The sequence below is a fragment of the Gopherus flavomarginatus genome, chromosome 14 (genome assembly GCF_025201925.1).
Source record: "Gopherus flavomarginatus isolate rGopFla2 chromosome 14, rGopFla2.mat.asm, whole genome shotgun sequence".
Taxonomy (NCBI): domain Eukaryota; kingdom Metazoa; phylum Chordata; order Testudines; family Testudinidae; genus Gopherus; species Gopherus flavomarginatus.
Window position 1 is genome coordinate 4964009 of NC_066630.1, and position 142779 is coordinate 5106787.

The window sequence follows — 142779 nt, forward strand, 5'->3', positions numbered from 1 at the left end:
TTCAGGCCTAGCGTCAGCAGACTCGGGCTGCTCAAACACGAGGCCTCTGGGCCAAGGGCCACCCCAGGGAGCTGGCCACTCCTGAACAGGGGGGTGGAGCTGCTCCGCTTTGTCCCAACCCCCTTTCAGAAGGCGATACCCAAACAAGCGTCTCCCATCTCTCTGGGGGAGGGGATTTGCTGCCCCCTCTGCTCTGTGAGCCTTGCTCCCACCAGTTCAGCGCAAAGGGCCCATATCTGCACTGCGACTAAGGGACTCACTAATCCAGAGAGGCTAGCAAACCTTCACCCGGCTGGCATGCAGCTGCTCACTTCTCTGCACTCTAGCAAAGCAACAGAGGGAGGGACAGCTCAGTGGTCCAAGCATTGGCCTGCTAAACTCAGGGTTGTGAGTTCAGTCCTTGAGGTGGCCACTTAGGGATCCATGGTAAAATCAGTACTTGGTCCTGCTAGTGAAGGCAGGAGGCTGGACTCAATGACCTTCAAGTTCTAGCAGATAGGTATATCTCCAGTTTTTTTTTTTTTATATATATATATATATTTTTAACACCAACTACTGCACCATTAACCTCCATGTCTTACCCCCATTAAATGCAATCTCGGGGAGACAGACTCTGCAGACCTGGAGTTCCAGCTCTGGGTGGAGGGTAGGGGCATTGATCTCTGTGCATTAGAAGAATGTGTGCTCATGTTTCTGAAATGCTGTGGGATCAAGGGCTAGAAAGCGTTACCTAGTATTATTGATGTGCGCACAGAATCAAGCTGACTTTGGGAACCTAATACAAAGTGATCCTTGTAGCTGGTCCCCTCGGAGGCTTAGCCAGGGGATAGGCTGGATTGCGATGCCTTCAGGAGGGGACAGATCCCAGGAGACAGGCAACAGCAAGCAAATGAAAATGAGCATCTTTAAACATCCTTAGTACTGACAGTGCCTCTAAAGTGCAGTGGCCACAGCAGAGCTATTTAGCAGCAATTTCATGCTGCTAAATCCTTACCAGGCCTTCCACTTGGGAATCTCAAGCCCAGTCATCCACCTTGTGCCGCCAGCGTGCTCAGTTTTGCAAAGAGCATATGGATTTGTGCTTAGCCCTTTTTAAACCAGCAGGTTCATGACCTCTAAATAAGTGGCCCTTGGACAGCTCACTGCTGACCCAAGCCAGACTGCTTCTGTCCCCAGGAGACGGGCAAGGTTTCAGCAGCTAATGTCTGTCAGAAATATGTACTCCCTGCCCTAGGTTAGGAAAGTCAAGGTAGACCAATGCTACGGGAAGGTTATGAATGTGGCAGTTGCTATGGGGAAGAGGTCACTGCTCCAATGAGTCCAGCGATGGCTGAAGATACAGGGAAAGGTGCAGCCCCGTGCCTTTAACACCGGTCACCGCCAGCTTCGGGAACATGCTCCCCTCCCAGTGGCATTACCAGCCAAGATACCCAAGCAGCAAATCAGGCCATTTCTTTTTGGCAAGGTCCACTTTTTGTTTTGGCCTTCAAACACCAAGGCAAAAATCTTTTTATCTGGCAGTGAATGAAACAAATCTAAGAGCAGCCAGTCAAACCTGAACTGCCAGCAGATTTTGGGAAGAGCCACTTGGGCTGTGACCATCTCCTCAGTCCAACCTAGGCAGAATGGCATCCCCAGACTCTCTAACATAGGGCCAGGGAAGACAGGAAAACAGAAGTTAATTCCAGAAGGCTGGGGTCTCCCCCCATCCCTCCATTAGTACAAGTGCTGTGCGCCAGGTGAAAGTGGCAGACATGCAGGAGACTCTCGCTTCCCAGCTGAAGGGCTATCCAGCAACTGAAATATTGCTCCTGGCCTGTGTTCTTTTGGGTCTGTTTGCTGCTGAGCTCGGAGTTTCATCTCACAATTAAACGTAGGTATCACTGTACTAGGGCCTTGGATTTAAACGCCCCTCACCCTCTGACTTGCCATTAGATCACAGCTCATCACCAGGGAGCCTAGTTTTCTGAGAGAACAATAAAATGAAACACTGAACTTTTGTAGAGAGGTATCAGTTCAATACCTTTTTACTGACGGTTATTGAAGCCTCCATTAGTTGACTCTCTGTATTAACCGAACCACCAGCCACCTGGGGCTGACATTGGCAGGCCTCGGGTGGTCAGCCCCACCCCTGTCAGAGCCGGGCAGCTGGTGGTTTGGTTAATACGTAAAACAGATAATGGAAGCTCGGGGAAATGGGGTTCTAGGGTACGTTTTTTCATAAAATGTAACGATAAAAAATTCTCTGTAAAAACGCAAATTCTGCCTTTTTCATTGGCAAATGCATTTCTAGAATCCCTGCTCGTCACTAGAAGTAGTGGTGGCTTCTCCCTTGTCTGACGTCCTTCACCCCTTCCTTGATCGTGCAGCAAACACCAATGATGCTAAGTTTGTGACATCAAATTCGCTCTCAAAGTAGTATAGCAGGGTCAGGACAGGAAGCACAATCTGATGGTTAAAGGACTGGCCAAAGCACCATGAGTTCTGGGATCCACTCAAAGCTCTACCACTGATTTGCTGTGTGAACGTGGGTATGTCACTTAGTGCCCGTGCCTCAGTTTCCCCATCTGAAAAATGGGGATAGTGCTACCTTCCTGATGGGAGTTCTGCAAAGGTTCAACAATACAGCTGATCTTCAATGGAAGTTCTGGCTGGAGCCCAGCATTTATAAAGCACTACGAGCCTCCAGGAACAGCTCGGGAGCACAAGATGTGCCAGCACTAGGACGTTAACGCTAACATTAAGCAGCAGCCCAGCCGTGGCAGGAGCTCACATTCAAGCAGCAATGCCAGTGTTGGAAGATTAAACGGCTGTGTCACTTGACCGCACTATACTACGTGGGGAAGTCAACCTGGCTGAAGAGCTTACAGACAGAGGGAAGAAATACTCAAAGAGCTGAGGGCAGGTGCCCAGAGACCACGGTGAGGGGTCCACGCTGGGATCGTTAAGTGAACGAAATAGATAGGAAGAACTGTTTATCAAAATACTTTATTTCAGGGAGACCCCTCAAAAAAAAGACCCTCCTCAGACAGACATCCCAACAATACCTTTGCTTTTTTTTTTTTTTTTTTTAAATCAACTAAAACAATCTGATGCTTAAAATAAAAGACAGGTCCTAGTTCCCAATCAGACTTTAGTCAAGAATATATATATATTTGTTTTGTTCCTGGGGGAGGGCGGGGCAGGGGAGAGAAGATGATGTTGCCAGTAGTTCACAGCGGTTTTCGGTTGTCTCGTTACACAGTATATAGAACTGCATTGCTGAAGACACTCAACACACAGCAAGGCTAACTAGAAGAATACAACTTATGGCTAGCAAAGAGGGGAGGGATGGTCAGAGAGAGAGACAGAAAGTGAAAGTATCCGACAGGGCTGGAATTTGGAGTCCTCTGTGCATAATTTACAGGGAAAACGTGGCGGTGTGGGCCTCCATCGCGGTGCCGGCTTGGTCTGTCTTGCATGGCTGATGCAGAGAGGGGATTATTCCCTGACTCTCCACCGTACAGGTTAGGAGCCAGAGTGAGTCGTCTCGTCTGTGGGATTTTTCAGATGACAAACTTTTTTTTTTTTTTTTTTTTTTTTAATTTTTAAAAAGAATTGCAGCCAAAATCAGACAGAACTGCAAAATCCAGAGTGGCCGCTTGTATACTATTTATAAAAACATAGAAGAGTCTCGAATCCAGGTGGAGACAGAGCTCTGCACACATTGGACTATACTTTCCCAGGGATTTTGGCTCGTTTACGAGCAATGGCGTCTTCCACGGCTTTCAGCTGCTTCAGAAGCTCCTCCCGCCGCGACAGCGTGCTGGACTTGCCTGATTTCGCACTCGCAGCTGTTGGGCCTGGCTCGGTTGCTTTGCCTGGTACACTTGTGACTTTGCTGGAACTCTTGGACTGGGGCGACAGCTGGCGTTTCCTGCAGGGTAGGGGAGAGAAAAAGCCAGAATGCGGTAAGAGGGGATTGATGGGTAACAGAGGGGGCTCCCCCCTCCTGCATGGGCAGCTCCGAGATCAAGTGGTTTTTGAACAGCAGCAGCGGTTAAATAGCATGGCACATTTTCCCAATGCTGCAGAAACATTAATGAAGCAATCAGGTTTTTGCTGGAGGAAGCTGCTCCACTGCTTTAACGGCTGGCTGAAACAAATGAGTTTTAGGATTCAAGTGGCAAGTACGGTGGAGTTTAAACCACTACCCTCATGACTTTTCCTGCAGCAGCAACCCAGGGGCCTAGGTCAGCACTCCAGCATGCTAGGAGCAGAGCATACACACAGGAAGACATGGTCCCTCCCCCAAGGAGTTTACAAGCTGCTTTGAGATAAGGGACAACAAATGACTGTACCAAACAAAAGGGGGGGGAGGAGGTGGGGGAAATCACATGGTTAAATACTGCACAGCTTGATGGCTCCACAGAATCCCCACGCTGAATGAACTCAGCTGCCTCACCTAACCATCCACACTGCTTGGCTTTTTCCAGGTGACCGGCAGAGGTGGAGTTCAAAGAGGCGAGTCACACTCTTTATGGACTGCACTCCACCTCCTTCCCTGCTCCCACCTATTCGGGGCCACAAAAATCCAGAGGAAACCCCCGGCCATTAGGCAAGGCAGTGATGACAGACAGAAGCCAGGAAATGCTGTCACTCATCCCACGCCCCCCCTTGCAGGGACTGACAAACAGTATATAGTCCTTGGAATTGCACAACGTGCACATGACTGCAGTGCCCAAGCTCAGCGGGTCACATGCCAAGGGTGCAATTTGAGCCTCGCCTCCCTCCTTCTGGCAGCTGTCCCGTGGGGTCACACTAGTGCCACTCAGACTGAGCCGCGACCGTTTGTGTAGCTGCGTCTGGCAATCTGACAGCAGCATGTCACATGAGTGGTAGGACTCACTACCCAGGTTACAGAGACAGGTTCGTAATCCTCCTTAAACTGAGCAACTCCTCACTTAAAGCCCTTTGATATTAATCCCTGGCAGGTGTTTCAAATGTGAACTGAAAAGCATTTAAAACCTCAAAGCCAAGTTCCGGAAGAGCTCTGCCTGACTGTCCTTTACTCCCTGGCCAGTCCCCGGGCTCAGGGCTCTTGTCGTTCCTTTGCCCAGCTGACAGTCTTACTAACCCATCAGGAAGAGGGTTAGGAGCTAGGATGCCAGCTCCAGACAAAGCAGGTACCAATGCTCAGCTTCGCCGTTACAGCTTAGAAAGAGAACCCCCTGGTCACAGCAGTCGCCGGTTAAGGAGGAAGGCTGGGCTTGTGGTTAATGCGCAGGACTGAGTTCTATTTCAGGCTCTGTCCCACTTGGCAAGCTTCAATTGTCCGGATCAGTGAAGACCCCCCCCTACCCACGGCACAGGAAGGCAAGGTGTGGGACAAGGCTGGCTGCATGTCCACAGAGATCTCTGAGGGAAGTGCTAGAGCAACGCAAAGCAGTGTTAACTGATCCTACCAGCATCGAGTTGGACAGAGGACATCTCAGCTGTACCAGGGCCAGCACTCCCTATTTCGCTGAGCAAGGCGTGGTCCTCACTAACTGAGGCAATGAGCCCCCTGGCACCACATCTCGGGTTCTGCTCTGCAACGAAGGTGGCATTTGCTCTGCACTGTTTCAGTTGAGGGAGTACAGGAAGGAGAACAAGCTGGCACCAGAGCCCAAAGCCTGGACAGGCGTAAATGGAATCGGGGTCATTCACTCTAACTCCAACCAGCAGCCACATCTTGGCAGCCTATTCTGTTCTTTAAGTGGCTCAGCTTGTGCAAAACTAGCCAAGAGACATGGAGCGGTGCACACTGGCCAGGAGAGATGAGAGGTCACAACCAGCACCTGTAGCTAGGACTGACCCCACAATGGGACAGTTGGCGCAGGGAGCCCACTGGTTTCCATGCAATCTGATTCCGCCATGCAAACTCCACTGGCTGCAGTTCACCCTGAAGTAGTTGTATATAGTTAAGATCTTCACTGCTAGAACTTTGCATTTCCAGAGCACCTTTTATCCAAGGATCTCAATGTGCACTACAAATAGCTTCCTTGAGAGGTTCGAATTAAACCCATTTCAGAGGCAGGGAAACTGAGCCACAGGGGTGAAGCAACTGGGGTCAGGGCAGTAGCAGAGAACTTCTTGCTTGTCAGTACTACCTAAAGCCACTCTATCGTCCAATTACATCCCCATCCTCCCAGGTTTCTTTAACAGACCATGAGTGAGGCTCTTGCTTCTCTCTATGGTGAGACTGCTAGAGAAGGGAAAGAGTGTTTCTCCCTCCATAGGTCTGAGGCCAAACAGCTCTTTCCCTAGCCATCAAGCCAAGGCTTTTGCTCTTCTGCAAACCATGCCAAGAGATAGCAAGTCACAGGCGGGAATTGATGCCAGGACAGGCACTGACCTGTCTGTCTGAGCAGGAGATGGTTTAGGGTTCTGGCCTCTCTGCCGATCTTGTTTGGGTGAAGAGATTCTCCCAGCCGGTTTCCTATCGCGAGGACCTATTGCAGAATATAAAGACAAAAGGTTTTAGCGCTCGCATGACCCACGGAGTGTTACCAAAGGGCACAGGACCGCTTTGCCATTTTAAACAGAGCCTCTCCCTACATGGGCTAGGCTGCATCAGGGAAAGGAAAGGTCCAGCTGCAACTCCGGCAGCTCTGCAAAGAGACACAGCACTTGTGAGGAATAAGAGTAACCTAGGAGCGTGTGATGCTCAAAGCTTTGCACTCTCGCCCTCCGCTGGGAACGGTAGCGAGTGCTATACCCTCTGCCTTCCAGACTGAGATCCTTCCATTGGCTCACAAGCCCCTGGGACATCTTTATGTTTGCCTGTGAACGGCACGCATGCCCACAGCGCTATATACAAATGAATCATGAGGAGAGGCGAAGCAACCCAGTTTTGTTGTACTCAGGCTGTACGTTCGGTGCATTCTGGCACTGGGAGGGTTAGAACAGCAGTGCCTATTAGCCTGACATTCCCACATACATCCAGCAATCCAAAACCTAAGCTAAAACGGCTATCTTTGCTTCACAGCTAGCTGAAGGCATGAATATCTGCGCTAGCTGCACTGTCTCACTGAGTCCTAGTGATCTTAAATCTAGCCAAATCCTCCAAGCCACCTTTGCAGTGGTGGAATGGGACAGGGTTATTAGCACTCTAAGGATTTTTGCTGGCTCCAAGCCACAGCCAACATAATACGCCTATAGTGAGAGCTCAAGGAAAATACCATCACGTGGCACAGCCTGCTTCTGTACAACACTCAGGGCAAAGCTGCAGCACCTCCACCATTGCCTGCTTCTTTGTTTTGCATTAGCAAGAGCCAAGGCTGAAAGAAAGCAGCATAATAGCTGGTTATCTGACAGTTTGCATCTACAGGGGCCCTAACCGCTATCAAGGTGCTAATGGACAAGTATACAAAGAGCAAGGTTGCAGTGCTAGCAAGTTACAAGAGACAAGAAAGAGACTGCAGCCCTGGTGTATTTTTATTACTGTCCCAGCCTAGATTTTGTCGCACACAAGTGGATGGAAGTGAGGGAAGTATCTGTGTCACAGGAATTAAGCGGGGTTAATACTATGTTCCAGCCCCTCAACCTTCTGTGCCCCCCTTTAAAGTGTGAGGCAACACCACGAGCGGGGAGAGAGCTGGAGACGCGGCGGTTTCTAAAACCTGCCGACTCAAACAGCCGCATCAGTGACAGGCAGTGAGCGGATGGCAGGCCCGTGTGCGATGAACGTTTCCCCAGGACTCCCGGGAGACTAAAGCACGGTACTCCATCCTTGGTCTTAACTGACAGGTAGGGGGGGATTTTACAGCTAGTAACTGAGGCAAGATAACTATCTTGCTGTAAAATCCGAAGCGGAGACCAGGCACTGATTGCCACAAGGTAGCTGGGGAGGCCAGCGCTATGCCTGCCCCCGGTGTTCCCCTCGCAGTAAATGACAGTTCCTACTCCCCACTATGTTCTGCCAGCGGGAGAGCATGGTGAACAGCCCTGTGTTTACTGGAGAAGACATAGCCCTGGTTTGGAAGGGGGTGTGCCAGCAGTTCATCTCCCAGCTACTGGAGGCAGAGGCACCAATCCCTTGGAATCTAACCTGCTGACAGCCCCATGACCAAATGACCTCCCCTAGCAGTATGGGGCAGCAATTTAACTGCTGCCCGCAGAGCTGCATTCAGGCCATGCCAGAGAGCATTTACCCTATCACTGCATCTCTCAGATTCCTCACCTCTGTCAGGTGACAGGTTAACCCGTTTGGCTGGAGGAGAGCCCTGTCTGTCTTTGTCTGCTGGCTCGTATCTTTTCCTGCTTCCTTTGTCAGCCGCCTGAAATGGAAGGAAATAGATGATAGATCCAGATACATATCTATCCCGTAGAGAGGAAACTGAGGTAGCTGGGCGCTTTTCCTTTGTTGTGGGCATCGCAAGGCTCCCACGCCAGCAACACATATTGCCCAGCACTTTAGGAGGTTTTCTTGAAGCAGGCTGGCAAACTGCCTCCCCGAGTACTTGAATAGCAAAGTGAGCCCTTGGAGTCACGTGCCATTACACTGAAAGGGAACAGACTGCATTTCTGCTAATGGGGCATTTTACACCGAACCGCAGGAAGAAAAGAGCTGCATTTTGTCCAGTGCTTTTTGGCTTGGCTTAGGATGATGACACAAGTATTAACAAGATCTACAGGGCCATGTTTTTCTCTAGGACACACCTCAACACAAGAGACGGGGGGGAGTCTACCACCACATGATGTGATGCTGCAGGGTCTGTATAACATTTAGTAAGTTATTTATTGTGTCTCCTTCACCAGAGAGGACCCTAGCTTGCTTAACGAGCTAGCTGTCAGAATCCCATCACACACAGCACTCCTCACTGTAGTTGAGGAAGGAGAAGTGGGGGGAACGTTGCAAGCAGAATTCAGGATAGTAGAAAATGACTACTCCTATTGAAATTATGCCAGGTCACTTGGGCTACCTCCCTCCTCCAGCATGAAGCACCATGAGGATGAAGCACCACATGTGGTTGGGATCTTAACCATGCTTCTCAGCCAAAGGACAGCTACGTCTAAGAGCACATTTTTTCCAAACGGCATGCTGGGGTATCAGGCCCAGCACTAACTACAAGGGAGTCACCCCTAATGAGCCACCAACTCCACCTTCTGCAGCCCTCAGGACAGTGCTTTGGGGTCTCCACATTCATGCACTGACCCATTTTAATCCCTCTCAGTGATCACTTTTAGAGCCAGCCAGGCTAAAGAGAGCTCATTCACAAAGCAGGTTCAGCACCCTTACGCAACAAGAGTGAACCCCACAGAGATCAAAGAATCACAGATTATTAGGGTTGGAAGGGACCTCAGAAGATCATCTAGTCCAACCCCCTGCTCAAAGCAGGACCAATCCCCAAATCCCTAAATGGCCCCCTCAAAGATTGAACTCACAGCCCTGGGTTTAGCTTGGCTGCAGGTTGGCAAGGCTCAGAGAGAGGCAGGAGAAGCTGCAGTGAAAGGCACCATATGCAACCCTGCCTAGATCAGGAGATCTCACACTGAGATCTCAGGCCACGGTGCTATATGGCCACAGGCCTAAAGAATGTGGCTCAGGGAAAGCGGGCAACAGCCCTTCATGGGGTAGGAGGAATGTGCCCCAGGGAAGCTTCCAACACAGCCAGAAGTCAAGACATCGTGTACGCTGCCCAACAGGTTCTGTCATTTGCCCGCTTTCCATAATCAGGAGAACTTCAGAAGCAATTGCAGACATACTCAGCAGAGCTCTCCTCAGCAGGAGGGCAGAAAACGCTCCTCCACAGGCCAGAGAGCCAGCAATGGCCCCGTTCCTCCCCCAGCTCTGAAAAGCCCTCCGAGAGCAGTCACCCCACCTCTCACCTTATTCAACAGGGTCAGTTTGATCTCCTTGTGGGCACTGAATCCCCCCTGCTGAGGCTGGGGCAGTGGGGGCTGCTGGGGTGGGAGAAGCTGCTGCGATTTACTCGCTTGTGTGGGTTTTGTTGATTTCAGGGGCTGGGCAGGCACCTCCCGTTTCCGTTTCTCCTCTTTAACACTGTCTTCTTTTTTCGATTTTCCTGCTGAAACCAGAACCCCAGTGTCAGTGATGTGCAATAAATCCTGCCCTGCCTTTTAAAAAACGGCTCAAGGATGGAAGGTGCTGCAGGGACCCTTGCTGGCTAGCAAAGCCGACGGTACCCAGATTAAAACCGGTAGAAAGCCAGAATTCCCCTGGGGAGAAGAGTTAACATATTAGCAGACAAGGAATGAGAAGCTCTTGCATCAGACCGTGATGGAGTCTCGAATGAGCAGAGGAAATAACAGCCCCCCAGGAAGAGAGAGCTGTACTGGCTCGTCATCTCAGGAGGGTGGGAGTGAAAACAGGATGGGCAATGGCAGGATGAAGGGGGAGCATGCAGCAAAGCACACACAAGGTTCGTGAGGACCCTTCTCGGACAGGCAGCCGAGCAGACATGACAACGGTACAGAAATGATGCATAAGTCTTCCCGCTCAAGCTCGTCACCTCTGCCTTCTCAACACTCATCCAGGGTGAAGCCTTTGCACTCTCCCAGTCTATATCAAACCATAGTTGCTCCCCATACTCTTATCTACGTCTGTGTAATGCAAGGGCAGGCAAACTTTTTGGCTTGAGGGCCACATCAGGTTTCGTAAATTGTATGGAGTACTGGTTAGGGGAAGGGGCCGTGGCCTCGCCCCCACCTCCTATCTGCCACCCACCTAACCCTCTCTATTCCCTGATGGCCCCTCTGGGACCCCTGCCCCATCCACACACTCCCACTCCCTGTCCCCTGACTGCCCCCGGACCCTTGCTGCCCCATCCAACCCCTCCTCTCATTCGAGGGACCCCCAGGATCCCTGCCCCATCCAACCACCCCTTCTCCCTGTCCCCTGACTGCCCGCAGAACCCATGCCCCTGATTGCAGCCTGCGTCCCCATCCAACCCCCTCTCCTTCCTGACTGCCCCCCCGACCCCTGCCCCATTCAACCCCGTTTCCCCCTGACCACCATCTACACTCCTGCCCCCGACCACCACCCCGAACTCTCCTGCCCTTTATCCAACCTCCCCTGCTCCCTGCCCCCTTACCGCGCTGCCTGGAGCACTGGTGGCTGGCGGCGCTGGAGCCAGGCCATGCCGCCGCCGCCACGAAGCCCCGGGTCAGGCTGGGCTCTGCAGCTCACAGCCCCACTGCCCAGAGCACTGCGCCAGCGGCAGAGCGAGTGAGCTGAGGCTTCGGAGGAGGGGGGACAGCACGGGAGGGGCCAGGGGCGAGCCTCCTGGGCCAGGAGCTCGGGGGCCGTCATTTGCCCACCCCTTGGGTTTCACGCTGTTTGCCATATCACCAAGTGAGCTCTCTGCAGATCTCGCCCCACCCCGTTCCCTCATTCTTAGGATACCTCTACCTTTCTTCTGCTGGGCTGGGGTCAGGGATCGGGAACTGGCTGACGACACTGGACTGGCCAGGTCAGCGTACATGTCTTCTGAGTCCGCGCTGCGTATGGAACTGCTACTGGAGGAGGCACTAGAGACAGAGGAGACGCTGCTCACGCTCAGGGACCTGGAAAACAGACACACACACACACACTTACAACCTCTGGCAGCAGAGAACATCACGAGGCTGTCTAGAATTCACACAAGCACCTTCTCTCTGACTCCCATACTGCACCGGAGGAGCCGTCCGTCACAAGGGCTGCAAAGGGGAGTGGTACTCATGATAAGACAAGAAGGTTGTCTGTATCTCCTGAGACAGGGATGACATTACCTCCTCAAACATGTTGTCAGATGCAAGAGGACAAAAAACTTCAATGTAATATTATACTCAGAGACACTTCTACAGCTTATTCCTCCACAGATATCAAAGAAAGAACTAGGGTGAGCCCTCAGCTACACGTTTCAGTGATACAATTCACGTCAAGAGTTTCTCCATATCATTCACGCTGCCTGATGTAAAAGTTGCTTGATACTTATTTACCAAGGAAGCTTTAAAAGACAGGGATTCTCCAAGCCATGGGTTCAAAAGCCACATGCCAGAGGACATCAAGTTCCCTTTTTGAAGCACCACAAGACCACAGAGATGGAAAGAACAGCATAGGGAAGGTGGGGTATTGCAGAGGGGAAGATGGCCCACAAGATGGATGCTGTGTGATTGTGACGAACTGGGAAAGTTCTTAATGTTTTCTCTGAATACTGTGTTGGTGCCTCAGTGTCCCCATGGCAGTTCTTAAGTATCTGGCAGAGCAAAGGGCCAGTGCACCTAAATGCCTGACCCTCTGTCTCCTAGCAACTGATGGCCTGGGCCCCTCCTCTGCAAAGGTGCCAGCTGAAGGTGTTGGAGACAAAGGGATCAGGTGACCTCCTGGCCCGGGAAAGGGGCTGAGGAGAGAGGAGGGGCTGGGAGGGGTTGTGGGTCTGGAGCTGTCTAGGGTCAAGGGTGGAGGGCAGACCTGGGGGTCTGGCTCCCTGCCCCCCCAGAATGGACCCAGCCGAGGGGTCTGGTTCGCTGTATCTACAAGCTCTGTTTTAGACCCTGTTCCTGTCATCGAATAAACCTCTGTTTTACTGGCTGGCTGAGAGTCACATCTGACTGCAAAGTGGGGGTGCAGGACCCAATGGCTTCCCCAGGACCCCGCTGGGGTGGACTCGCTGTGGGAAGCGCACGGAGGGGCAGAGGATGCTGAATGCTCCAAGGAGAGACCCAGGAGGTGAAGCCGTGTGAGCTTCTTGCCCTGAACAAGTCTGCTCCAAGGGAGAGGAGGCTCCCCAAAGTCCTGACTGGCTTGGTGGGGAGCAGTTCCAGAGCATCGCCCGGGGACTCCGTGACAACTGGTGGCAGCGGCGGGACGTACTGCACCCCGTGAATGGCGCTGCTTGCAGTAAGTGACTGGGGAGCAGTAAAACAAAGGAGGGATAATGAGGACCAGGCATGCTGAAGGCTCAGAGAGGGACGGTTTCAGGGGGCAGTTAACCTCTGGCAGTGTGTGACCAGCAAGAAGGACTGTTGGAGTAACAGGGTCCCCCTGAGGACTGCAGCCAGCAGTCTCAGGGGCGGAGGAGCTTGCCGCTCGACCCTGGGAGAGAGAAGGATTTTTGCAGTAGCTGGGTTCCCCGGGGGATTGCAGGAGCAGTCCCGGGGCGGAGGCGTCTGCAGCTCGACCCTGGCAAAGAGGTGGTGATCACGGGAAGGGCTGGCACACCAGGGGTTCTTCCTGGAAACCATGGGGGAGCCAAGAGCACACAGGCCTGTGAGTCCAGAGCCACTTGGGAACGGTGAAGTGATGGCCTATCACCATCTCCTTGAGAAGGACATTGTGATCCTGTGCACAAAGAGAGGGTTACGCATGGGGAAATTCACCAAGGCACAGTTAATCGTGCAGTTGGAGGAAAAGCACCGCTCTGAGGAGCAGATTCCTGGCCCAGATGGGGCTACAAGAGGATCTGAGAGCAGCTGGAGCATCAGCCAGGCATCCCCGGGAGTCTGGTCCCCAATCAGATGAGGGTCTTCACGATTGGGTTCCCCATCAGGAGATTGGAGACGGATGGGATGGGAGCAGAGCCCGAGAGAGCGAGAGGACCGTGAGAGAGAGCAAGAGCCCGAGGAAAAGCTGCATGAGAAGCAGCAGCAGCGTGGACTGGTGATGGTGGATCAGAGAGACATAGGGGGCTGCCCAGGGGTTAGTGGGGAAACAAGCCTGCGGGGGCGAGACCCTGGGACAGAGAGAGCTGTGGTGGTGCAGCCCCAGATGCTGAGGGACTGTGGGACCTGGGTGAAGTTCCCTGGGGTGAAGCCCCTCGCCCTGCCTATGGCCCAGATCCCTGTGCAGACCCAGGAGGGACTGGGCTGGCTGGTGGTTGGGGTTCTCCAGGATATCGGCTGGGAGGCCCTGTTGGGGGGTGACTGTCTCCCCATGGGACAGGATCCAGGCCCCGCTCCTGTAACGGCTGAGGGTTTGAATTCAAATCCAGGGAACCAATTGGCTAGGATGGAAATGGTCAGTGAAAATGCAAATGACCTGGCTGGCAGGGGGGAGGGGCTGCTGGGCTCAGGATACCTGCCTACCTGTAACCAGCCCCCTGGGGCTGAGTGGGAGGGAGAGAGGCTCCCCGCCCCCCTGCACACTGGAGACGGGGCTCAGGCTGGCTCTGATGCTGTGACCAGAGCAGAGAGCTCGCAGCCTGACCCCACTGGGACAGCAAGGGCAGCGCTGAGCACGGGGGGAGCTGAGACCCCAGCTGAGTGCAGGGACACCCAGGCAGGGCAGGTCAGCTGCCAAACAGGTTTGCCTGGTCCAGACGTGCTGCTGGGAAGTGATTACACAGCAGGGAGGGAGCTACCAGGGACAGGGCTCAGGGGGGCTGCGACCCCAGGCCCAGCCAGCGAGAGGGAGCAGGTCCCACTCCCTGCCCCAGCCGCTGAATCCCAGACCGAGCTGCAGAGGGATCCCTCCTTGAAGAAGCTGCGGGAACTTGCTGGCCACAGCGCTGCAAACCCCCTTGGGGAAGGCTGCAGGGACAGAGTCATGCAGGAGAAGGGATTCCTGTTCCGGGAATGGGCTCCCCAAGGAGAAGTAGAACTGGGGGGAATCGGGAGGCAGCTGGTGGTGCCCCAGGAATCCACAGGGTTCTTCCCATTTGAGCTGCTGGATGGGAGGAGAGTGAGGGGACACCTGGACCCGGAAAGGAATGATGGAGAGGAGAAGGGGGAAGACCCCCTGGGGGATCTCTTCCCTGAGGTGGGAGCCAATCTCCCCATCAAGTGTTCCCCGTTCAGAGTCACTGGGAAAGCAGCCCAGAACCTGGAGAGAGAGGTCAGGGACATGCTGGCTTTAGATGAGATCCAGCCGTTTTACAGCCCATGGGCCTCACCCGTGGGGCTGATCCCCAAGGGAGACAGGATGATCTGGTTTTATGGGGGCTATCAGAAGCTTAAAGTCATCACAGTGTCCGATGCCGACCCCATGCCTAGGCCTGGGGAGATTCTAGACAAGCAGAGGGAGATGGAGAACTTGGCCCTGGCAGACACTGATAACATGTGCATCTTTAGCCAGACCTGGGAGGAACAAGTGTCCCAGGTGAAGAGGGGGCTGGGCTGCCTCAAGGAGGGTGTGAGACTGGACTGTCCTGGTGTAACTCACACCAAGGAATGGGAGAGATGCTGGGGCATCCATGGGAACGTTGGTGGGTTCGAACTTCCCCAGGTCACTGGCTGGAGTGACCTCGCTCAGTTCGGTCTCGAAGGAGGGAGAGATGTGACGAACTGGGAAAGTTCTTAATGTTTTCTCTGAGTACTGTGTTGGTGCCTCAGTGTCCCCATGGCAGTTCTTAAGTATCTGGCAGAGCAAAGGGCCAGTGCACCTAAATGCCTGACACTCTGTCTCCTAGCAACTGATGGCCTGGGCCCCTCCTCTGCAAAGGTGCCAGCTGAAGGTGTTGGAGACAAAGGGATCAGGTGACCTCCTGGCCCGGGAAAGGGGCTGAGGAGAGAGGAGGGGCTGGGAGGGGTTGTGAGTCTGGAGCTGTCTAGGGTCAAGGGTGGAGGGCAGACCTGGGGGTCTGGCTCCCTGCCCCCCCAGAATGGACCCAGCCGAGGGGTCTGGTTCGCTGTATCTACAAGCTCTGTTTTAGACCCTGTTCCTGTCATCGAATAAACCTCTGTTTTACTGGCTGGCTGAGAGTCACATCTGACTGCAAAGTGGGGGTGCAGGACCCAATGGCTTCCCCAGGACCCCGCTGGGGTGGACTCGCTGTGGGAAGCGCACGGAGGGGCAGAGGATGCTGAATGCTCCAAGGAGAGACCCAGGAGGTGAAGCCGTGTGAGCTTCTTGCCCTGAACAAGTCTGCTCCAAGGGAGAGGAGGCTCCCCAAAGTCCTGACTGGCTTGGTGGGGAGCAGTTCCAGAGCATCGCCTGGGGACTCCGTGACAGTGATGACATGTTCTGCACAATTAAAATGCTGGAGAACTACGACTGTATTTTTTTGATGCAGACTTTGTACTTTGCACTGGACCAGATAAAGATAAGATAGATCAAAGGTTTGGGGTCAGGGACTATCACAAGGAAATTCAGGGGAGGGCACACCACTTTAAAACAAATCACAAGCTCACAACTCAACAGTACCATGACAGAAGTGAGTTGTTAGAGGAGGCAGTGATGACCTGGTAACCCAGGGATAGAATTTCATCTCCAAAGGAGGGTGTGGCTACAGAATTGTGTCAGCAGTCTGTTTTCATTCAGTACATTATTTCCTATGCTCAAAAAGTGCTTTGGTCCCGGAATATCAGTGGGCAGAGTGCTCTGACTGTGTCATGCACACGAAGTTTTCACACTGCTGGGTAAAGCAGCATGGTAGTAAATATTAAGCCAGCTCTGTTTCTGTTTCAGCAGGAATACCAGCACTTACTGTCCATCTCTGCCCTCACCCCCTAGCTGTGCTGTCTACAGTAAGCATCACGAGGCAGGGATCTTACTTGCAAATACCTGTGAAGCAGCAGGCTCACCATTTGGTGCTGTGCAAGTAACAACTGAAAAAGTAGACATCTGAAATTCTAAACAAACTTTACAGTGGATTGAGTTAAAAAGAGAGCACCTGAGAGGCAGACTCAACCCTAGCCTCTCATATCAGCTTCTGAGGGCCTAATGAATCAGACAAGCATTTAATAAAAATGCTTAAATTCCTGGGGGGGGGGGGGAATGTAGCTATTCAACCTTGTGGCTCTGCAGTGTACAGAGGTGTGAAATGGCTCTGATTTGAATCACATTCTGTTCCATTCTATAAAGGTTTATATACCACACTCATCATACTACCCAAGGGCTTAAGAACTTTATATAGAAAAACATGGTGCAGCTGCTTACAGAGCTGCAGAAAGACACTTGTGTATGAACAGGCTTCACAAGTTAATCTAAATATGCTTTTGAAGGGGACTCATTTCACTGGGCTTTTTAGGGAGCTAACGGACACAGCACACCCATTCGCTTCAAAGAACGGAATGGGGTCTTGGGGTGAAATGTGTAATAGGAACCATTCTTGCAACCTTATTTGCCATTAAGAGTGCTAAGCACCACCACTAGACAGATCTATTAGATGCTTTCTGCTCAAGCAGTGCTGACATGCCAGGCATCAGCCCTAAAGAGATCCAACAGTGAGATGTAGAGAAAAGTTTAGAAGAGCAGCACTGTGTAATACGAATGTCTATTTCCTTAGAAAAATAAACACCCTGGAAATTTGATTTACAACAGCAAAGGTAAATGTTCAATTAAGATTTGAAAACAGGGAGAGAAGAGGCTTCAGCCCCAAGTTAGAGTGAAAATGGATAATCCAGGGCACACTGACGATAATTTCATTATTTCCTAGAATAAGCAACATGGCAGCTGTTAACATTGCTTTCATTTATCAAAATTTAAGACTCATTTATATACTCCGAGCAAATGAATCTTTCCTTGCACTGCATGCACCTGCTTGTAAGGTGCTTGCCTGCAATGTAAACTCTCAAATGTGTCAAGTACGACACTTGCACATAGTCTGAGTCTGTTAACCTTGATGATAAAGTGTGAAACATAGTGCTTTACCTGGATTTTCTGGACCCAGATGGGGAGGGGGAAACTGAGGCAGACGTCGATCGGGAATGAGATCTGGAGAGAGACCGAGACAAGGACCTAGATCGGGAACTGGAGCCGCTGTAACTGCTGGCACTGCCACTGATGCTGCCACTTATAGTCCGCCTGCAACACAGATCAAAAGAAACCATTCTCATCTGATTCTACTCAGCAATAGAGGAGGGTTGCTTCTTGTGCATTTGACCAATGGTGAGAAAGAGGCTTCCAATGCAGTGATTTACAAACACTGACTGACACTAGATCATACAGCAGAGAATTCTGTCTTGTCAATCAAACAGATTTCCCTGTCCTGGCCACACAGCCTCACTTCTCAAAAGCAGATATTTCGTGACAGATTGAATGATGCTGGTTAGAGCTGGACACAGAACAGCACCTCTGTCCTGTCCTATTGCATCAGTAGCAAATATTTCCTAAAAACAAAGGTGTAACGTGCACAAGATTGTGGGGCTGCCTTGTAGCATGAACTATAGAAATATCAAACTCATCTCTTGTTACTTAAAGTTTGGGGTGATGAGCTAACTGGAACCGATCTTCTAAATTATCACATCAGGGACAGTTTATTTCCTTTTCCTTCTGCGCACACTGACACCCATAACAGTCACGTAGGGGATCACACAGTGTCTAAGGACTCCTAAGAGTAACCTGTTCCAATAAAAGAACCGTAACCCACTTTTCTGAGGGGAGAGGAATCCTAGCAACCAATCTTCACGTTTAGAGACAGAAGTAACTCAAACTTTCCAGTACTGTTCTCTAGTCACTATTAAGGAACAAGGGGAACGGCTCCATTCAAAGCTAAGAATTGACCTAGGAAGCTTGTCACTGAAAGGAAAATAGAATTAGGGCACAGGACTTTACTTGTATTGATTTAAAACACCAGGATCTAGGAAAACTATTGTTTGCCCTCAAAGGGCACATCAGTTTAGTGAGGGCTGAGGGAAGTTCCAAATTTTTGAAATCACGTTTTCTTCTGGGTTGGCGCAGTAGAAATCATCTCTTAAATCTATTAAAGAATCTGGTGCAGGCCAGTACCCAACTCTGCAGCCCTGAGTCCTTCCCTCCCTTTACTTCATTATGGAGCATGACCCTCTGGATTCAATGTAGCTCTGAGGTTCCTTTGCTTCCTCAATGGCTGGACTAACCAATCAGCTGCTCTACGATGTGTTTTCCCTGTAATATGAGAGTTTCCTGTTCGTGCGATTCAAGGATTCCACCTGCTGTTCTCATTCAACAGGTCTCTAGACAGATCAGCCTGGGTTTTTTATTGCACGCAAGTAATACATTCGCCTCCTTTTCCGATTCCCCTGCTATCCCAGGGAACAGATTTCTCCTTTAAGTCAGAGTGAGTTCTTGGTTAATTCCTCAATTAGCAATTACCCCACTCTCCATTTGTACGCATGATCAAATCCCTCTGCTCAGGTTCTCCTACCTCCTGGGTGGAGTCCTCGTTTGACGTTCCTTCCTTCTCGCCTCTCTATTATCCCCTGGTTTGGCTGTCTCTGGTGCAGCTGTTGCAACTTTAGTCAATGGTGGTGGGACTGGAAGGGCAGCTACTTTCTTCACAGACTTCTCACTGCAAAGTGAAAATGGAGTTTTGATACTCTCGCGTATGATCAAACACCACGGGCATGTAACACGGGGATTTTCAGAAGCAACATATTTCCCACTACTGAACCATTATACAATTCCTGTTACCATGGCCTTTTGGAAAAGTCTACGTAAACCATATTTCACAGAAATATACTGACACTACAAAGCCCCTTAATGAGGGCACTTTATTGCATTCTAATATGAAAGATTTTTTTTAAAGAGATCAGCTATTATATAAACAGTCAGTGTTATGGTGACAACCCACTCCAGCAGTTTACAGTACCACAAGTTCCCCTTGGAATTAGTATGATACGCAGGTATCCGAAACAAACATCTCCTTACAAGTTTTGGGTCAGACTTTAAAGTTAGACACACACAACTAACTTGTGTGCAAATAACTGATTCATTTACCTGTAGTGGACATTTGCATGCTAAGGTTGGTGCAAATGTATGCATCCATTTGTGCACGCCTCATTTTGAAACTCTGACCCTAGACTTTTAGTCTTGCATTTTACAGCGTGCAGTGGTATATTATCACAAAAATAGTATACTTGTCCATTGCCTTTAAGCTTTTATACTGAACATACCAAACAGGAAAAGGGTCATTTCAGCACATTTCCAGCATTATTCTTCAGGCCCATGATGAGCCAATCATTTACATAATAGTTGGCTTTTGTACACCATTCACTCCGATAGTGATGTCACACCCATTATTAACCAGGGGTGGAGCTGGCTGGCTGCAAAGGCTGTTAGTTTCTCCCTTTTGTTACCTATTTCATATTCTTATTTTATGACACGCAGAACACAGATATTAAATATGTGCCATGTTCCACAGGGAAAGGAAAATGTGAAATTTTAGGCAGCTGGAGGGTTGCTATGCTGTTCAGCAGTAGATGCAATATTACCAGAAGAATACATATAAAGGCATCACTCCACATGGGACCCAATCCATAGAAGGCACGTCATGGGCTCAGGAAAGTGAGTAAATGCTGAATCAGAAATGGGCTGAAGTAGTCATGTGCCCTGCTGGAGCATTCAGCCTGACCTCCAAGTTGTAACTTTTGGAAAAATTTCTCTGTCATCTTTAAAAACAATGACCTCAGTATACAGCAGAGAAACATTCCCCAGGATAACCACGTGTACTATGTTAGTGTGACAGAAGTGTGTGAAATGTGAAATATGAAATATAGGCCTATTAAAAAGAGCACGAGGGGTGACATAAGCTACTAAACAAATGTTTGAGTTTACATAGCTATTGTGCTTGTGTTAATTCATGCTAAACATTGCAAAACAGACACACCTTAACTGTATACAGCTATACTTCCTCTCGCTAGTTTAATGATATGTGTAATACATACTAGCTTTAGTCACATGCTTTGTATCACAGACATCCTTCTACAAGAGTGTCATTCAGATTTCATATCTGTACACACCCAATTTACAAATCAGTGTGTGTGTGTACATATGTACCATTTACATACACCCATACACATAGCTTGTGTATGGGTACGTCTACACTACGAGATTATTCCGATTTTACATAAACCGGTTTTGTAAAACAGATTGTATAAAGTCGAGCGCACGTGGCCACCCTAAGCACATTAATTTGGCGGTGTGCGTCCATGGTCCGAGGCTAGCGTCGATTTCTGGTGCGTTGCACTGTGGGTAGCTATTCTGTAGCTATCCCATAGTTCCCGCAGTCTCCCCCGCCCCTTGGAATTCTGGGTTGAGATCCCAGTGCCTGATGGGGCAAAAATTATTGTCATGGGTGGTTCTGGGTAAATGTTGTCACTCAATCCTTCCTCCGGGAAAACAACGGCAGACAATCATTTCGCGCCCTTTTTCCCTGGATTGCCCTGGCAGATGCCATAGCATGGCAACCATGGAGCCTGTTTTGCCTTTTGTCACTGTCAACGTATGTGTACTGGATTGCGCTGACAGAGGCGATACTACAGCGCTACACAGCAGCATTCATTTGCCTTTGCATGATAGCAGAGATGGTTATCAGTCGTTCTGTACCATCTGCTGTGCCATTGTAAATTGGCAATGAGATGACGGTTATCTGTCGTTCTGTACCGTCTGCTGCTGTCATGGGTGCCCCTGGCTGAGGTCGCCCGGGGGCGCAAAGACAAAAATGGGAATGACTCCCAGAGTCAATCCCTCCTTTTTATCTAAAAATAGTCAGTCCTGCCTAGAATATGGGGCAAGTGTACTAGAGAACCAGTGTACCAGAGAACCAGAGAGCACAGCCGCTCCGTGTCAGATCCTGCAGAAAACATGAGCTGCATGCCATTCACAGGGGGCGCCCCTGCAACAACCCTACCCCTTTCTTCCCTCCTCCCTCAACCTTCCTGGGCTACCGTTGCAGTGTCCCCCCATTTGTGTGATGAAGTTATAAAGAATGCAGGAATAAGAAACACTGACTTGTTAGTGAGATAAAATGAGGGGGAGGCAGCCTCCAGCTGCTATGATAGTTCAGGCAGGACATTAAGTGGTGTGGGGGAGAGGAGCCCAGCATCCCGCTGCTATGATAGTCCAGGCAGTACAGAATCTTTTCTTTACACATTACAGGGAGGGGGCTGATTAAAGCTCAGCCCCCAGTTGCTATGATGAGGACGGTTACCAGCCGTTCTGTACCATCTACTGGGAATGACCGGGAATCATTCCTATTTTTACCCAGGTGCCCCCGGCCGGCCTCACCTGAGGCCAGCCAGGAGCACTCACGGGCTCATGACGAGGACAGCTATCAGTCCTATTGCACTGTACCGTCTGCCACCGGGGAGAGGAGGAGAGAGGATGCTACTGTTTACTGCTGCAGCACCGTGTCTACCAGTAGCATGCAGTATACATAAGGGGACATATAAAAAAGTCAAGAAACGATTTTTTCCCCTTTTCTATCAAGGAGGGGGAGGGGTAAATTGACGAGATAGACCCTGAACCACCCGCACAATGTGTTTGACCCTACAGGCATTGGGAGCTCAGCCAAGAATGCAAATGATTTTCAGGGACTGTGGGATAGCTGGAGTCCTCGGTACCCCCTCCCTCCCTCCATGAGCGTCCATTTGATTCTTTGGCTTTCCATTACGCATGTCACGCAGCACTGTGCTGTGGACTCCGTATCATAGCCTGGAGATTTTTTTCAAATGCTTTGGCATTTTGTCTTCTGTAACGGAGCTCTGATAGAACAGATTTGTCTCCCCATACAGCGGTCAGATCCAGTATCTCCCGTACAGTCCATGCTGGAGCTCTTTTTGGATTTGGGACTGTATCGCCACCCGTGCTGATCAGAGCTCCACGCTGGGCAAACAGGAAATGAAATTCAAAAGTTCGTGGGGCTTTTCCTGTCTATCTGGCCACTGCATCCGAGTTCAGATTGCTGTCCAGAGCGGTCACAGTGGAGCACTGTGGGATACCGCCCGGAGGCCAATACCGTCGATATAGGGCCACACTAACCCTAATCTGATATGATAATACCAATTTTAGCGCTACTCCTCTTGTTGGGGAGGAGTACAGAAACCGATTTAAAGAGCCCTTTATATCGATATAAAGGGCTTCGTTGTGTGAACGGGTACAGCGTTAAATCGGTTTAAACGCGTAGTGTAGACCAGGCCTACATGAACTATTCATACAATTGAGGGACGGCCATTTTTGCAACCCTACCCCTATGAGATAATTAAGAGAACACAATTAATCAAAAACTTAAACACAAGTGTCAATCAATATAAATAACATTCTGCATTTACAGTTTTCAGTAGGGTGGCTGATTTCAGAACCAAAGACCAGAATCATATCCCGGGATCCTTTAAGGGCCACGGTGAAAGTACAGTTCTAGGGCTTTCCCACACCATCTCTTCCAAGTAGACAAGAAGTCTTACCCTTTTCCAGCAGGTGGTGCAGGCTCCCCTTTAGCTTTCACAAGCGCTTTGTGTGGAGATGGTGTTGGGGAGGGAGAAGGGGAAGATGAGAAGGATCGCGACCTGGACAGTTTAAAAAAAAAAAAAAAAGATTAGCTCTGGGAGGAAGAGAAGGGGTACATCATTCAACTCAGACCGTGGGATTGCAGAAAGATTCTCTCACTTGTGGTCTCCAGGCCTTTCAGGTGTGTGGAGTACCCTCTTCTTATTTGTACCTTCTCCTTCCCTGGGTTAGGTGGCTATACTGCACTGGCTACTTCTAGTGGGACTAAACTTGTTCTCCTAGTGTCATACCTGCCCTCCGCTCTAGATGCCAGTATGGGGGATAGGAATTCTGAGGGAAAACTGGATGTTAGCCAGAAAGTGACTAGCTCTAAGCTATTCCATATTACTGTTTGGGTCTGAGCCCTCTGTACTCCATTACAGACTTCAGGTCCACAGGCAGGTACACCAAATGGGTTTTTATTAAGAGAGAAACTAGAGACTAGATCATGCTTGCAAGTGTGAATTCTATTTCAAATCCTACGTATTCCTGCTCTGGTCCAGACACTCCAAATGCGATCTAGTCACTTAGATAGGAGCAAACAAATGGGATGGACCAAGCACTTGCAATTTCCTGACATGTTGGGGGAACAATCAAGCAGAGTATATCAGAGTCAAGAGAGCCAAGTGCAGAAGTTATTTCCTGGACTGGCACTGACACAGTCAAGTGACTTGCCAGTACCATGGGATGCTATAACTGACAACGATATGAGTCGCCTTACTACCAGGATTGAAAGTCTCTTGCAGCCTAACACTTTCCAGGGCCAGAAGACTAGTTTGTTTACACAACTTTTCCTTCAGATACCAAATGATCTTGGGAATATAGCTGGGAGTTTCACCATTTCCTCGCACAGTAGCAGCAGCCACGTTAAACGTGTCAGACTGATTGGTACAGTACAGGATGGCAGTGTTCTGCAACAAACAGGGCGAAGCACAGGGGAGGAAAAAGTGAAAAGTTAATTCCCCTTTCCTCTCGCTCTCTCTAAGTGCTTGTGTCTATAAAGCAATTCCTTAACTGGGTGAAGAAGCTGGCTCAAATAACACACTTGTATTTTCAGTTCAATCCATTCGGAGGTTACATACGATTTCAACCCTAAAGAGGTGCTCAGGATGGGAGCAATTCCTCCTACTATTTTCATTCCTGAGTTGGGGAACTATCCTCACCCTCACCCAGTTTAGGCAGTTGGCAAACTAATAAATATGCCAGCATCCTAACAGCACTAAGGCACAGAAGTGTCATTTCCAAATATCGAAACATCTTTAAGACAAATACGCACAGGCTGGTTCCTGTCAAAGACATTAATTCCTCTTCTTTAAAGGGAAATTCCAGTGCAGGATGAAAGAGTAATAAATACATAAAATAATAATAATACCACCTAGCTCTGATATAGCACTTTTTATCAGTAGATCTCAATGCATTTCACAATCTTTAATGTATTCCTCCTCCTAACACCCCTGTAAAGAGCTAATCACTGAAAAACTCAGGGGCCTGATTTTCGAAGCCAGGCATATGCCACTGCACAATTACCACAACTGGACCGGAAAACTAGACATTTGCATGCACAAATGTACTGACATAACTGGCCAGCTAATTTCACAAATAGCTAATCACAGATGCAACCCCAGAAACTGTGTGTGCACATAATGGGTGTACAGTTGCAAACCCACAGTGCAGAAGAGGCAGACTTTTAAACAGCAAATAAAAAAACCAGTACCCTTATATGATGCAGAGTAGGGCTAAATCACCTTCTCTATTTAAAAACAGTGTGAGTGTGTGTGTGTGTGGGGGGAGGGGAAACAGATTTTTAAAATGTTTTTTTATCACTCTATCATTTAAAAAGTTGGTTAAATTTAAACAGTAACTAAACCAACTAACATTAAAAAGTTATAGAATCTAGTTAACAACTTTACAAGACTTTCATTTCCAGGTCTTTTAAACAGTGAAAATCATTCTTTCAGACCTATTGTGTATGAACGGGAGGTACAGAAAGTATCAGTGGGAAAGAAGCAATAAACAACAGCATCCACAGAGAGAACACCAGGCCCATCCACTGAATGGAGCTATTTGGTGAGAAAATTTTAAACACTCTTTTGAAACAGAGGCAGCACATGGTCCGTAATTATTCCAGTATTTTAGTTCCCAGTAATTATCTTTATATGCTAATCTTGCTATTTAAGATCATCATTGGTTTGACTATTTTTGTTTCAGATACTGGTTTTGTATCTGCTTTTAATACCTGAGTAACACCAAGAAAAGATTTTAAAACTAAGCACCCTATTTATTTATTTTGGTGAGTAGAAGAAAGTTGCAGCTGTTGCGTTAGAAGCCAGAGAAACAGTACCTGGATCTGCTGCCTGAGAAAGAACTATGTCTGGAAGAGTGACTAGAGTAGGAGCTGTAGGAAGAGGATCTGGAACGAGACCGTGAAGAACCAGAACCAGAATAGGAGGATGAACGAGAAGACGACCTGGAAGAAAAAGATAAACAACTCATTTTGGGGAAAACAAAATTTTCATTTTCAGTGCTCAGTTTCAGGGACTCTCCTGAACATCATTCAAACCTCCCATCCCATCTTCAAAACCAATCCAGGGGCATATTACCCTATAGATCTATAATCTCTCTCCCTGCACCCCACACCCTTCATTTCCTCCTTCGATGGAGAGAGCTCTCTTGCCACCACCACACCAGCCATCTGGAACAGGCTGACCACCTTCGTCTGCCTGAGTGACTCTCCATCCCTTTTTGGGAAAAAGGCAGCTCAGAATCCAGCTCTTCTATGTGGTCTTCAACCATGTCACCACCAGCTTGTTCCCCACTGGGCCAGGATGGCCTGACCATTGCTGATGTGAGTGGGGGAAGGAATCCAGAGAACGCAGCAGTTCTTAAGACACAGGTATGTTGAGATTTATTTTACCAGCGTTTTATACCTGTTTCTGACCCAAACCCTATCAGTTTGGCGTGCCTTGTGTATCTCAAGTCGCTTGAGGGGAACCCAAAGTTCAAGTCTTTAACAGGAGGCAGGCTCAGGTCTGTGCCCAAACTCTCCCTGATTCAGTACTTGCTTTCTATGGGGCTGTTCTGTCCTCTACGGCTCTGTCTGACCCTGCTCCTGGGCTCCACAGTCTCCATGCTCCCAGCTTTTACCAGACTCTCCGTCAGTCATGAGATCAGGCCCTTCCTATCGCCAACCCTCCCACTGCTACCCCTGGAGTGAGCTAGGTTTGATTTATATGGGCCACAGACCCCACCCCCCGGAGCCTTTGCAGGGATTAGTGATTAGAGCCAGCTGAACCTCATTCAGTTCTAATTTCCTGGGGTAGTCCACTACTTACAACTGCTTCTTGGAAGACTTTCCCTTGCTCCCAATGACAGTTCACTGTTGCAACCCACTAAGCTGTAACAAGGGTGACCAGATGTCCCGATTTTTGGGTCTTTTTCTTATATAGGCTCCTATTACCCCGCTGTCCTGATATTTCACATTTGCTGTCTGGTCACCCTAGCTGTAACCCATGTGCCCCACACCAGCATTTACAATGACCAGTGCTCCAAGCCTCTCCTCTCCTGTTACCACCTGCTTGCATCCCATTCCTACTGCTATACAGGTCTAGGAATGGTACATGAGAATATTCAATTATGCTCTAACAGACCAGCAAGACTCCCAAGTGCCTGTTGAAATGGCTGCTATATTGGACAGGTAACCATATCACAGGGATAATCCAAGGGAGGCTCACATGTTAGCTCTCCTTCCGTCTCCCCTGCTTCCATTTACCTGGAAGAACCAGAGGCAGATGCCGATGACGCAGAGGTTTTCCGGCGTCTGCGCGCACGGCTGGGAGAGGCAGACATTCCAAGTTTCTTCTTAGGTGACTTGGATCGGCGCCATGGATCCTTCCATTCATCTGCTCTCTTGGACTGAGAGCTGGTGGTTGTAGTTGTCTCCTTTTCCTTCTTTGGTGGCTCAGGCTGACGGCTGGAAAATACACATGTTTTTAACTACCTGGGATTCTCCCACATGTATAAATAGCTTCCAAGTGGTAATACAATGTAAAACTTGATGGCAGGGGAGACATTCATTTCTCAGGTTCATCTGTTTCACGGGCTGCAGCCCCAGGCTCAGTCCGACAGCAATTACACAGAACGCAGATCATTTAGGACAGGTATGCAGAGCAGCATTAGGCTTTTGTTCCATCCCTCCATATAGCATTACTGTCCGTTTCCAATGTCACTCTTCAATATACGCAAGGTGAGTGGTGGACATGGTGATAAACCATGACTTGACCTAGGTTTTCACACTGCATCCATCACCATATCTGAGCATCTGACCGTGACCCTCTGCATTTATTCCTGAGACTTTGATGCCCACTGCAGGGCCTGTTATTTGTATTTTGATAGCCCTGGCTGGTACTGTTAGGGACTGAACTGACATTTTGTTAGATTTAGTACAGATGCATAGTATGAGTCAGTTCTTGCTCCAAAGGGCTGACAATCTAAACCAACAAATCAGAGGACAGAAGAAAGGCGGCATTAGCCTCTTTTTACAGATGGTAAATAGAGGCACAAAGGGTATGGCTATGCTGCAACTAAAATCCCGCGGGTGGCCCGTGCCAGCTGACTTGGGCTGGCAGAGCTCAGGCTGTAGGGCTGTTTAATTGCAGTATAGACGCCCAGGCTCAGGCTGGAGCCCAGGCTCTAGGACCTACGAGGTGGGAGGGTCCCAGAGTTCTGGCTGCAGCGCGAGTGGAACTAAACAGTCCCACAGCCTGAGTCAGCGGGCATGGGCCGACCGTGGGTGTCTAATTGCAGTGTAGACATACCTAAAGTGACTTGCTCCAGGGTCCCATGTGAAGTCTGTTGGCCCAGTTCTCTCTCAGGGGGTTTGGGGAGATATCAAGGTGATGCTGGTTGTGTGTCACCTCCGGTGTAAGATCTACCACTTCATAACTGAATTTAGTCTACCAAGAATCTTATTTTAAACTGTCCAGAGACAGCTATATCTCAGAGACCAAGATTACCAAAGATCTCAACTCATGGATGTTTCACCTTCTACAGCATTTTAACCCCCCACTCAAGAGCTTTTTGAAAGAAACCACCCACCAAATTCTCAAAAGACACAAAGGCACTGACTCTAGGTTCTGTTTCATCAGAGACAGCACCCCCTCCACACTAGGCACTGAGCAGGAGCTTGGACTGAGTACACGCAAGAAAGCATACACCTATCGCCTAGACAGATACAGGGCTTTCTCCCTGCTTACACTTCCTGGAGAGGGTTTTTGCCTGGGAAAAAAAAAAATCACAACAGGAAGCCTGGTTTCCGTATATGCTTGAGTTATTGACTCAGCAGTGAGCGTACAACCAGGCAAATGCCAACGGGGAAATGATACTTCTGTGAGGGCATTTCCATGGTTAGTCTTTCCTCAAGAGCTACCTGCTTACTCAACATATAGCAACACCCGGCAAACTGGTTCAACTCTCTACTATCATCAACTAGTCCTGGCTCTGGTCCAGTTAATAACCTGCAGGGATATCTGACAGCCAGCATTCAAAACTACGCAAACAGGCTACAAAAACTCTGGACTATGGACGTTCCTGTTTCTCAGGTATCAGAGGGGTAGCCGTGTTAGTCTGGATCTGTAAAAGCAGCAAGGAGTCCTGTGGCACCTTATAGACTAACAGACATTTAGGAGCATGAGCTTTTGTGGGTGAATACATCTGACATGCATCCGACGAAGCGGGTATTCACCCACGAAAGCTCACGCTCCTAAACGTCTGTTAGTCTATAAGGTGCCACAGGATTCTTTCCTGTTTCTCAGGTGTACTTCAGCCCATGCTTGTTCAACAGCTACATCTCAGCTATACCCGGCCTTTCTTTAAATGAAAGTCATTCCTGTTATTGAGGCTGGTAGCCCACATGACCTATCCTGCTGTGTTTTCAAGGGGATTTACACACATGCAAGACGCCATGTAGTCCATGGTTTTGTTGGCATGTAGGCAGTGAAGAGAAATAAAAGAAGCCAGCTCTTAGCTGCTTAAGAGGGTTTCTGACTCATTTCAGTCTGCTGCTGGCACGTGATGTGAAGAAAGACGGTCACAGCAGGGAAAGACTCTAGGTGCACGGTGACTGGTGAATGGAGAGGAAGCAATCAGAGACAGGGTAGTTTGCATGGGGATTTAGGTATTTGATCTAAACTTCAGAGTGTTTTGCAGCTTTGTGTCTCATAGGGCACAGAGATACCACACGGAACGGGAACTACATGTCAGCATGAACCTTGACCATGCACTTTGATAGTAACGCCTCTCTCCAGGATACCACCGCATAAGGTGCTCTGTGCCTATGAACTAGTTCTGTATCCTATACAGGTGGACATTAATGTGTTCACTACTGAAACATCCAGCATGACAATGCTTCTGTTCCACTAGCAAAAGACTTTTATGATTAGCGGATTTGTTCTGCTCCAATGGAAATCTGTGTGCTAACTATTAATGCTCTGTCTTGCTGCTTTGCTGCTGGGGATAGGGTGAAAGACAATGGAGGATGGCTCATACTGCTCGTTAAGCCATAATTCAGTTAACCAATTTATCAACCTGTGGATTCCTTCAGATTAGCCCTATTCAAAATGAAAAGTGCCTGGCAAATGAAGTACATTCTGCTTTCATTTACAGTGCATGGATCTTAGCGTAGTACATGAGCTCCTCTACAGCATCTTTCAGTTTGTAGTACTGAATAAAATAGAATTTATTCATCAATACAAATGTTCAAGAAAATCTATTCTCCCCCTACCAAAGTGAAGCTCCTGCTGAGGCAGAACTCAGAGGCTGTTTAGAAGCACACAGCCAAGTGCCAGTATAACAACTCAGTTTAAGAAGTCTGTTCCAACTGATGCTGCATGAGGTTATTAAGGAACCAGAACAGAATTAACCAAATTGGAATTTGGCCAGGACATAAAAGGAAAAACCCTCCTTTTGCAAAAAAGCATCCTGAAATCTCAAGTAGCAAGCGCCTCCATTTTCTACCTGATCCGAAATATAAAAGCTCTAAGTAAAGAAGCACCCTGGCAAGCCTCAAAGTACAGATTAGAAGGTCCCTTCATTCTTTTTCAGTAAGGAATTGACTTCAGGTAAATCGTTATCAGGCACTCCAACCAATGTAAGAGTGCTTATACAAGGTGGCTGCTCATATTTAACTAAATCAATTTCTAAACTGAGTTAAATTAGGACAGCTGTCCAGGGAATTCAAGGCCTGAGAAACAGGTGAACCTAAGTCAGACAAGGTGGGGGAAATAACATCTTTTTTTGGTGGTGAGAGACAAGCTTTTGAGCTTACATAGAGCTCGTCTTGGAGTCTTGGCCCTGGTCTATACTGCAGACTTAGGTGGGTCTAACTACATCACTCAGGGCTAGCCTACACTCACAGTGCTGCACGGGCACAGCTGCACCGCTGTAGCACATAGTAAAGATGCTATCTACACCAACAGGAGAAGTTCTCTTGTTGACATAGGGACTCCACCTCCCTGAGAGGTGGCAGCTGTGTTGATGGGAGAAGCCCTCCCATGGACATAGCGCTTTCTACATCAGGGGTTAGGTTGCCATAACTACATTGCTCAGAGTGTGGATTTTCCATGCCCCTGAGCAATGTAGTTATACTGACATAAATTGGCAGCGTAAACCAAGCCTCGGGGGTGATATGGTGTTTGTGTCTTTTATCATTTTTCAGTCTGAGTTCAATCGAGTGCATAGCGATTGCCTGATTTCACCCACCTAGTTGCTATTGGGGCATTTAGTGCACTAGATGAGGTACACCACAAGTTGTGATAGGTATATGTAGGACTCACAGATCTTGAAAGGTGTTGTGGTGTGTGTGGGTGGGGTGTGGGGGGGTCACTGTAGCAGTGGAGATATGCCTGCAGGTTTTGCAGCTGTTGTTCTGGCAGTGTCTGGTGGCACTTTGAGCTGGTGTGTCCTGGTCTGTGGGGAACTTGCTTGTGATGATGAGCTTGGAGAGGTTGGGGGCTTGTTTGAAGGCCAGAAGAGGGGGCTAAGGGAAGATTTCTTTCAGGATAGGGTCTTCATCGAGTATGGGTTGAAGTAGTTTGATGATACCCAGTATGGGTTCCAGCGTGTGCGCGCACAGGGGGTAGGTGAAAACTATGGGTGTGCGGTTGGAGAAGGTTTTATTTCTGCATTGAAGCACATTCTCTTGGGATATTTGGGTGGCCTGTTGAATGATGCGATCAACTTCTTTGGCGGAGTGTCCCTGTTTGGTGAAGGTGGTTTTGAGTGTGTTAAGGTGTATCTCGGACTTTCTCCTTGGAGTGCCTGGCTGTAGATAACTGATTTCTTGGTGTGTTTAGGGTTGTTACTGGATCTATGAAAGCAGATGTGGTGATCGTGGGTTTCTTGTATGTAGTTGTCTGTAGAGTTCCATTGTTGAAGTGGATCGTGGTATCCAGGAAGTTGATGCTGGTGTGGCAGTGTTCCAGAGAGTTGAATGGAGGGGCGGTGGTCGTTGAATTTGTGGTGGAAACCTATGCAGGAATTTAGGTTGTTGGTCCAGAGGATGAAAATATCATTGATGTCTCTCAGGTATATCATTGGTTTTGTGGAGCATTTGTGAACCTAAGTAGCAGTCAGAGTCACCTGTTTGAATGCAGCTGGGCAGTGAACTCCAGAGAGCTAAATAATAATAGGGAACAACCCTGCACTGCCTGGGGGATGGACTAGAACCAGATGTCTTAATAGGTCTTTTCCAGCTCTAATTTCTACTAATCCCTAAAGTGAGTAGATGTCAGCTGTAGAAACCGGAAGAGACATTAATTTGGAATTTCAAATTGTGGTGATCAAGAAAAGGAATCAGGCTGAGCTTGGCTTTGCCAGGGAAAGAATAGGGAATAAAGCTAACTATGCTGGAAATGCAGTCATACTGTAGATCACCACTGCACACAGCTTAATCTGCAGCTATCGAGCAATCCACTGCTAGGACTTTTGTCATTTCATTCTATGAGGAAATTAAAAGAGGATGTCTGACCTCATGCCCCAAGTTCTCCTCCCAGTGTATTTATGCAAATTACTATAAGCATTTCTAATCTATGGCCAGGAAAATAACCGTAGAGAAAGTGTTTCCTTCCCCTCCCTCACACATGACATCAGTCTACAACAGGTAATGTAATCTTATCACACAACACCGAGTGATGTCAGTGCAGCTTCAGGGCTATTGTTCTGAAGTGTACCTATATTTTCAATTTTGAAAGAGGAAACTCCATCTTTATTATTTGAAAAGAATTATTTTCTAGCAGGAAGATAAACTTTTGAAGTGGCATTGACATCAGCACACATTCTCCAGCAATGTACAATGGAATTTTACAACAGGAAATAAAAACCAAGGACTGTTTGGAAGTATTTGTCTGAACAGCCATTAAGGTTTAGTAACTTAAAAAATATATAGATTTAAGCTCTGTATATATGTGTATTACCAGATTTTCAAGTCTCTTAGTATGCTATGGGAGATTAATGACTTCAAATTTGGTGATTTGCATGCGCAATTACCCAGTTCGGGCACGAGTGTAAAAGTCTGGTCCTTGCAGTGCTATCAATTATAAATGTTAATGCGCCACTGAAAGGGATGGGGACAGCTTGCATCTCTTGGAGCATTTCAGGCCAAGACAGAACTACATTCATCGTGTTTGGAAGCTTTTCTTCAAAACTACAAAGGACAAACTTTAAAATTCAATAAAGCAGATGCTTTCATTCTGGAGAATCTGAATCTCTCATCGAGACTGGCATAAATATATCTAGGAGACAGGACCTGTCTTGCAGGCTGGGTATTTGACATGTTAGAGCTACAGCTTCCTCTGTTGCGGGGGTACAAGTGAAAGTGTCTAGTCACTCTGCCTCATTCTTTACAGTAATTTTATCAGAGGGGCACACATTCCTTCTAGTAATTCCAGCTTTGAACAGCTACTAAGAGAACAATGTACTCCCTTAGGTCCACATTCAAGTCACACAAGCTACTTGCTGATCCCAGCTTATGTTCACAAAATCTTTCATTTTTATTGGAATATAAAATGCAGGTGGACAAGCCTGCATAAGTAGGAAGGCTTTACAGGGATGCTAAACTTTAACAAAAGCTACAGTCAATAGAAGCGTTTTCACTGAAACCTTTAAAAAGTTTCATTAATTCTAAAAAAATATTTCTCTGCAGCAACATTGCAGCAGTGTGCTAGTGCACGAACTTGACCATGAGGCAGACTTAATAAAACTGGCACGGAAAACCGGCTGGTCCGTGTCTAGAATAAAATATAAAGTGTCAGAGAAAACAAACAGGAACAAGGACACATTTTATAAACAATCATTCATATTTTACATTTGTCAAAAATGTGAGATTTTAAAAATGGAGTGGTTAGAAGTTTTTAATCTAGCAGTGCTTTAACACGGCAGCTACGATTACTCACAAAACAAAAAGGAATGTCAGATGCAAACAGCAGCCAGTCACACAATTTTGTATATTAGAAAAAATCCTATTACTGACTACAATAAAATATTGTACTGCATTTCTGAGATAATACCAGCTGTTATAATACACAGTATCTACTCAGAAAGGACACAAAAGCAACTGAAATCAAACAGCAATATAGTTGGTTAACCAAGACCTATTAGGAAAGATGACACTCATCGAGGAGCACTGAAAATTATGAATCCTTCTTGTTGAATGTCAGCTCTGACAGGTTGCAACGGTGTATGTCTCACAATCCTGAATCACGCTCACTTTGCATTGCCTTATTTTGAACCACTCCCTTCCGGGATCAGCCCTATTCTAACACTTTCCAGTTTGCAAACTGTGGCTGACCAGATGCAACTGCACTGGTTGGTTCTAAACTCAGAAAGTTACACTATTCTCTGTTGCACCCACCACAGCGAGTAACCTTCACAATACAAGTTATTTTCATCTTGAATCACAAACTAGCTCAAGGTTCCCATAAATGTACAAATACATTTGTATTTTTTGGGGGTGATAACTGATACTGAAAAAACACTCAGGGATTTTTTTTTGGAGGGGGTGGTGTGGGAAGCTGGGTGAAGGATTTAATTTTTGGCCCTGCAGTACTGAGAAAATTGATATGAAAAGCAAAAGGACACCAGGAGAAATCTGTGGCTAGCAGCATTAAGAAGAATAAGGAGTTTTTAAAGATACTAGGAACTAAAAGAATCCTGACAATGGTATTGGGTCATTACTAGATGGAAATGGCAGAATTATCATAATGCAGAGAAGGCAAAAGTGTTCAATAAATATTTCTGTTCTGTATTTGGAAAAAACAGATGATATAGTCATGCCATATATGATGACACTCTTTCCAGTCCACTAGTATCTCAGTAGGATATTAAAACAGCAGCTACAAAAAAGTTAGACATTTTAAAATCAGCAGGTCCAGATAACTTGCATCCAAGAGTTTTAAAAGAGCTGGCTGGGGAGCTTGCTGGACTGTTGATGTTGATTTTCAGTAAGTCTGGAACTGTGAGAAGTTCCAGAAGACTGGAAGAAAGCTAATAATTTAAAAGAGTGAACGAGATAAGCCTGTATAATTATAAGCCTGTCAGCCTGATGTTGATCCTGGGAAAGATAACGGAGCAGCTATACAGGACTTGATTAATAAAGGATTAAAGAAGGGTAATATAATTAATGCCAGTCAACATGGGTTGTGGAAAATGAATTTTGTCAGACTAACTTGATTTTTTTTATGAGACTACAAGTTTGGTTGATTAAAGGTAACAGTGCTGATACTTCTGTAAGACATTTGACTTGATAGTGGATGACATTTTAATTAAAAAAATAGGAAGACCAAATGAACATGACACACATTACATGGATTAAAAGCTGGGCTAACTGACTAGTCTCAAAATGTAATTGTAAATGGGGAATCATCATTGGACAGGTATTTCTACTGGGGTCCCGCAGGAATTGGTTCTTGGCCATACTCTGTTTAACATTTATATTAATGAGCTGAAAGACAACAAAATCATCACTGCTCAAGTTTGCAGATGACACAAAAACTGGAGGACCAGTAAACAATGAAGAGGAGAAGTCACTGGTCCAGCATGATCTGGATGGCTTGGTAAGATTGGCTCAATCAAACAGTATATGTTTTAATACAGTTAAATGTAAATGTCTACATCTGGGAACAAAGAATGTAGGCCATGCTTACAGGGTGAGGGACTCTATCGTGGGAAGCAGGGACTCTAACTAACAAAGATTTGAGAGTTGTGTTGGACAATCAGCTGAACATGAGTCCCAGAGTGACATGCTGTGGCCAAAAGAGCTATGGCAATCTTTGGATGCATAAAAAGGAGAATCTCGAGAAGGAGCAGAGAGTTTATTTTCCCTCTATATTTGTCACTGGTACACCCGCTGCTGGAATCCTGTGTCCAGTTCTGGTGCACACAATTCAAGCAGGATGTTGATAAATTGGAGAGGGGTCAGAGAAGAGCCACGAGAATGATTAAAGCATTAGAAAACCTGCCTTATAGTGATTAAGCTCCTTAAGTCTATCTATCAGAGGGGTAGCCGTGTTAGTCTGGATCTGTAAAAGCAGCAAAGAGTCCTGTGGCACCTTATACACTAACAGACGTTTTGCATGCATTCGACGAAGTGAGTATTCACCCACGAAAGCTCATGCTCCAAAACGTCTGTTAGTCTATAAGATGCCACAGGACTCTCTGCTGCTTTTAAGTCTATCTATTAAGCTTAACAAAGAGAAGGTTAAGGGGTGACTTGATTACAATTTACAAGTACCTACGTGGGGAACAAATATTTAACAACAGGTTCTTGAATCTAGCAGAGGAAGGTCTAACATGATCCAATGGCTGGAAGTTGAAGCGAGACAAATTCAGACTGAAAATAAGGTGTAAATATTTTAATGGTGAGAATTATTAACCACTGGAACAATTTACCAATGGTCATGGCAGATTCTCCATCAGTGGCAACTTTTAAATCAATTTTAGAAAAACATCTAATTGCTCTGCTCTAGGAATTATTCTGGGGGCAGTTCTCTGACCTGTGCTGTACAGGAGATCAGACTGGATGCCCCTTCTGGTGCCTTGGACTCTAAGAGGATATCATTCAATATTCGCTTTTACTATCCATTTTAGAAAAAAACCCCGGTGGTGAAGACTGATGTAACGATTCTCAGCAGCATCTCCATTCCCAGCTACTACCTTTACTGCCAGGGGGCCACTGCACCAGACTCCAATATACCTGAAGTGTCATATTTGTTTTCACATTTCTGGCTGTTTGACCTTCAAATCGTCTTCCATCCCTCTCAATTTCCATCTTACATTCTGCTGGTCATAGTTTCTGTTCTATCGACTTCCTTTGGGGAAACTCCTGTGTTAACGCACTGAATGTCGTTTACTAGTAATTATAGTTGTCCATGGTACACCTGTGGCAAAGATCCTTACTATTTCAATAGCTGCATCATGCTTTCTGGCATGGTCTCTGTGGAACTGGGCTTTCTAAGCTCTTTAGTCACTAATGAGCCAAGGAGAATTAATTCACGTTCCAGCTGGAAATGGGAATCTGCTTATTATGCAATGTCCGGCTTCAGAGCTGCAGTGCCTGCCAGACAGCTACCTGATGATTGCCTGCATGAGGAATTTCATACGAACCTAGAACGCCAATAGTCTTCCACATCAAAAAGCCATGTGACAGAGGGAGGCATTGAATATCAGCAGCCAAGAACTACGAAAGAGGCTGGAATTGCCAACAGGTTGTGATTTAACACATTAGGGAATGCACAAGAGTCTATAAATAAACTAAGAGGACAGAATTACTTCCCCTATGAGGGAGAGGCATTTAGGTTAAAGATGAAGCAACTGCTAAGACGTTACATATTAAACTTTGTAAATGGTTGATTCATAGAATGGTAAAATTAGAAATCAGTTCTATAAATAGCACTGAGTTATTTATATGTAATGGAGGTAGGGAGTTGGTGAATTCTTATTGGGGCAGTATCACTAGGCATGAGGTAGAGTTTAAAGGGCTGGCAAAAATGTGCCATTTGAGCAAATTTATATAAATATGCTCATGTTTCAGATTAGAACCACACTTTAAAATGTGTGTTGCAAACAGCAGTACATGGTAGCAATGTCCACATCGGCTGTTACTGCACGGCAAGCTAGTGTGCTGTAGTCACACACTGGCCTGTCAAGCAGTAATCTCCTGTGTAAACAATCCCTAGCATTTAAAGGGCAGCTTCCTTTATTTGATTTGGTTTCCTGCCTTTCTCTTTCTACCTCCAATAAACCCAAACCCTTGTAAATGGAACAGAACTAGCGGCTCAAGAGTAGAGTCTACACAGCAGAAACTGGAGATCTGACTGCTTACATAAGAGTACTTCTAACATGCAGGAGTCTTCAACTGGAGCATCATCTCCATTGGAAACAAGATAAAGAGATTCTCAGACACTAGCTTACTGTTAAATATTCCTATTGCTTCACTCCAAATATGTTACCTTATAAAACAGTTATCACCCTTCATTGGAGGGTTTATGTCAGATTTTAAAGCATTAAATTTTACATCTACACTATGTGCAACAATGTAAACAGCACAATAACCATGTCATTTCTAGCATTTGGGGAGGTGATTTGTTTTTGGTTTTAAACCAACCTACAAACGAAGCCAACACAAGTTCCTGTTTGGTTTTCTCCATAACTTCTAGTCGAACCTTTGCCTGACCTTTATCTATGTATTTCTTGTAATTACTGGCTGAGACAGGAGTGGGTCTGAACGAGTAGATTTGTCAATCAACAGTTCCTAGAAATAGCAGATATTGAGCCAAAAGTAATCAGATTATTGGAACCCTTTGGATCAGTGTGCTTTGTACCAGATGAAAACAAGGCAAGGAACACCCTCAGCTTCCCCTGCTGTATTTCTTTATTTATCAGATACAGACCTATATTCTGGTTTAGGGAGTCAATACGTAGTTCACAGATCACTGTGAACCAGGAGAGGTTGTTCGCTGGGAAAAATCAAATCCATAAAGTGTGTAAAGATCGAGTACCACAAGACCATGAGCCTAACCTTCCTGCTATGGTGATAGTGTCCACTATTCAGACCCACGAACAGTTTTGAGGAGACGGTTAACTGAATTGAAGGTTGGTGAAGGGTGCCAGAGTTATCCCTAGCAAGTCCTAGGTGAAAGTTTCTCCATGCTGTCCTACCCCTGATTTGGGGGCAAAACTACCTCTAGCGCCACAGAAGGTAGTTTAGTCTCCATGGCACCATTCAGCCTGTAGTCTCACATCTGTGCCCGTGGGCATGGTCATTAGATCAGTCGTGACAAACAAGACCAACACTGGCATTTCAGAAGAGAGGTAAACAACTGGCATCATGAGTCAAACAATTATAGATGACAAGATCTTTGCCATCACTGACCTAGCGCGAATGTGAACCAGCAGCCTAAGAGGAACGAGTGGCAACTGAGGTAATTAAACTGCATATTTATATTCACTACTTCTAACATCTGTGTTTTAGCTGCAGTTTTTTACATTAATATAACCATATTGATAAGACACTTGAACACTTAGTATTTATTCGGGATAGTAGAAAGATTCTTAATAAAATGTTTTCCTGTTGGAAAATGGGATTTCATTTAAAAATACATCCAAATTTTCTATCAGGAAAACCTAAAAGTGTTTCATTTTGGGTTGGGTCGACATTAATCTCTGCACCTAGCTGAATCACAGCAGTACTATGTGGGAGTTGTAGTTCTGGGTCACTCATGGTCTCTATTCACCCCTAGAGGCCCAGCTCTTCAGATGGACTAACTCTCCCATGATGCACTGCAGTCTCTATGACTGAGGCACCATTGTGGCTCAGCCACATGGAGAGACTGCAGTGCATCGCAGGAGGTGCAGTTCTGGGTCCCTCAGGCATTCATTTCCCCCATGAGTCTTGCTTCTGGACTACATCTCCCACCTATTTCCCAAATATTTCAACATTTTTGAATTGAAGTTTTATTGAACTTTTAATTTTGCAAACGGTTTTGATATTTTATTTTTTCCCTGACATAGGATGAAAACAGGTGTTGCAATATCAGAATTTCCAAGGGATGAAAATTCCACGCCCCCCCCCCCCGATCAGTTCTAATATTTACATAATGCTTTACAGTTAATCCAAACCCACTTGTGAGTTATTGTAAGCAGTAACTTGGTGGACAGATTGGGAAACAGGAACATAGGAATTCCCATGCAGGATCTAGTACTCTGTCTCTGACTGCGGCTAGCACTAGAGGTTTCAGAGGAAGGTGCAAGAAACCCTGCAACTGGCAGATCTGAGTAACCAGCCCCTCCTCACAGGGAAATTTCAAATTCCTAATTTGTAACGGAGATTGGCTTGATCCCTGAAAACTGAGGTTTTACGTCTTCCAATCCCCTTTTTGTTTTTAGTATTAACTAGAACACTGGATATTTTTGTTATTTTTAAAAATGCCCAATCCATCCTGGATTCTTGCCAAGAGTCATTTGCCAAGGCCACAGAAGGAGCTGATGTCAATGCTTCCATGTCCTGTGCTCAGCCAGCTAGACTTCTGAGAAGCACATTAAACTCAGTTACCGTGGCTCTGGACTCCACAGCTCTACGCAATCTAGACTCCTCCGAGGTACATCCCAAAGACACCGTGAACACTTCCACCCAGAAGTTCTCTTCTCTATGTACAGCCTGCAATGGTGAATGCCCTTGAAGCTCTAATCAGATGTTGCTTTAGCTCCATTTACTGGCTGGCAAAGCATATTCCCTATGGTCAGTGCGCACCCCTTGGAACTACTGCTTTTCCTACTTCGGAGCTCTATTGTCTGCTGCCCTAAGAGCATACATCCCCTCTCCCTGCTTGGCGCATCTCTGGTTAATCCACAGTACCAAACAAAACCAAGCATCAATAAAGGAGCACATACCTTGGTGGCTGCGGTGACCTAGGTTTTGGTTTTTCTTTTTCCTTTTCACGTTCCCTCTCTCTGTCCCGGTCTCGATCTCTGTCCCGGTCTCTGTGCTGTCTGTCTTTTTCATCTCTCTTCACTCGCTCCCTCTCTCTCTCCCACTCTTCTTTCCTTCGCTGGCGTTCCTTGTCACGCTCCCGTTCCCTCTCGCGTTCTCTCTCTCTCTGTCGTCGCTCCCGCTCCCGTTCTCTCTCTCGTTCCCGCTCCCGTTCCCGCTGTCGGTTCTCTCTTTCCCTTTCCCGTTCTCTCTCTCTTTCCTTGTATAAATAAAACAAAACAAGACAAGACGCGTTTACATCACTTCCATGGTTATACCTCCTCACTAACGAAAGTGTGAGGTTTTAAAGTTTCAAATTGGAAACAATTATACTAGCTCGCCAAAAATCAGCAGGGCATCAGGGGAACAATTGGAGTTTGTGTTTGCCATAATGTTTCAAAATTACTTAGGAGCTGTATAAAGACATAAAACACAGCATCAGGTTCATTTAACTTCACCAAAGGCAACAGAGCCATCAATGATGAACATGGACAATTATCTAGGCGGCTTCCCTTGAGAAGAAAGTAATAGGTATGTGGCTGTTCACCTATCTTAGGGAGAAGGTCACACTGCCACACACTGCTACTTTGACCCATTAGCAATTCCTGAATTTTGCAAATGAGCATAATACAAAAAAAATCAGATGACACAGTACCAAAAATGCACTAAGGACTAGCCAATTTTGTAATCTGAACATCACAGAACTCTTAAAGTGTTATTTAAGTTTACAGGAAAAAAACAGCTACTGCTATTCTTCTGTATAACAAATACAGTTGAAAATCTTAGCATCGGGCAAAATTAGTTCTCATTACCAATGTGTCCCAAGGCACTACAGTCTGTGACCTGGCAACAGGTGCCAATATAGCCTTGGGAATATGGAATGGAAATACGAATGTTTTCAATGAAAACACTCTGACCTTTCATTCTATAAGCAAGTGGGTTGCAACAACGTAATAAGGAGATTCCCCCTGGATTCTAGTGGCAGACCAGTCAAAGCTGCTGCCTCCCTCATCTCAATGCAAAGTGACCACTGTACGCAAAGCCCAATTATCGTAATGGGTATTACATTTCTTAAATACCCATTTATCCTGGTGAGAGTCTACTTGTGTACATAACACACATGCCCAAATCCATCCGTCTCTTTCTGTCCCAGCGGACAATGCTCATGTAGACTGGTCTTCATTCAAATCACTCCTTTAGACTCACTTCTTTGCAAGGTCCCCAAGCACTACCTCCATCTGTCATATGCCTTCTCCACCCCCAGAGGTAAGTGACAAACTAACTCCTTCAGCTGGGTTGTGCCACTAAGTTCTTCTGCCTTATCTAAAAGACAGAGCGTGAACTCAGCAGAACAGGGCCAGTATATTTGTCTTGTTCAGTGCTCTGCACATTACCAGAACTTAAATAAATAAATAATGATTGAATCGTTTTAGAGATTAGGGAAAAGTGTTGTCTACACAGTCTGCCAAAAGAGAGAAAAAAAAAATCTAATGCCAATATATGTCTTATATGGTAATTGAAAACAAATGTATGTGAAGGACCTGGAGGAAGAGAGAGTGCAAAGTTTAGGAAAGGGTGCATGTTACCTTACTTACTCTGTAGTTACGATATGGGTCTGGATCTGTGTATTGCACCCTAAAGTTCTCATATTGTCCACCACGCCAGAACCGTTCTATTTCATAATCATAATAGGGATCTGTATAGGAATCAAGCCTATATTGAGAAAGGGGAGACGATTAAACAAGTAAATATCATTTGCACGTTAGGAAAATTGTTGCATTTATAAATGAAAATGCTAAGCATATTGACAGGGAAAAATATTCAGAGATTAATTACTGTATAAAATGGTTCACATACGTATCTGGGGAGAGGTTCAGAAAGCCTCTAACTATTACAATAATACAAAACTTAGAAAAGCACGTTCTCAAAATTCTGCTCTCAGTTCAACTGAGGTGAATCTAGAGTAAACTTCATTTGATTTCTACAGAGGCTACTTCATATATATTTATGTTGGTGTAACAGAGCACAATTCCCCCCCATCCATTTAGAGTTCAGCATATTTTCTCCCCAGTGCACAAGTGCAGCTCCCATCAAGGGAGGTTACCCATGGACCTGGAAAGTAGGACAGACCCTGGAGTCTCCTGCTGCTGTGTCCGCAGAGGTGATGTGTATATGACACTTGTGAATGTACCAGGAACAAGCATGTTGGCAGAGCTTTCTAGTGAGAGAAAAATATGCCACATGCAGACACTTTCCTTATGGGGCAAAGAGTCTAAAAGCCACCGTCCTCTAGTATGCAAAGCTTCCTCTGTTAGAACAGCTTTACTAATACTATTTGGTATCTTTATGGCATGTACCCAATAACAACTAATCCTTGCAAATTAGATGGCAGATAGTAAGTATTATACTCATGTTACAGATGAGAAAATGGGTACCGAGTTTACTCCAGGGGGAATTCTGCACCACCGTGTACGCACAGAATTCATGTTCCCCCGCAAATTCTTTTTTCTTTTTAGAAAACACATTCTGACGGGGAGGTGCTGCAATTACACCTTTCACATACCAGGGGCTGCTGTTGCACCAGAAGAGGGCAGCTTACTCAGGGCCAGAGCAGCCAGCCATGGAGCAAGAGGAAGAGAGGCTGCTTTCCTCACGGTACCCTGTCTGCAAGACCAGATGAGGTGGCAAAGGATATGATGCGGGGAGAGGGAAGACGGACAGCACAGGGCACACGGGGCTGCTGGAGGTCATAGAGACAGGAGTTCAGAAGAGAGTAGGGGAGATGGATTGGGGCAGGGGCACAGGAGTTAATGGGGTGACAGGGATTGAACAGGAGTGGGGGTGCATGGTCACATAGTAAAAGGGGGGGAGAGGAGTGGCTGAGTGGGAGTGCATGGGAACGGGGCAGATGTGCCTGACTGAATGGGAGAGGCAAGGGGTCAGCATGGGGGAGGCTCCACAACTCCCTAACAACTCCTCCTCCTCCCCCCTGTAGAAAAATACCCCGTTCCATACTTCTCCCAGTCACACCTAACAACCCTCCAGGTTCACTCCCAGACTCCGGCCCAGCAATTACTTCCCTCTCCCTCAACTTCTCTGTTACCCCGACTCCCCCAGCCTTTGCACTGCTTCTGGGGGGTGCAGGAAATGCAGCTCTGTATTGCATTTTAAATGAATTACTACTAAAAGTTCGGTTATAACATGCCTAGTAAGGAATCTATTTGTCAAAAAATATTTCTTGAATCTTTTTTGCTGTTTCAGACATACATGCTGGCAGATATTTCACAATAAATTACAAAAATAATTGAAACGGAAGTGATTAGATTGTGTTATTTTGGCAAATAAGAGATGCAGAATTTTAAAATATTATGCACTGAATTTTAAATTTTTTAGTGCTGAAATCTCCCCCAGCGTAAAGGTTCAAGTAGCTTCCAAGGTCACAGGAGGAAGCGGCAAAGCTAAGATCAGAAATCAAGAGCTCTGTCTTCCAATCCCATACTCAGTTTAGTAGCCCGTACTGAAAAATAGGAAGGGTAACACTACCACCACCACCGACACCCCTCCGTAGAATATAAGTGGCCAAAAAGCTAGGGCAGAGTGAGATCTGAGTGCTATCCTGGAGCCAAGTTATTATATGTATTTATTTCAACATTTCTACATACCTTAAGATTTCCACATTTCTGCTTGAAGATGCTGATGACATTACATGTATATGGAGATACACCTACGTCATAGAACTGGAAGGGACCCTGAAAGGTCATTGAGTCCAGACCCCTGCCTTCACTAGCAGGACCAAGTACTGATTTTGCCCCAGATCCCTAAGTGCCCCCCTCAAGCATTGAACTCACAAACCTGGGTTTAGCAGGCCAATGCTCAAACCACTGAGCTATCGCTCCCCCCCAAACTTGTAATACAGCTCCAAATTACAGGTACCAAGTACTGAATTCAGTTCTAGATTCTTGCACCACTAGCAGAGAACAGAGTCAGTGACTCATGGTTTTCAGGTACAAAAACAGAAAGGTATTTTAAACTATATCAAAGGAGAAATTGACTTTTCAACCCAGCCCCACCCCAATGTTCTCCACTCCCTTCCCTGTAAGGTATTTATGTAAATTTGTATTTATAGAAACATACACCACTGTTTTGCCTTCTAGGTGTATTTATAAAATTAAGAATATAACTTCAAATTTTATAATCTGCTACCAACAACTGGTAGCATCCAAAAATAAAAATATATACAAACAATTGATCAGCTGCAGCCAACTTTGTGACAATTGTCTGTAGCCTAATAAATTTGAAAAAGTGAAACAGAAAAAAATTAAGGGAACATTTTCATTTTCTTACAGAAAATGTTGGGACAGTACTGAAATCAGAAAAAAAAACTACTTACCCATAGTTAACATTTTCTTTGACGTCCACCTCCCTATAATTTTTTAAAAGAGAAAAAATTCATGAACTATTTAGCCATCTTTGTATGTCACAAAACAATCAAGCTATCAACGTTATGATCTAAATATTCAATACTTAGGACGTGCTGCAATATGTTACTTGGCTCTTGCAATGATTAAGGGCTTACAAATTGCTGACATTTTCCAGCTTAAATTTAGCGGCTCAACATACAAAGCTTGCTAAGAAGAAAAAGTTATTTCCTATATCAATCTGGTTACACAGAAGTGTTCCTCTGGAATTTCCTGAATGAATTGGATGATCACTTTTTCAGGATTCAATTCACACTAGATTTATAAATTCTGTTCAACTTTGCTGCACACAAGTAAAAGGTTAAACTGACTATGTTTAAGGAGAGTACAGGTGCCTAGCAAAATGGGGCACTTGATGGAATCTCTGCTGAGTACTACTGCAATACTGTAAAACAACAACCTGAATACTTGTAGATTTAAGAAGACAGGTTTTACACATGTTAAAACCCAGTTATCAATCCAGGCTTTGTCTACTTAGATATTTAAGAATCTGTAATACCTGCATTTTAGTAACCTGTTAGTAATATTAGGGACATGTACTGGTTAAGTGGGAAAGTTTTCCAGAATCAAATAGGGGGGCATGGATTAGTGTTCATGTTGTGCTCCCCATCAGTACACGTCCCGGGCCAGGGAAGCTAACGATCCAACCAGCGGACCAAATTTGGTTTTGAATCCTGGTCACATGCCACTTGAGGAACGTTGCAGATATGCTAAGGTGAGAATCAAATAAAACCAGGTTACAGAATGACTGATGTTAGCTTTTACTGTATATAGGGAGTTACTGTTCTGCAACTACCTACAGAATTGGGTGCACGGTCCCTCTCATAGTAAAAATGTGGAAAAGGAATTATGTTTAATTCCAGGGCAAATCTGCACCTACCAACCACTTTTAATTGCCCCTCTAATGTTTTCATTTCCTCCACAGTCAAACTAGCTGGGACCAAGTCTTGGCAAATGCATGCTTATACAGTGAGCAGGAGTGAGTGAGAGTGAGAGAGAGAGAGTGTGTACACACACACACACACACACACCAGGGCTTACCCTTTAGTTCCTGAAGAACTTATGCGTTTTTTAAAATGATTTTCTAGCCCATATGACTTCAAAAAAAAAACAGAAAACCAACTCCTAAAGGTGACTGGTGTCATATTGCCTGCTGGAGTCTACAGCCAGCCAGCCACTCTAGAGAGCCATGAACTGCTTCCAGTCCCCAAAGCAGGGTGCTGACTGATGCTTCCATCACTCCCACTTAGTTTTACCTCACAAAAATCCTCCAGGTATGATGTTTTAGACATTTTTCATTGCTCAGAATCTTCCCAATCTGCAAGTCCTGACTACACGTAGGTTAAGTCTTCTGGTTGGTGACCTATCAAATGATTAATCAAGGGCTGGCTAAGATGTCAGAGGCTAATCTAGTGCCATGCCAACCGTGATTGTTGCCCTTAGACGAACAGTGTAAGCATTAACCGAGTCAAGATGGTGTCACTGCTGCTTTGATGATGCAGGGTATTGGTGTGTGTACACACACAATATTAAATTTTTTAGTGTATGCCTGAGTTGTGTAAATACCAAAGGAACACAAATCACTAGCCCAAACTAACTAAATGCAGTACGCAACTAGACAATCAAATTGGCACACTAGGCTCTGAAGAAACAAGAGCAAAGTACTCTGAAGGAATAAAGCTAAAAAAGCATAGAAAGAAAACTGGTTTTGAATTAGGACCAACTGAGGCATGCCAAGTAACAGTGGTGCCTATGGCTTTTGCTGGCGTGCTTCTGATGTTGCTACATAAATGTGGCTAATTTTCGGAGGGCTGTGTATTTCTACACAACTGGAGCGAAAGGTTAACTGCAAACAGACATGTGGGGATTCCTTCCCACTCATCCACCCCAAAAAGCAAGGACGTAAGCACAAAGCCACATCTTACGCTGAATCGCGGACATCTCTAGTGATGCGATAATTCCAGTCCCGAAAAAATTCATTTTCTTTGTCGAATTCACGTTCATCTTCTCCAATGGTCACCGTAAACCGCTTCTCCTCAAAATCAGGCTCTTGTTCTTTTCTCATTGTTGCCTTTTTTAATACCTGTCACAAGGCATAATAAAAGGCTTTTTAAGGAAGCAATAAGTTTGAGACATGGAGGGCAAAGTTCAGCTTACTAATGGCACATCAACCCTAGTGAGGGACCTGCTTCCTAATTAATCTGTCCCTCTCCTGTTCAATTCTCACGAACATTTAGGGTTTGGATACCTACTTGAAACAAAACATATAATATTTCCCTATCCTGTTAGCTCACAAAGAGGAATCAGACAGCCAAATTGGTGGGATCACTAAAAGGCTCTCAAGAAAGTTAAACCCACATCTTCGTAGCTGAACAAAACGGGGTTTACCCTGCAAGCACCACAGGAAACAGCAGAGAGGAGATGGCACACTGTACCAGCTTGAAAACAGTTCTGCTGTATTGGCAAGTTAAATATGGTGTCCTTTGCCCTGCTCAGGAGCGATCTCCATTGGCTAGTGCTGATGGGAAAAAGAGAGCTGGAAACCAGCTCTTTGACCAAAGGATTGCCATGTTATATAACACGAAGGTGACTGTTGGGTTAAACACACAAAATAGACTCCCCCAAAGAAAAAAGGATGAAGTTACACATCCCCCAAGAGGTTCAAGGTTAGTATCACAGAAACATCTTACAAATCAGACCAAAAGTAGTGGCTATGCCCTCTGACTCTTCTTAATTGTCTCCACCGAGCAGAGAGAAGAGACAACTGAAAGACTGAAAGTCACTCCCAGAGGCTTTGACTATATTATCCTTCTGCCACCAATGATACACATAGGCTGACTGAGTGAAAGACGTTAGCATATTTCTTAAAGAACACTTTACCTCTTTAGCATGCCGGAGTCCTCTCTCCCAGGCACTTTCTGTTGGAGGGTCTGGAGGGGGTGGGGGCAAAATTTCATCAACTACAGGCGCACCCTGTTAGAAAAATGAGAAGGAAAGGGGAAGAGACACAGGCTGATACAGGCCGAAAATTGTGCTTTGTGAAGGTTTGTGACTATCCAGGCGAAACATCAGTAGGGCACTTTGAAAGTTATTGCCATTTACTAGAGGTTGTAAAAAGCGCCTTCTTAAAATTTATGCATCCCAGAAGAACATTTGATCTTGCTAAGTTAACGGCTCAAATTAAACAAATCCTTCACCACCTGCAATGCATCTGCAGATCTAAACAAGCAAAAAACACAGAAGCTGCAAATGCAAACTGATGTTTTCATACCCAGGGGTTTGCTGGCATCAGTGGGTGAGGGCCAATGGGAGGAGCACCGTTGGGTGAGAAAGGGTCTGGTTTTGAGATCAAGGAGTAGTTCCCTTTGTCGTTCACACCAGGATGGATAAACCTACAGTTCATTCCCCACGTACAGTGACCTGTGAAAAAGCACAGAAATCTCATTAAAATACTGCACAGAACAGTCAAACACCTGGAAGCTCTGGTATCTTGTTCAGCTCCAGAACTATCTGAAGTCTTCCAGGAGAGAGCATCTCTGATTTTCAGAGACATGACCTTTCTGCTTCCCACCTTGGTTCACAGTCACTTATTGTCAGGGCACCCAGCAAAGCCTTTTTGCCTGGGCTTTCCCTGAGAGATGAATTCACTTGGGATCACGGGTGAGCAAAAACCCGAGACACTTACTCTGGTAGGGTGGGAGGGCTGTTTATGTGGGTAGTGATCCAGAGTGTTTTAGAAGTGCAAAGTGCTTAGAGCATAGTTAGGAACTTTTATAGCTCAAAACTAAATAACCCAGCAAGAAGTTTAAAGGCATCAGTCTGAGTTACATACACAGGCCGGTGGTGGGGAAGAAAAATATAATCCAAGCTCCTCTAATAGCTCATTCTGCACGGGAGCAGGAGAAACATTCTAAGGGGGCCGGAGACAAAGTTTAACATCAGCTCCCCTGAAAGTCCACCTATGATGCTGCAGTGGGTTAGCTGAAGTTATCGTACCCATGGGGAATTCAGGTGTTTGTAATGGGATATGGATATGGCCTAGTTCCAGGTCTGAATTTAGCTCAGGTTAGTAGGTAACAGAACTTGTTTTTCCTTTTAGCTCCTCACATAAAATCATTTGATGGTCCTTCAGTAGAGATCCTGACAGGTGTCTGTGTCACACAACCATCACTATAACTGCAGCCTTGATTGGCAGCCTCAGCATTAGCGATGAAAAGTTAACGGGACACAGAAATTTAACCACCTTCTCATGCCTAAAGGTGGTCCCTCCAAGTCAAGGTGGGGAGATATTGGCAGGACAACACACAAAGGAAAGTTACATTGACACTGTCTGTGTTGTATCAATTCTGTGCTAAAGGGGCATTCAGTCTCCAAGGCTGTCCATTGCCAAGGCACTAAGTTAACTGTGAGCTTTTATATGTGATCAAAGATAACACTTAGTCATTTGGTACTTTAATGTTTTCTAAGAGGGTTAGTGTGCCCCCTTCAGGAACTTTATAAAACTGACTTCACTCACTAAGAAAGGATAGTATATTTGAATATTTCCAGTAGGGCTGTCAAGCGATTAACAAAATTGTGATTAACTGCACTGTTAAACAATAATTTAAATATTCTGGATGTTTTCTACATTTTCAAATATACTGATTTCAATTACAACACAAAATACGAAGAAGTGTACAGTGCTCACTTTATATTTCTTTTTTATGACAAGTATTTGCACCAGAAAAAAACAAAAAAGAAACAGTATTTTTCAATTCACCTAGTACAAGTACTATAGTGCAATCTTTTTAGCATGAAAACTGAACTTACAAAAGTAGAATTATGCACGAAACTGCATTCAAAAATAAAACAATGTAAAATTTTAGCGCCTGCGAGTCCACCCAGTCCTACTTCTTGTTCAGCCAATCGCTCAGACAAACAAGTTTGTTTACATCACCTGAAAGTGAGAACAGGCATTCTCATGGCACAGTCGTAGCTGGCATCGCAAGATATTTACGTGCCAGATGTGCTAAAGATTCACATGTTCCTTCACGCTTCACCCACCATTTCAGGGGATGTGTATCTGCTTGATAACAATTCAAAGCAGTGCGGACTGATGCATGTTCACTTTCATTATCTGAGTCAGATGCCACCAGCTGAAGGTTGTTTTTCCTTTTTGGTGGTTCAGGTTCTGTACTTTCCACATTGGAGTGTTGCTCTTTTAAGACTTCTGAAAGCATGCTCCCTACCTTGTCCGTCTCAGATTTTGGAAGGCACTTCAGATTCTTAAACCTTGGGTCGAGTGCTGCAGCTATCTTTAGAAATCTCACATTGGTACCTTCTTTGCGTTTTGTCAAATCTGCAGTGAAAGTGTTCTTAAAATGAAAAACGTGCTGGATCATCATCCAAGACTGCTGTAACATGAAATATATGGCAGAATGCAGGTAAAGAAGAGCAGGGGACATAATTCTCCCCCCAAGTGGTTCAGTCACAAATTTACATAACGCGTTTTACTTTTTTTTTTTTAAAACAAGCGTCATCAGCATGGAAGTATGTCCTCTGGAATGGTGGTCGAAGCATGAAGGGGCATACAAATGTTTAGCATATCTGGCACGTAAATACCTTGCAATGCCAGCTACAAAAGTGCCATGGGAACATCTGTTCTCACTTTCAGATGACACTAAACAAGAAGCAGGCAGCATTATCTCCTGCAAATGTAAACAAACGTGTTTGCCTTAGTGTTTTGTTTTTGAGCGCAGTTATGTAACAAAAAAACCCTTACATTTGTAAGTTACACTTTCATGACAAAGAGATTGCACTACAATAATTGTATGAGGTGAACTGAAAAATACTATTTCTTTTATCATTTTTACAGTGCAAATATTTGTAATAAAAATAATATACATTTTGATTTGACACTGAAGAACCTTGATAGCATCTTCTACTTTAAACCATTCTCTTTTCTTCCAATATTTCAGTCACCATAAGGACAAACGTCAGTCCTACGTGTCCGGTCTTGGTTCTCACGTATCCCCAGCAGACTGCCTAGTTTTCCCTTTACTCCAGCCTCTTCATAAACCTCCCAGATCGCAGCACCTTCTGGTTCCTCCTCTGGCTCCATTCCTCCACCTAGTACAAATCACTGCTCTGGGTACCAGCTACTACTCACTAACAGCACCTCATCCTCCTGCTCACTGCGGAAGCACAAACATGCCACCTGCTTCTTGTAGCCCTCTCGGTCGTAGGTCCACGCCTGGTTTGGCTTCAGCTTCATCACAGAGGCGGAGGTGCCTCAGCTGCCAAAAGCCCCAGCGTGCAGGGCAGACATGGCCCCATGCCGCCCAGTACCCGCCAAGCTCCGCTAGGTCCCGGCAGGGAAGTGTCTCTCACAGGAGTGAGACACCGCTGCCGCCCAGGGAGCCGTGCCATGGCATGGAGCCCGCTCATCCCTTGCCCAGCGGCTCCCCAGCCCCGCTGCTGCCTCCCTCCGCTGCCCAGCTCCGAGCGCCTTCAATTACAAGACAGAAAACAATATCTATAAAAATGTAGAAAAACATCCAAAATATTGCATATATTTAAATTGGTATTAACTGTAATTAAAACTGCGATTAATCACAATTAATTTTTTGAATCACAATTAATTTTTTCTGAGTTAATCGCGTGAGTTAACTGTGATTAATTAATCACCCTAATTTCCAGTAAATGTATAAAGGATTTGAAAGTTGAATGCTGGGACTATTAATAAGAATCTATACAGACCATTTTCTATTTCTTATTCAAATATGTCAAGTGCAAGACTTACGCCTGGCAAGTAAGAGGCTCTTGTGCATGTGGTTGAATGGCTATGAATTAGGTGTTCCACTAGGATGGGTATAAACACACATTATTCCACAGAATTAGTTATATTAATCAAATTGGATGGATGCGGCCACATGACATGACACTTTGCAATTAATTCCTCAGAAAGAGCAGAGACTAGAATTTGAGCATCGGAGGTCCCACAATGATGCTTTTAGCTTGGCTCCTGGAAGGCAATATTTCCATAGATCTCTTGTACTGGGGAAGTCAGAGAGGAAATTAAGGTCACTCAAATAAACGTAAAATCAAAGGAATGTATCTTTGGCAAAAAAGCTTGATGTGATGCAATCTGAATTTTCACGCACTGAGATAAGAGTCTGGTGATTCCAATAATTCTGTGACCCATTGGGATGTAATCTGATTAAACAACACTAAGAATGAAGGAACAAACAACCCCACCCAGGGAAAACTCACCTGGTTCAAACAGAGGAACACACCCCTCCCAGCGATATCACTACCACACTCATGACAGGAAACAAACAATTAAACACAGGAAGCCATTCAATAACACAGGAGAGCTACACTCAATGCTCAGCTCTTGGAAAAATCCCAAACAAATCCCTGTGTCATCTTTTTTCAACACATCAGTGAAAGCAAGTCTTCCCACTCCGCCCTTTCTGGCTTTATTTTAGTTAGTTTATTTCATTTACCATTTCTACTAAAACAAAAGCATTTGGGTGAACACAACTTAGATGGGAAGTTGAAGGAACTAAGTCTAATATCGTCCATATTAAATTCTCTTATAAACAAGACTTTACAAAACCAAGTCTCCACATCTTTTGAAGAAATTCCATGGAAACAGATTTTAGTTTTTAAACATTCCTCCGCAGTCTTTGCAACAATGTGCTAGCATATGAAACCGTGAAAGTGAAACTGCTTAGTTTATTTCCAATGGTCAAGATGGAGAAAATGCAAAAAAGCAAGCAGAAAGCACAAACAAGTTAGTTTTTAAACCTTTGTTTTACTAATCTCAGGTGTTGTGTGTAATGAAGGCAAGAAAATGTGTTACTTAAAAATATGGGTTTTCACTCAATAGCACTCCTCTTTAAACCCAGTCCATAAAGACCCAAGTAAGTAAAATCCATTTATTCATGTCTGAATATTGGTGACATTGGGTATGTTTACACTACGGGATTATTCCGATTTTACATAAACCAGTTTTGTAAAACAGATTGTATAAAGTTGAATGCACGTGGCCACACTAAGCACATTAATTCGGCGGTGTGCATCCATGTACCGCTGTCCAGAGCGGTCACAGTGGTGCACTGTGGGATACCGCCCAGAGGCCAATACCATCTATTTGCAGCCACACTAACCCTAATCCGATATGGTAATACCGATTTCAGCGCTACTCCTCTCATTGGGGAGGAGTACAGAAACTAGTTTAAAGAGCCCTTTATATCAATATAAAGGGCCTCGTTGTGTGGACGGGTGCGGCGTTAAATCGATTTAAAACTGCTAAAATCGGTATAAACGCGTAGTGTAGACCAGGCCATTATAGCAGAGTTTTTGGACGCTTTCAATCTACAGCTAACTTTGAACATTCAGCGGCTGACCTCCAACTGATCTGCCACAAATCATTTATCCATCCAGTCGCTGGTCGTCCTCTACTACGATGACCTGACACTTTTGAGGTTACATTCACTTCACCAACGTGCATAAGATTGTGCCTATTGATTTCTGACAGTAGGGTCTGCTTGTCTCCAATAATATTTCTAACATATGCATGTGTCTTTTTTTTTCCCCCACATCCAGGAGATATGCACAAGGTTTTGCCAGCACCACATCTCAAAGGCTTGAATTTTCTTCTTGTCAGCAGCATTAGTTTCCCACAATTCACATCCATAAGTCACTACGGAAAAAATTAAATTAAATATTGAGATGCCACAGTGTTTCCAAACTTTTGTAAGGGAGGCCATTACGGATGAGCCATTCCTAGTCATATTCTGATTTCTTTGGAACAGCCTCCTTGGTTGGTATGTATGAGTCCAGATAATTACTCTACTGCTTCTACAACTTGACGTAATTGTACTGCCCGAGTATTCTGTTTTTGTTAATCATGTCAATGTGCACGCATTTCATTTTCACTTCATTCAGGGTTAGTCCATAGTAAAACAGACTCCAACAGCTGTTGCCTTCCCTCAGTGGCTGTAGCAAAGAGCATTGAGTCATCAGCTGAGACTGGTTAAGAGGTGTCTGCTAATGAAATCCCAGCTCCTTCCACTTTGTCAAAACCTTCCAGGGCATGTCTTGTAACTAATTCTGCATACATGTTGAAAAGGTTTGGGGACAGAATACGCCCTTGTCTCACCCAGTGGATAACCAGTCACTATTACCTGCTGCTGTTTGCACTGTGGTCTGTTATTGACAGTGGAGACTTGCAGTGAGTTCACTGAGATGTTTTGGAATCCCCATGTCTGCCAGTATCCTCCAAAGAGTCATGTCAGAAGGTGTCAACGCTTTTGAGTAGTCAATGAAACACATGATCAACAGGTGATTAAACTCCTTGCATTTTTCAATGATGTAATGGCTAAGAACTTAAGAATGGCCACACTGGGTCAGACCAAAGGTCCATCTAGCCCTGTATCCTGTCTTCCGACAGCAGCCAATGCCAGGTGCCCCAGAGGGAATGAACAGAACAGGGAATCATCAAGTGATCCTCATCCCATGTCATCCAGTACCAGATTCTGGCAAACAGAGGCTAAGGACACCATCCCTGCCCATCCTGGCTAATAGCCATTGATGGACCTATCCTCCATGAACTTATCTAGTTCTTTTTGAATCCTGTTATATCTTGGCCTTCACAACATCTTCTGGCAAAGAGTTCCACAGACTGTGCGCTGTATTAAAAAATATTTCCTTTTGTTTTAAGCCTGCTGCCTATTAATTTCATTTGGTGACCCCTTCTTCTTGTGGTACGAGAGGAAGTAACACTTCCTTATTTTCTTTCTCCACACCAGTCATGATTTTATAGACCTCTATCATATCCCCCCTTAGTGGTCTATTTTCCAAGCTGAAAAGTCCCAGTCTTATTAAATCACCCCTCGTAAGGAAGCTGCTCCTTTTTGTTGTCCTTTTCTGAACTTTTCCCAATTCTAATACATCATTTTTGAAATGGGGCGACCACATCTGCACGCAGTATTCAAGATGTGGGCGTACCATGGATTTATACAGAGGCAACATGATATTTTCTGTTTTATTATCTATCCCTTTCTTAATGATTCCCAACACTTATCTTTTGTGACTGCCGTGGCACACTGAGTGGATGTTTTCAGAGAACTAGCCACAGTGACTCCAAGATCTCTTTCTTGAGTGGGAATTTAGATCCCATCTAATTTGGACCCTATCCCTACCATTTTATATGTGATGCTTGTGACCTGATCACGTGCCTCTTCCCTCTCTGAAACCGGCTTGTTATGGTGGTTTCTGTTTCTATCCTTCCTTCATGCAATCCTGGATTACGCAGAGCAGAATTTCGCTCATGTGCAATAATAGGGAGATAATATGACTGTTACTACACTCCGTTATGTCTCCTTTCTCTGATACAGGCAGAAGGATTTCATTCGTCCAGCCATCAGGTCAGTTCTAATCATCCATACATCACTGCAAATTTTCAACATGACATCAATATGCGGTCATCATTCACTTTTAACATTTACCAGGCTTTTTTTTTTTTTTTTTTTAATATATATAATAGCATGCACCACTTCCTGTTGCAGGATTAATGGCTCCCGCTCCACAGACTCCTTTCTGCGGTCTTGTATTTTAAGTGGCTCTGATGAGGCATACAGATTGTCACAGTAATCCCTCCACCGGCATGTAGTGTCATCACCTTCAGTGAGGACTCTGCCATTATGATCTGTTATCATGAAGACCATAAAGACCTAAAACTTCATTAATCCAGATTATATTGTATCATATACTTCAATAGGTCTCACATTTTTGATTTTCTATACTGAGGGGAAAAGTTTCTCTTCCCAACCATACTAGTAGCCTACTCAGTGTGAATCCAGTGTTCTGTAATAAAAGGAAAACTACCATTCCTCACCTAATCAATCAGTCCTGATGCTACGTCTGACTTTAACACTGTGCTTCTTTGGAACTCTTTACGGACAGTTTCTAAAAATGTTCTGCATTTCAGAACAGCACATTTACATACAACTCATTGCTTGGTAGAAATGGCAGACGCTATTCATTAAATGCAATACCGAGCAGATCAGTGCTGGTGGAGCTGAGAGGAAAGGAACATGACACACCAAGTTAACATTTACAGGGAAATGCAACTTTATTTCTAGCCTTGTCTTCAATAAAAGATATTTCAATAAATGTCTCTCAAAGGAAGAAGGGGAATCTTATTGTTTGAGATTTACAGACGTAACCTGGATATTGGGCTGCAGGGAACAATTCTACCCTGGCAGGCCATGAACTAGACAAGAACGAATGAGTATTTTCCATCTCTAATTTGTACAATGTAATATTTTTAAAACATTTGAAGCAATATTTGATTATTAAGAGGACGTCTGAAGAAATTTTTATTTCAAGGTGCGGTAAGTCATCCTTTATTTGAGGCATTCTGCACTTCAGAAAGAACAATTTTTACATATTTTACATGTTGGCCCTGTGCACAATCAGCACTTGGCCACCATGGAAAAGAAATGTGATATGAGTGATGTCTGGGACAGCATGCCTCATGTGATTGGTAGTCCAACAGTTACACTACTGAACAAGAGAAGCCACAGAGTGCTCAATTCACTCCCTCTGCTGCAGCATATTGTTACCTTTCATGAAGAATCGGCAGGTGGGACGTGGCCTCACTTTCCTATCACTGGGGTCTTTAACTTCTCCCTCTTCCAGATCATCATCCTGCAAGGCACAGAAGGACAGATGCTTAAGAGAGTCAAGTCATCATGAAAACCACAAACTCTTTCACAGTAAAATCAAAGCCAGCAACTCCACAGTTACAGGGAATGTGTGTCCCGGGGCAACTGGGAACATAACAGTGTGATACGCATTGTGGACCTTCCTGTGCCTAAGAAAGGGTAGGGAGGGTATTAATTCTAGTGTTCCAGGGAAGACTGGAAATCCTGCAAGCATCAAGAGCTTCTTAGAATCTGAAGCCTTGTCTAGGGACTAAGTGGCACCCATTTTCCATGTTTTTAAATTGTTTTAGTTAAACTGGGACAAACTCAAGTGGACACTCTGAAATCAACTGAACCGTATCATACTAATTTATCTTGAGTCCCTCCTTTAGTTTATCAATTTAAAAATGCATGTTTAATTACAATGCTGTGACTCTTGTATACAGATCATCCTGAAAGAGTGACTGATGAGGAGAGCTGATACAGATGTTGGGAACCTACATATTAAGTTCTGGAGGACAACTGCTGTGTTCTAACACCCATTTGAATATGCTTCTTTATCGTGTGTAGTGACAGAATCTCATGGCCAGCCTTTCAGGGAGGAAGTTAAATCTGTTGTTTTCATAGTCCCCTGTTGCAGCAGTTAAATCACACTCCCTTCTCCACCATTCCTACCCTTTGATTTTTAAACACTGCTCAGGAGTTCAGCGTCGAGTCATAAAGCAGCATAGCTTGTAATGGAACTCAGCATAAACTGAGAGCCATGATGCAGCACAGGGAGAACCTTAGAAAGATGGAGTGCATAGAGACTCTCCAAGTTGCCTTCAGGATTAGTCATCCTGGAAGATTAGACATCCAAATATGATTTATGAAAATGTATATCCACAGAATAAAACAAGTGTAGCTTCACAGAGCAGGCCTTGCTTTTGTTCCCAAAGGAAACCCTTTTGGAAAAAGCTTTTAGCCACTTGGATTTGTCAGGTCAAAGGGAGGTTTTTTTAAAAGGGGTCCAGTGGAGAGAAAACATATGTGACAAGTGACATCAAAGGCACTAGGGGCCAGAATGACAGCTGTTCGGACTAAGGGTATGCGTACAATGCAGCTGGCAGAGTGCTTCCCAGCTTGGACAGATGGACATGTGCTAGCTCTCCTCAAGGTTGCATGCTAAATATAGCAGCATAGCCAGCAATTGCATTGGCAATGGCTCAGGCTAGCCACCTGCCCACTAACACGTCTGGACATCCTGGGTACGTTCTCCAGCAACAAGCCCAAGTTGCTGCCCACGCGACCCCTGGCTACACTGCTATTTTTAGCATGCTAGCTGAAGCAGAGCTAGTGTGTCTCTGTCTACCCATTCTGGGAAACACACTCCCAGATGCAGTGTAGATGTACCCAACAAGGTGTTGGAACCTTACCTTGCCCTCTCAGCTTCTCTACCTCAAAGAGATGCAAATATTGCCATACTGTGGAACACATCTTAACAGAGAAAGTGTCTTGTGGATACCTTCCCTCTCACTGACAGTCATGACATCCCTGTAGCAACTACAGTGATTACATCCATGGAAAAGTTATATGAGGAAAGCGTTTTATGTATTTTTAGCAATGTAACAGCTGGAAAGCAGAAGAAATGTCCACTTGGCTCTGGATAACCCACCTCTCTTTCACTCTATTCCTTCTGAGATTCTCTCGGGCCAGAGCTCCTTTTTTAAAATGCCTACAGATAGTGTATATGTTTAAATCTTGTGCTAGCTTTTCTTCCCCATCAAGCTAAAAATGTCCACAAACAGCATAAATTGCAGACAAATTAACATCCCCCCCAGAAAAGATGGGTCTTGCATTCAACATAATGTGAATGGAATAGCCAGCTTAACGCAGCTCTTTTCACTAGAACTGTGCGAAATCTTTGCAAATCTGGTGCTTGAACAAAAGAGAAAGTATTTAATTCGGCGTGGTCTAACAAGAATCAGACAGCTGGGATCCCCATTATAAGCTAATATATGAAAGCCATTCAGAGTGCAAATTCATCTTGCATATTAGTGTGGACAGCGTTCTCAGGAATCCCTAGCAATCGGGAGGAACGCTTTAGAACTGTATCAAGCTGCGTGTTAAAAGTTATTCTGAAATGATTTTAGGGATCCAGTAAATTTAATTGCCTGGGTTCTCACACCACAAGGGTTTCAGGTAGTATAGAACACAGAAATGTCTAACTTAGGGGTGGGAAATAATTTTCGCAGGAGGCCAAGCCACAAATTTTGATAAGTCATCATGGGCCGTCCATTTCTACTATATTAATGGAGGGAGTCTGGGAGGGAGCTTGGGTGCAGAAGGGGGCTCTGACCTGGGGCAGATGGTTGGGGTGCGGGAGAGGGTGTGGGGTCTGGGAGGGAGTTTGGTGGAGGAGGGGGCTCTGGGCTGGGGTTGAGAATTGGGATGCAGGAGGGGGTATGACCGGGAGGGGCTTACCACAGGCAGCTCCCGGCCAGCAGCGCAGCAGGGCTCAGGCAGGCTGCCTGCATGCTGTAGCCCCACGCTGCTCCTGGAAGCAGCTATGGCTGGCTGCTGCTGGCACATCTCTGCGCGTCCCTTGGGCGGAGGACAGCAGTGGGTCTCGGTGCACTGCCCGCGTTCACAAGTACCACCCCCGCAGTTCCCATTGGCCGGTTTCCACCAGAGGCACTCAGAGACATGCTAACAGCAGTCGTCTACTTCCAGGAGCAGAACAAGGTCACAGCAGGTAGGCAGCCTGCCCAAGCGCCCCGCTATGCCACAGGGGCAAAGAGCCTGGTGGGCCGGACAGAAACGTTAGACGGGCCAGATCTGGCCCATGGGCCGTATTTTGCCCATCCCTGGTTTAACCTGTAGTGAAACTGAGTCAGAACGTTTGAGTCGTTTGAAAATATATAATGAATTTTATCAGATCACCTTCCACAATGAGCAGAACATAAGAGGAAACGTGTGATCCTGACCACTAAGTTAGCCAAAGCACCATGTGATTAAATCAATAAAGAAAATTCAAGATATTTGTCAGAGGATTGCTGACTGGGGTGTGAACCAGACCTTTGGGCTAAGAACTGAGCCATTCAACTGATCAAAACAAAGACAGGTGGTCAATGCAGGAAAGATCAATTCTGTTACTGTATTCTACCCACAAGATTTAGGACTTGAGGTCTTTTTCAAGAAGTTCTAATAAGCTAAATCCTCTGTCATTCACCCAAGTTTCCTGAACATTTTATCATAATGGAGTAGTTCAGCCAGACAGCAATGCATAATTTGCGTTCTACGCTAACTTCAGCTAATTCTGGTCTACTACAATTTCCACTCCGATCTGAACCTCTTTTTCAGAAAATGTCACTGCCAGCTGCAGCCCAACTGAAAAACAAATTGAAATGACAGACTATTATTTTGTACGTCTCCTCCAATTAACTTCCTCTCCCTTAGGGCAGGTCTTCACTATGCGCCGGATCGGCGGGTAGAGAGCTATCTATCGGGGATCGATTTATCGCGTCTCATCTAGACGCGGATAAATTGATCCCCGAATGCGCTCCCCGTTGACTCCAAAACGCCAGCTCGCGAGAGGCGGAAGCGGAGTCGATGGGGAAGCGGCAGCGGTCGACTCACCTGGCCATGAGGACAGCGGCAAGCCGACCTAAGATACGCCGGCTCCAGCTGAAGTTGCATATCTTATGTCAACATCCCCCCACCCAGTGTAGACCAGGGCTTAGTCATCAGTGGAGAACATCCTACTCTTCTACCCTGACATTCTTGCTCTCAGGTTTGGGTAATCTTCCTTGGCTGAGTAGGACTAGAAATGACTCCTTTCTAAACCCATTGCTTCCTTGCTTGATTATCGAGTGGTGCTGCAGTGACAAACTTTCCCTGCCCAGTTGCACCTCATGCATGGGGAACAAGAAATAGAGCCAAGAAATTGCACTTGGGTCTCTGACATAGAGGAATTAATGCTAACCATTCGGCTTTTATATTTTAAGTGCTGTCTTACACTCCCAGTAGTCAGAGTGAAGTATGGCCTAAACACAAGACTGGGAGCCCATAGGAAGGGTTCTGCGTCCCTGATCTGTGGTACTGAGAAAGTCATTTCACCACCAGCTCATTCTTCTCCACTTGTAAAATGGCACTAATATTACACATGGTGACTGCAGAGTGCTGCCACACAGCAATCTGGGCACAAAGTGCTAAGTAAGTGCTATTGACCACAGTTCCTAATGGGATCGCTCACTTTGCCTTTCCGAGCACAAACTCAGATCCATCACCACAGGAAGTGCTCATCACCAAAGCGGCAGACAACAATCTACTTTTATTGTCAGCTCTTTTTGTTATGTTGTTTGTACACTGCCTAGCACAATGGAGTCCTGATCCACGACTAGGGTTTTAAGGCACTATTGCAATACAAACAATAAAATCTATTTTAAACACTTGGGTTTGCCACACATCCCATCCTCAGGAGCCATTATAGCCTGGTAGGTTAACAACATACAAGTGATGGCATAGCTTGTAAGCGCCTAGCATGTGGTTGGCTAACTAGGTGCTGGCATTACCCAAAAGTCCTTGGTGAGCAAAGGTAGAAATCTGAAGCTCTGGAGACCCTGTGCACTGATCAGGACCAAGTTTACTTGAGACATCTTTACAGATGTTGTGCGCAATAAGTTTTTCCAGAGTACACAGCAACTGAAGTCACAGTTATATACACAGCAGGCCTTCCTTTTCAGAAATGTGCATCTCATTTATATGCTGGGGCATAACCTAAGCTCGTGAGGGACAGGCAGTGATGGACAGTTTGAGAGCCTACAGTAGTTAGAGGCCATAAATTAGACAGATGTTCAGGGCACGCCAGCCTAAGAGCCAGCTAATTCTGAATCCAAGGGCAGAACAACAGATTTCCCCACCCCACACAGGCATTGCTGAATTCCCTCCCTTGTCTAAGGATAACTCAAACTTACATCAATTTCGCCATCATCAATTTCTCCATCATCTTCCTCTTTCTTCTTCTCTTTGAGGGGATCCTGGCCATCCTTTTCATCATCGCTTTTACTGTTGGATTTCTTCTCATCCTCAGGTGCATCGTCTCCCTTCTCCTCCTCCTCGTCATCCTCACCCCCGACCTTCTCTGCCTCATCCTCTGGGACAGCAGCACTTGGCTCCTCGGGAACCTCCTCATCGTAGTCCAATTCATGCTCATCCAGCTCCCGAGTGACAGAAGATGCTTCGTCTCCAAGATCAATTGTCCGGTCTTCCTCCTCCTCCTTGTGACACAGGGAGCTCTTCAGCTCCCTGCTCTGCTCATTATTATCAGAGTCCTGAGACTTGGTTTCACTTAAGTGGTCTTCCTCATCTGAGTGGTTCTCCTCTTCACCCTGACTCAGTCCTCTGGCTGCATCCTCCTCTTCCTCTTCCTCCAGAATGTTGCCATGACCCTCTCCATCCAGTTCCCGATCTGAGCCACTCTCTTTCAGGATTTCGTCGTCTGAGAGCTGCTGGTCCTCCTCCTCAGGAGAGCAGGGGTGTTGCTCAGGGCTGTCGGAAACATCCATCAGTACTTGCTAGTCTGCTAAGGGCAAACACAATACATTTAGTATGTGGAACAAAAACCTTGCCCTCACTCACTGTATAAAATACAGGGATACAGTTGGTATCTTTCTACTGGAGGAGGTGTTGCCTGAATGCATGGTCAGGGCTTACCTCAATATCTTAGCAGAGAAGAGCTATACATATTGGCCAGAGCAAAGACAAAACAAGAACTGCACGTATGTGTGGCTGGTTTAGATTATTAAGAAACTTTTAATAAAGTTAAATTTAGAATGAAAAATGATGTCTAAGCACCACCCTCTCTACATAGTAATACTGTATCTAAAATATCTTGAAGTAAACATTTCAATATCAAATATATCCATGTGCTGCATCATGTCTTTTCTTGTAAGTTCAATATGAACATTTCACAATTAGGTCTCTCTTTATAATAGAAGAGATAAAGTACAGTAATGACAAGAGGCAAGGCAGAAGGTATTTCAGAAGTAATACAGCAAACGCATTTGTGTTCCACAAAGGAGAAGGCTGACTTTATAGGGGACTGGATGGCCCAGGGAACTGGTAATGAGGTACAGATCTTCTGACCTCCAGGTAAAGTTGTTACCATTTGATAGCTATTTGGTACTCTGTGCAGATACCTTAACCCTGAGAACAAAGTACGTATCACCAGACACACCACAATAACTGGCATCAGTTGGCAGTCTCAGAAGAATCCCAGGACTGAAGGGGCATGGGTCTAAACTGGGTATCGAGGTTACTCCTCCAGAATGGTGGAGAGGCAAACTAATGGCGTAGCATGAGAAAGTTCATACTGTATTCTCAGTCCTTTATCTATGGATGATTAAACAGAGGCTTTAAGTTCCCAGCATTGTCAATCTGATGCTTTTCCAAAGTACTAAATTCACCATTAATTTTATATAGATAGATGTATGTGTGTGTACACACACATGCGCGCACACATAGTCTGACTTTTCTTTGTGAAAGTGTTCTATAATAATGTAGGTTTTGGAGGGCAGGAGGCAGAAGTTAGAAGTCAAGAGAAGAACTGGTATTAGGCTTGTTAAGGTACCTTTATAGCTGAAAGAAAAATCATGGGATTGCAAATCAGTTTTATTAAACTCCTCTCACAAACCGATTCCATCCCTCAAAATATGCATCATGCTTCACTCAACTGATTCATCTCCATTACAGATCGCTAAAAGCTTGTCCACTCTGTGAAACAACGGCAGTTGAGAGCTGCATAAAGTGCCAGATTTTCAGTTTACATTTAAACTCTTCAGATGAAAGATGCTGCACATATAAAATATTATATTAAACCAAGTAGAAGGGAGCTTCTTTAAGGAGACAACCTATGTCTCCTTCAAACAGTTTGTATCCATTAATTCTACTTCTGTGTGAAGAAAAAGAGTTACCACCGCAGTGTTTTCTCCTTTCCTGGTCCACAACAGGAGCTCACTCACTCTTTACTACTGAGTTTCTCTGACCCAGACTGTAGCAAAAAAGGCTGCCATTTACCTTAGGGATAGGCAACAGACGATGACAGGGGCATGCTAGGTCACTAGTGGTCAAGCAGACTGCCATGAAATCTAAACAGATTTTAAGACTGAAAAAAACAACAAGTCTCAGAATTTTAAACACCAAACCCTGGCTGATTTTTAAGGAGTTTGGATCTCAGCACTGATATGGGGCAGGAAGGGTGTTACAGGTAACATGGTTTAGTAGTTAGAGCCCAGGATAGGAAACCAGGAACTCTGGAACTCCAATCCTTGCTATCGATTTGCTGTGTTGGCTTGGGCAATTTGCTTAGCCTGGGTTTCTCAGTTTCCTCATGTTAAAAACAACAACAAAAGAGCCTTCGTTTCCCCCCACTTTTGTTTTTGTGTCTTCTTCCAACAGCCCCCGCCACCCCCTATGGATCGCTCTCACTCCCAGTCAGCCCAGTTTACCACTGAGATTATGGTAAAGACACATTTTGGCCCTAGTAGTAGTTTCCAGTGTTTCTCAGCACACAGAGCTTCCTCAAATGACCAACTTTGTGATTTTATTAAGAAATTAAAAGCTCAATAAAAACATAGCTAATTGCCTCTTGCTAATTGCAGTTCTGGGCAGTTAAGTGCATTATGGGACAGATTTCTAATAAATTGTGTTTTCAAAAACATTTAAAGGTTGATGCTGAACTCAAATGTCAGTCACAAATTGTTACTTCCTGTAAGAACAGTTCTATGACAATTTTAATTATCTAACTGCCTGAGAAATTACCCTTTCCAGCACATGCATGGCAATTTACTTACAATTTGTTACATCTCACATAAAAGGTCAACATTAACAGGCCTGGAGAAATGTACAAACTGTCAAGCAAAGATGAGATAGGGGAATTTATTTGTTTTCCAACCTGCTGCAAACAAGTTGTTTAAAAAGAGGATGCAGGTTAGGGGATGTGAAGGGAGTGGGAGAAAATGTGCTTGTGCTCATTTTATCCATTTGGCTGCTGAGTACAAACGTTCACCTCTGCTGGCTGTTCCTAAAACTACAAGACCACAGTCTAGTCCAGGCACCTCTCTCTCCTGTTGAGCTCCACTAAGAAGTGACAGAAGGGACAAATGTACATAAAACCAGTGCTGTCTTAACAACAGCATTCACAAAGGCAAGCGTTCATGTTAGTTCATGACATATTTCCTGCTTCCCAGCAGCAGCACTGCAAGTTTCCCCATACCGATCCTCAGCAACGGGCCTCAAACCTCGTCTGCTGGGTCATCTCTAAAGCTACTTTGGTGAGGCAGCGCACATGGGAAGCTTGCACTGTCTGCTGTTATGTGGATACACCGAGGGCCCTCACTTCAGTCAGCTGGTCAATCTCCATGGCCATCACTCTGCCTCAGTTCACCAGTACAATAGAAAAACTATGCCCAGATGAACAAATGATGTGATTATTATGCTACAAGCAACTCTATGGAAATCAAGAAAACCCACCACAAGAATCACAAGGTGAAACTAGAACAAGGAAAAAAGTGGGATGATAAAATGGTGTGACAATTTTTTATATTAACATGGGGACAGGAGTGGCCACCATTCTCCTTGCAGGCCACTAACTGTTGTTCCTTCAATGAAACGAAGGTTAGTGAAAATTCCAGCCTAAAATTTACTCCAAGAAGTTTAGATTGACAGCATTGACCACCCTACCACAGCAATCAGTCCTGCTCTGGCTGAAATGCAGATGCCTAGGTCCTAGATGACACACTTGTCTCCGAGTTCTCAGATTCCCCAAACAGGTCCAGAGGACTGGAGGGAAAGCAAGTGAGGAAGCTGTGCTAACACCACAAGGGCTTTATTTGGAGCAGTATTACAGAAGTACAATAGGACAGGAAGAGATGCATTGTGACTGGCTGAGTGGAGGTGAACTAAACAGATCTGTTCAAAGAAAAGGAATAACTCTGAACCTCATGCTATAAAATTGGCCCAGTTTATAATGGGTTAAAGGCAAATTTGTGAGAAATACAAATGGATTTTTTTTTTTCAAGAACTACCAATCTACATATAATGCTACAGGACTTATAACCTAGAGTTATGTGGCAATAAACCAATTAATAAATACTACCTTCAACTTAACGCACTTCAAAACCACTTCATAATTTATGGGTGGGGCCACTTCTGTTTAAGGTCGCCCGACTTTTTCCATTAGAAAGCCCTGTTTTCAGTTGCCTGTAACTTTGCCAAACTTTAACCTGAATCACTGCCTGAACCAGGCTGTTTTGTTTGTTTGTTTTTCCTGAAAGTTTCAACTAAACATTTCAGTTGTTTCTGAGAATGGGATTGTAGAAAAATGTTGGTTTCACTCAAGTAAAAAAAATGCCTTCATGCATTGGATCTGGGATTTTAAATTTGGCAGGCAGGGTTGTTCTGGTGCCAGGGATGTACCTTTTGCTGGCCCCATGAGAATTCACCCACATTTGGCCAAGTAATAAGCTTCTGAAAAAAATCTAGTTCACATACGCTCAGTAGAGACTTGCTAGACTTTGGTAGCTAAATTCTCCTAAGATTCTGCATGCACTGAACATTCTGCATCCTTCACGGTTTCTATATGTGACTGGACTGTGCATGTGTTATCCCCACAGAGCAGCTGAACATGTTCCATTGCAAGGGTGCAGAGGCTGAGCAGGACCTTCCCTGCAATTGCACCTCCCTTGCCACCAAGGGTTGTGGCACCACAACTGAAAGCAGGGAGACTGTCTCTCCTGTGCTTTCAAAGCCTCTGCCTTCCTCCCTCCACACCAGGGAGCATAAAGGAGGAAACGGTCTGACCTGACTGCAGAAGGGCGATGTCAAAAGTGTGGCACTAATGTAGGGTCCCCAGTTTGAGATGCCAAGGGTCTGCCTATTCAGAGCAGAGCTTCCAGCGACCTCAGCTGCAACTGGAGTGCTCAGCATTTCCGTAACTTTGACCCTAAGTGTCTCATGTTCAGTACCCAGAAAATGAGGAACACACGATGGCTACCAATGGAAACTTTGGTTTAAGTGGCTTGCCTATCACATAGGAATTCTGTGGCAGAGGCAGGAATAGAATCCAATTTGCTACAGTAACATTCTTCTTTTCCTGCAATCCCCTGCCTCATTCACTATACATGTTCCAGATCTGTGATACATGATGCAGGAGTGCTAAAGGCAAAAAGCCTCATTCACTACACAGTCCTGATTCATCCCCAAAGCAGGCCCATCCTCTGCACAGAATGAGGCAGATATCCTGCGAGGAAAAAACAGAATGTGATCATGCAATAAAAGACTATCATAACGCAGGTGCATGAGGTGGTAAAATTAAGGTTGCACGGACAACCTGAGTTCTGGCATTTCATAACTTTTGAGTGTTTGACTTTGTTTTAATGTAGGTTTTTGGATGTAAATATGAACAAATCCTCAGACCATCACTGCAGGTACTTAAGTTTTTATCCTCATTTTTACAGTACGTATAATGGATCTGCTTACTGAGGAGAGGTGAAAAGGGCAGTCTGTTCATATTTATCCCACTTCTGGTTATGTTAAAATAAACTTTTACCAAACCAAAGACCAATAAAAATGTTCTTAAAAAAACTATTAAATTTTTTTTTAATACAAAAGTATTCTTCTGCACTTTTGCACGTTAAACAAGACAGCATTGGAGCTATGCAGGAGAAATTCCACACTGAAATTTGGAAATGGAAACAAACGCAATATAAAACAGCTTAACTAGTGAAGAGATTTTAAAATTATTTCCATTTTATTAAGCAAAGTACTGTTCATAACACAAGGATGTTATTTTTTGAAATATGATTTTTAACCTGACTTCCCCAAGGCAACAGAGCCTAGATTAGAACTCAGGAATTCCAAACTTCTGGTCCTGTGCTCAAGACTATGCTCAACTTCTATTGTCTGGAACAGTAACCCTGTCAAAGGAGAAACAAGGTAGGTGCAGAAATGTCTTCTATTGGACCAACTTCTGTTGGTGACACAGACATGCTTTCGAGCTTACAAAGAGTTCAATTTGTCTCTCACCAAGAGAAGTTGGTCCAATAAAAGATATTGCCTCATCTACCTTGTCTAATATCCTGGGACCTGAATACAACACTGAACATTGTTGCGATTTTTGGTATAAAAGACTATCTACCACAAAGGCAAGGTTACCTGGATGGCAAGATAGATCGGAATGCCCAAGGGGACTGTGTGTGACTTCATAGTTAGGCTGTTATGGTGCTTGAGGAGTTTACACTTAATAAATGGTTGGGGAAAACTAAGTATAGAATTCTCCTCCAATTGAGGTTTGTGACTTGCTTCTTAACAGTTTGCCCTGAGGTTGGTACTCCTGTTCTTGAGTTGCTGCAGCACAGTTTGACAGGTACACCGAACAGAGAGGCTGGATTCTAACTAACACTGTTGCTCTCTTTGTGTGGAGGTTAAGTGTATAAGGGAAATAGTTAAGACAGAAGCATCTACGGGAAATAGTTTAGAGAGAAGATAACAGCAATGGAATTTAAGATAGCTTAGTCTTCTGGGCTCAGGGCCCTTGTCAATGCCTTTTACAAGAAATAGTGCTAAATTCAGTCCTCTCTCGCTCTATGCATATCCCAGTGAAATCAACAGGAGCTGTCCACATGACTCTAAGGGCAGAATTCATCCAGTTTTAACAAAGATGTTTTAAATGGCTGGAGGTGTATGTTTCTTATTTGCACAAGCTGTCTTAAAGTAGGTGTTAGTCAAAATCTGTCGCTAGAGCTCTTCTTTCTGCAGAAGGAAAATTCCACTATTTGAGCAATATTTGACAGAAACTGGTTAAAAGGTACAACTATTTAAGTAGTATACTCAATTAAATCTACAGAAAGTTAAGCTCTGCCTACAATAGCAAACTGACCAGCTGCTGAAAACAATCTGTTAGCAGTAAGTCCACTGAACTAGTACTGAAAACAGTAACTTGCTGTCATCAGGTCTTAAGAATACTTTCTGTAACCATGCTGAAAACGGTTTTGTCCTAGATACACTAAAATCTATTTAAGCAAATGTTAGAAAAATCCAGTCTCCCGGGACTAATAGAAAAGCTTTCTTGGGCAAATGTCATCAATTTGCACAGCACCTAAGCTTTCATTAAAAAGGTTTAACCATCATCATTGAAAAGAACATCTTCCAAACATGAACAAAGTGTAAGCCCATGAAGTAACGTCTCCCTCAGCTCCAGCATCTCTGCAACTGCTCAGGCTCTCCAAACTACAGCAAAGTGGAAACTAATCAGAGTATTGTCAATTTCAATATTGGAATTCCATGAGCCATCAGTGAAACAAGTCAATTTCATTCTGGGGACTTTAGAGAGCTCTGAGCATCAGAGGCAGGCCCTGGAGAGAAGGATGCCTTATAAAACAGAAGCTGAGGGAGAAAGGATTAGAAGACATCCCTCCTCAGTACAGTTAGGAGGTTGTAGGAGAGGCAGCCCCCGGGCTGCTGAAACGATTGTTGTGGTCTCCTTTCGTCCAGCTCTCCCATAATCTTGAAGGTGCTACTGTTGGACCATGCAAAGCTTTTCTAATACCTGTAATCTGTGAAATTCCCACCTTAAACTATTGGCACATCAGTCTAACTACAGAGAATAAAAATGAAGTTGTTAAACTTATTAAGCACATTATTCATTAATAATTAGGTTTCAGAATTAAACTGCATTAAAATAAGTTGAGTGAGATGGTTAGTAAGAGTTTATTTATGCTAGGAAGAGATCTTAACCTCTTTCCACACTCTGGATAAATCCTATGAAGATCACAAGAAAGAATTCACACATTTGCCCTAGTTCATACTACTGCTGGACCAGTGCTAGTAATAACTGTTTCAAAACAGTTGAAGCACTGCTGACAGATTTGCCTGAAAATCAAGTTAGTGAGTAACTCCGCAGCACTATTCTAAGGAAAAAACCCAGTCCACACTGCTCAGGGAACTCAGCCTAGAAACAAGAGTTTTGAAATACAGCTGCTGATAACGTGGTTACAGCTATACCATGGAGAGACCTCAGTGCTACCATTTCACTGCACAGATGAAACAACCCAACAGGGCATAGATATCTATATGGAAAAGGCTAGCATTCTAAACAAAAGGGTTAGAGCATTTAATTTATGAGTTCACTAACACAATACCTATGTTCTTAATATGCAAAATTCATTCTAAAACAAATCCACATATGCAATGTCACAAGAAGCGACAAAAGAAAAACAAGTTTAGATGTAAAACATTATGCTTTAAAAGCATAGGGAGCAGCATCTGGATTTCCAGAGAGCATGTTTTCCAGACAGCCCTGAAGGGTTTTCATCAGTAAAGCTTTGCCTCACTTCAGGTCACTTTGCATCTATCCACAATTCTGAACAAGCTGTCCAGTTTAAATAATCCATCGTCTCCCCATATATTTACCAGTGGGTATGCTAACTCAGGCCCCCACCTTCCCCAGATCCACCTGCACCTAGCCACTTGGGAGAAGCTGTGGTTCTCAACCAGGGGTCCAATCCCTCCCCCCCCCCGAGGGGGTGAGCACAAGCACATTTCAGGGGAGTCATCAAGCAGGGCCAGCATTTGACTTGCTGAGGACCAGGGTAGCAAGCCAAAGCCCCACAATACGGAGCTGAAGCCCTGAGCCCGGCCACCCAGGGCTGAAGCCAATACCTGAGCAATGTAGCTTTATTGGGGCCCCAGGCAAATAGCCTGCTTGCTACCTCTTAACTCGGTACCTGGTTTTTTTATGCAGAAAACCAGTTATTGAGGCACAGGTGGGCGGTGGAGTTTTTATAGCATGTCGGGGGGATGGAGGGGCTGAGACAGAAAAAGGCTGAGAACCCCTGACATGCAGCACAGCCCTGCCCTAAACCTCCACTGCCCACCGACGGCCAGGGCTGCCTGCAACCCCACCCTACCCAGGTGCTATTGCAGCTCCCCAGTGCCTCACCCCTCCCACCCAGCCCCCCAAACCCACTCACCCCGCGGGCCCCGCCTCTCCATGCAGCTTCCTCCCTTCGAGCCCGTCCCGGGGAGGGGGCCCGGATCCCTCTCCCCCCCCCCCGGAGTAACCAGCTCCTCCCCCCAGCACCCGACCCTCCCAGCCTGGGGCTCAGAGCCCCGAGCCCCTCCGCTGCCCCCACCACCCCCATGCGGGGCCAGGTGCTCCATCCTGGGAGCCGGGCCCGCCCCGCGCCAAGGGCCCAGCCCCCCTGCCCGGGAGCCGGAGCCCGGGGCGGCCCCCTCAGGCGCCCGGCTCCCTGGAGCCCCCCCCGCGGCTAGGCCGCCCCCCGGCTGCTGACCTGGGCGGGGGCGGGCGGCTCGCGCGGGGCGGGGGAGGGGGAGCGGCAGCGCCTCCGAGGCGGGTGGGGGAGGCGGCTCCGGCTCTCGGCGCGGGACGGGGCCTCTACTCGCGGCGGCGGCGCAGGGCGGCCATTGTGTGACATCATCGGAACGCGACAGCCTCCCGGAGCTGGGCGCCCCCGCCCCCACCCGGCCGGCCTTAAAGGGACAGCGGCTCCAGGCAACGTGTGTGTGTGTGCGGCAGGCTGTGGGGGGCAGGGTGTGTGTGTGTGTGTGCTGGGGGAAGGCTGGGGGGGGGGGCAGGCAGTGTGTGTGTGCGGCAGGCAGGCTGTGGGGGCAGGGTGTGTGTGTGCTGGGGGAAGGCAGTGTGTGTGTGTGTAGCAGGCTGTGGGGGCAGGCAGTGTGTGTGTGCGGCAGGCTGGGGGGGCAGGCAGTGTGTGTGTGCTGGGGGCAGGCTGTGGGGGGGGCAGGCAGTGTGTGTGCTGGGGGAAGGCAGTGTGTGTGTGTAGCAGGCTGTGGGGGGCAGGCAGTGTGTGTGTGGGGGGCAGTGTGTGTATGTGTGTAGCAGGCTGTGGGGGGCAGTGTGTGTGTGCTGGGGCAGGCTGTGTGTGTGTAGCAGGCTGTGGGGGGCAGGTAGTGTGTGTGTAGCAGGCTGTGGGGGGCAGGCTGTGTGTGTGTGCTGGGGGCAGGCCGTGTATGTGTGTGTGTATATACAGGCTGGGGGCAGGCAGTGTGTGTAGGCTGGGGGGGCAGGCAGTTTGTGTAGCAGGCTGGAGGCAGGCAGTGTGCATGTGATCCATTCATTTACTCACAGAGTGACACACCACATGCAATGGTGCCCTGCATCCTGCTCTATTGCCAGAGGGTTCAGTGCTACACAACACCCTGCACCACCCCGATCCCTCAACCGTGCACTGAAAGGCAAGGCAATGCAGCACACCACAATGCATATGGGTCAATGCAACAATGAAACCCAACGCTTAAGCAGCACAATGGCAGGTGCTAGGCGCACACAGACTGCAGGCCCAGAGCAGAAGTCTGTGTGTATATTGTCTTTCAAGAATGTTAAAGTTAAACAAAACAAAAAGCATCTCATAGAAATGCAGAGTTAAAGTTAAATGCAGTTATCAAGCAAGGAACCCAAATCACCTTAACTTCACCCCTGTCATGATAGCCCTGGGAAAGTCAGAAAGACAGATGGCATCATCGTTCCATAACACAGAGCTTCATTCTGTTAGCGATCACAAACCCGAGAATGTCTCAGTGACAGTTGTGTCACCGTTTCCAGCCAGGCACACAATGCAAACAAGGATTTTACAAATTCCTGAATAGACAAATACTGAAGGTAATCACCCCCCATTCATCATTAAAGTCCTGAACGTACCAGGTGATCGGTTCATATTCAGCACCTCACAGAATCTGGCCTTATGATTCCATGTGGCCACCAGTTCTCCGTGGATTGTTAGACACAGAGCTAGCATATCACAATATCCTTGCATTTGAAAAGAGAGAAGGTACATGTGGTGTTAAAGCAGCACATGGTAGTGGAGACATGCATGCACTAAGTTATAAAAGCAATGCACGGGTGCATATTTTCTACATGCTGTGTGCAAAGAGGGAAAGATGGCAGGATACCATCTGTAGGAGGCAGAGTTAACATAGTTACAGCAAATGTCTGTATTTACAGATGGGAAAACGGAAGGAGACAGAGGTTAAGAATCTTGCATAGGTCACCCAGCAGGTCAGTGACATGGCCCGGAATAAAACCCAGCTCGCTTGACTGCCTGCCCCTAACCGTTGGTAATTTCTCCCACCATTGATTTAGAATAGCCGAGGGGGCTGTGGCTCAGGACTGGGATGCTCAGAACTGGAATATGAGGTGATGCTGCGTGTCAGGTCTGGAGTGAGATTTCTGACACTTTCACTTTACTCACACTCTCTGTCTCCCCTGATGGAGCTCCCAGCCCCGGGCGATGCTTAGATCTGAGAAACCCAGCTGTGAGAGACTGCAGCAGGATGTGGGGGAGTGTCTGGTGGTGAGTGGCAGTGGCAGGTCAGGGCCCTTCTGAGCTTATCAAGCCATTGGCTAGTTACCTGGTTGTCCTGGGACCACACCAGCTCAGCCCCTTAGTGCTATCTTATTGTTATTGATGGTGTCAAGGACTGCCTATCAGTGTTTATTTATATTAAAAGTGTTCCCTGTAAAGCTGAGAACTCAAATCTCAGAAGGATTCAGAAGGATCTTCAGAAGGATCAGATCCAAGTGGGAATGGATGGATAGATGGCGTGAAGAGTGATGGACCCAAAGGCAGGGGACGTGGCACAGGAGAGTGTTTTCCCTTTGTGCCCATAACAGGATCCTCTCCACCTTTATCTTCTTTGATACAAAAGAAAGTCAAGCTCCATGATCCACATCCAAATGCTATCTGAGGTTTTGTCTACACTGGGGGCTGAATCCAAATAGAGCTGTGCCAGTTTCCATCAGCAGAGAATTTGGCCCTGAGGTTTTAACCATCAAGTAGCTGCACTGGGAAAACCCTTAGCTCAGACATGATTTATGCCACTGCAACTTGTGTTGACACGAGGGGTTTGCACCTGTGCAGCTATCCCAGGGGCCGAAACCCCAGTGTAGAAGAGGCCTGGTAGAGGAACAGAGTAACTTGGTTTGGTTCACTGTGAGCTGCTCAGTTCTTCTGCCTCTGTTCACTCTGAATTTTTCCAAAGTGGCCCCCTGAAGGGTTCGAAGATAAAACCCTCAGGTGCTGCTCCGTTTGAAAGTGGTGATGGTTAGCGTACCACTTACGGCTGGAGTTTCCAATAGCCTGCAGCATTTTGTTTCAGGGAAAACAGCCTGGGTTTTGTTTTGTTTTATTTCACCTTCCACACCATACGCTCTGCTCTGGCCATTCTCCTTTCCTTGTTACAGCATCCCAGAGGTCTGAGGAGCTCCAGAATGGGCCTGGATGTTTGGGTGGTATTTAAATGGCAGTCAGGGTCTGTAATTTACAAGCCAACGGGAATTGATTAGTTGTTAATATTTTTGACAGAGCTTAATTCTGAGCATTAGAAGACTCTCTGCGCTGAGACGCTGACCTAAACCCAAGATACCCAGGGTGAGAATCACAGAAAAGCCCTGGTTTGCTCCAGTGGAGCCAATTCATCCTTGCTCTGAGATGTCTCTGCGCTGGCTCTGCCCGTGAAAAAGGCCATAAAGCAGGTGTGAACATGCAAGGAATATTACCACCATAGGGAACCTCTTCTCCCTCTCACAAGCCCCCCTCACAAGTGCTATGTCTGGGGAGATCAGGAGGAGTGGGGGGCATGTCAGGGCAAGAGGAGGTGTGCTTAGGGGGTCCCTTCACCTTGGCTGTTCCTGAGGGATTTTCCAACCAGTGCTGAGGGCTGGTCTAGCCCCTGACTGCACCACCTCCCTTCCAGCCCCTGGGGTGGATCCAGGCCTCAGGGAGTCACTAACATCAGCCTTGCTCTTCCTAATTGGGAGCAGGCAGACTCCAGAAGACTCTGTCAAGGATTCTACAAGCAACTGCCCCATGATTTGCTGGGATCACCCCAAGAAAACCCAGCCTGTGGTGCAGATGGGACACAGACTCTGAGCTGCTCTGGGCTCCCTTAAGAGCCAGCTCTGATATTACATATGGTGGGCCCCATCCCTGCGACTACAGAGCGCTTATCCCCTGCCAGGGTGTCCTGGGATCTCTACCAGCATGTGGGTTCCTGGGAATGGCTTTGAATCAGTGCATCTCTCTGCCCCAGCCAGCCCTGAGCCTCCCACAGGACAGACTTTCTGCTGCTGGGCACGTGAAGGACCTAAACACGCATCTCTCTCCCTTCGACTGGGTCTTTCTTCCTCCCAGCTGCAGATGGCAACATCATGCTCAGGTGAAGAAGTGTTTTGTGCATGGATCTGGCTGCTGGGGCCTCCAACAAGGCACTGGAGCATCTCAGTCCGTCTCCTAATGCAGCTTCTAAAATGCACCGCGGGGCATGGTGCCATGCTCCTCAGCGGACCCCGTGAGCCTGCCTCCAGGTGCAGTCAGGATCCTTGGTGAGACAGGAGGCCAAGGACTACTACATGAGGAATCTGATGGCTCTGGCCCGTGTCCCAGGCACGGTGCACGTACCAAGCCCTCTGAGCTGGGCAGACAGCTGAGAAGCCCCACAGCGGGCAGATGGGGGGCTGCCCCGGGGTGGGAGACAATGGGTTTCGCGTGGCACCTGGATGAACTACTCGCTAGAAGCGGGAAAAAGAAATGGCAAGTGAGACCCTGCCTTCTGCATTCCAGCGAGGGCTGGGGTGTGAGGTCTGGAGAAGCAGCTAGTTACCCAGGCTCCCCGAAAGCTACCCAAGGGGGGGTGTGGGGGTGACTCCGCACTAACAGGTGGGGGAAGGGGAGTGTCAGACATTGTGGCAAATTGATACTGTTTGCAGCATGCCATCTTTAAGTAGGGAGATCAAAGACAGGTGAAAACTCCATTTACCCAGCCATCCCCACCCCATCCACCCAGCCATCTACCCCCCACACCTTCACCCCGCCATCTACCCCTACCCCATCCACCCAGCCATCCCCACCCCATCCACCCAGCCATCCACCCCCCACACCTTCACCCCACCATCTACCCCTACCCCATCCACTCAGCCATCCCCACCCCTCCACCCAGCCATCCACCCCCACCCCATCCACCCAGCCATCTACCCCCACACCTTCACCCCACCATCTACCCCCACCCCATCCACCCAGCCATCCACCCCCACCCCATCCACCCAGCCATCTACCCCCACACCTTCACCCCACCATCTACCCCTACCCCATCCACTCAGCCATCCCCACCCCTCCACCCAGCCATCCACCCCCACCCCATCCACCCAGCCATCTACCCCCACACCTTCACCCCACCATCTACCCCTACCCCATCCACTCAGCCATCCCCACCCCTCCACCCAGCCATCCACCCCCACCCCATCCACCCAGCCATCTACCCCCACACCTTCACCCCACCATCTACCCCCACCCCATCCACCCAGCCATCTACCCCCCACACCTTCACCCCGCCATCTACCCCCACCCCATCCACCCAGCCATCCCCACCCCCATCCACCCAGTCATCTACCCCCACCCCATCCACCCAGCCATCCCCACCCCTCCACCCAGCCATCCATCCCCACCCCATCCACCCAGCCATCTACCCCCCACACCTTCACCCCACCATCTACCCCCACCCCATCCACCTAGCCATCTACCCCCCACACCTTCACCCCGCCATCTACCCCCACCCTATCCACCCAGCCATCCCCACCCCCATCCACACAGCCATCTACCCCCCACCCCTCCACCCAGCCATCCACCCCCACCCCATCCACCCAGCCATCTACCCCCCACACCTTCACCCCACCATCTACCCCCACCCCATCCACCCAGCCATCCCACATCTCCACCCAGCCATCTACCCCCCACACCTTCACCCCGCCATCTACCCCCACCCCATCCACCCAGCCATCCCCACCCCCATCCACCCAGCCATCTACCTCCCACACCTTCACCCAGCCATCTACCCCCACCCCATCCACCCAGCCATCCCACATCTCCACCCAGCCATCTACCCCCACCCCATCCACCCATCATCCACAGCCATCTATCCCCCACACCTTCATCCTGACATATACCCCCCACCCCATCTACCCAGCCATCCCCACACCTCCACCCAGCCATATATCCCCACCTCATCCACCCATCATCCCCACACCTCCACCCAGCCATATATCCCCACCCCATCCACCCATCATCCCCACACCTCCACCCAGCCACCTACCCCCCACCCCGATCCCCCCATCATGCCCTCACCTCCACCCAGCCATCTACACCCCTACACCTCCATCCATCCATCCCCCACACTCATCCATCCAGACACCAACCCTCACACCTCCACCCTGCCACCTACCCCCGCACCCCATCCACCATCATCCCCACACCTCCACCCCGCCAGCTACCCCCACCCCGCTCCACCCATCATGCCCACACCTCCACCCATCCATTCACTCACCTGCAGTTCTGACAGTTAGAGCCCTGAGTGGATACAAAAATGCGTATCAGCATCCTATCCATGGTCCGCAGACATCCCTGGATTTGCAGGGCTCTACTTACTGTGGCCGGGGTGCAGCTCCGAGGCACCCTCCCGCTGGAGCCCAGTCAGGGAGAGTCACATGTGCAGCTGCGGGGAGCCTGTGCAGAGTCACGGCCCCTCCACCTGCTCTCGGCTGGGCGGGGAGCCTGGGGGATGGGGACACAGCTGGGGCTGCTCTCAGCCTCGCCATCTCTGCATGGCTGGCAGGTGGAGAGTCCGCCATGGCTCCCCTTGACTCCCGGCTGGGCTCCACGCTGGCCTGGCGGGTGGGAGCGGGAAGACCTGTGGAGCTGGCCGGGGGCTGCTCAGGCCCCCTTGCCCTGGGCAGGTGGAGGGTCCACCACAGCTCCCCACAGCTGCCTGCCTGGCTCTTACCATGGCCGGTCTGTGGTTCCAAGCTGCCCCCTGCCCCCACCAACCCATGAGAGGCATCAAACCCCAGAAATGTTGGGGCCAGAAGCTCAGTGGAAATGGCATATGGGAGCCCAACAGCCGGGCACCTGCAGAGGAAACAAAGAAGGGAGTCCTGAGCTCGCTGTGGCTACCCTGGGCTTGATTCTCTGAGCTTTCCTGGCCCTGTTCAGCTGCCCCCACCCTCCCTGACCTTGGCCAGCTGGGAATTCCTCAACCCGGCTGCATTTGCCATCCTGTTGCCCACCCTTTGGCTTGCTCAGGTCTCTCACGCTTCTCTGGCACCGACTAACTCAAATCACTTGGTGTCTCTGGGAAATTTTCCTGTCTCCCGGTTCCCTTCCCTTGCCAGATCTCTAATGAACATATCAACCACCCTGGGACCTAGCCTGGAACCTGGAGGCCCTGCTGGTAACACCTTTGCCCAGGTGAAAAGGGACCATTTAACCCTGCTCTTTGCTGTCCATCTCCCAGCCCATTTGAAACATGACAATACTTTGCCTCTCACCCAGTGACGACTTAGCTTCCTTAGCAGACCTTCCTCGACCAGATCCCATCTCTTTCCGCTCCCGACTCCTGTCTGCCCCCAGAAGTGGTATCACTCTCACTATAGTGGGATGGCTACCCGGGTACAAACCCCTGGCATGGACTCATTGTACCAGCATGGCGTATTCCTGTGAGGGCAGGGTTACTAACAGAAGGCTGAAACTGCATGCATGCTAGGGGCTGCCCTGATCGTACTGTGTGGGTAGTAAATCCCCCTCCCCCCCACCCAGAATAGCTAACCTGGGGCAGAACTGGGCCTAAAGCTGGTTGTATCCCAGCTGTTCTCAGCCAGGTGCATGAGGGCCAGCTGTGTGCTAAAAACAATTCAAAATGTGTGGCACTGGTCAGGCAGGGCGGGGCTGGCTGAGGGGAAGAGTGAGTAAGGCAGCCTGCAGGAGTGCTTCTGTCAGCAGGGGGGTGGTGAATGCCGCAGGGGGGCAGGAGAGTGGGTCTGTATAGGTGTGGGGGAGGGGGCTCTGGGCATTGAATGGGTGGAGGGCTCTGAGATCTAGAGTTTTGCTAGGGTGCTGCAGCACCCCCAGATTTTAGGTGGGGCTCCTATCCAGGGGTCGGGTCTGGCTGCAGGCTGCCCAGTCCCGCACTGTGGGGTCCTGGGATCCGGTGTCTGGCCCTGCTGCAGGGTCCAGGGTCCAGCTGCCTGGTCCCACGCGGGGGTCTGGGTGCCAGCTACCTGGCCCAGCACCTAGGCTGTGCTCCTGGCCCGCCTCTGGGCAGGGGCACTAGGCATAGGGGATTGTTGAGGGGGGTGTGGGGGTGCTGTGGTTCTCAGCCTGCGGCCCACAATGATGAGCCCCACTGCTCTATCCACATCCCCCCGTTCATACATTCTGGTATGGATCCAATCTGCCACAAGGGGGAGCTCCAACCCAATCCAAAAGGGAGGCATTTGCCAGGCTGTCAGGGAGCAGGGCAGCTCCCTCCCGTGTGCCATGCCGCGCTGCGGGCGTCTGGACGGGCCAGTCCCACTCAGCCCTGCCAGCTGGGGGGACGTCAGCCCAGTGCCTGGTCTCCAGCCCGACTCAAGGCCCACTAGTTACCGGGTACATCTATGCTGCACTAAGAGACCCAGAGCATGTCCGTGGCTGGCCCGACTCAGCTGACTGGGGCTGTGGGGCTACAAATGGCAGTGTAGACGCTTGATCTCAGGCTGGAGCCCCGGCACAGAGGCCCCAGGAGGGGGCAGGGAGAGTGGCCTCTGAATCTCCTGGGCTCTGACACCACTGCAGCATAGTTGTACCCCTGGGGCATCTCCCAGCCGTTCCTTGGTGACCTGGAGGTGGCATAGGTGCTGGAGCTAGGGGTGCTGGGGGAGCTGCCGCACCCCCTGGCTTGAAATGGCTTCCATCACATACAGGGTTTACAGGTTGGCTCAATGGCTCTCGGCACCCCCAGGATACACATTGCTCCAGCGCCCCTGCCCTGGGTTCCAGCCCAGGGCCCCTGTAGCAGGTGATGATGGTCTGGTTCCTCAGACCGCCTGCTTCTTCCCTGGGCTATGTCCTACTGCAGCCTGCCTCAGGCCTTCTTCCCAGCCCCTTGCAGGCCTTGGAGGAAAGGCACCAAAGGAAAAGCACAACACAGAAAGAGTCCAAACTTGTCCTTGGCCTCCTCCCCTTGGGAGATACCTGATGAGCCGTGGCCCGGCGCAGTGTCTCAGGGTTCACAGGACCCCCAGGCAGCTCCATCCCCGCAGCACTCCTGGCTGGGAGGTAACAGGGAGAGGTTTGTTCACCTCCCAGGCTGGGCCCTACTGAATGTAGCGCCTCCCTTTCAAGGCTCTGCCTTTAAAACTGGCAGGTGTGGCAGGGCGGGGCTGCCAGAGCCCAAAGCTGTTTTAACCTTTCCTTGCCTGGCGGGGGCTTTGAACATCCCATCACAGTCACCCTGTGTGGAAAGCCCAGCCTGGCCCAACACAGCATGCCTGGCCCATGGAGAACAGCCATGCCCTGTGCAAAGTCTGAGGCCCATAGAGCACAGTGTCTCCCTGCACAGAGCATATGGACTCTCTAGCGCAGTGCTGCCCTACATGCAATGTATAGCCCATATAGTGCCCCCCTCTCTGCCCGGAGTGCAGTCAGCAGGCAGTGGTTTGGGAGGCCCTAGGATTTGTTTAAACTATCCCTGTCCTTGGGAAATCCAAAGGCTAAACATTGGCTCTGAGTTTTCACCAGCGTGTCTATGGTCCCAGGCTGTCACGGCAGGCAGGAAGGATGTTTAGCATCCATGATATATATGTTTATGCATGTCGGGGGAGAGAGTGAGAGAGAGAAACTCTCTAGGAGGCAGGGAAATCTCTCCAACCATCCGTGCAGGCAGGGGTGGGCTCCTGAGAGTCCTGGTTCCTGCTTCACTAGACAGATCCTTGGGCTGCACCACCAGGTCAGTTTCCACGTTCTGGCCAGGGCGATTGCTGTATATAAAGGAGCTCTCAATGCTGCTCAGGTACCCATTCAGCAAAGCACAGACCCAGGGCCTTCCTCGAACTGTTTAACTCAATGCTGGACTCACCGTGGCCCTGCATTCTCCATGAGATGAGGCAGCGCGGGCTCTGTTTTGGCTGCAATTCCCCTTTCGATTGCTTGGTTAGCCTGGGGGGTGGGCGACTGCTGCAAAACTGGTGGGTCCTTTGTGCTGCATACACAAGGGGCCCAATCCTCAGCTGGTGTGAACTGGTGGAGTTCCAGTGAAGTCAGTGCTGAGTCACACCAGCTGAGGATCTGGCCATTTGTCTCCTTAAACATCTTGAGGCCGGTCTGAATCTCCCCAGGGGTCTGGGCAGTTCCAGGATGGGCCCATTTGGAGCTCTGCATGTAGGTGACACCAAACTAACAGCAATCAATGCCTGGGAGTGAGCAGGCCCTGTGAGCTGGGGGAGTCATGCCACCCCCTTCCTCCCTCCCTCTCTGCAGTGCTGGGGTAATGAGTGTTAAACCCCTTGGAGGTCCTCAGTGGCAGTGGCTGGAGAAGGGCAAAGGGTGCTGAGAAACGATGTCTGGAAGAGGCTCCCCCCTGTTGTCTAAAGCCTGGGAATATTCGCTCTCATTGTTAACCAAATCAGTTTCCACTGGGTTCTTGCATCCGCGTGGGACAAAGTGGGAAGATGGCCCCTTGCCATCCCAGTGTGTGTGCGGGCGTGATCCCAAGGAGAGGCCAGCTCCCTGCCTAGCCCATGGCAGCAGCCCATGGTCTCTGGTGAAAGGTGGGCCTTCTCCCTCGCTGCTTGCTGGGAGCTGGAAAAGCTCCAGTGGCTGTTCCCAGGGGGTGAGTTCCTTTGCTCCTGGCCCTGGGCAAAGGGAGCTGGACTGACCCAGAGTTTGGGACTTTATCTGCTCCCTAGCTTACCTCACCTTCTGGCCTATCCAAGCCCACGGCATCCTGGCAGGAACATTGGTGGAACAGTGACTCTCCCAGAGAACATTCAGTGAAGGGGAATTCTGAATCTCCAGCCATGAAGATCACAGCAGAACCCTGCTTTGAAAAGTGGCTCTCTCCCGTCCTCGGATCAGAACCAGCCACACGCATGAGTGGTGTGTGGCATCAGGCCCAACCAACACAGCCTGCATTCCCAACACCCAATCCAGGTGGCACGCTGCCCCTGGCCATGCCAACGCTGGTGCTGTGTAAGTGAGCTGGCAAATCATTTTCCCCACCAAACACATTAAGGAACATTGTGATCTTCTGCTCACCAGCGGCCCGAGAGACGCAGCAAAAGCCTTGAATGAATGATTTGTTGTGAATCATCCACCTTGCTCTGCCTCCCACTCTCTCCCCTCCGCACTGGCTGGAACCGCTTTCCTCTTCTCAGATAGCTGCATACAACAGAGAGATGAGCCTGATCCCTTTCTCCCACTCTGTGGGCTTTGGAGAGTCTAAGGCGCGCCATGCTGATCTTTATATCGGTCAGCAAGCAAACAGCAACTCAGCCTTTCGTGCCCTGTGTCTTTGGCTTCGTCTGGTGCCCTGTGGCCCCATCATTGTTCAGTCACACAGGAGCTTGAGTTCTTAGCCACGTACAGAGGGGCAACAGAGTGAAATCACTGATTGGTCCCCTCTGCTTTCAGCGGAGGAGAGTCCCCACCTGGGAAAGGATGTCCAGTTCCCTGGGGATGGGGTCGCGAGACACCACTGTGGAGTCCTTATCCCGAGAAAGAGACAAGGAAGTGTGTGTAACTCACCAATCGAGCCACATGGCCAATGGGCCTGGATAGCGAGAGCCCTGGTCTTGTCCCAACACTGATTTCTCTTGAATTAACTGAACAGCCATTGCCCAGTGCCCCACGGCCCAGTTGGCTGGATCCCCATCCGGTGCTCACAGCACCAGGAGTATGGACTAGGGGGCACTTGACATTTCCTGAGCATTCTGCAAACATGAGCTAATTAACTAATCCCACACCTGACCCCCACCTGAGGTAGGGAAGTGCCAACACCTCCATTGTACAGATGGAGACACCAAGGTACAGAGTGAGCTTATGGGACTTGCCCAAAGATGCTGAGAGAGGGGTCACCCCCTCTCCCTTGGGGCATGGCCATGCCCAATCCGTCCCATGCTGCCATTCCACCGTGGGCTGTGAAAGTTACCCCAGATACTGGCCTCTGAACCTGCAAAGCCCCTGTCTTGATACAGGGATCCCCAGCCCACCTGCCCACCAGCTGAGATTCCTTGGTGCATCTGCCATTTGCTAGGAGCCAGTGTCCTAATCAAACAAACACCCACTGAGCCAGGTTCCCCCTGAATTAGCACAGGGGCTGTAGACCCCTTGGCTGCAGCAATGCCCCCAGCTTCCCCATGAGGACACCTGTGTCCTGCCTTTGCCCTCCCTTGGGAGCGCTAATGGGGAGGGCAGATTTCACTACCCCTGGGGGGCATCCTAGGGTACCTATTGGTGGAGATGAGCTTCACCCATTGGCCATGCCCCCACCCTAGCCAGAGCTGTGATCCTCATTCCAGGCTGCAGGAGGGCCCTGGCAGAGGGAGGCTCTCTGGGGTGGCCTGAAGCCCTGTTCTGGGATTGACTTCACGGGAAACCAGGGGTGCAACCAGACGGTGGAGAGACTCCATTTCCCATACAGCCACTTAGAGCAGAAGAACGGCTCGTATGGGTCAGAGCGAAGGTCCATCCAGCCATGTCCTGGCTTCAGACAGTGGCCAGTGCCAGGTGCCCCAGAGGGACTGAACAGACCAGGGAATCACGTTCTGCCTTTACTCTCTCTGTCCTATTGGGCCCCTCCCCATGGTATCTAAGCATTGCCCTGTCGGGGGCATATAATGCACATGTCCCTTCTAGAGGCGAAGGAGCAGCATGCTCTGTCTCTGCTGCTCTGGGCGGTTGGTTTCAGCACCCAAATCCTGTGGACAGCGGAACCAAGGAACTCTTCATTAGCACCACTCAGGGCACCCAGGTTAGGGACTGATTCTGGCCTGTGCCACAAACATTGGGGCTGGAGCCAGGCGTGTTGGGGGAGCTGCTGCACCCCCCTGCTTGAAGTGGTTTCCATCATATCCAGGGGTTACGGTTTGGTTCAATGGCTCACAGCTGCCCCCCCCCCCCCACTCTACACATGGCTCCAGCTCCGTAGGCCACCCAGTGAGGTACAGGGACTCCTCTCAAACCCCGCAGAGCTAGTGACCAGGGAGGGATGTCTGGGGTGATTCTTGCATCCCTCTTTGATAGGCCTTGGCCTGTGGGGGTCTGATCCCAGAGGACCAGGCCTGTGGTAAGCATGGGGAATGAAGCCCTCAGTCCGGCCCAGGAAGGCCAGCATCCGGGGGCACCTGCGGGTTGCCCTCATGGGCTTCAGTCACACTAGCCACTCCTGGTTTTTTCTTGCTGTCAGCAAGGCAGCGGGGACTCGTCTCTCCTCTCATAGGTTAGCCAGAGAGTGAGGAGCTAGATCAGCTGATGAGGAGCCCTCTTATATCTGTGAGCAAGCGGCCCCAGCCAGGCAGAAGTGGGAGAGGGAGGGAGATGGGCTGCTGTCTGGCGGGGAAGAGACCAAGAGGAACCACCCCACACAGGCGAGATTGGGTCCTTGGCTGGTGCGCCAGCCTTGGGGTGAGGGGACCGCTCTCCTCCAGCTGAGACCCTAGGAGGAAGCAGATGCATTTGAAGGTAAGTTCTGCAGGGAAGTTTCTTTGGTGCTTTGGAGCAGCTGGAAAGGGGGGAAGGGATGGCCAGGGGCTGGGAGTGTCTGATGGACAGAGCCAGGCGAGCCAGCAGTGTCAATGCGGGTCTAGCATCCGACTTGAGAGGAAGAACCAAAGTCATTCCAGGCAGGGCTCCTCGGGCAGCAGAGCGGGACCAGGGCAGCTGCTAAGTGGGGAAGCAGCTTGAAAGTGACCTGGTGCTGCCGGCTGGCCGAGTGTCCATCGAGTCCGCCGGATCCCCCGGGGCGGTGTCTTGTCCGGGGGCTGCAGCCTGGCGTCTGGCAGGACCAGACCGGTCCTTAACCCCCCTCCGCCTGGCGCAGCGGTCACAAGGCAGGGCGGCTTGGCTCGCTGGGTCATTCCCTTCGGGGGACTGCAGCCGTCCGGGGTGTTTTCAGCGAGACCCCGCCGGGCTCCCTCCCGGGCGGCCCGCTGGGGCGGAACCAGGTGGTGGAGACCAGAACTTCGCTCCCGCGAAGAGCCGGGCGGGGGAGGCAGATTCCGCGGTCGGCAGGAGGTCGAGATTCGGGTTCATTTCGGGTCCGACCAGAACAACCGGAGCCTTCTGCAGTTCCTCGGGGTTGGGGGGGGATTGAAACCCCCCTTCCAGAGCGTCAGACAATCCTAGGAAATAGCCACAAGTCGGTTCACAATCATCACGGAAACCAGAGCAGACTCCGGGGCTGCCAGGCCCGGGCGGGACATGGGAACAGCGCGGGCGCTCGGGGGTTTGGGTTGGATCCAAAGCGAAATTTCGAAGCAATTGACGCGCCGCGGTCCCGTTCCCAGGGCGCCGCCTTGCCCAGCCACCCCGCTCAGCAGATCGCCCCCGGCCGCCCCGTCCCTGGTGCAGCGGGCAGCGGGGCTCTCCGGGCTCTGCTCTGCGATCGCTGGCCCCTGTGCGGAGCTCACCGCGCCAACCTGCAGGCGTAGGCGGGGAGTCACCGGGGCGCTGGCGGGAGAGACCACGGGGAGCAGCGAGCGGGCTAGTTCTGCAGCGTGCGCTCAGCCACACCGGTGTGAACGCGGATTACCGGTTTGGTTCGCGTGCCTCCAGATCACCAGAGCGTGCACCCAGATCACCAGAGAGTGCACCCAGATCACCAGAGCGTGCCTCCAGAGCGTGCTGCTCGATCACCAGAGAGTGCACCCAGATCACCAGAGCGTGCACCCAGATCACCACAGCGTGCCTCCAGATCACCAGAGCGTGCCTCCAGAGCGTGCTGCTCGATCACCAGAGCGTGCACCCAGATCACCAGAGCATGCCTCCAGAGCGTGCTGCTCGATCACCAGAGCGTGCACCCAGATCACCAGAGCGTGCCTCCAGAGCGTGCTGCTCGATCACCAGAGCGTGCACCCAGATCACCAGAGAGTGCACCCAGATCACCAGAGCATGCCTCCAGAGCGTGCCGCTCAATCACCAGAGAGTGCACCCAGATCACCAGAGCGTGCCTCCAGAGCGTGCTGCTCGATCACCAGAGAGTGCACCCAGATCACCAGAGCGTGCCTCCAGAGCGTGCTGCTCGATCACCAGAGCGTGCACCCAGATCACCAGAGAGTGCACCCAGATCACCAGAGCGTGCCTCCAGAGCGTGCTGCTCGATCACCAGAGAGTGCACCCAGATCACCAGAGCGTGCACCCAGATCACCACAGCGTGCCTCCAGATCACCAGAGCGTGCCTCCAGAGCGTGCTGCTCGATCACCAGAGCGTGCACCCAGATCACCAGAGCATGCCTCCAGAGCGTGCTGCTCGATCACCAGAGCGTGCACCCAGATCACCAGAGCGTGCCTCCAGAGCGTGCTGCTCGATCACCAGAGCGTGCACCCAGATCACCAGAGAGTGCACCCAGATCACCAGAGCATGCCTCCAGAGCGTGCCGCTCAATCACCAGAGAGTGCACCCAGATCACCAGAGCGTGCCTCCAGAGCGTGCTGCTCGATCACCAGAGAGTGCACCCAGATCACCAGAGCGTGCCTCCAGAGCGTGCTGCTCGATCACCAGAGAGTGCACCCAGATCACCAGAGCATGCCTCCAGAGCGTGCTGCTCAATCACCAGAGAGTGCACCCAGATCACCAGAGCATGCCTCCAGAGCATGCACCCAGATCACCAGAGCGTGCCACCAGATCACCAGAGCGTGCCACCAGAGCGTGCTGCTCAATCACCAGAGCGTGCCTCCAGAGCGTGCTGCTCGATCACCAGAGAGTGCATCCAGATCACCAGAGCATGCCTCCAGAGCGTGCTGCTCGATCACCAGAGAGTGCACCTAGATAACCAGAGCATGCCTCCAGATCATTAGAGCGTGCCTCCAGAGTGTGCTGCTCGATCACCAGAGAGTGCCTCCAGATCACCAGAGCGTGCCACCAGAGCATGCCTCCAGATCACCAAAGCATGCACCCAGATCACCAGAGTGTGCTTCCAGATCACCAAACTCCCCCGACACACAACCACCACAGCTGCCCAGTGAAACGCAGGAACTGACCACCTCTTGTCCGGCCTCTGATCCTTTACATTCCCACCTGTCTGTTTGCCCCAGCTCAGATGCTGGGCTGCAGGTGTAGCTTGCTCGGGCGGGGAGTGGGTGCTGTGACATGCCCCCTGGGAGCATCATGGCGTGGGCTCCCCGCCAGCCTAGCTGGAGCCCCAAGAGATGTGCTCTGCAAGAGGATTCTGTATTGGACTTGGTGAACTAACCCAGCTCTAACTTCTGTGGTTGACGGGGGGCTCAGAGACTGATGGACATGACTGACCATGAGCTGGAGAAAGCCTCTCATGGGTAATTTCCCCCCCCCCCAAGCCAGCCACTGGCCCCCGCTCAGACCCCTTAATGCATGAGCATGTCGGGCTTGATCTTGCTATAAGCTCCCAACTCCCCTCGACTTCCGGGCGGCTGGTGGTACTCAGCACGTGGTTGAATCAGGCCCTTGCTGAACTCCAGCCTGGCCCTGCCAGAGAGAGGTGAACCAGAGAGTGAGCGAGCCCCTTGCCCTGAGCTACCTAGGCCCCAGCCCTTTGCACTGCACCCACCGGGCAGCATGAGAGCCGGGGAAGCCGCTGAATGTACCAGGCAAGGAACAGGACAACTGGGTCCCGCATGGAGGGAGTCTGCGCCCTGGCAGCAGGAGGGGCCGAGCCTCCAGGGCTGGAGAGCAATTTTGTAATTTGCTCCAGTCTCTGAGACTGACAGGGGGGAGCTGTTACTATGGTGATGCATATGGGCTGGATGGAGGCGAACACACAGAGCCAGCAGTGGTGCTGATGCTGCGCGTGGCTCGAATCCTAATGGAGCCCTCCAGGGCAGAGCCAATGGGGGGTTGGGGCACGGCTTAATTTGTGCCAAGGCTGAGCCCCGGGCACCTATTGGCCTGGCGGTTCAGAGCCCAGGGCACCTATCTGCCTGGCAGTTCTGAGCCCCGGGCACCTGGGCACCTCCGGGCCTGGCCGTTCTGGTCCCCAGGCACCTCCAGGCCTGGCTGTTCCAAGCCCCAGGCACCTCCGGGCCTGGCCGTTCTGGCCCCTGGGCACCTCCAGGCCTGGCCGTTCTGCCCCCTGGGCACCTCCGGGCTTGCTATATCAGTTATGAATGTAAAAAAATTGTTTGTATTGCAGCATCTCTTTTGTCACACATTAAGTCCTGGCTGGGGGCGCTCACTGGGCATTTCCAGGAGGGGCACAGAGCTGGGGTTCTTTGACATGTGAATTCCCTGTGCTGGGGACACGGTAATTACAACCTCCCTGCAACCCCTAACCGCACTGGCACAGTCTCTCCCTCTTCCCTCCTGCCCAGCACAGGGCTCTGTCTAGGAATTATTTTGGCCAATGTGATTGCAGCCAGGGCCGCACTGGGCTAGGGACTGCACAGACACATGACAAAGGCTGGCCCTGCCCCAGAAAGCTCCCACACCAGGGAACATGCAGCAGGTGGCACTGTGCACGGGCACGGGAACAATGTGCCCAGTGCGGGGGCTGAGAGCCATTGAACCAAACCGTAACCCCTGGAAACCACCTCAAGCCTTGGGGTGCGGCAGCCCCCCCGGCACCTCTGTCTCCAGCTCCTATTGCTCTGTGTGCGCAGGGAGGAGGACAAGGGAGCAGCAGAGAATAGTCAGCACAGTAGTTTTAACCCTATATCTTTTCTCATCACATACGCTGACAACTTTCCATGCCCCCTTTTGCCGTCCCTAGTTGTAATTTTTGGACACATGCATTTTTGGTGCTGTCAGCCATTTTGGGGGTGTGTGGGGGGGGAGAGAGAGAGCGCTTTAAAATTCCCATTTAATCTAAACTTATTGGGAGCATTAGAATTAAGTAAGTTAATAGAGTTTTCCATGCCTTTTCTTCATTTGAAGAAAACGTATGTTCCCCATTAAGTGCAATTCTAAATAAAGTCTAGTAAGTAGGGGTACGAAAAGTCTCAGGGACAGAAGACTATAGTGGTAAAAATTTTTCTAAGAATGCATGTTAACAGCACAATTCTAAATAAAGTTATATAATAATTTAAATTTTTTAGGGATGACAGAATAAAGTCTTTATACAGAACAGACATTTCTCAGTTACATTGTATGCATTTAGTACATTTCTAAATAGCCATTAAATAATTGGACAAAGTCTTCATGAGACAGGAATAAAGGAAACGAGTTAATACATATGTAGAATTATGCATTTTTATAGGAAAATGTGTTTTATGCCATTAGTGCATTTCTAAATAAAGTCATTAAATAATATATACAAGATCTTAGTAAAAGCAGAATAAAAAGTGTTAGGACATATATATGTTAGCATGCATTTTTCTCAGTTTTTAGAGATTTTTTTTAATGCAGTTAGTATATTTCTAACTAAAGTAATTAAATAACTGTACAAAGTATTAATGACAGGAATACAGGAGAAGTATTAATACACATATCATGCATCTTTAGAATTTTCTTTATCACAGCTAGTACAATTCTAAATAAAGTTGATCAAACAATTGCAAAAGGTCACAGTATTAGTGACACAGAGAGGAAAATACAGCCATAGAGTTAGTTACACTACACAGAGTACAGTTGTTCCACCGCCACCTTAAGCTTCAGACATTACCAAGGAAAAAAGGCAGGAGGAAGAGATAAGCGTCTCATCCCACAGACTGTTACTTGCGAAATGGCAGAAACTGGAAACCTTGTTCCAGGAGCCTGGGAGAAAGCACACCTCATTGGCTCAGCCAATCAGAAAACATTCTTTTACCCCAGGCTGTCTTGCAGAATCGCACATCATAGAATATTAAATTGCATCACATTTTCCCGAGTCACTCTGCAGGTTTTTTCTAAATCTACAGCCTATAGAAATAGTCACTACAGCATATTTTAAAATGTAAATTAGAGCTAAAATGCCAGTCACAAGGGGCATACATTTAGATTCCTTTACTGAACTTTTCACAAAAAAGTTACGTAAATTTAGCAATTAGCCGGATTTGTTTTTATTTCTGGACCAGAAATAAAGATTACCTCTTTCTACATAACATTTATCCTTGAAAACTGGCAGAAAGACCCTAGATGAATACATGCCTAATTTTATTACTTCCCTTATTCCATTTACTCAAGGTAATGTATTTCTTTGTATTTATTGTAAATTAGCATGATTGGCTTTAGCTCAAAGGAGGCCTGTTAATTTTAGCAGAGCTTTGCTTAAATGAATAGCCCACCATGCAAAAGCAACCCCAGCTGAACCTGGAAATATAGTTCACATATTCACCATCTGTAACACATGAAGAAAGTTGTAGATTCCAGGGGATAGTATAAAATCCCCTCTCATTTACAGAGGAGCTTTACAAATATTAAAACACAAGCCAAGGCTTTCTAAGGTTTAAAGGACAGGGATAAGAAGGTTGGCATATGCCACCCTCCTCCTCAGCCCCCCTACTTTCTGTTCTGTGTTGTAGTGGTTATCTGAAGAAACATGATCCACTCTCCAAAAGGAGCATGTAGATGTATCAAACTTTTTGCAAAACCTACATACATTTAGTAGTTAAACTTATATCTGTTGATTTCTGGACCAGGAATAAAATATCCTCTTCCTACATAATTCCTTTCACATTTGTCTTTCAAAACTGGCGGAGTGATCCTAGCTGAAAGACACGTCTAACTTTTATACCAATTTCCCTTATTCCATTTACTCTAATATGTTTCTGCAGAGCCTTCTATGTCCATCTGAGATTAGCTTCTATTGGCTTAAGTTGTAGCAGAGGCCTTCTGAGTTTTGTACAGTTTTTGAAGGACAGATAAAGAAATAAAAGTTAGAAGATCATAAAACCCACAGGCACAGCACTAGTCACCCCAGCCCCACTCTGCCCTGCTCCCCAAAACAAATTAAACATACATTCAAGCCAATGTGTATACAATTTTAGGGCTCAACCACCATAAACATACATTGAAACTAGTTTTATATGTGTCACCCACAAATTCATACTTGGTTCCCTCCCCATCCCCAGCATTACTTTATGCAAAACACAGAGCCTAAGAAAAAAAAGAAATCTAACAGCCTAAAATTGGTTACTACATCCACGTATGAGACAAAATGCAGGTCCAGTTTAAATTACTTTTTATATAAAGAGTTGCTTACACTTTTCTCCACGCTAATTGTGCCCTTTGTTGTTCTGGAAACCTGTAACTCTTTCAGAGGTTAAGGTCTGGAATGTAGATGAATTAAATTGATTAAACTTGGATTTAATAAGTCAAATAAAAGCAGGAATGGAATATTAGGGAAAACTATCTTTTAGTGTTTGAGGCAGTAGATGCAAACAAAATGTTCTTAAAATAGTATATCAAATACTTTAGCAGTAAATATTTTGAATTAACAACTTATTTGGCATGTAAACACATGGCCTCCTCCTGAGTGTCCCTGTAGGGCTGCCCTGCCTCAGTTTCCCTCTTGGGTTCCCAGTAACTCCATGGAAGCTTAGCCTCTCTAGTCCATCAATACAGTTTAACAACAAAATCAGTGCAAAGAGGTTATAACAGGAGGCCCACAACAGAGTCCTGATCACCCTAGTGTACATAGTCCTTAAAACCCAGCTTTGTTCTCGCCCCACCCCACTGTATTCTGCCATCACTTCAGCCAGGACAGCCAACCCAGCCCTACCTTCCAGGATGCAACCCCACTCATCTGTTCAGCCCTGGCTGTCTGATTTGGGGATGACAGCCAGCAAACCCCTCTTGACACTCCTTGCCTTCAGCCTTCTCCCAGGAACCGCCTCTCTCATCTCCTGCTCGTACAGTCCCGTATGACTCCTGTCGGACCTTTTGTAGCTTGCTGGTGCTGTCCCACCCTCTTAATTGGCCCAACTGAGAGCACATGGCCTAGAACGGGAGCGCTGAGCCCAGTTTAAGTTAATGGTTCAGCTACCCTATTCCATTGTACATTTAGCAAACTACAAAAAAGGAATAAAAAAAACCACACTCCCACACATACACTCTCAACCCCGCCCTCAGAGTAACCCAGCCTTTGAAAGGGACCACGTGAAAACAGCTCCTGGGGATAAGAGAGTTGATCTGAATTTTTAGGGACATTTTAATGAATGTTTGAAATCTTCATTTAATGATGGAGGTTTGTAGCCATTCTTTGCTAGTAGTCATGCTTTCACAAGGGTAAACGCGTGTCATACAGAAACTGTCCTCAGTCTCGTGAGGCATCGTGTTACCTAGTTTTCCAGACTTTCTAATATTTTTTCAGAGTGGTTCAGAAAGAGCATGCACATAATAATTACAAAGACATCAGGAAGAATGAATATATCTACTGGGGCAAGCGTGCAAGATTGGCTATTTTTGAGGCCACATGTACCCTACATACGGCCACCGCAATTATCAAATCGTGTGGTGCGTGTGCACGTGGCTCCTTGTTTCGGGGATGCATGTCCTCACCAGGAGCGCTTGTGTCCATTGTACTGTCCATGTGGGGCATTGTGGGAAGGCGCCTGAAAGCCGATAGCGGTCGACATAAGCAGTGCAGCATCTACACTGACACTGTCGAGCTAACTACATCGACCATGTCTCTGTGCTGTTCGGGAAGCTGGGGTTGCTAAATCGGCATAGAGAGGCATGTACAGCAGCGGGAGCCCAATTTCAGTGAAGACACTTCTGCAGGTAGGTTGACGCAAGGCAGCTTATGTCGCCCTAACCCGCTAGTGTACACCAGGCCGCCCTGAGCTGAAAAGACACTGTAATGTGACACATGACACAAGACACACATGAGGAGCAGGGACTAAACATGAAACCTAAAAGGAACGACAGGGGGCCAGCAAAGCCCTCGGTGATACTCTGCTGGTGCAAAACTTCAACGAGCAAACTCTGTTGATTTTTTCTGACTGATAAAAAAGGCCCCATCATGTCCCTGTGATGGAATCAAATGAAAAGCCGCAGCTGAAGTGGAAGAAGGGTGATTGAAGAGATTTGAAGGAAAAGCGGCAGATGAGCTGTTCAGGAGTACTTTGCAATGGACCAGATCCCTTACCATCTATGTTCCTACCACTCGCCCACAAGCCCCGAGGAACAGGGTAACCCCCCAACAAGCACTGGATACAAAAATTGTACCAAACTCAATGTGTAAATGTCTCTGCCCTCCTTTCCCCCCCTTTCAGTCCCCTTCCTACTATGACACAAACACCGGATACAGATTGAGAGTCCCTCATCCCCTCCAGTTTTTGCTGGGTTGCCCACACCCTTCCAGTCCTGCTGCTTCAGATCTTATCCCGCTTCATGGGACAGGGCTATGCTGGGTAAAGAACGACAGGCAGCAGACAGTTTGTTGCCCTCCTCAGGGGCTGGGTCAATGCTTGCAGAGCCAATGAGAAATCAGTCGCTCTTGGGGGTTTGCTGGGCTGAGTCCTTGGAGGAGTGGGGGAACTGGAGAAGTGGTTTGCAGGGGATGAAGCGCATAATCCTTCACTTTACTTCTTTGTGCTTTTCCTGCAGCAAGCGAAGTTGAGCCAGTTTAGTCTGACGAAGCCTCCGAGCATCTGGCTGTGGCCAAAGGCCAAAGACCGTGTCTTTGGTATCTGGGGACACCGACCTGCCCCTTCCAGTTCTCTATACAGCTGCACCATCTGGAAGCACGTAGGAAGGCAGCGGTACTGGCTCCCACCTCCAACATGCCCGCAGCCATGGAGAACAGCAGCAAGTTCGACAGTCCCACAAACATCTCCCTGGCCAGCAGTGACGCCATCTTCGACGTGATCGAATACAAAGCCATCTCGGTCTTCCTGGTGCTGGTGATCTGCGGGGTGGGGATCGTGGGCAACATCATGGTGGTGCTGGTGGTCCTCACCACCCGGGAGATGAAGACGCCCACCAACTGCTACCTAGTTAGCCTGGCAGTGGCCGACCTGATGGTCTTGGTGGCTGCTGGCTTGCCCAACATCTCGGACAGCCTGGCAGGGACGTGGATCTATGGGCATGCCGGCTGCCTCGGGATAACCTACTTCCAGTATCTGGGCATCAACGTCTCCTCCTGCTCCATCACGGCCTTCACCGTGGAGAGGTGGGAGAGGACGCGGCCTGCCCCTTTGCTCTTGGTGCTGGATTGGCAGCCCTGGTGGCTAGATCCCTCTGCCCACAGGGCAGGGCAAGCTTCCCCTTAGCCACGCCCTGCCCCTCGCCCTCATGCAGACAGACCCCCTCTAGGGATGTGACAGTAGTTCTGTCTCTGGTGGCTATTCAGTTCTTGGCCTCTCTGGTGAGCCACCCTGGAAGGGAATCAATTAGCTCTAATGTTAACTAGACCCAGCTCACCACGGCCTCTCAGAGGCTGCTCACCCACCAGTGAGTGGTAGCAACTCTAGCTGTTCCCAGCCCGGGTCAAAGGGGAATCAGTCACTAGACACTGAACGGTGCCCTCTTACTCTGAATCTGAGAGAGCCCCAGCGACACATGTGCAGCTCCAGAATTCTCAGCTCAGTCACCCTGAGCTGCCATCAGAAACAGCTGCCTCCATCACTGACTCTTCAGGTCTCCAACCATCCTCCCAACTACCTCAGACCTTCCCCATGTGGCTGCCCTGTAGCCTCCCAAGCAGGATCCAGAATAGCAGCAGCAGTTTCATCCTCGGCAGATTCATCACACTGATCTATTCCTGGCTGGAAGATTCATTATAATATCACTGAGGCTCCTAATGTGCTGATCTCTGTGATAAATCTGAACAGAGGTGGTGATACGGCTGTATAATAACGATCTCTGCCCCACCCTGCCTGCCTAGCTCTTTGCTCCCGGCCAGTGTCATGGCTCTATCCTTCCTGTTCCCAGGTACATCGCCGTTTGCCACCCAATGCGCGCCCACACCATGTGCACGGTATCCCGGGCCAAGCGCATCATTGCCTTCGTTTGGAGCTGCACCTCCATCTACTGCATGCTCTGGTTCTTCCTGGTCGACATCAATGTCAACAAGAGCCAGCACCTGGAATGTGGCTACAAGGTCTCCCGCAATCTCTACCTACCCATCTACCTACTCGACTTTGCCCTCTTCTTTGTCACCCCCTTGTTTGTGGCCACCATACTCTACGGGCTGATCGGGAGAATCCTCTTTGCCAGCCCCATCCCCGACCAAGCTGACGCCATCGCTGAGCCCTGGAGAGAGAGGAGCGGGAAGGAGAAGAACGGAGTGGACACACAGGGGAGCAAGCCCAGCAGCCGCTCCAGGACCAGAGGGGCTCTGTCCTCCCGGAAGCAGGTATGGAGATCCCCTCGGTGGTTCTGTGCCCGACTTGTGTAGGCAGGTTCACAGCAGGGCCTCCTGACCCACACCTGGTAAATGCTGCCTGGGGAAAACCGGACAGTGTGCATTCAAAAATCGATGCTCTAGCAAACTGTGGGGTGGTGGCCCCCCAGAAAGGTGACCTGAGTGTTTTTATTTAAAGAAGGAAGAAGCTGCCCAGTGCTGCCAGGCTGAGATGGCTGGGAGGCGCCCTCATGCTGATGGACATGTCCAGCCACCCCGAGGGTCTAGCTGAGCACAGCAGCCATGGGGGGGTGCGGGAGGGAGGAACTGGTCTGGCTGGACTCTCAGGGGGAGGAGCCGAGCACAAGGCCTCCCAGTCTGGTGCCAAACTCTGCCCTACTTAAGCCACAAGCATTAGCCTTATACTGGGCCCTGCATGGAGGGAATGTCTAACTCCCCTGGCAACGTGCATGCCCCACACCGCATGCTGAGCCTTGGGCATGGGGGGGCACATCTTGCTTTACACTGGTGACAGTGATCGGCTCAGAGGGGCTGGACAGGGGGTGGGGGCAAGTAACTTTGTCTGACAGCATTCTCCTAAGGCCACCATGGCTCAGCCTTCCCCACCCCTGATGCCCAGGGACCAGGAGGCAGACAGGTGTGGGTATTAAGCCAGGGGGACATTACAGGCAGGTGGCCAAGTGTCAGAGTGTCGGGGGACCAAAGGGGAAGATGGCAAGTGCTGGGATGAAGGAGGCTGGAGTGGAACCGTTGCATCCCTTGCTCTGGGGAACTGCTGGGTCCTAGTGCAGTGGTCCTCAAACTTTTTACTTCCCGCTCAGAGGTAAGGAGCCTGGGGCCAGAGCTGGGGCTGGGAGCAGAGCCCCAGACATGGGCTGGCAGTTGGGCCAGCAGCTGGAGTTGGGGCTAGGAGCAGAGCTGGGTGGCACTCCCTCCCTTCTCACCCATGGGGGCTGGCCTGGCCCCCCCATGTCCCCCCGCATGTTCCTCCACACCCTAGGGGGGGCTCGCCCCACACACACACACACACACACACACACACACACACACAGAGCACTCTGCTTGGAGCCAGCAGACTGGCAAGAAACTTACCTCTGGGCCTGGTGCTGCTGCTGTGGCCTGGAGGGGGCTGTAAATCTGACTTTGGACAGCTTCCCAGGAAATCCTGGGTCAAACACCACCACCTTCAGGGACAGCCCACGGCAGTCGAGCCAAAGGGCCCAATGAGGCAACTGCACAAATGCTTCTTTTCTGCATTTAAACTTAGGAGGAAGGTGAGAGAGAGAGTGAGTGTGTGTGTTTGTGTGTGTGTGTGTGTGTGTGTGAGTGTGAGAGAGAGAGAGAGAGAGAGATGAGCAGGGGACAGTCAGCATGCAAGGGCCAGCCTGAGTTTCTGCTCCTGTTAATAATGCCTAGCTACCCAATTTGTAACCCAGGTGGGCAGGACTAGGGGAGCATACTGTGGGGAGGGGCTGTCACCACCTCAGTAGAAGACACAGATGTTCCACATAGGAATGGCCATTCTGGCTCAGAGCAATGGTCCATCTAGTCCAGTGTCCTGTCTTCCAACAGTGACCAATGCCAGGTGCTTCAGAGGGAATGATCAGAACAGGGCAACAATCGTGTGATCCATCCTCTGTCGTCCAGTCCCAGCTTCTGACAGTCAGAGGCCAGGGAAATGCAGAATATGGCGGGCTGTCCCTGCCCGTCCTGGCTAATAGCCATCAATGTCTCTATCCTCCATGAACTTATCCAGTTCTGTTTTGAACCCCACACGTGGGCTCTGCTCTCTCTCCCTCCTGTGGCTCCACTCAGTATAAATAAGCCATCAAAACTGCTAATGGGAGACACGCGTCTCCGATAACCTAACTGCGGCCGACAGGAAATTATTCGAGCCCGACGAATGAATAGTGAGTGAATCCAGGCCGGTGTGCCACAGGGATTCAGTCATTCACTCAGAGATGGGATTGTCTTTCTGGAGCCCATCAATAACATTAGGGCCATGGGGGATATTGCGAAAAAGGGCTGAAATAAACCAGCACCTCATAGACTTATTCTAGAGAAGCGGATGATTGGAGGATTTTTACAAATCAGGACACAAGTGCACTATCAAAACATGTGTGGGAGAGATGGAGGAGCTCAGGGCTGGGCTAGCAGGGGGCTGTGGGTCAGGACTGAGGGGCATTGGCAAAGCTGGGGTGGGGGAGCCCAGGGCTGGGCTAGCAGGGGGCTGTGGGTCAGGACTGAGGGGCATTGGCAAAGCTGGGGGGGGGAGCCCAGGGCTGGGCTAGCAGGGGGCTGTGGGTCAGGACTGAGGGGCTTTGGCAAAGCTGTGGGGGGGGGGGGTGCAGAGCCCAGGGCTGGGCTAGCAGGGGGCTGCAGGAAGGGGCTCAGGGCAAAGGGTTGGGGTGCAGGAGGGGTGTGGCGGGGGCTCAAGGCAGGGTGCAGGAGGGGTGTGGCAGGGGGCTCAAGGCAGGGTGCAGGAGGGGTGTGGCGGGGGCTCAAGGCAGGGTGCAGGAGGGGTGTGGCAGGGGGCTCAAGGCAGGGTGCAGGAGGGGTTTGGGGTGTTGGCTCTGGCCCGGTGCCACTTACCTCCAGCAGCTCTGGGGTGGCAGTGGTGTGCAGTGGGGCTAGGGCAGGCTCCCTACCTGCCATGTCCCTGCGCCGCTCCCGGAACTGGCCAGCATGTCCGGCAGTGACTCCTTGGGGGAGTGCACTGCCCTCACCTGTGGGTACCATCTCCCGAAGCTCCCATTGGCCGTGGTTCCCGTTCCTGGCCAATGGGAGCTGCAGGGGGTGGTGCCTGCAGGCAAGGGCAGCACGTGGAACCCTCTGCCCCCCTACCCAGGAGCCTCAGGGACGTGGTGGTGGCTGCTTCAGGGAGCGGCATGGGGGCCAGGGCTGCTCCACGGGGCTGGCAATCCTGCGGGCTGTAGTTTGCCCTCCCTTGCCCTAACGCCTGCAGAGCTACCCTGGGAGTAGAACCTGCGGCTGTCTGGGAGCTAGCCACAGAAAACCAGCCTTTGCTTGGCCCTCCCTGTGTCCAGCTGATTTCGGTAGCTCACAGCATCAAGAGACACTTCAGCCAATCCACTCCCCGCCCCAGTGCTCTTAACCAGTCCGGTCGGTCCCAGAGCTGCCTATCCTGGAGGCAGTGCTGCTCTGTCCTAGCAATGGTGCTGGTGCAGCTGGCAGGTCTGCTTCTTCATTGTAAATGAGAAACCCTCCACCCCCTAGCCAAGCCCTGATTATAGCCCAGCCCTCTGGTCACTGTCTGGGGGCTGCTTCCAGAGAGCTCCCAGGGATGCTCGGGGGGGCTGTCAGTTTCCAGCCCTGCATAATTCCTCCCTGCTGCAAACCTGTGGGACACCAGAGGAGGCAGCTTGCTTGGCCTGCCGGATTCAGGCAGGGCCCCCGTGCCTTGGCACGGGGACATTCAGGGATGCCCAGGGATGCCTGGCTGCGTTCCCCCCTCGCAGCTCTGTGAAAGCAGGAGCTCCGGTTGCAGACAGCAAGCCAGGTGCTGAGCAGTCAGTGCAAAGCCCACGGCCCTGCTCCGGCAGATCCCCAGGCAACACAAAGCCAGGGGAGGACATTGAATCCCACCCCTACCCTTCCCTGCCCTCCCAGCTTTGAGCCAACAGGCCCTGCTGGCCTGATAGCCACGGGCCAGGTGGGAGAGGGTGTGACGTGGCTCCAGGCCTGACCATGGTGATTGTGACTATGGGGACCTGCCCAGACAGTGCTTCAGCTGCGGTGAGTGGTGAGACTGGGGTCTGGGAGTTGGTTTCCATGAGAGGGGAACTGTCCCCATGGTGACACTCTAGGGCACCAGTGACTCAGTTGGGCCTCCCCACCATGTCCCCTCTGCAGGTCACCAAGATGCTGGCGGTGGTGGTGATCCTTTTCGCCCTGCTCTGGATGCCCTACCGGACGCTGGTGCTGGTGAACTCCTTCATGGACACCCCCTTCCTGAACCCGTGGTTCATCCTCTTCTGCCGGCTCTGCGTCTACGCCAACAGCGCCATCAACCCCGTCGTCTACAACCTCATGTCCCAGAAGTTCCGGGCCGCCTTCAAGCGGCTGTGCAAGTGTGGGGGGGAGCCGACGCCCCACAGCCTGTACATGGCCACGGCCAGCTACAGCCTGGCGAGGGAGCCCCTGCCGCCCACGCCCCAGCCCCTGGACCACAAGGAAGGCAAACAGCCCCCAGCGGCGAGCAACACGGCTCTGCCCAAGCAGCAGCAGCCACCACCATGGAGCAAGGGCGACAACGGGGACGAGCTGTACTGCAGTGTGGTGTAGACCCCCCCGCCATCTCCATGGCTCCCCCGTCTCCATATACAGATGTGCCCCGTGCACTGGGGAGGCTGGGCTCAAAATCCAGATCCGATCTACATCGATGTCCAGCGCTGGCACTCACAGAGCACATCGGGGTGAGGGAAACTCCAGGACGCACAGAGACTGAGAGGGCCAGCACGGAGGTGATCAAACCAGCCACCACTTTGTGCCTAGATGTTCTGACATGGCTCGGTTCCCACCACTGCAGCCCGGTGGTGAGGCAGCCAGTCCCAGGATCACAGATCCCGAAACAGACACTCTTGTTTTCCCGAGGGTTCGCTAGCACCTCTTTGAAGGCAGTGGCACTGTCAGAAGAGCTATAAAAATTGGAGTGCTACTGCTTCTCTGAGCTCATCAGTGGGGCTTGGGTTCCTGTGTCCAGCCTTGGAGGAAGTCCTGATACTGGATGGGGAAAAAAATTCCATACAATTCCACAAACAGCAGGCAGTTAACAATCCAGCAGCAGTGCTCCAGAGCTGGTAGTGAGGAATTTCTGTTCTCCCTGTCTCATAACACAGAAACGAGGCGACACTCAATGAAACTGAAAGGTGGGAAATTCAAAACAGATAAAAGGAAATCCCTTTTCTCACAATGACTGTGGAACTCACCGCCCCATGAAGTCATGAAGGTGAAGAACTTAAGATTCAAAAAGACCCTGGCTATGGATAACATCGCAAGGAGCAAACAGCCCAGTGTCCTACCAGCCAGGGCTCTGCTCACCAGCTAATGTGTCACAGCCAATATCAGCGCCCCTGCACTGCAGCTGCAGGTTCCACGGGGGGCTCGTAGATCATTGAGCATTGCACAGAAAAGAGAGAGGGGCTCTTGCTATTTAACCCTTCGAATGCTGGCCTTGTCCAGCTCATTGACTGCATTAGAGAATCATCTCCATTGGCTCCTAAATGATGGCAAAGCCTCCAGAATGAGAAACTCCTGCCCCAGAGGTCTAAGGTCTAAGAGAGCTAAGGATCAAAGGTTGCCCCCTCGGGCAGCATTGGCTTGGTGGCCTGTTTGTCCTTAGCTGGGGTCACCGACAGTCCCGGGGAGCTAAGGGCTGCTTGCAGAGCTGTACCCTCCCTCCTTGGAATGGCTCTTTAGCAAAGGGCCATCTGAAGGTGAGAACTGGGGTGAGACGAGGGCAGCTAATGCTGGGACTGGAGTTTCAGTTGTCCTGGGCCCACGGGTGAGGAAGAAAGGAGAGCAAGACTAGATAGACTTTACCCCCACGTACATACTGCCTGCCTGCATTATTGATTTGGTTTTACTAGACATGGGCTGCAGCCATGAATTTTGGATCTGAATGTAAAGATCGGGAGTATTTGGATCCAAAGTTCTGGTTCAGCCCATTATAAACAGGGGGCAAAATCGGGAACCAGCCCCCATCTCAAACCCCTGCAGAATTCCTAGATCCTCCGGTCCTGGCCTCACTCCAGGTTTATTTCTGACCAAAGCACGGGCCTACGAGCAGGATGTGCTGTGCCCTCCAACGGCCAAAGCCCCTGCAGCATGAATACAGCCCCGGACTGCCCCACACAGGGGCTGCGGTTTGTATCCACGTGAGTCTGGATAGCTCAGCATAAACCCAGGTAGCTGTTGTTTTAATTCACGCCTAGATTTGCAGAACCTAAGACCCTGTGGCCCTTCGTATTTCAAGCCTTTGTGTTTCTGGGTATTTGTATTTCTGTTTTTCACCGGCTTGCTCGGCGCCCTGAGAAGCCATTTGTAGGGGTGAGTATAACCCGAGGCCTGGTCTTCGCTGGCTAGTTGCAGATCCCAGTTTACTCAGCCTACAACTGCCTGCTTTGGGACTTCCTCCCCTTCTCGCTGAACCGCAGAGAGTTGCTCCATGTGGGGGCTGGGCTGGGCTGCACAGCTGGCTGCTTTTCCCTCTGATGTGGGGTGTAGCCCTGAGCTGGGTTCTGACGAGGGAGGGGTCCTGAATAAATGACACCATGGCTGCACTAGGTGGATGAGGGGAAATGCTGATAGGTTGGTTGCTAGATCTTGGATTTCAGCCCCAGCCGTGGCTCCGGGAGGCTAAGGAACGTGGGCAGAGCAAGTACAGAAGCAGAAGGCATTGGCCCCTTGTTGTAAATTACTTGTAACATTCTCGGAGAATAAATCGTTCATTCAGAAATTCTCATTACGTATCTGTTCACAGCCTAGAACACGGAGCAATGCAGCCCCCAGCACAGGGCAGTTTAGATCAGGGGTTCCGGTTGGGCTCATAACAGAGATGTACAAAATGTCTGCAGTATTTGAGCTGCTTTGAGACTCCAACACCTCCCTCCGCCCCTGCAAACTGCATGGGAGTTAGGAGCCCAGGCTTTGATCTGGGCCAGTCCTAGCCTTCTATACACACGCTGGAAAAGGACTGAAGGGAAGAGGTGAGTTTTAGTGGCCCAGGCCCGCTCACTGGAGCCAGGAAGAGCTTCTCAACCCGCAAGCTGGGGGACATTCAATGACAGAGAAGGGTAGCACGTTTAAGGAGGCTAGGAAGGAAATACTTCTGCACACAAGGCCTGATTAGCCTGTGGAACCCGTTGCCACTAGGTTTCCTGGAAGCCAAGAGGTTAGTGGGATTTAAAAAAGGGCTGGCCAGCAAGAACAGCCAGAGGGGCAATAATACAGATTTAGAACAAACCGAGTGCTTGGGAAAGGAGCTAACCCTCCTGCTTCAGGGCTTAAACCAGCCACTAGCTCTCGGGGGGCAGGCAGGTTATCCCATAATACCCAGTACAGGGGATCTTGCCCCTCCCACTGAACTGAAGCATCAGGTACAGGCCACCATCAGAGTCAGGATCCTGGACTAGACAGACCAGAGGGCAGAGCCACTCCAGCAGTGCCTTAGGAATTCTAGCCCTGGTTTTGACTCGGTTTCCCTCATGCCTCACTTTCCCTGTCGCATGACAGGGGTGCCAGTGCTTTCAGAGTCCAGCCCCCAGCATCACATGTCAGCCAGCAGCAGAGGCCAGGGAGCTCTGACACCTAGTAGCAGGAACTCCCAGTCCCTCGTGCAGCTGAATTTGTCTTGCCATTCAAAGGGCTGAGTTTTCAGATTCACCTCTGCGCTGTCAGACGCCCACTCCCTCCCCACACAAAAGCAGCCCCATTTCCCATCACAAAGCAGATCCCTGCAGTCAACCGTGCAGCGGTGTCAGTTGGCTAGTGACAAACCTACAACTACTTTGGATTCACGGCTCTGGCACTATCCTCCTCCCAGGGCTGCTCAGAACTTCCCAACAGACACAAAGAGAGAAATCTGCCAGGGCGCACCCCCTTCCACCTAGTAATAGGCGTGCTCGTGTCATGCCCGAATGCTCCCTACACCTCCCAGTGCTTCTTTTAGGAGCTGGAACAGTGTTTCAGGGCTTCTGCCAGTCCCTTTTCCACCCCACGTCCTCCAAGGTGGTAGCTGCTGGTGCTAGCGGTGGGAGCCAGGGATGATGCTGCAGGCAGGAGTGGACAGGGGGGCCATTGGGAACCTGGGGCAGAGCCGTTGCTGGAGCCAGGTGATGTGGTGAGCTGGGTAGCAGGGCTCCCCAGACATTGGCACCCTCCGCTGGGAGCAGGAGCTGAGCACAAGTACAGGGGAGATGGGGATGGGATGGGCTCTGGTGCAAATCACTGCCTGCTCTCCTGAGCCTTCACCAGCTCCCCCTGTCATCCTCTCAGTGTCTTCTGCTCCCTCTGACAGCCCTATGTTCCAGCTCTTCTTTTTTTAAGGACCCCAGCAGTGGCTGAAGGAGAATCTCCATCTGTTGTTAGCAGTACAGGGTCTAGCACACAGCTGAGCACTGATATCATCCAACCAAGGGAGTGGCAGGCAATTGCCAGGTCACTGCAGTATATATAAGGAAATGTGAATTCCAAGCCCCCAGTCACATTGCCTGGGGGACAGCTGAAAATTCAGCCTCCTTTCCCTCACCCCGGGGTAGAGGCCTATTCAAAGCATCTGGGGCCTGTGCAGAAACCTGCCACTTCCCTCTAACTCCCCAGCCAGCCCAGAACCTGCGCTCCTCCCCCGGCTGCTGGCACAGGATCTCCTGCAGCGTGTGTCACACACCAGCAGTGTGCATGTACATTATCACCAGGCTTCAGAGGAGTGAAGTGTGAGGCGCATGAACACAAGCTGCGAGCTGAGTCGCTCTTTCCTCTCGCACTGTCTTTTTCAGTAATAGACTCGGCGACCTCCTCTCTTCCCCTGCTTGCTCGCTGCCCTTAGGACACCTGCCCTAGTTACGAACGCAACAAGTGCTCATCAGAGCGTGTTGGAGCTAGACAGTGCCAGAGCCCTGCAGGGGCTGATAGCTACTCTTGCTCCATGCGACTCCCTGGGGGAGCAAATCCTGTCTGCCCAGGAGCAACTACCTGAGCCAGATCCTCCACATGCCAGCCCTAAGGGGCATGGCAGGCCCTTCCCACAGCAGCTACCTGGATTGGGAAGAAGGCAACTCAGCCTGCATGCCCTTGGACAGGAAGCCAAGGAAGGGGTGAAGAAGGGTTGTATTTCTTGCCAGCGGAGGGCATCTGTTAGCTAGGACTGGACTCAGAGTTACTCGTTTCCCATACGTCAAGGACCCGTTGTCTAGCAGGGACTGTCAGTTACCATAGCCCCAGCACGGGGCACTTGAAAATCTCCCTCTCTGAGCCACCTCCATTCCCAAGGAGGATATGTTCCCCACCACAAGCCAGGATTTCCCTTTCTCAGCCTCCAGTAAGATGCCAGCAGCCAGAGAGAGAGAGAGTGCATGTGTGTATCATTCACTAAAGGCAATTTGGAAACACCCTGGGTGCTCCCAGTTCAGCCCATGTTTTACTAGCTAGTTTCCCTGCAGCGCTTGGCAAGCTGAGATGTGTTAGCACCTCTGAGCACCCACGAGGCAGCAAAGCAGCCCCCGCATCCAGGGCGAGAGAACACAGGAAGTATCAGAATGACACTCTATAGATCATTGGTCCACCCACACCTGCAATGCTGCGTTCCGTTCTAGTTGCTCTATCTCAAAACCGATATTAGAGTGGAAAAAGGTACCAAGAAGGGTAACAAAAGCGATGCGGGGTCTGAACAGCTTCCACAGGAGAAGAGTTGAAAAAGGCTGGGACTGTTAGCTCAGAAAAGAGATGACTAAGGGGGGATATGACAGAGGTCTATATAATCATGACTAGTGTGGAGAAAGTGAATAGGAAGTGTTATTTACTCCTTCATATAACACAAAAAACAGGGGTCATCCAATTAAATTAAACGGCAGCTGGTTTAAAACAGACAAAAGGCAGTACCTCTTCACACAGCGCAGAGTGAACCTGTGGAACTCCTTGCCAGGGGATGCTGTGAAGGCCAAACATATAACAGGGTTCAGGAAAGAATTAGATATCCTCCATGAACTTAGATCCATCAATGGCTATTAGCCAAGTTGTTCAGGGATGCAACCCCATGCTCTGGATGTCCTTAAACCAGAAGCTGGGAGTGGACAACAAGGGATGGATCACTCAATAAATTGCCTCGTTCTGTTCATTCCCTAAGTGGCCGGCACTGGGCACTGTCTGAGACACAATACTGGGCTGGGGAACCATTGAGCTGACCTAGCATGGCCAGTCAAGTGTAAGGTCCAGCGAAGGGTGAGGCTGGAACCCTGGCGATCAGCACCTGCCAGTCACCAGAGGAGAATGAGGAGCTGATTCTCCTCCCTCCCCTTGCCTTTGCCACTGTAACACCACTGACCGCAGCCCAGTTACGCTGATTCCCACCGGCAGGAGAGGAGAATCGGGCTCAGGGAAGGGCGAACCAGAGGCCTTCCCTCTGGGGTGTTTGGGGAGGAAATAACTAACCTTGGAACAGCTTATGCAAAGGGCCGAAGCAGCAGGGTAGAGGGAAGCTGCAGGCTCTGCCCTAGCAGCCAGGGCCAGTGGAGGGGAGCAGCGAAAGCAGCATCCAGTCACAGGCGGTTGTGGAACCAGAGTTCAGTCTGGGCCACCCAGGCTGCAGGTGCTGACTCAGCACCATGGCCGTACCTCCCGCACCTTCCCTGGGGAAACCGCTGGCAGGTTCCTCCACTCTCCCCCTCATTAGGTCCCTAAATAGCTATTGGGGAACTGCAAAGCAATTGTGGTTGCCAGAATGGTTCGGTTCATGACTCTACCTTCCCCACTTTGTTAGTCGAGCAATGCGTCGGGTTTATTAAACCCTGCTTGTCACAGGCGGCTACGCTACAGCTCCCACAGGCCTGGCGCATGGACTCTGCTGTTCCTGTCGCCTTCGAGCTGACCCAGGGCAGTTCTCTTTCCATGAACAACGCCAAGCAAGGCAGGGGTGGAGTGTGCTGAGCTGGGTTATAGCGGACATCAGCGAAACCAGGAATAGGCCCCCCGTATCCACTTACTCATCTGCCCCTCAAGGCGGCTGGTCAAACCCAGCCAGCACTGGAGGGAGAGAAAGCGGCAACTGGCCAAAGGACGACCTTGGGGTGCGCATCTCTTCACTCGCGTCCCAGGGCTCTGCCTCACAGACCTTCCCTGGTTAGCAGGGTAAGCAGCCGCTGAGCCCCACCCCTCGAGGAGATGCAGCTCCTCAGGGCAGGGCCTGGTGCTGCAGCTGCTCTGCCTCAGTTTCCTCCCCAGTTTCTTGCCCACTCTGCTAGCCTATGGCTCAACCCTCCAGCCAGGTGTCACGGAGTGTGGGGGAGTCCGGCCCTGCACCCCTCTTCCTGGGACCCACAGTGACTCTCGGCCAGCCAGTACAACAGAAGGTTTATTGGACAACAGGAACACAGGTTACAGCAGAGCTTGCAGGCACAGTCAGGACCCCTCCACCGAGTCCTTCTGGGCTTTCAGGGTGCTTGGATCCTAGCTAGGATACCCTGAATTCCGCCCACACAGCCCCAAGCCCAAACTCCAACTGCTTCCCTCCTGCCACTCCCTTCCTTTGTCCCCTTCCCGGGCAAAGGTGTTGACCTTTCCCCTCCCTTACCTAGCTCAGGTTACAGGCTCTGGCATCGTCCATCTCCTAAAGTCCTCCCCTGCTCTCCCACTCCCCACACAGACAGTCCCTACTGCATCACATCTCTCCCCCCTTCGAGACTGAACTGAGCGGGGTCACTCTGCCCAGTGACCTGGGGAAGTTCAGGGTCCCCTCTCCGGGACAACGCATCCGCTGTCAGGTTGGCACTTCCCTTCACATGGACCACGTCCATGTCATAGTCCTGCAGGAGCAGGCTCCACCTCAGGAGCTTGGCGTTGGCTCCTTTCATCTGGTGCAGCCAGGTCAGGGGAGAGTGGTCGGTGTACACGGTGAAGTGTCGCCCAAAGAGATATGGCTCTAGCTTCTTAAGGGCCCACACCATGGCCAGGCATTCCTTCTCGATGGCCGCGTAGCTTTGTTCCCGGGGTAGCAGCTTCTTACTCAGGTACACGATAGGGTGTCTCTCCCCCTTTTCATCCTCCTGCATTAACACCGCCCCCAGTCCCGTGTCTGAGGCATCGGTGAACACCATAAAGGGTTTGTCAAAATCTGGGTTTGCCAGAACTGGGTCGCTAACCAGAGCCTCCTTCAGCGCCCGGAAAGCCTCCTGGCACTGCTCAGTCCAGATCACCTTGTCTGGCTTCCCCTTTTTGCACAGTTCAGTGATGGGGCCGGCTATGGCACTGAAGTGGGGCACGAACCTTCGATAGTACCCCGCCATCCCAATAAAGGCCTGGACCTGCTTTTTGGTTTGGGGAGCAGGCCAGTCTCTGATCACCTCCACCTTGGCTGGTTCCGGCTTCAGGCAGCCGCTCCCCACCCGATGGCCCAGGTAAGATATTTCAGCCATCCCCACCTTGCACTTCTCAGCCTTTACTGTTAACCCAGCCTTCCGGAGTCGGTCCAGGACTTGTTTAACCTGGGACACGTGGTCCTCCCAGGTCTGGCTGAAGACGCAGATGTCGTCAATATACGCCACGGCAAAACTCTCCATCCCCCTCAGTAGCTGATCCACCAGGCGCTGGAAGGTGGCCGGCGCTCCCTTGAGGCCGAAGGGCAGGGTCAAAAACTCATAGAGCCCCAGAGGGGTGATAAAGGCCGATTTCAGCCTGGCATCTGCGTCCAGCGGCACTTGCCAGTAGCCTTTGGTAAGATCCATAGTGGTGAGGTACCGTGCACCTCCCAGCTTGTCTAGGAGCTCGTCAGGCCTGGGCATAGGGTAGGCATCAGATACGGTGATGGCATTGAGCTTTCGATAGTCCACACAGAACCGGATTGACCCATCCTTCTTGGGAACCAGCACTACTGGCGAGGCCCAAGGGCTGGAAGACGGCTGGATCACCCCCAAAGCCAGCATGTCTCTGACCTCTCTTTCAAGATCCTGGGCAGTTTTACCAGTGACCCGAAAAGGGGAGCATCTTATAGGGGTGTGTGACCCCGTCTCCACCCGGTGGACAGTCAAATTAGTGCGTCCAGGCTGGTTGGAAAACAGCTGTCGGTACAGATGCAGCACCCCACTGATCTCAGCGTGCTGGCCCGGGGTCAGTTGATCCGAGAGGGGAATCGCCTCCAGGGGGGAACCAGCTTTTGTCCCAGGGAATAGATCCACTAAGGGGTCATCTCCCTGCCCCTCCCAATGTCCACACACGGCCAACACCACATTCCCCCTGTCATAGTATGGTTTCATCATGTTCACATGGTACACCCGACGGTGATGTGCCCGGTTTGACAGCTCCACCACATAGTTTACCTCATTCAGTTGCTTGATAACCTTGAAGGGCCCTTCCCAGGCGGCCTGGAGTTTGTTTCTCCTCACGGGGATAAGAACCATCACCTGATCCCCGGTGGCGAAGGCACGGGCTCGTGCTGTGCGGTCATACCAGACCTTCTGCCTCCTCTGGGCTCGGGCCAGATTCTCCCTGGCCAGGCCCATGAGCTCGGCCAGTCTTTCCCGGAAGGTCAGGACATACTCCACCACTGACTCTCCCTCGGGAGAGGCCTTCCCCTCCCATTCGTCCCTCATCAGGTCTAGGGGCCCCCTCACCCGCCTTCCATACAACAGTTCGAAAGGTGAAAACCCGGTAGATTCCTGGGGTACCTCCCTGTACGCAAACAGCAGGTGAGGTAAGTACTTGTCCCAATCTTGCGGATGCTGGTTCATAAATGTTTTTAGCATCATCTTCAGCGTCCCGTTGAACCTTTCTACCAGCCCGTTGGACTGGGGGTGATACGCTGAGGCCCAGTTGTGCTGGACCCCACATTTCTGCCATAAGGACCGGAGCAGGGCCGACATGAAGTTGGACCCCTGGTCCGTTAAGACCTCCTTGGGGAACCCCACCCGGCTGAAAATTGTCAGCAGCGCATCTGCCACTGTGTCTGCTTCGATAGAGGACAAGGCCACCGCCTCGGGGTAGCGAGTGGCAAAATCCACCACCACCAGGATGTATTTCTTCCCTGACCGGGTCATCTTGCTGAGAGGTCCCACTATGTCCATGGCCACCTTCTGGAAAGGTTCTTCTATGATGGGTAAAGGCCTCAAAGCCGCTTTCCCCTTGTCCCGGGCCTTCCCCACCCTCTGGCAGGGGTCACAGGATTGGCAGTACTGTCGGACATGGGTAAAGACCCCAGGCCAGTAAAAGTTCTGTAGCAGCCTCTGCCTGGTGCGCCGGATTCCCTGGTGCCCTGCGAGAGGGATGTCATGGGCCAGGTACAACAGCTTGTGACGGAACTTCTGGGGAACCACCAGCTGCCTCCTGATCCCCCATGACTCTACTTCCCCTGGGGGAGCCCATTCTCGGTACAGGAACCCCTTCTCCCACAGGAACCTCTCCTTGCAACCTCTCCTCATGGTCTGTACCGCACTAAGGTCAGCCCGGTCCCTGTGCTTCCGCAAGGAGGGATCTTTCTGCAACTCGGCCTGGAACTCAGCAGCTGGGACAGGAATGGGGACCGGCTCTCTCTTGCTGGCTGGGTCTGAGGCCGCAGCCTCTCTGCACCGTGCCCCTGGGCGTTCCCCGCTCCCTGAGTTAGGGTCCTGCACCTCAGGTCGAGTACCTTCCCCGTTTTCGGGGTGCAGTGCCATTTGCCGACTCTGACTACGAGTCACGACCAGGGCACTCTGGGTGTTACTAGGCCAGTCCTCAAGGTCCCCTCCCATTAACACGTCAGTGGGCAAATATTGGTGTACCCCCACATCTTTGGGGCCCTCCTTGGCCCCCCATTTCAGGTGTACCCTTGCCACGGGTACCTTGAATGGGGTCCCGCCCACGCCCATCAGGGTCAGGTAGGTGTCGGGCACCATCCGATCTGAGGCCACCACCTCGGGCCGGGCCAGCGTCACCTCTGCGCCCGTGTCCCAGTACCCAGTGACCTTCCTCCCATCCACTTCCAGGGAAACAATGCACTCTTTCCGGAGGGGCAGCCCCGCGCCCACCCGGTAAACCAAAAACCCGGAACCGGGAGCATCCATAGGTGGTATGTTGCCAACCCCCCTTTCCTGGGAATGTAGCCCCTCCTCCGATTGGGTTTTTACCCAGTCCACCCTCTGCGGGTTGGGTCTGCTTGGTCTGTCCCTGAGCTTGGGGCACTGGGCCTGTATGTGACCTCGTTGGCCACAGCGATAGCAGCCCATATCTCGTGGGTCCCCTTGAGTGGGTCGGAGGGACCTGCCGCTGGATGTTCCCCTTTTGGGGGGGTTCTCCATAGGCCCCCTTTGGGAGGTCCCATGTTGACTCTCTCTCTGCGTTGAGGCAGGCCTGCTCCTTCGAGACTCCTCCCTGCCATCCCCTGCCCGACTGTCCACAAATTGGTCGGCCAGCTGGCCTGCATGCTGCGGGTTCTCCGGCTTCTGGTCCATCAACCACAGCCTCAGGTCGGACGGGCACTGCTCGTACAGGTGCTCCAGTATGAATAGGTCAAGCAGGTCCTCTTTAGTTTGGGCCCCAGCTGTCCACTTGCGGGCATACCCCTGCGCCCGGTTGACCAGTTGTAGGTATGTGACCTCACGGGTTTTACGCTGGCTCCGGAACTTTTTCCGGTACATCTCAGGAGTCAGCCCAAACTCGCGGAGCAGGGCCTGTTTGAACAGTTCATAGTCCCCTGCCTCCGCCCCTTTCAGTCGGCTGTACACCTCCACGGCTGTGGAGTCCAGTAAGGGGGTGAGAACTGCAATCCTGTCTGCAGGGTCAACCCTGTGCAGCTCGCAGGCATTCTCAAAGGCCGTCAGGAAGGTATCTATGTCCTCCCCCTCCTTACGCCGGGGCAGCAAGTGCTTATCAAAGCTCTTTGTAGGCTTGGGTCCCCCCTCACTCACCGCAGCCGGGGCCTCACTGCTCCTCAGCCGGGCCAGGTCCAGCTCATGTTTACGCTGTTTCTCCTTCTCCTCCCACTCACGCTGGCGCTGGTTCTCCTCATGTTTACGCTGGTTCTCCTCATGTTTACGCTGGTTCTCCTCATGTTCACGCTGTTTCGCCTTCTCCTCCAGCTCTCGCCTCTTTAACTCGAGCTCCTCCCGTCTCAGCTCCCTTTCATATTCCAGCCGCATCCGCTCCACGGATGCCGAGCGTTGCCGGGAGGCTCCCCTGCTGGGGGGTGGGCTTCGCCGGGCAGATCCCCTGCTGGCCGGGGGTGTCACGGTGCCCTCGGTATACACTGGGCTCCTCCCCGCCCTTCCTCTACGCCTAGGAAGGGGGGGTCTCGGGAAGCCCTCGTCCGCCGGCTGACCACTCCCAGCGGGGACAGACACTGGTGCCTGCGCTGCATCTGCTCGGCTGCTTCCCTCAGAGACAGGGCTCCGTTCATTCATGCGGTCTCCCTGCTCCAGCTGTGCAATCAGCTGGTCCTTGCTGAGCCTCCCTGGGTGCAGCCCCCTCTGCTTGCACAGCTCCAGCAGGTCGCACTTGCGCCGCTTGGCATACATCTTCCTGCTGACCACTCACAGGCCGGGGTGCTCGCCGCTCCCCACGGTTTCCAGGGGGACCCCTAGTGCACCAGCCCTTCTTGAGGTCACCACCTCTCTGCCAGGGTCGAGCTGCAGACTCCTCCGCCCCTGGGACCGCTCGCTGCAATCCCCCGGGGGACCCTGTTACTGCAAAGTCCTTCTCACTGGGCACACACTCCCAGGGGTTAACCACCCCTTCGTTTTACTGCTCCCCAGTCACTTACTGCAGGAAGCGCCGTCCACGGGGTGCAGTATATCCCGCCGCTGCCACCAGTTGTCACGGAGTGTGGGGGAGTCCGGCCCTGCACCCCTCTTCCTGGGACCCACAGTGACTCTCAGCCAGCCAGTACAACAGAAGGTTTATTGGACAACAGGAACACAGGTTACAGCAGAGCTTGCAGGCACAATCAGGACCCCTCCACCGAGTCCTTCTGGGCTTTCAGGGTGCTTGGATCCTAGCTAGGATACCCTGAATTCCGCCCACACAGCCCCAAGCCCAAACTCAAACTGCTTCCCTCCTGCCACTCCCTTCCTTTGTCCCCTTCCCGGGCAAAGGTGTTGACCTTTCCCCTCCCTTACCTAGCTCAGGTTACAGGCTCTGGCATCGTCCATCTCCTAAAGTCCTCCCCTGCTCTCCCACTCCCCACACAGACAGTCCCTACTGCATCACACCAGGTCACTATGAACTTTGAAACCCCCCTCCCCACTTCTGGGTAGCGGAGTCCAAAGCCGCAATCCTCAAACGCAGAATAAAGGAGCCTTTATCCCTCCTGGGCTTAGTTCTCAGCTACCCTGAGGCTGTCAATCCACTCACGCTCTGGGCTCTCAGACCCACTCCCCTTCCCCTCAGCTAAGCACGCAGTGCCCCGGCTTCACTCCATTACTCCCGGCAAGTCCCTGACAAACCCCACTAGCCAGGCCTCAGGCCTGCCTCCTGGTAGGGAGGCTCCAGGCTCCTCTTCCCTCAGCAGAGCAATTAGGCTCCTCTCCTTGCCAGCCAGCCACAGCTGAGTGAGCTTGTCCCTTTCCACAGGCCTGGTACTCCAGGGGTGACCATTTCTCCTCACGACCCTGCTGGGAGGCAGCGTAGGGCTATTATGCTGAGTGCACAGATGGGAAACTGAGGCACAGGGCGACTCACCCGAGGAATCGGTGGGAGAGCAGAGACTTGAACACAGGTCTCCCAGGTGCCAGGCGAGGGCTCTAACCATTGGGCAAGCCTTCCTACCCTGGAACAGATGTAAGCAGATGGCAGAAGCCTTTCTGGGCTGGGGGGCTGGGGGGCTGCTGAATATATTAAACAGACTGTCTCAGAGGGCAGCAAACAGGATGCTCAGGAGGCAGGCACAGCCAGGGGTGCAGGGTGATGCTAGGACTCCCTGCTTGATGCTTCTACCCAGGAAGGGACCCTGCCCACCATCTCCTCCATCCTCTCCTCATCTCACATTTTCCACCTCGCCTCTCTTCTCCGTGTGTGTGGTTGAGACAACCTGTAGCTTCCGAACCTGACAGGCTGCAGCCAGGGAGCCAGCATCTTCGTCCTGAGCTTCAGTGAGCCGCAAAGCTCCAGAGATTCCTGGCGAGTCTCTCAGCCCAGACCTGTCAGATGCCAGTCAAGGCAAGGGAAAGGAACGTGAAAGGAAGATTAATGGAAGGGAGACAGGTGGAGGGGGAGAGACCTGTGGAGTCTAAGCCGTCAGGCAGAGCAGGTACCAGCTGCTTCTGGGAGAGGCATATGATGGGGATGGCGGGGAGGTGGGGCGCACAGGGCTAGGGAGGGAGGGGTGTGTTAAATGGTGCCACATAACCTGAGAGGGTTAGTGAGCTCTGGGGGGGCCAGGCCTGGCCCAACCCCATAGCTCGCTCTTCAGGCTGGCTGGGGGTAGGAGCAGGGACAATTCCCTCTGTCCGGGGAGAAGCCTTATATGGTTTTCCAATAACCACTCCAGACCCTGCATGGCCAGAGGGAAGGGTGCCCTTGGCCTCCCTCAACCAGACCTGGGGCAGGGCAGATTTTAGGGTAGGTGCTTGGGTACCCCAATGGCGCTGCTGTCTCCTGCAGTTACTTGGTGGCCCCAGCATTGACTCATCAAGGGCCCAGTTGTGTGAGGCGCAACTTCTGCCTCTGTTCACTTCAAAGGACACTCCCCCCCCCCCCCCCGCGCAGGTGGAGTGCACCTGCCAGTGCACCCTGCGCACCAGGGACCTCCCAACCGTCCACTGATCTCACTGGATGGCAAGGGCAACCCAGCAGTTGATGAACCACTCACAGGTTAGTCCTCTGCGCTGGTGGCCCGTCGCTTCCTGAAGGCAATATCTGAGCCTCCCTCCATCCCTTGCACCTCCTTGGGAGGCCAATCCAACCCAAGTCATCACCTGGCTCACCCCAACCCCAGCTGGGTCACCTCGGCTGCCTGCAGAAGACACACTCCCTCACAAGCATCAGGAGAGTGACAGAGAGAACATGTCTGTCACAAGACAAGTCTTTTGGCTCCAGAGCTATGCACAGGCCCCATGGAGGTAGTGCAAAGGGACCCACCAGGTTGGACCATTCAGCCTCCCAAGGTTTTGTCAGGCCTGGTGGAAAACCCTAAAAGGGTTTTGTTCTGTCCTCAAGGAGCCACGTGCTGCTGGGGAGGGGAAGAGCCACCAGGAGCGGGTTTAGGGCTAGACAAGGATTAGCTAAGGCCCTGGAGTTAGCTTAGACACACCATGCACAGCTCAGATGGTTCCTGGTCCTCAGTATTGATCAGAGACGGCCTCACACACTGAAATTCAGAGCCAGATTCCGGGGCCCACGCTCTGGGGGGTTTGACTCAGGCACAACTCTGACTTCTCCAGCAAGGGTAAAATACCGGCCCTGCAGCAGCCAGTGCATCCAGGAACCTGTACAATGGCTCTTCAATGTCCTGCCCTTTGCATCGGGGTGGCAGAGGGATTTCCCCCTCCAAACCAGTGATCAGATATTTGCTGCCTTGTAATTTTCACCGTTGTTTAGTTAGCAAGAGGGGAGAGGGAGGAGGATGGACCTACAGTCATCCAGGGACATTTGCCAGCCGTGACCCTGATCCTGCTGCTGCCACCATCACTGCAGTGTGGGGGTGAAGGGGCAGCTGCCAGCTCAGACCCAGTGCTGCCATGACATTCTGAGTGACTGTGGTGCACGGTGTGGTGACAGCAGAGAAATCCAAGCTAGCCACCAAGGGGTCACCGAAGCCAAGTGTAATGGGCAGCGCCGGCGGAGAGGCCCTATACAAGCGACGCCATCCCCGGTTACACCAGCTCCTGCCTGCTGCTGCTTTCCCCCTGCCTCCCAGCCCCATTCCTCAAATAATCAAGTAGAAGCGGGAAGAGGCCCCCATCCCTCGTTCTCTCTGCTTTGTAGCGAGTTCTAATTATGCTCACTCTCCGTCCTCCGGGAGCTGGAGCGCCCACTCCACCCCTGCCTCGCTCAGCTGCCAGGATCAAAGGCTCGCACAGCGGCCGTGGCCAGTAGCAGAGCTGCGCTACCGGCGAGCAGCAGCTTCATAAGGAATCTCAAGGAAAAGACAGAAATACCAGCTCGTGTTTTTTTAATTAGCAGAAACAGATCAGAGCACCCCTGGCCTTATTAACACACAGTAATTGGCTATGTCATTACAGGATTCAGGGGCACTTCTGGAAACAAGGTACCTAACCCTAGAGGAGACTGACCAGTGCTGTCAACTCAGATATTTCTTGGGGCAGGGGGAATTCTGGTCCCATCGCCCCAGCAGGGACCCTGCTGTGTACTCCCTGCTCATCCCTCCCACTCTCTTGCAGTGACCCCGAGTCTCTTGTTTATTCACACAATGCATCAGCTGGTACCACCAGAAATCAAATTTTCCAGGGATTCCCCTGCACTGCACCATTCAGGAACAGGCTCCCTGGGCCCCAGGTCACAGCACCATCTGGCTTGGCCAAATTGGTGCGGCATTGTGGCTCTGCAGGTGGATCCATGCTCCCGCCCCCTCTGTCGGCAGCCATACGGATTTCCTATGGGACCACTGCTTCCAAACGGTCATGTCCCAGCCTCCCAGCGCTTCAGCCTATGGCACTTTAAACCAGTGCCAACACCTGTTGTTCACAATCCCCCACCCCCTTCTAACTGCTGACACAATTATTCCTGCAATGAGAATGCCCTTTCCTCCCAGAAACGGGGAGGAGGGTGGCAGGGAGACTAAGAGGGCAAGGCAAATTGCTACAGCTTTTATCCAGTGAAATTAAGCAAGGTGTGACCCAAACCAAGGGAAGCCCCATTTACATGTGAATCAACAGAGAGATGGGAAGTGCCCAGGCAGGGAAGAACAGCATGAGGTCACCCCAAGTCTAGGGACAAATCAGTGAATTTGGGACGATACAAGGGGAGAGAAGAAGCCACCATGTCATCCATCAGTGGACAGAGAAGAGACTGGAGCTCTTGCAAGCTGAGACAGATGGGTTCTTCAACCAAGGAGGTCTGCAGTCTCTGGGAACTGAATAGAGATGAGAAACCTGCCTAGGCAAAGATCTTCCAGCTAGGAAGACAAGGAGAACCAGCCCCTTGTGCTTCTGTAGAAGGTCCCAACTGAGAGAAAGTCAGCCATGGCTGGGAAGAACCCTACCTTGAGTTAAGTCTTAGCCACTAGAAAGTGTATTCCACTTTTGTTTGCTGACTTGATCTCTGACTTTACCCCTTATGCTGGACCTCACTTAAAACCTCTCTCTGGCTGGTTAAATAAACGTGTTTTACTTTTATTCTAAATCACCCCAGAATGGAATTTGACACAAAGTGATCACCGTCTCGGGTTCAAGCAACAAGCTCCTGTGCTTTTGTCTCTGTAAAGGAGCAACGGCCCTTATTGCTCCTGAGTGTTCCAGGAGGGGCTTGATTTTTCAGGGCAGAGAGTTTTGGGGAAATTCGGGGCTGCTTTGTGGTCACTTGGCCAGTAGTAACCAAGGCCGGCTGAGATCGGAGTGTGGGTGTGGAGTGTGGGAAGCTGGAATCAGAACTGCTGCCCTAGGCACAGACAGAGGCTCACTGCCTGCTGGCTGAGAGCACCGGGTTACAGGACAAGCAGTGACCACCTCTCACTGGTCTGGAGTGCATCCAAAACCGTTACAGGAGCCGAGTGCAAATCCTGAAACAAATCCTGCAGCCCTTCCACTTGATCCTCACTCAGGTGGACGTGAGCTGTGGACACACAGGCCCTCTGGTGATCAACCCCCCAGAATCAGACACTCACATCACAGGCCGCTTGGGTAAAGTTGGCCCTGGAGATAACTAAGGATCAGACCCAGTGAGGGGCAAACCATGGCCCCTGCTTTGTAAGGGTGGTGGCTCCAGGTGCTGGACCTGAACTGTGGGTGTGAGAAGGGGCAGGAATAGGGGCACAAGAACCAGAAATGATTATGAAACTGACCAGCTCGAGAATAATGCCCCATCTGAGTGAAGGACAAAAGAGTAATACACAGTATTGGGGACAAAAAGCAAAATTAGATTTCTAAAACCTTTCCTGGCTGGTCCTTTGAGGTTACAGCAGCGCGTGGTATTCTTTTAAATTTAAACCTCCTCCTGTACCTTTGAGCCATAAATCAATGCTAAATAAAAATTTAAGTGACATCTGGTAGATGAGACGACACTTACAAGAGAAAAACAACTGATGTATGGGCTTTCTGGCAGAGGCTGATGCTTCCCCCTCCCCGCCGGAGAATCGCTGCCTGGCTTCTTAGCAGGTCTCCACTGATTTTGTTGTGCCCAGGGGCTGTAACAGCAGCTAACCTGGCATTTTGGATTAGGCTCCTATATGGAGACATGTTAAACATTTAGGAGAAAGGCAGTCAGGGAAAAACATCTGCCTGGCCTTGAAAACAGAGCTTATAAGCGACACGGAAAGATGGTCAAAAGGATTCTATCCAGCTTTCTGGGAAAGGGTCCTCCCTTGCAAAGATACATCTATTGCTCACACCCACTCGCTCCAGGGTACCTGAGCCAAACATCCCTCAACCACAGAAAATGTCCAAGCCAGTTCAAGCATCAGAGCTGCCCTCTCTCTATAGAATGGGCTGAACCAAGTCTCTAGAGCAGCATGGCTGGACTTGGCAACATGGTCCACCTCTCAAGTAGTCACAGCCACATCCTTCACCCTCATTCCTTCAGCCCACAGGAGGTAGAGCTGCCCATCTTTAGCCACTGCTAAGGAATCTGGGGGTGACTTGACTAAAGAGGGTGCCTGAATCCTCTGCACATCTGAGAGCAGGCTGCAGTAACATGTGTCTCACTTCCCATGCACCCTGCTCCCAAGTGGACTGCTAGTGGATAGGGGATCCTCCCCACAGCTGGAGTCTTTGGGACTGAGACAGCGCGGGGGTCCCAAATCTCTTTAAAAATCCGGCACCCAACCATGGTGGAGGCCCTTGTCTGCCTTGGAGCACTAACGGTCTTGGAACATTGTTCCCCTTTCATGTCCAAACTCCTGGAACACCCCAATCTACCAGGTATCAGAGGGGTAGCCGTGTTAGTCTATAAGGTGCCACAGGACTCTTTTCCAATCTACCACTCCACCACCTCTGCTATACCTCAGGCATGTGATGCTGCAACTCCCTGAGTGTTCCAGACCCTCCACACCCCATTCTGTAGGAGCTGAGAAGAACTGCACAGCAGACATCTGTGTAGGTTTCATTGCAGGGACTCCTCAGCCAATTTAATTGTCTCAGCCAGTGTGCAATTTCTCCCTTCACAGAGGGCAAGAGGGGAGATTTATTTTCTCCAGACATCATTTACTCAGTAAACTCCGAGTGAGGCTAGAAATCACCGATTTATGCCGCCCTCGGATCAGAATAAAATGAGGATGGATTCTCCCATTTAGCACAATTTTCCATTCTGCATTCACAGAGACTCTCTTTAATTGGATGTTTATAAAGCTATTTCATCTTCATTATTGTAGCCAAAATGATTTATAGTCGCTAAAAACTCAGTGAGCCCTTTACAAAAAAAAAAAAAAAAAAAAAAAAAAAAAGACTGAATAATGAATATCGCCCTACAAAATACCCAACAAAATTCCTTTCTGTAGCGGATTGTGGGTGGGGGCTGGAGAACGAGCTTTTCTGGGGGATGCTTAAAAACCAAACCCGTTCGGGTTTCTAAGGCGGCAGTGGGAGCAGTACTTTTTGCTGGGAGAGGGAATGGCTACACAGCTAACTTGACTATGTTGCTTCTCCCCTTGTCAGAGATCCCCCAGAGCCAGGCCTAGACATCACCACAGCCCTTTAATTGCCCCAGGCTGAGGAGTAATCAGGGGAGTTTAGCCCTACAGCTCTTGTAGAAGTAGTAAGGGTCAGAAAGGATCATATTGAACGGTGAAATTGTCTCTCTTAATCCTTCTGCTTCCTGGAGTCAGCAGCAACAAGGGCCGAGGGTTCCTCTTAACAGAAAATAGAATGAGGCCGAGACCTACCCAGTAATCTTGGAAATTAAACACTGGCCTTGCGGTGCCTCTAAAGGGCAATACTTCCTCATGCGCAAGCGCTGAGTCTGGGTATAAAAACTTTTATTAAAGGGGAGAGGGAACCTAAGATTCATTTGGGAAAACACCACAGCCATGTGACTATAAGCAAACCGAACCCCACGGTGTGTTGGGCAGCATGCTTTGCCTCAGTTTCCTACCTTGTGGTGAGAAAGTCCAATGAACAAGTGTCCCTTTAATACTCCCTTCTGCCTCCGCTGTACCTCACTCATGGGTGGCTGTCTTTGGTTAGCAAAGACCCAGAGCTCAGAGGTGCGTTCATGGGGCTCACCTCCACCCTGAGAAGGGGCATCAAGCAATCTCTCTGCAGCCACTGCTGCTCCTGCAACGTCACGTTCTGAGGTTCTGAACCCAGCCCTCAGCGACTTCAACCCCACATCCAGGGCAGTCTATTAGCTTCCATTGTCCCCACTCAACATCAAAAGCTTGGGCCTCACACCTGTGCAGCAATCACATCAGCTCCAGGGATCATCACCTGGCAACACACACACACACACACACACACACACACACACACACACACACACACTCAGCTGAGCCTACCTGCTCCACCATTAAATGCGGGGGGGGAGGGGACTCAAGTGGCAGCTAGGACTCTTTAGACACAGTCCACCCCCACTATGTGTTGGCATCCCTACCTGCTGCTTAGCAAGTGAGGTTCAGCTGAGGGTGGCATGCCCTGAGCGAGGGGTCAAGCACAGTTCTGCGGCCCTTTTCTCCTACAATCAAGGTAACACGTCAAACACACCTTCACTCAAATCCCAGAGTGATTTGTAACCCACAACCAGCCAAAATTGATCATTTTGGCAAAGCAGCAGCTCCATCTGCTGCACACCTAGGCAGAGTAGGCGTGTCTATGCAAACACACTCTGCTCCTGAAGTCGCTCCCCCTGGCTCCCCACTAGATGTCAGGGGAGAGCTCATTCAGTCCTTGCTTACATCTAAAGTAGAAATGAAGTTCGGAGCTGGCTCAGAATTCAATCTGGAGGGGAAGAGGACCCAGCTGGGAGCCAAGGAGGTGGTTTAAGTTGAAAACAAACCTGTATGAGCCAGTGCTCACAGGAAGAGCTGTGCCTGCTAGCTCCCTAGCTTGGAAGCTTCCCCCTGGCTCTGCCTTAGGTAAAGCAGGCCTGACGGGGCCATGCTCAGACTGAGTAGGGTGGCCAGGGGTGCATTTTTTGACCGGAACACCTGGTCAAAAAGGGACCCAGGTGGCTCTGGTCAGCATTGCTGACCAGGCCTTTAAAAGTTTGGTTGGCAGCACAGCTGGGCTAGCAGGCTCCCTGCCTGGCTCTGTGCGGCTCCCAGGAAGCAGCCAGCATGTCCCGCTCCTAGGTGGAGGGGTGGCCGGGGGGGATCTGTGCACTACCCCTGCCTGCAGGCGCTGCCCCGAGTGCTGCCTCTGTAGCTCCCAGTGGCTGGGAACTGCAGCCAATGGGAGCTGTGGGGTGGTGCCTGCAGGCCTGGGCAGCCCGCAGAGCCCTCCTGGCTGCCCCTGCACCTAAGAGCCTGAAGGCCATGTCGCTACTTCCCAGAAGCTGCCTGAGGTCAGCACCACCTGGAGCCCGCACCCAAACTCTCTCCCATGCCCCAAACCCCTCGGCTGCAGCCCAGAGCCCCCTCCTGATCCCCAGTCCCTCCCCAGAGCCCCCCCCCCAGCCAGAGCCCACACCCCCTCCCGCTCCCTAACCCCATCTCCCAGCCCGGTGAAAATGAGCAAATGAGTGAGGGTGGGGGAGAGTGAGCAGGCGGTAGGGCCTTGGAGAAGGGGCAGAACAAGGATCTTTGCTTTTCTGCAGTTAGAAAGTTGGCAATTCTAACCCTGAGGCCATAACTTGCCCACGTGAGTGTCAGAGACAGGAGGGCTTAATTTCATCTTTGTGCAGGCAGGTTAATCTCCTGGCTCTTGTCACATCCTAGCGGACAGCACCTCAAAGCATCCTGCTCTAAAGGAAACACTAAGCGAGCTCCTGTTTAAATCGCTAAGCCACTCAGATGAATTAAGGTTTATCTCCTGTAAGGCTCTTTCCCACCCCACCTCCTCCTCCCCCAAGCTTCCAGGGAAAGGAGCTAATTGGCAGCACAGCTTCCTGTGCAGATCCAGGCCCTATCGCTCCCTTCATCTCCGGAGATTATTCCGCCATTCGCCAACAGAGACTTCACTGGGCTGCACAAATCTCCTCTCCTAGCCTTTATGCCACCTCGTTGCAATCTGTGGCCAATTTCAAGCTTGTAACAGGAATTCAGATAGAGGGCTTAAGAAAAATGATTAGGGTTTAGTGAATGTTCCCAGGGCAATTTCTCATTTCCAGCTGCAGGCTGGATTGGTCACAGCACAGGAGGCTGGTGCTAGCGAGGATTGTGATGAGGAAGGGTTTGTATTACAACGGGACTCAGAGGATCCTCCTACCCTCCCCACACACACACACACTTCTGCAACCCCTTCAGGATTCGAGCTACATTGTGCTCAGCGTTACACAAACATGGGACGATGAAGCTGTGGGTCCTGCCCTCAAGAGCTTAGAGGCTAAGGCGGTTATTGCAGAAGGTCTGCACAAGAGGTGGATTTACCTGGTACATAGCTCTGGTGCAGGCCCCTGATCACAGGGCTGAATTCTACCCAAAGGGATAGGTCTGAACCAGCATTCCAGATCCAGACCTCCCTGAACTCCAGGGGATTTGAAATCAAAACCCCACCCTGAGCTCTGCACACACTGCTCCCACCACCACACCCCAGATCTGGACATTCCCAGACTAAGTGTGTGGGTGCGAGACACGCTTCCCGGGGCGCCTTGTGTTAGAAGGCACCTCACCCCCACCTGCCCTTAGTGTGAGGAAGTCTTCTCTGGGCCTGCTGCGGATCAACTCCCTGAAACTACCAGCCTCTGGCAGCACAAGCCAGAACCGCCGCAGACCTTGCTCTCTCTGTACTGGGAGCACTAGGCACATACCAACCCCCCCAAGTCCTCTGAGCGTTCCCTGGAGCCTCCACTGGACTCCCAGAATCACCCGGTCGGCTGGTCCTGCAGAGTAGCCGCAGCTTGGAATGCAGCTTGGCCAAACACAGCATCTGGATACAGTGCCAAGAGCTCGGAGAGACAGCGAGCACCCAGATCGGACTCAGCGAGTTACATGTAACACACAGTCGTACTCCGCTTTGTTGAGCCTCGTCTACACGAGCAGGTCACTAAAGGAGCATCTCACCCAAAGTTCTCCCCAGTGTTTTCAGTTGGGCTCTTTTCAGGAAGCAAACTCACTGTCCAGTTACTTGTGAGGTGAAGGATGCCGGGCTGTCCTCTTTACCCTGCAAATATACCAGCACAAACCTTTGAGGTGCACCCCAAGATAGGGTCCGCTGCTCTTTACCTTCTGTTAGTGTCTCTAAAATGGGGCTAATGATGCTGACCAAAGCATTGCCAGCTACCGATTAAAGCACTAGATAAAAGCCGGGCATTATTCTTACCCCCTGGAGAAAGCCCCTTCCAAAACCCGACTGTCTCCGGAACAACCAGAAGGGGAGGGCGCTCCCAAGAGAGTCCACCCCGTGTTTTCTGCTAAGCCCAGTCCAGGCTGCGTGGATGCCCATGGGTGCAAACACACTCCGAGCTGGGGCAGCCCCAGTGCCTTGGGCTGAAGGTGCTGCACCTGTGCCACACCATGCTTGACACTGCTGCAAGCTTTCTGATCGCCCCATCCCTATGGAGACCAACACCTGACTGTTTGCAAGATACACTGGAGGGGAAGACAGCCGGCGACTCACTAGCTGCAGCATTCTTCCTCCATTTCTGCCCAAACGCCATCTCACCACAGTGCCCGCTGGTGTTATCCCAGACGGGTGTCCGGGGCTGTCACTTGGCTCGTGCCAGAGAATGCACAAATCCCAGTGTCATCCCACTGGCAATGAGTTGGCCTGCAGCAGCACTTGGCCCCGTAGCTTTCTGACCCGCACATCCCACCCAGCAAGGTGCTCAAGGCCTTGCTGTCCGGCCGCAAGTCCCTCTGGCCTGGCGTCTCCAAAGCGATGTAGCTTTCAGCAGAGAAGCTGGTGCCCCCTCCCCAGTTCTTGGACCACGTTTTGCATGTCCTGTCACAGAAGGACAAAGCTGCTTATCTCCCGCAGGGCGTGCGGCAGCTCTAACTCCACGTGCTGCCCCGGTAAGCCCTCGGGCAGCTTCACCTGGCACGTTTCCTCTGCCTGCTGCTCTGGCCATCAGTGCTCATAAATTCACGCCCTTCTCTAGCGCCTCCCAGCACAGGATCTGCGACAGCTTCCCCAGCATGAAACCATTTCCCTACCGCCCAGGCTGTCCTAAGGAGGACTCATTTCCCCCATTTTGCTGATGGGGACACTGAGGCATGGGGGAAGGGACTTTACACAAGCAGTCAGCACCTAGCCAGGAAGAGGACAGAGCGACCATGGATTTAACCTGATTGGTGACAAAATGCAGAGCCCCAAAGCTTTCCAACCAGCAGTAATTTTCCCAAATAAAACCAGACATCTGGCGATCATGACTGAATAGCTGTCCTCCCATCATGTCTCTTGATCCCGCCTGTCCAGGGAACACACTCCCTTTAGTTCCAGGGTTACATGCCACACAAATCTGGAACAGCCTTCCAAGGGGATCTGCAGTAGCAAAATGAAACTGGCTTTAAGACTGCGCTTGATAAGTTTATGCAGGGAATAGTGTGATGGAACTGCCTAAAAGGAACAACCCATTGGCAACTGCCAGTAATAAAAATTCCCAATGGCCAGTGATGGGACACTAGATAGGGAGGCCTCTGAGTTACTACTGGGAAAGACTTCTCTGGTGTCTGCCTGGTGGGTCTTGCCCACAGGCACAGGGTCTAACCGATCGCCATATCTGGGGTCAGGAAGGAATTCCCCCTGGGTCAAATCGGCAGAGAGACTGTTTTTGGGTTTTGTTTTTTTTTTTTTGGCCTTCCTCTGCAGTGCGGACAGAAATCAGTTGCAGGTTTAAACTAACGTAAATGGTGAATTCTCTGTCACTTGAAGTCTTTAAACCATGTTTTGAGGATGTGAGTAACTCAGCCAGAGGTCGAGTGAGGTTTTGTGGCCTGCAAGGTGCAGGAGGTCAGACTAGATGATCAAGATGGTCCCTTCTGGCCTTAAAGTCGGAGTCTATAAATCTGGTATCCCCTCATTTTACTGCTGAAAATTATTTATAACCAGCAGTAACCATATGAACTACCCGGAGAGCAAGCATGAGTGCTGCTTACGCAGACCCCACAGCATTTTAAGGGGCCAGCCTGAATGATTTTCACATTGGTCACACCACGTCCCGCACACCTGGGCCTCGGCAGGCTCAGCGTTCTCTTATGGAACCATTTCCTCAAGGCCTTGAATTTGCAGAGCCCTCGAGCAAGTGCTTAACTTCAAGCAGCTGCTGAAGTCCCATTGAAATCGATAGCAGCCTCGCTAAGGTCTCATTCCGCCAACCTTCCCAAAGGGAGATGGCAATACTGCTGAGGAAGTAAAAACGCTTCATCAAATCCCTGCCCCTCTGTGCCTCAGTTTCCCCATCTGAGAAACCGGGCTAATGGGAGTTGCCAACCTCCTAAAATGTTGTGAGGATGGACTGGTCCTGCGTCAGTGGAGGGGGGGGAGGAGTGGATGACCTCTCATGGTCCATTCCAGCCTGACATTTCTCTAGATTTTCAGTAGTTTCATGGCCAAATTCACCCCTCCCCTCTCCAGCCCTCAGGAACAATCCACATTAGGTAAATGCTGCAGAGCTTAAGCCAGGCCTGACACTGACAGTCTCAAACCGAATGGATTTCCTGGGAGCATTCTCACCCATGGAAACACTCCTGGAGGGACTCGTCTCCCCATGCTAAGGAATCCAGATCCAGGGCTGTGCCATGAACTGGAGAGCGAAGCCAACTGCTCCACTTTACCTGTCCAGGCTGAGCGAAGGGCTGTCAAATGAGCAGGATGGAGAAGGGGCCATCGTAAGGGCGTTTGATAAGCAAACCATACTGCAGGAATGGGCAGCCCTGGCGCCCCCCACACCCACCCCACAAGCTGTTAATTGCATAGCAACAGTTTAATCGCCAGGGAATTCGTGAGAGCTTTGCAGCTGGTTAGCAAGTCTCTGCATTAAGGGACATGCTCCTTGGTCCTTACCAGTGATTTCAATCAGGTCACGTGCTCTAGGTGTCACCGAACCAGCCCTCAGCCGGTCTAAGCTAGTTCAGAATTGATTTGTAACGGGCAAGGCCGAGACCAGACAGCGGAAACACTCAGATAATCAGCCAGCTGCTCCCCATTGGGTGCAGAGCTCTTCTGAAAATCCACTTTGCCCAGCCTCACACAGACGGTCAAGCCAGGACCTGGACTCCAGGAATGAACCCCATTAACTCATTATTTCATCAAGCCAGGAACAACCACAGCTAGAGGGAGGAGAAAAGTTTCATCTCCAAAGTAGTACATACAAATGCAGGAGACGCTGCCATCTCGCCTGCTGGGGGCCTCTTTTCACTATTGTGAGACCAGCCTCCCAGCTACGCCGCCTCTCGCTTTGTGGGATGGCAGCTGACACAGCCCAGCCTCTCGGTGCCCGCAGGTCATTCTGGGGGAAAGATGCTGCCTGTTCTTGGAATTTTATAGCACATTGTATGATAAACGGAATTGGTTTCGGAGGATGACGCAGGGCAGTTTGCTGCAATTAGCACAGAGTACAGCTCTGCTCAGGAAAGGGACAAACAGCCAGCGTGGGGGGAAGTGTCTCTTAGCGAGGCCACATTGCATATGATTAGTGTACAATCAAGAGAGTCCTCCTGCTGCCCTCCCCCAGCTCCCTGCTCTGCAAAGACAGGGGGACCAGTTCTGGCAGTTTTATCTTAGCTCAGTTGAAGGTGCCGGGGGGTTATTTTATGAGAATCTCAGTTTCCTTTTAAAGAAAAAGGAAGTTTCCAGCATTCCTGATGATGGAGAAAGGCTTGAAAATGTGACCCAGGTGTATTCAACATCTCAAACAAATTAGAAATCAAAGAAAAGGAATGCCCCCCGGTTCGTCTTAAATCATGAGATTTAAAAACAATCACAAGATTTTTCTGCTTGACCTGTGAACGCTGCAGCCTTCCCCTGCTACCCGTGAGCCAAACTGGGTATGGGCGGCCATTCCAGCAGGCAACGTGCTCACACTCTGCCTACCTGGCTTCTGGTAGGCGAAGGGAAAGAAGAATGAACAAACAAAAGAATCTCCATGCGAGTTTGCCACTTGGGAAGTTCCTCCTGCCAGCAAGCTTCCTACAGGCCAAAAGGTGGAACATATAGAAAAGAGAATCACAGCTGGATGCAGCACCAGGGCAGGGGAGAGAGACGCACAAAGACCCATGGAGCAGGGGAGCTGAAGAAGGAATAGCTCAGTCCCAGCAGCTGGCAAAGAAGAGCATTTTGTCTGTTGCTTTCTGACTGGTCTGGGAAACAGGGAGACCTGGGAGTGGCAAGCAGGGGTCACCAATGTGCAGGCAAGATCTCAGCTGATGGGAGAGTGTGGAAGGGGTGGGTGCTGGGTACACAGAGAGGGAAGCAGTCAGGTTTGGCAAGAGCCACCCTGTTCATGGACAGAGGAGGGCAGAAATTTGCCAGCTGAATCATTCATGGCTAGTAGTTCACTGTTCCCCAATATTCCCTGTCCTGCACACATGCTTTGGCCCTCTGCAGGGAGCAGTAAAAACAACAGCATGCTTAGAAGCACTGTGGCATCCTCAAAGGAGCCAGAACTCCTGGAAGTGCTCGGAGGGGAGCGTGGGCTGCTACAAACTGTTTGTCTGGGACACAGACAAAGATCCCACTTGGACATGTGTACTAGTCCACCTTTTCCCCGGCCCCATAGACCCCTCTGCCCATCCCTCTCAGCTTGTCTAGCCTGGCCTCCTCTCTGCCCCAGCCCAATCTTGGGGCAAGAGCCTTCTCCACCACAGCGCCACAAACTGGAAAAGCCCTCTCCAGGCAGCCTCTGCTCTTCCCCTCTTCCAGTCTGATCGGAGACCATCTCCCCCCTACATCCACGCTGCATCTCTCCCACTGCTGTTAGCTGTGGGCCTCGGCTGCAGTGTTTAACTCCACCAACCTGCGTGTTCTCTGCCATGCTTACCTACCAAAGCAGGTTGTTTTGTAGTGAGACGGAGCGGGGGGTTGAAATGGCTCCGAAAACCCGATTAAGCTCTTTGGCTGGCATGCCCATTTGGATGAAAGCTATAATTAGTGGTTGCCAGATAGGGAAAACGGCAGCCCAGGTTTATTCCAATTAATAGAATAGAGGGAGTGAGGCGGAGCAGCTTGGCTTGTGGCAAAGCTCATTTCCGTAACAAAAGGCGAGGTGCCTATCAAGTGGGCCCCTGTTAATCTAGAGAGCAGTGTCTGACGTGGCTGAGTGGGCAATGCACTGCATGTGAGTTTGGCGTGTGAGAGAGAGGGATTGGGTGCTGCTCTGCACATGTGTATCTGACTATGTGGTGCATGTGTGAGCAATGCCATGCCTGCAAGCATGACAGAGCATGTGCACTGCAGCATGCCCTGTGCATGCCTGTGTACACATGTCTGTGTGTGCTTATGTATTCGGATGAAGAGATCAGACTCCCTTATTAGAGGTCTCCCCAAATTTCAAACAAAGTTGTATTTAGCCCCATGGAGCAGGGACACTTCCCGGGGGAGAACGCCAGCAGCAGGGCTCTCCTCTCACCCGCTCTTGCAGCCAGGCTGCTGTAGCTTTCATTCTAGCAACCACTTCAAAGCAAATCAAAGCCTCCAGTGAGCTCACTGACTTCTGCAGCCACTTGGGCTGCGTGGCCTCCCGGCTCAATTCAACACGGCCGTGTCAGCATGACCAGCCCAAGCCCAGAGTTTCTGAAGCGTGTTAAAGAGGCAGAGCCCTCAGGTATTGGGTAGAGGCAGGTCCGATCGGGCTCCATGCTGTGCCTAAGTTTGAACCATGTCAACTGCTTTCTAGGATGGCATTAGGACCTTCCCAGTATGATCTTCCAGCCCTTCCCTCCCCAGCACTAAACGTAATTGAGAAAACAAAGAGAAACCCAGGCCAGGGACCTCCAGAGCTAGAAACATGAGTTGCTACAGCTTGAGCTAGAAGCCAAGCCTCTGGTGCTGGGGCTGGACCTGCACCAGGACCAGATTCATATGCTCTGTAGGGAGCTGTAACACACTCCCCCCTGGGTTACAACAGCTCCTGGTGCACACTGAAGCCGGGTAGCCTGGGCTGAGGGATGCCCCTGACCCGGCAGCCCCCAGCCTCCAGCTGCTTGGCGGTTTCTCTGCACCTCTAATGAGCCCTGCAGGCCAACGCTCCTGCAGCAGGATGAAGGCCTCTGGCAGTAATTAGCGTTACCAAGCCCAGACCTAAACGAATCTGACAGGCGATGGAGAGTCGCCACCCAGGCTAATTGCCAGATGTTTGAGCAACCTGCCACCGAGATGAGGGGGAGGGTCAATCCCTCCCCCGCAGCTGAATGAGGGACAGGGTTAGTGAGACTCCAGGCCAATTGACACTTAATGGGGGAAGATGATGCTCCACCCTGAACGGCCCATTTGGCACAGGCTGCTGAGCCCCAGCAGAGCCCAGGTCATGCCCCACCCACCTCTCCAGTCCTGGCAGCCACCTGCCATAGGGTGTGGCCCTACCCTGCCCACTCAGCCCTGCCCTCTCCTTTCCAGGGGCACTGGAGCAACGTGTAGAGTGGGGATGCTGAGAGCCATTGAACCAAAGTGTAACTCCCTGGATATGATGGAAACCACTTCAAGCTGGGGGGTGCAGCAGCTCCCCTCGTTCCAGCACCTCTGCTCCTCCCCCCTCCTGCACAGCACACCCTCTGGGCAACTCCTCAGGTAACTCACACTCCAGCAGCCTGGGCTGCAGAGTCCCAGTCACCTCAGCCTTTCGGAAAGCCCCGCCCCACACCAAGCAGGGCAGGACCTGCCTCGCCCCTCCAGGTGCATGGGGCTGAGGGTAGAGATAGGGGGTCTGCACTAGGGAGGTAGCCAGTGGATCCAGCTCCAGAGCCCTTTGTGGGTCCTGCAGCCAGTATCCATCTCCAGCATCCCGCTAAAGCCACCATATGACTTGCTTGCCCCAGCACTGATTGATGGGAGGGGAGGGGAGAGGAAGACATGAGTGTTGGGAAAGGGCTCTCCCTTGCCTTTGCCACTACATTTTGATTGCAGATCCCCAGCTCCTCACTGAACCCTCCTCCGGGCTTGGGCAGTGGTAGGGATGGAGCATCTGAGTCCATAGCCGCCTCCGGGGAAGGGGAGGCCAGGCATGCAATCCCCACCCCTGGGGGCTTCTCCAAATACACAGCAGAATAGACACTAAGGAAACCCTTCACTGCTGCAGGGCCAGGGAGAGGGGTCAGCCCCAGCAGGCAGCTGTTCTCCATCAGATGCAGGCCAGAGCTGATTGCCAGGCAGCATGAGGGGCCCTCGGCATGATCCTTGGAGGATTCTAGCCAGAGCCGCCCTGAGGAACGGTTGGGTAGGCAGCTGACAGGTGAGCGTGCAGCACTGGGAAGGCGATGTCAGCACTCCAGTGAGCACTCCACAGGGCAGGCCCTGCCCACCCCAGCAGCACCCTTTGGACCACAGGACAGAGCTGCTCAGAGCCCCAGGGCGGAAAGGGGGCCATGCAGGATGGGGGAGCCTTGGAGAGCAGCTGCTGCCCCCGTGTGGAAGAGATCGACGCAGTGCTGATCAGCCCCACGCTGGCTGGAGCCTTGGCTCTCTCTGGGGAAGGCTGTTTGTGCTAAGACAGGATCTTTGCTCTGTTCGGGCCCAGCTGGCTCAGCCCAGCATGCTCTGCTTCCAGTGGTCACCCTCAGCAGGTCAAAGTCCCCCCAGGGCTAGACCCCAAGAGACCCACTGCTCAGCTCCTAACACTTGTGGCTGATTTACGGCTGGTCAGCACCTCACTCCAGGGGGTGGGGACGTGCATGTTTCACTTCCTTCCCTTGCCCAAAGAGCTACTGCTGTGATGATCAGCAACACTCAGCAGCACAAGTGCTCGGAGCTGGACAGTGGCACTCAGCTCCTGCAGGGTCAGGAGGAGGAAATCCCAGCACTCTGGCCACGTATTTTCTGTTCTCTACCAGGGAAGTGCTGGGGTGAGGGAGGAAACAGGACACAGCAAGAGAAAGCAGCAGTTCCCAGCCCTGAGACTGGGCAAGGGGGTGTCACAGGGTCCCTGGGCGATGCTCTGGAACTGCTCCCCACAAAGCCAGTCAGGACTTTGGGGAGCCTCCTCTCCCTCAGAGCAGACTGTCTGCAGGGCAAGAAGTTCACACGGCTTCACCTCCTGGGTCTGACCTTGGAGCATTCAGCATGTGACCCTCCGTGCACTTCCCACAGTGCGCCTGCCCCAGTGGGGTCCTGGGGAAACCACAGGGTCCTGCCCCCCCACTTTGCAGTCAGACATGACTCACAGCCAGTTAGTAAAACAGAAGATTTGTTAGATGACAGGAACAGGGTCTAAAACAGAGCTTGTAGGTACCATGAACCGGACCCCTCAGCCGAGTCCATTCTAGGGGGCAGTGAGCCAGACCCCCATGTCTGCACTTCACTCCTCATCCCCAGCCAGCTCCAGACTAACAACCCCCTCCAGCCCCTCCTCCTCTGCTCAGCTCCTTTCCCGGGCCAGGTGGTCACCTGATCTCTGTCTCCAACACCTTCAGCTGGCACCTTTGCAGAGGAAGGGCCCAGGCCATCAGTTGCTAGGAGACAGAGTGCCAGGCATTTAGGTGCACTGGCCCCTTCCTCTGCAGCAATCACACACCCTTATTCCACCACCTAGATATTAAGAACTGCATAGGAGACACTGAGGCACCAACACAGTATTCAGAGAAAACATTAAGAACATTCCCAGTTTGTCACAGGGGGTGACAGGGTGAATGTGACGGCAGCCTCAGGCAGAGCGCTGGAAACAACTGGACATACACAATGGATTCAATTGAGACAACTCAGGGATACAAAGTGGCTTTGGCCACAAGAGGACTCTACACTGAGACAAGACCTGGCCCTTCAAAACACTTTTTCCTGCTCTTACCAAAGTCCGACTGGCGTTTCGGAGCCCTCTTTGGGGTGTCTCCCTGCCCCTGCCAAGCTCATTTTCCCTTGTCCTTGCAGCTGCCCCCCCCCCCCGCCCCCACACACAGGCAGCTTGTGCATGAACTAGCCTGGGCTTTCTTGCTGCTTCTCACACTTTCAACTGCTTCTCTTGACCCTTTGAAAGAGCAGCAAACAGCTAGGGCCTCCTCCTGCCCAGAGGCCCATGCACTCACTCTGATCAGCCCCACCTGTGCAGATCTGAGGGTGCTGAGTGGGCTTAGACTAGGAAGGAGACAGCTGCAGCACCACGTGCAGGATGCTGCTGGGGCACAGATCTGTGGCTTTTGGCCAAGCTGGCCAACTGAGATGGGGAAGGGGCAGCATGTGATCCCAGGCAGCTTCCCTTCCCTTCCCTTCACAGGGTGGGTGCCAGGGAGGCTGCAAGTTGGCAGCTTGGAAGGGAGCTAGAGAAGCGGGGGGTGGGGAGGGGTGTCAGTGGACCAGCCTGACCCACATGCTGTTGAGTTGTGTTTTCACAGTCATCAGAAGAAAGTACAGCCAGTGAACACTGCTCCAGTCCAGTCACAAGGGTCAGACACCCAGCTGGTACAAATCAGTGTGGATCCTTTGAAGTCCCTAGAGCTACAGCAATTTACAACAGCTGAGGCTCTGCCTCATCTCACTGCATTTATATTTCCTCTCATCACCAGCTCACACCAAGTTATCCTGGTGCGAGCTCACTGGATTTGGTCCATCATCAGAGAGACCAAGGGTCTGATACCACAGGGTTCTCAGTCAATGGCAATGGATATCTATCAGCACCTCCTGGGATCAAACCCAAGAGACAGTCAGGCCAGCGCAGTCCACTCGAGCCAAGTAGTCTGAGGCTGCACCCCCTGTAGCATCTCTACCACCTTCGTCTGGACCCTTGACTGTGATCGCGCTCATGTGAGGCAGGAGGGCTGCCTTCTCTCCTGGCCCGCTGCTCGTAAGAGACCTTGGCCAGAGCTCACTGAAATCAATGGAAAAACATGCAGTGACTTCCAAGGGCCAAAGCAACATCTTACTGCTGCCTAACCTAAACCCTTCTCCTCTTAGCTTCAGGTCAACCGCCTTTGAGGCTGTTGCTAAGATGACAATTTGAGAACTGCTGTGGCAACAGTGGTTTGAGCATTGGCCTACTAACCCCAGGGTTGCGAGCTCAATCCTTGAGGGAGCCATTTAAGGATCTGGGGCAAAAATCTGTCTGGGGATTGGCCCTACTTCAAGCAGGGGATTGGACTAGATGACCTCCTGAGGTTCCTTCCAACCCTGATATTCTATGAAATGAACCCCTAGATCTTGGCTAGCTACCTGCAACCCCAGGAAAGCAGGGCTGCCCAGAGGGGGGGCAAGTGGGGCACTCCGGGGGAGCCAGAAAACTCTTGCAGGCCCATGCCCCCGGAGCTTCTTCTGCTCCCAGTCTTCGCCTACAGGGAGTCCTTCCACTCTGGAGCGGAAGGACCCCCTACTGCCGAAGCGCAGCCAGGTCTTCGGTGATAGGGGGTCCTTCCGTTCCAGGACCCGCCGCTGAAGTGCCCCGAAGACCCACGGCGGGGGTCCCCCCGCCGATGAATTACAGCCGAAGACCCGGCTGCATTTTGACGGCGGGTCCTGCATCAGCGGTAATTCGGCAGCGGGGGGCCCCACACCACAGGTCTTTGGGGCACTTTGGCAATGGGTCCCAGAATGGAAGGACCCCCCGCCACCGAATTACCATCTAAGCAGGACCCGCCATCAAAATGCAGCCGGGTTTTCGGCGGTAATTCGTCGGCGGGGTGACCCCCACCGCGGGTCTTTGGGGCACTTTAGCGGTGGGTCCTGGAACGGAAGGACCCGCTGCCAAAGACCCCAGGCCCCCAGAATCCTCTGGGCGGCCCTGCAAGAAAGGAGCAAGGCAGACCCTTGGGGGGAGGGTTGTTTATATCAGGAACCAAAACACGGAACAAAGCAACAAGTGCTGCTTAAAATCATTGATGGGTCAGTGGCTGCTTTGGAAGGCTAGATGAGGTAAAATCCCTTAGAGAAGCCTTTTCTGGCTTCATAATTGGTTGCGAAAGAAAAAAAAACACGACAGACTTCAACCCTCCTAGAAGAGAGCTGGATTCATCCTAACCCACAGCTATAAAGGAAACAATCATTTGCTATCAGAGAAATGGAGGCTGTAGGTAGGATAGATCAGAGAATAATCATGCAATCCTTTCAGCCCTTCCTGCTGCCTCCATCAGCACTGGCTGTGTAACAGGACTGCGGCTGCCCTGGCACAGTGAAACTGTTACAGCTCTAAAGACCAGCACTTAAATACTCCTATATCCATGCACTTACCAAAAGACAAATGCAACAAACTTCCATCATTTTCACCCCAGCAGTAATGCCCTTGAGACACACATACAGTCATTTCCTGGTGCAATCCAAGTAACTTTCAGGCACATAAGTGCACCCCTTGTCTGTATGTAGCGGCTTTTTTGCTGAAGGAAAGCAGTGTCGTTCTGAACAAACCTCTTCGCTGGGGCTTTGCATGGCTGGTGGGTCTCTGCATCCCAGAACCATGATTTCTAACCTATGCAGCTTCCCATAGTCACTTGCCATGAGCTTGCTAGGGCTAAGTTTATAATTTGAGAGTTTTTTGTCTTTCTGTTAAAATATAAACAGCTGACAGAGACTGGCGGGGGGGCAGGGAACACCCTGCAGAAGCCATGTAAAGAAGTAAGGGCTAGTGAAATAAGCCAGGACTGGGAGTTGGGAACCCCGAAGTTTAGTCCCTGCTCAGACATTGGCTCTCCACTACGGCCTCAGAGAAGTCCCCTAACCTCTTTCTGCCTCACCTGCCAGAGGAGTCAAGCTCCATCCTGAGCGGGCGAATCAGTTAATACTCGTAAAGAACCGGGCTTACCAGTGTTCTGTTGATGAACTCATGTTTTTGCTGTCGAGGCACAGCAGGGAGGTTTGCCAAACTGCTGAAAATTTGGAAGCCGTTCCCTCGACAGGCGGCTGTTCTGTGCAACAGTCGCCCAAGGGAAGGGGTGGGAGCCCTCGGGCTCAGCAGATTTTAAGACTAGACTAGACAACAATCCTGTACTGGGACTCTGGACCGGATGGAACCTGATAGGTATTTTTTACCTCCAGTTTCTCAGGTGTGAGTGTGGATTGTGAACTTGACGTGTCTCAAACACAGAGAGCTGCCCTGCATTCTCACCCAGCCTTTGCAGCTTCCTCCGAGGAGAGATTGAAAAGACTGGGACTATCCAGCCTTGCAAAGAGAGAGTAAAGGGTGATGACAGAGGTCTGTAAAATCATGACTGTTGTGGAGAACATGACTAAGGAAACATTATTTACCCCTTCACAAAACACAAGAACCAGGGGTGGCCTGATGAAATTAATAGGCAGCAGGTTTAAAACAAATAAGGAAGTACTTCTTCACATAATGCACACAATCAACCCGTGGAACTCCTTGCCAGGGGATGTAGTGAAGACTAAAACTATAGTGGGGTTCAAGAAAGAATCAGATAAGTTAATGGAGGATAGGTCCATCAATGGCTATTAGCCAAGATTGTCAGGAATGCAACGCTGTGCTCTGAAAGGTCCCTAGCCTCTGACTGCCGAAGCAGGGAGTGTATGATGGGATGGATCACTCGATGATTGCCTGTTCTGTTCATTCCCTCTGTAGCATCTGGCATTGGCCACTGCTGAAAGATAGGATACTGGGCTAGATGGACCATTGATCTGACCCAGTACGACTGTTATGTTCTTACCCTTCCATCCCAAATCTGCCCTCCCCCCAAAATCACCCTACTACTGGGATCAGTTCCTCTCACTGGACCCTCACAGAGAAAGGGTTAGGTTTGCTGCCTTTAAAGAGGCAGAACACACTCCAACCTGCTAGCTTTCTAGAAGCTGATGCTTTAATGAACTTACACAGCGCAGATGATTTATAATGAAAAGCCAAACAATTTATTTTTTAAAAAAATAGAACAGGGATCAAGTGATGCCAAGTAAAAGAGATAAAGGCAGAGATTGTTACAAGCAAATAAAAGTGAAGATTCATTTAAAAGTCTAAAGGTTAATCTAGCAAGATACCATCTTGATCAAAGACTGTTTCTCCACCTCCTAAAGTGATGGATAAAGATGGATTCTTTCTCTATTACTCATATGCCCAAAAGGATTGTTTTTGTCTTACAAGGCAGGAAGGCCTCTGAGGGAATTCAGTCTCCTGTGTGTCTCTGTGATGCGGGAGTCCTGTTAATTCTCTCTCTCTGTCAAGCTCAGGCGTAGGATAACCCCCCCTTCTTTACCTCCACAGCTTTGGTTACTGATTATTGTATGAGGTAAGGTGCCCCATCAGTGTAAACTCACATTCCTCTGTCTAGGGCAGACTTGTTCACCACCTGGGCTAGGCTGTTCAGTAACATTAAACCAAGGGAACCCATCATTTCACATACACCATTAACATATGCATTTCACAGTGATAACTAATGTGTTATCAGTGTTCATGACACCTCAAGGCACAGTCTGTACCGATATGATTGCAGCAGCGTGCAGGGTGTGACTAGGTCACACTTCCCCCAGATGAGAAGTGGGGGGAACAGTTTGCCCGAGTTTACCTTCAACTATGTAACTGGCTGAGACCCTGCAGACTAACTGCCTGGCTCCTGGGACTAGCGCTGCCTCCTCAGACTGCCTGGGCCCTTTTCCAGAACTTCAGCCATATGGGCGCTCAGGACGTGCAATCTCTCTCTTCTGGGGCTCGTGGCAGTGAAAGCAGACAGGCTGTCATGGAGTCCCTGGGCGATGCTCTGGAACTGCTCCCCACAAAGCCAGTCAGGACTCGGGGGAGCCTCCTCTCCCTGGGAGCAGACTGTTTGCAGGGCAAGAAGCTCACACAGCTTCACCTCCTGGGTCTGACCTTGGAGCATTCAGCATGTGCCCCTCCGTGCGCTTCCCACAGCGAGCCCGCCCCAGCGGTGTCCTGGGGAAGTCACAGGGTCCTGCACCCCCACTTTGCAGTCAGACAGGACTCTCAGCCAGCCAGTAAAACAGAGGTTTATTTGATGACAGGAACACGATCTAAAACAGAGCTTGTAGGTACCACGAACCGGACCCCTCGGCTGGGTCCATTCTGGAGGGCAGTGAGCCAGACCCCCACGTCTGCCCTCACTCCTCGTCCCCAGCCAGCTCCAGACTAACAACCCCTCCCAGCCCCTCCTCTCTGCTCAGTTCCTTTCCCGGGCCAGGAGGTCACCTGATCTCTTTGTCTCCAACACCTTCAGCTGGCACCTTTGCAGGGGAGGGGCCCAGGCCCTCAGTTGCTAGGAGACAGAGTGCCAGGCATTTAGGTGCACTGGCCCTTTGCTCTGCAGCAATCACACACCCTTATTCCACCACCTAGATATTAAGAACTGCATAGGGGACACTGAGGCACCAACACAGTATTCAGAGCAAACATTAAGAACATTCCCAGTTCGTCACACAGGCTTTGCAAAGGATTTTAGACAGTTACTCTACACTTAGCACAAGAGATGCACAGAGCTGGACCATGTAAGAAGCACACCTGCATGCGTTTCTCTGCCTCCATTTCCTCCCCACTCTGGAGCCTTCTTTGGGCTCAGGGCAGATTCTTGGTCTACAGTCCCCCTCCAACACAAGGGAGTCTCTTCCAAATAATAGATGTTCTCTCTCATTCACCAGCCTTCCTTTCACCGGGGCTGGTCCTGCAGCTAGACAGGACACCCCGGCTACAAAAGCATGCCTGCCCCAAACCACCAGCACATGTCTGAGTTTTCCACTAGTCTGTCCAGCCTGTGGGGTGTCTTGAAGACTAGTATCAACAGCTGGTGTCTTTGGTCTGCCGCTTGGGATCTTCCCTGCTTCATTGCCCCATAGAAACATAGTCAGACTGGTTACGCTGGACTTTAGCCAGCCCTGAGCCCACTGTCCCAAGGTGTTTCCTCCTGCAGAGGAGACAGCTAGAAATCTAACAACCCACATTCAGGTCTGGGCTGCGAGAGACAGGCAACAGCCCTGACAGCAGACACTTGCAAGATATTCCATGACAGCAACTCCACAACTGGAGGCCCCAGCCTGCTGGTCACCTCTTGCTCACTGCAATCGGGTGGTCACTGATTGGCCCCCAAATACCCACTCCTAGCCAGAGATATCACGAAAGTACCCTGCTTGTGTTCCTACTCTCCCTACTGCTCCCTCCCCCCTTTAAGGGCTCACTCAGTTTAACAACAGTTCACACAGTCTCCTCTTAGGGGCAAGTTTTTCTAATCCTGCAGTTCATACCAGCTCTCTAGACCCCAAACCCAGTTCAGTGCCCCCCTCTTAATTAACCCAAATCAACATAACACAAACTCACACATTCTTCAGCTCACCAGGCCTTTAAATCCTCTCTCCTACTCAGACAGGAGTCTCTTCTAGACCTCTGGCCCTAAACAGCTTCTCTCACTAATGGGGCACCTTACCCTGTACACTATCTCCAAACATAGCTTCAGTCTCCCAGCCCCCTAGGTTTCCATCACATGATGCCAGGTCACCTCATCCTTGACCACCACCCCAAACCCATTACTTGGAAGTGGATAACAAGGCACAGGTGGGACTGAACCCAAATCCCTTAAAGGGCCAGCCCAACACTAGGACAGTGCTTTTAAGCCAAAGCCATGTTTTCTTGTCACCCCTTTTGCCATACCAGGACCACAAAAGAACTCCCCACCCCTAGTCAGGACACTGCTCCCAAGTAACAATATAGGAAGGGCAGAATGGTCATGCACTCCTGCTCCGGTTACTTCCCTGGGCTGAAAGCATAACGAGCCTAGGGAGCTAGGGGCTGCTGGCTACTGCAGCTGCCTCTGACTAGGACACTAATTAGTCAGTCAAATCAATTAAACGAACTCTTGTACAGCATTGAACGAAGGCTGGCCTGGCGGGGGAGGGGGGTGTGAATTCACGGGCGGGGGGGGGGGGGGTGAATTCACGGGCGGGGGGGGGGGGTGAATTACTGGGGAACCTGAAGCTCTGAGGCCTGGAGTCCCAAGGTATTTAGGTGCATGGCTCCCACTGAAACAAATGGAAGTTAGGAGCCTAAATACCATTGCTGATTTGGGCCTGAGTCCCAAGATTACTGGTTTTCCAGTCCCTGGGCCATGACTGAAATAGCTACACCACACAGCAGCACCCGCTGGCCTGGCAACCCTGCTCAGGTTCCAGCAGAGGCCTAGCCATTGCTCTGTGCAGAGCCTTCTGGGAGCAATGGAAGCAAATAAGCTGCTTTTCAGTCACCTCTGGCCAGCCCCTGCTTTCCCTCTGCCATACAACAGCTCTCCTGGGGCCTGGTTTAAGGCACACAGCTGCAGGCCTAGTTTCTTTATGCAGCTCCCTCTCCCCTCCCCACCCCTCCGCGATGCATGGGCCTGAGGAGCTGCCCACGCCTATACAGCTCCTCATTCACTTGCCCCTGTAGTTCCTGGGTCTGGGTGCACCATTGGTCACTGTGTTTGAAAATGAAAGGTACCTTTTGCAGAGGCATTTGCACTCCAAGAATCAGGCCGTCCTATTGCACTGTCACCTGGTGAGGTGAGAGGGCACCAGAGGTTAGATACCAAGGTGATGGGCCCTTCTATTAGCACCTCTCAATACTGCAGTGCCTGTGGTGAAACGATTCCTTTGAGCCTTCAGTCTCCCGGCCATAGCTCTCTTTGTTCCTGGCCTGCCTGGCAGCTCAGCCTGAACCCTTTCTCCCCTTGCCTGAGTCTCAAACCCTTCCACTCCACAGGATCTCCTCACACAAGCCTTCCCCACTCCCTGCCTGCCCCCGCTGTAGCAGTTGAAACCTCTGTGAGCTGTTTTTCAAAGAGGTGAATGGGCCAAAAGCACTAACCGCTAGGCCCTTTGACCACTCCTTGCCTCGCCGTGGTCCTGGAAATGACAAAGCCGTCTATTATTTTCCTCTCTTCAGAGGTTGATTTAGAGTTGCCAGTAATAGCTGCTGATTGCTTAAGCAACTCCTCCCCTTCTTACAGCTGACAGCTGAGACAGAAGGAGGGAGCTTCTCTCTCCCCATGGCAGCTTCCGAGCTCCACGGCAGAGCTTTCCTCCTCTACGGAAATAGTCACGGGCACAAAGCAGCTGCAGTGTGCTGCACAATCAGGAGCATTAGCGAAAATCCCCTTTAATGCTCACGTGTCCACAGCCACCAAGACCTCAAGCTGTTAGGCTGAGGGCACCGTGGGCAGGGAATGACGTTAGCCACCAGGTGCCCAATTGGGACCAGGGCTCACTAGGTCCAAGATGCTGCAGTGAAGGGTTGTTGGCAATGGTATGGTGATGGGTGCTGCCCGGCTGACAGTCTTTAGCCCTTACAATGCTCAGACGGGCGCTAGCCCTCTTTTAGCAATGCGGGGAAAGTGACAGAGAGAGAATCGCCCGGCTCCTCACAAGTACTTCAGCTCCTAACATACCCTGATTTCAAGGAGCTTAAATACCCCCAAGGATTGGGGCTGATAGCTAGGCAATGGCAAAGCGGGGCCTGTGACTTTGGAGCTGCCGGCTCCCAGGCCTCACCAATAGCCAGACGGTGGAGTCCTCAGCCATCTTCCAGGTAAGGGCAGCTGCCTGCTCCGAGCACCTCTCCCAGGTCTGGTTTGCTGCCCAGGCCAAACAACCACGACACAAACCCACCGCCTGAGCCTTATGCCCTGGGCATGGCTGCCCCGAGCGTTCCTTCCAGCCAGCCCTGTCTGTCCCAAGCCCCGTGGAACCCAGAATAGCTGCTGCACTCTGCACAGTGGAAGCACATGCTGGTCGCTAGCGCCTGCCCTGCATGGAGGTGAATCTCCAGCATCACATGCTGCAGCCACAACTCTCCCCTGCCTCGGCCAATCCATGCTGCAGTCTGTCCCAACCTGCGTAACTGCTGTGTGCACAAAGGCCTCAGAGCTCTGAGACCCGCTCCAGAGACAGACTTTGGAAGAAAGAGGGACACGGAATGAATAAAGATGTCATCAAGAGTGCCGGTGCTTATCTGCCCGCAGAAAGAGCAGCAATGCATTGACTGTGCGGGGAGGGGGCTGGCTCACCAGCAGGGAAAAGATCCAGCATGCCAGGGAGACAAGCATAACTACACAGGGAGAGGCCCAGCGTGGGTGCCCTGGGAGGGCAGGGTCATGCTGAGCGTAGCCAAAGCACTCGGCATCAGATGTGAGACACTCACTCGCCAGTGAGACACCCACTGCCTAGGACAGTCCGTGCAGATGTGAGCAAGAGGAGGGAGCGACTGGCAAGCTTCCCCTGACCCAGCCTGCCCTAAATTCCCAGACGAGCCCTGTGTTAAGATGGAGTTATGGGTGCATGGCTGGGTCAGGAATTTATATGACAGGGATGGTGCAATTCTCCCCAAATTAAGCCTTGTAAACCCAGGGAATTCAGCCATGGTGCAATTTAAAAGTGATCTGAACCTGTTAAAGTCTGAGACACACACAAACCACCTCAACTCCCCCTGTCACTGACTTCTCAGTGAGATAAAACTCACTGTAATATTGTTCATTGGTTAGATCCCAATATGATTTTTTCTAGGATTAATAATTGTTTTGTCCCTGTTACTGTTCAGACCTGAAGGTTTCTCTTTCACCAGAAACCTGAATGGCCCTGCAGAGACACTACGAGGAGAAAATGAAAAATCCTCAAAGGGGCCTTGCAGAATTAGTTTAATGTGGTTTCCCACACACTCACAAGCCTCAATCCAAATCATACGGCTCTGGCCTGATGTCATTACTGACCAGCCCCCACTGAGGAAGAACAGCTCAGTTATGAAGAATAATAGAAGACAATGCCCAGTCATCTGTCTTCTCACCCAGCCCCCTGCACTAGATCCCCAGTGAACGGGGCAAGTCGGAAGAGGCTGTGTCATTCTGCTCCTGTGATGAGAAGGGGCAAGGAAAAAGATCTGATGCTTTCTGGCCCTGCTGGTGGAGAGTCACACCGGGCTGCCGGGGGCAGTCAGAGCTGGTGCTAGGCATAAGCAAACTAAGCTATTCTGAGGGCTCTGAGCAGCTCAAGGGGCCCCATATTATTAGTATGTGTTGCATGTGGGTGGGGCCCCCAAAACTTTCCTGCTTACTTAGGACCCCCAATGGGCTGGCGCTGGGTGCAGCCCACCAAGGCCCCTCCCTGGGCAACAGAACAGGGCACTCAGCCCGGGGACTGAAGTGCCCTGGGAATGGTCAGGCGCAGGGTAGCACGTGACGAGGCACAGAGACAATGGCATAAGCTGCCCACCCTACTCAGTGCCCGGAGGGGTGCAGGCGGCAGGCAGAAGGGCACAGGGATTCCTCGCTCAGAGGAAATTCCATCATTGGCCCCCTCTCCTGGAAACACCCTGGGCTCCCACGAGCCTGCAAGGCAGAAGCTGCAGGTCCACCCCCCTGCCTGCCCAGACTCTCTGCGTGGGGATTGGCTAACGAGGCAGGGCGTGAGGGAGGAGTTTGGTCCTGGTCAGGATATAACCTGAGCCAGAGGAGCTGAAAGTGAAGCTATAGAGCTTTTCTAGCTGGGTAGCAAGTGGCTGCTCCAGGTAAGGCTTCTGGTTCTGCTCTGAGCTTGTATCTCTGGCTAGATTGATGGAGAAAGGGGTGCTTTGAAGGTGTGGGGGCTCTCCAAACCCTTGGGGGGCAAGGGGTGCTTTGCCCCTTTGCTGGGGCTATTACTGATATCTGCTCCTATGGCACTAATGAGCAGCTTGCTAGCTCTAATTTCTCGGGGGGAGGGGAAGGGAGAAGGCAGAGTGGAGGCCCCTGGCTTGAGGGGCTAAGCTCCTGACAGTCTCTCTCTAGCCCTGTGTCTGGGGGAGGTGCAGTTCTAAGGGGCAGCAGGGATGATAGCCTGAAGATGGGGGTGGGGCAGAGATTTGAGGGTGAATCCAGGAAGCTGGGGGTGGCTGCAAAAGGTGAGATCATGGATGGAGGAGGAAGGCAGGTAGCTGCTAGAGGGGTGCTGTATGTTCCCCATCCAGCTCCTCCATAGCACTAAACTGCCCAGCCAGGACTGGGGCTTATCATGTGCCTGGCCCGTGTTGGTCCCTGGTAAGGAATGGGAGAGGGTCCCCACCAGACCCCCTGCCTTGGGTGTGGCCCATACTTGGGGGGTGGGGGGAGGATTCCTTCTTTTCACTCCCCCACTTAGCTGCATGTTCTTGCCCCTATCCAAGGCATGGGAGGAGGGTGCCTTGGTGGGGTCCTCACTTGGAGGGCTGGGGTGTTTGGGGAAGATGGTCTCTCTTGCTGGGGGGACTTGGGAGGGGTGAGGAGATGCTTTGTGGCCATGAGTCCAGGGGTCTGTACTAAGGCAGGATGGACTTGGGTGGGGGTGGCACTTCCTGGGGGACCCTCCTGCTCCCTGGAAGAGATGGCAGCTGGTGGTGTCTGGGGAGGGGATGGCATGGGGCAAAGGGCAGCCCCTGCTCCCCCCAACTGAGTGCAAGCAACAGGGGGCAGTGTGAATGCTGGGCTCGGGGCAGTCTTCTGCAGGTGCTGGGGAGCCAGTGGGGTGAACCTCCAGCTGGGGGAGGCTGGAGTGTTAATGCAAACAGTTCCCCTGCGAGGCATGAGGGGAGGCAGTGTGAGCTGGGAGTGACCTGGGAACCTTGGCTCCCTGAGCTGCTGAGTCGTTTTCCCACGTGCTGCCTTGCTCAACAGCTGAGCTGGCAAACAGACTGTGTCCTGGGAGCAGCCTGTCCTCAGCCCTTCCCTGGCCAGAGGGCACTCCCTGCACTGGGGCATTTGTGGGTCAGGGTGTGATGTGAGTACCCTATGCAGAGCCCTCTCTGGAGACTGGCTATGGGACAGCCACAGCACAAGGTTCTGGGGTGCCTGTGGGGGGGGGGTTGGGGAGGGGCTGAGGCTGGCCTGGGGGGTCTGTGCTGGTGGGGGAGTGAGGCAATCTGGAGGGGTGATGCTGATTGGGGAGCAGGTCAGTGAAGGATTAAAGGCCCTTTCACTTTAGGTGTCTCTAGCCTAGATGTGATAGCTGGTGACTGAGTTGTGGGGGATGTGAGGGTGCCCAAGGGGCAGTGACTGAGCAGGTTCCTGGCAGTGACAGGCCAGTGCCTGGGGGCTGATGGCTGTAGGGGGGCTTGCTGGAAGAGGCAGAGGGGGTGGTGGGAGCCATGGCCTCTGTACTGAGCACCTCCCCTCTGCAGACCAGGCTGCTGACTACCAAGATGGACTATGCCAAGAAGTCACTAGGCCTGCTGTCCCCAAGCTCCCTCTCCAGGTAAGTGTC

General features: G+C 50.3%; 3 protein-coding genes across 8 annotated transcripts in view; 2 read left to right on the forward strand and 1 right to left on the reverse strand.

The window, feature by feature from the left end:
* Positions 1-2969: 2969 nt before the first annotated feature.
* On the reverse strand, positions 2970-70731 carry ZC3H18 (zinc finger CCCH-type containing 18). 6 transcript variants are annotated; one of them, XM_050922597.1, is made up of 19 exons: positions 70668-70730; positions 61293-61897; positions 56257-56341; positions 47913-48061; positions 47522-47614; positions 46567-46724; positions 44554-44586; positions 41759-41876; positions 40085-40383; positions 26916-27116; positions 25488-25613; positions 23065-23166; positions 19029-19172; positions 17555-17707; positions 11390-11550; positions 9853-10052; positions 8204-8300; positions 6377-6473; positions 2970-3916 (listed from the first exon to the last, which is right to left on the reverse strand). In XM_050922597.1, exons 2-19 carry the CDS (start codon positions 61881-61883, stop codon positions 3712-3714), a joined length of 3012 nt encoding a protein of 1003 aa, XP_050778554.1. In that variant the 5' UTR covers positions 61884-61897; positions 70668-70730; the 3' UTR covers positions 2970-3711. The 6 variants fall into 6 exon arrangements, with proteins under 6 accessions (XP_050778554.1, XP_050778555.1, XP_050778553.1 ...); XM_050922598.1 differs by having other exon boundaries at positions 9853-10049; positions 11396-11550; positions 41750-41876; XM_050922596.1 differs by having other exon boundaries at positions 11396-11550; positions 41750-41876.
* Positions 70732-83766: 13035 nt separating this feature from the next.
* Positions 83767-101051, forward strand: LOC127034106 (thyrotropin-releasing hormone receptor-like). Its single transcript, XM_050922614.1, has 4 exons — positions 83767-83897; positions 92875-93439; positions 94201-94624; positions 98507-101051. Exons 2-4 carry the CDS (start codon positions 93051-93053, stop codon positions 98936-98938), a joined length of 1245 nt encoding a protein of 414 aa, XP_050778571.1. The 5' UTR covers positions 83767-83897; positions 92875-93050; the 3' UTR covers positions 98939-101051.
* A 41645-nt stretch (positions 101052-142696) lies between these two features.
* The window catches only part of CIDEC (cell death inducing DFFA like effector c), a 2385-nt gene continuing 2302 nt past the window's right edge, over positions 142697-142779 (forward strand). Inside the window, exon 1 of the mRNA XM_050922624.1 lies at positions 142697-142770. Within this exon, the coding sequence (XP_050778581.1) occupies positions 142718-142770 (53 nt within the window). The 5' untranslated portion in view covers positions 142697-142717. The remainder of the gene's footprint in view (positions 142771-142779) is intronic.

Bases quoted from the DNA above. Each gene is read 5' to 3' on its own strand.
- ZC3H18 (XM_050922594.1), bottom strand. From the start codon at position 61,883: ATGGATGTTTCCGACAGCCCTGAGCAACACCCCTGCTCTCCTGAGGAG. The intron at 11,551-17,554 runs GTAAAGCACTAT...TCTGTTTTCCAG, and splicing joins TCTGGGTCCAGAAAATCCAG to GTCCCTGAGCGTGAGCAGCG. The intron at 10,053-11,389 runs GTATCCTAAGAA...TTCTGGTTTCAG, and splicing joins CCAGCAGAAGAAAGGTAGAG to CAGGAAAATCGAAAAAAGAA.
- LOC127034106 (XM_050922614.1), top strand. From the start codon at position 93,051: ATGCCCGCAGCCATGGAGAACAGCAGCAAGTTCGACAGTCCCACAAAC. The intron at 93,440-94,200 runs GTGGGAGAGGAC...TCCTGTTCCCAG, and splicing joins ACGGCCTTCACCGTGGAGAG to GTACATCGCCGTTTGCCACC. The intron at 94,625-98,506 runs GTATGGAGATCC...TCCCCTCTGCAG, and splicing joins CTCTGTCCTCCCGGAAGCAG to GTCACCAAGATGCTGGCGGT.